Source organism: Neophocaena asiaeorientalis, unplaced genomic scaffold (assembly GCF_003031525.2).
Source record: "Neophocaena asiaeorientalis asiaeorientalis breed wild unplaced genomic scaffold, Neophocaena_asiaeorientalis_V1.1 scaffold162, whole genome shotgun sequence".
Taxonomy (NCBI): domain Eukaryota; kingdom Metazoa; phylum Chordata; class Mammalia; order Artiodactyla; family Phocoenidae; genus Neophocaena; species Neophocaena asiaeorientalis.
Genome location: NW_020172637.1, coordinates 2,449,122 through 2,593,300, shown reverse-complemented (window position 1 = coordinate 2,593,300; position 144,179 = coordinate 2,449,122).

Below are 144,179 nucleotides of genomic sequence, written 5' to 3'. Positions count from 1 at the left end.
GCATTGCAGTTGCTTCCAATTTTTAAAGAATTTTTATGAGTAGAAAGAATTTTTTCTTTTATATATCCTCAAGTAAAATATGCTGAAGTTATTAAAAAAAGGAGAGAGAAAAATTTCAGTTCAGTGCAGGGAAGGACCTACATGACACTTTTTCTCTGATTACAGAAGTAACAATTTTTTGAGAAAGTCTGTAAGAAAAGAGTAAAGTACAAATAAAATATACTATTCATAATCCCACTGCTCAGAAATAACTACTAGCAATTCTGTAAGTTTCCAGACTGTTTTCTGTGCATACAAATAAAAATTGTTTAAAAAAATTATTTTTTATTATGTAGATATTATACTTTCTGTAATATAACTTTTTCATTTACCAATATACCATGAATATTTCTTCATCTCATGAAATATTATTGATATATAAAATGATTTCACCGTACTCATATACATGAACGATCATTTATTACAACAGTTTTGTATAGTTGAGCAGTCAGGTAGTTTTCTTTTTTTTTCTTTTTTATTATTATAAATAACACTGTAAAGAACAGCCTGGAATTTGCATCATTGTGTAAATCTCTGGTAATTTCCTTTCAATAGATTTTTAAGATTACCTGGTTGAAATATATGCATATTTTAAAGGCTCATGATTTATATTGCTAAAGTTTGCACTAATCCACACTTCTACCAATTAACATGTTCCATTTCTTCCCAGATTCTAGTTTGAGAAAGCTAAACATGGAACAATCTCCATTAGAAGGAAGAGAGTTCCATGTCACTGGAGGCATTTTAGTAGGTGCTGGAATGTCATTTGGATGGGATATTATCCAGAGAAATTTAGTTGAGTATTTGAAGTGTCCGTGGAGTTTTAGGATTCCTTTCCAATTTAAGAATGGTAGCAGAGGGAAGGAAAGAGGGAGGGATGTTGAATAATTCTGTTGCTTGTGTTCTGCTCTATATATAGATGAATTAGTTGGTTTTGGTGATAATTCACATAAAGCAAAAAAAAAAAAAAAAAAGCAGTAAGAACAATAGTGCAGGTATTTGTAAGCAATTTTCTACAACTTGTTGAAGGTTGAAATTAGCAAGCCCAAGTAGGATAACAGAGGTTGGAGATGTGCTTTAGTTAATAAACGTTCAATTTAAAATAAAATTTATATAGTTTAAGAAAAGTGAACTGTTAGTTGTTCTTAGACTTTCCCTTGTGCAAACATAGCAACACATAACCCAAATATTGCCATCTCTATTATTTATTTAGCAGTTTATGCATTAATTAAAAATATTATCAAACACTAAGTAGTCTGATGGGCTCTGGGGGTGCAACACCAAATAGAACATGATCTCTGCCTTCCATGGACTTACCGCTTAACAGGGGAAGACAGGCGAGCAATTCAATAATTTCAGTGTGATGAGCTCTAAGATCGATATTCCATAGCATACACAGCATTCTGTGGCAAACATGGAGAGGTATCACCACACAAAGGCACATGGGGAGAAGCATACGTAGTTTCAGGAAAAAAATCACTGGACTGAGATTTAGGTTTGTGTTCTTTCTTGGGCACTGTCTGGCTGGATGAGGTTAGGTAACTCATTTAACCACATCTAAAATATTTGGGAAAAGTAATACTTACCTAATACGGTTTTTGTAAAAATTAAATAGAACAGCATGCGAGATCAGCCAGCACAGTGAGAGGCATGCACAGTGAGTAAATGTTAGTGAATCACTGGATATACGCATAGTTTGATAGAATACATCTTCCCAAGAAATTTTATGAACAGCCCACCAGAAAAGCACAGAGTGAGACAGTATTTATTGAAACTGGAAATAGATATTTTTGCTACATCCAATGCATTTTCCCCAAGTAGTATATCCTACATAAATCTGAGATCAAAATTATGTATTACGTGTGAATTTTCATGAAGTTAGGATACAAACTAAGATGTATCACAATTGGACAAAACTCAGGAAGTCAGATGAAAGTTTTCTATTCATAGTACACACTGGCAGGAGGAATTTTTCTTTGCTAATTATCTCATGTCCTGAGGAGCACAGAGATGATTGCTTTGTGCTTAATGATTAGGAAGGTCAAGTTAAATTTACAGATAAATAGAGGCGAGCATTCAGTGTGCCAAAATACCTCTTCAAAGAAGAACAAAAGTGCTGTCAAGCAGCGAATACTTAATAGAAGTGATTGTAGGGTAAGTATGAGGGGGAGGCGGGATTCAGGATGTCAGCCTCTCTGGAGATGATCCTCTGTCCCATTCGAGACTGATTTCTTCCACGTGACACCAAGTCTGCTGAAGAGAGGAAGTTGGTGCCATCTCCCAGGCTGTGCAACGTGTACTGCTGACACAACAGTGAACAAGACTGCCAAGTTCTGGGCTGCACAGAACATGGAGTCTAGCAGGAAATACATCTATTTAAAAATAAGCCAAGAGCTGACGCCTATGGAAGTGGAAGTCTAGGAAACTATGCAGTTCTATGCACGTGAACTCAGCCTGAGGTACCTGGCCCAGAGTGCTCTCAGAACATGGTGAGTTCTGAGGAGCATGCTTTTAGTAAATTTGTGGTCAGAGATTATTTTAGTCTTCAAATGAGCAGTGATGTAGCAACTAGCGGAATCCCAGAAGCCTTTGTGCTGTTCTGTATGTGGATGATCTGAGCTATTGGTTTTGTCCTAATGACAATTCAGCCTTAGATTCCCTCAAATAAATACAACCAACTAACAAAGGGAAAAATATTTAACTTCGCTAGTAATCAAATAGATGCAAATCTGAACAACTTTTTTAATACTCTCAGATTAAAGATTTAAGTGAATATTCAGTGCTGACAACTGTCAAAAAATGCTCTCATGGCTGATGGGAGTGAAAATTGCTATAATCTTTGAAAAGCAATTTGGCAATACATATTAAGAGCCTTAAAAACTTCATACCCTTTGATCAGTTCATTCTAATTCTATTCTGGAGCCAAAGCAGTCTTTGTTAGTTATTTTGCTTTTGCCAAACAAAATTACTCCAAAGATTCAAAAAAAAAAAAAGACTGCTTCTAAAGAGAATTCAAAAAATAGGGGAAAAGATCATTGCATACACACATGCTCATGGCAGAATTACCTAAATGTCTAACAACAGAATGACTGATTAAAGTATGTGCACCTAATGAAATCTCCATGGGATATGGAGCTAATAAAACTGATAGTTATAATGATCCTTTGTTATAATGTTCATTTAAAAAAAAAAAAGCTTACTTTTGGTTTCTAATAAAAGAAACAACTTAAAGCACTAATAATGTGCTACCATTTATTTAACAGTTCAGCGCATAGTGCCACGTGACATCTAGTACCGTGGGGTTTAGTTTTTAAATATGCGCTGCTAATTAATATGATTGCAACTGTGTCAAACAAAATAATAAACCCCAAATTTTGCAAAATAAAAAAAGACTGGAAGGAATTGCACCATTTTATTAGCAATGGTTGACCCTCTGTGATGGGATGTGTGATTATTTTCTTCCTTTCACTTTTCTTCATTTTCCAAATGTGCCAAAATTAGCATATATTGCTTTTAGAATGGACATATGGACCTCAAGCCTGAGGAAGTTTTTTTTTTTTCTTTTCTTAAAAAGCAGTCCTGTTTTGTGTTCTGTTGTCCTGGGTGAAAAAAAAAACCTGAAATATTGACTTAATAATTAGGCCTCTCACGGCTTAAAAAAGTCAGAGACCCATAGACTCAGGGTTGAGAGGTCACTAATTTCAAGGCAATACTGCTTTTCTCCAGAACAAAAAGACAATTACTTATTGAGTGCCTACTATGTGTAAAACCCCCTTTGCATCACTTCCCACCTGATTCCACTGGCAAATCCCTACTCATTTGTGCTAGAGAAGAGTCAGGCATAGACCGCTTTACGTAAATTTTCTCAGCTTTCATCAGGCCCCCCTGCCCCTGCTCCAGGCGCTCTGGGCTAGGGCCCCTTCTGTCTGTCTCAGAAGAGATTATTTATTGAGAGCTTTCTGAGGACAGGGACTGTATCCCCAGCTGCTGGTGCACGGTGAACACATAGACTGTTGAATGAATCAGTGAATGAATAATTATTGAAGGTACTATTTTAGGTACTCTAGAGAGACAGAGAGTAGTATGAGAAATGGTATTTGCCCTTAAAGATTTTACGAATAATTGTGATGTAAAAAGCTAATTAATGGTGCGTATTTATAACCTAAAAAAGACAGCAGTGTATGTCAGAGGGTTCAATGTGCTTGTTAAATAAAGGGTGGCCTGCGATTAATGCTTTAGGGGTTGCTTCTTTTATTGGAAATCAAAAGATACTGGGAAGGGCTTCCCTGGTGGCGCAATGGTTGAGAGTCCGCCTGCCGATGCAGGGGACACCGGTTCATGCCCCTGTCCGGGAGGATCCCACATGCTGCGGAGCGGCTGGGCCCTTGAGCCATGGCCGCTGAGCCTGTGCGTCCGGAGCCTGTGCTCCACAACGGGAGAGGCCATAACAGTGAGAGGCCTGCATACAGCCAAAAAAAAAAAAAAAAATATACTGGGAAAATAAGATATCACATGGCTCAGATATACTTTTTCATATGATTAAATTATGTGGTTTTAGTTTATAATTTTTTAAATCAGTAAAACAATACACTACTTAATAATCATATCTTCCACTTACACAAATATAAGAAATTAATATCAGGAAGGCTTTTAACTTTTTTGTCATGACTGGTCTCCCAGTTGACTTATAACTGAACAAGGGTCAGAAAATGTAATGTCTTTCTTAAAATGCACATTTCTTTTTGGTGGGATTGTGTAGCTCTTAGTCATTGTTAGTCATTGAGCTATTTACCACATAAGTTAGGAAGGTCGGCTCTTCAGATAGCTTATGACTGGAGAAAAGAACTCTACTCAGATTAGTAAGCAAGAGTCTCCCTTTTCAAATTGGGAATTGCATGTACTCCTGACTGGGGAGAGATGAGCTTCCTCTGTGAGGGTGTTTATACTTTATTGCAGGGAGGAGCAAAGGGAATCCTCATGTACTTTTCTCTTCACTGAGTGGATGACTTGGCAAATTTTCTAGATTATGTCAATTTACCTTCCTCTCTCCTTTACCACACAGGCAGGGATGCCAAGTGTATATTTTCCAACCTTTATATTGCTCTTTAATGTAAATTATATCAAAAGTTTAAATTATGTTAATTTTTTTATTTATGGAAAAATATATTCTACTTACACATACCCTTTAGTCCATAAACATAGACCACAGCCTCTCAGAGCCCTAAACAAATGGTAGTGGAGTTCAGCTATGTGGAATCTGTAACATGGCTTGTTACTAGGATGAATAGGGCATGACTTGGGCTGACTGTGTCTGTCTATAAATATCCCTGAGTAATATAGATGTAGACATTTTTCATTATGCAAAAAAGATATTTATAACACCATTGATCAGAAGCTTAGATGCTAACTCTAAGAGGAATATAACAGTTATTTTAAGGCTACCTAGAAAAATATGTCATATGGTTCAAGCAATTAGGGAGAGTTATCAACAAAGAGAAATTGTTTCCAGTAGAAAATTGTAAATGGTGAATTTTATTCAAACAAGTGAGACCCCATATTACTATAAAGTAATTATCAATTATACATACAGTTTAACATTTTATCACAGCATTTACATAGGGATGGCAGTAAGCTGGGCTCCAGAGAATTAATTCACATGGCCCACGGGGTTATGGGATACCTGGTCCACCATCTCAGTGGCTCTTAAGGGTGATGCTGAGTTGGTGTCTTTTGTCAAAATTTGGGAAAATAGGGAGCTGTTGCAGCACACAGGAGTCCAGAGAGCTCAGGAGAGCACCATGATACAGCAGAAATTGTTTTTAAAGGAAATTGGAAAACATCTAGAGTTGTGGAGACATTGACAAACTAGACTTCCCAGTGGAGGAAGACCAGGTTGGTGAGGAGATCGGACAGTGGGCTACCTGAGGTCAAGATGAAGAAGATTCAGTGGAGTCCTTGATAGGTATTTTCCAATCTCTGAGGAGCTGCCATATGGGAGAAGGAGTAGCCCACAAAGACAGTATATTTTCAAAAGAAAGAACTCAGATCAGTGAGTGGAAAATTTAGGGAGGCAGATTTTGATTTACTATTTATAGAACCTATGTTTTTCCATGTTACTTCAGGACACAGCATGATGTAGTGAGGAGTCAGACCTGTTTTCAAATCCTGGTTTACATCTTACCAGCCATGGATTTGAGGATGTTACTTAGGCCCTCTGAGACTTAGTTTTCTCAACTGTAAACTAACAACCCTAATGCCAGCTTCATAATGTTGTGACCAGCATTAAGAGCGAGAACACATAAAAAGGCCGAGTGTAGTTATCATTAATGCCCATATTTGTGCTGTTATTATCATTCAGCCTCATTGAAAAATAGGGTCATGGTGGCGTTGGTAAATATTTTCCTACTTCAGTTTCCTCCTGCTCTTGAGGTTGTCTGGTCTTCTCAGATTCTTTTCAGATAGTTCTGAGACTCCTCTGGACAGTGTCCCATGTGTGGAAGAGGCTTCTCAGCTACCCTGTGGGTTCCGTTATTTACTATTCACCATGTATCTCCTCTCTCGTTCTGATTCACTATGGTTATATCTACTGTTAAGGCCACTGGTTGGTTAGAAACCTAGAGCAGCTTGATGATCATATGTCCTTCTTTTCCATCCCAACTGTAGTCTGGTCCTGTTCTCTCTCAAGAAAGAATCCCAGCCCTGATATACTGCATGTAGTCAACTGGTGTCTTATCTTCACTGCAAGCTGAATTCAGTCAATATACCTGTGATCCTAATGTTTTATACAGAGATTTGTTTTCTTTCTTTTTTTTTCAGTACACTTACTGCTTCAAAGGACTCAGTCTGTTGAGTCCATGAGGGCTAGAGGGAAATACGGAAGACTGACAATGTGATCTATTCAAAATGACCTCACCATCTGACACCAGCTATTACCTTTGGGTCAAATTTGTGTTTCTTGAATCATTCTTCCATTGGTTAGCCCAATCCTATTATCTCCACTTGTTTGACAGACACATCTGAATCCTAGCTCAGGTTCTCAAGTTTAGAATCCTGCTACATAAAGAAAAATTTTTAATAATTAGAGTTAGTCTCTCAAGTGGAATGAGGTAGGTCAAGAAAAAACAACCTTCTTCCAATGGAAATATGCAAACAGAGGCTCAACCGCCATGTTGAAAACATTTCTATAAGAAGGAAAGTTGCAAGTGTGGGCTAAGTGTCCAATAAGGGCCTTCTTATCTATTATATTTTGTTGATCTCTGAGAAATTCTGCCACTATGTTAGCATCCCTGACAGGATAAGTAATCCTACTTATGAACAGCAAGAGTGAGAAGAGGGAACAAACTCACACAAGTGCACGCACAGGCCCCTGGAACTCCTGTATAATGCTTCTTTGTCAAGAATTGGTCTGATTATTTCTTTAGTTTTTTCTTGGGATTATTTAACACTCTTAAAAGATGTTCAGCAGCCTCTAGTACACCCAGTATCTTAAATATGGAAGATACTAAATATGTAAATGAACCTGGAAGATTGCCACTTTCCGTTCATCCATTGACTACTTTGCATTACAAGGTATCTTTTTAAGAGCTCATTTGCCTTGTCTTTACAAATGACAAACAGTGTACCTTTTTTGTGGCTATCAGGGATTCCAGCTCTTTGCCCAGCCAAAGAAGATGCTCAGTTAATGATTGAAGTCTACCATTTCAGCCAAGAAAAGTTGTCATACTCACTGCTTGATCTAAAATGGCTCTGCTACAATCTCTGAGACTTGGGAAGGCTATTTTTAATGTATAAGAGAAAGGATTTTGAGTTCTGCAGGGTTTTGAAAATTCTTCTCCTGTACCATACAGCCCAGAAGTAATATGGTTTAGATTATTAAAAAAAATTGAGCAAGAAGAAAGAAGACCCTGCATTCTAGTTCCAGTCCTACTAATTTCTAGCCATATGGCCTTAGACCAATTAATTGACTTCTTTTGAATCTGTTTCTTCATCTGTAAATACCATTCACATTGAGCTATAGTGGCATTATTTTCTTACTGAAGGACAAAGAGATGTTTATGTACTACACTCAAAAGGTCAGACAGATGGGATTATTTTAGATTGAAAGTGCATGTGTAGGAGTCATGCCTTTTGTGAGCCACATAAATTCCCATGGGGTCTGGTAACTTGCTGTGTACCCAGCAGGAACCCAAAAAGTCTTGTGATGGTGATGAATATGGCACCATTAAATAAGGCCACATTTAACACAAAGAGAAACCTGGGAAAGAAAACAAAGCAAAAACCTAGACTTCATCTCTAGGTACTTTGTGTAACTTCAGATAGGTTACGTTATACCATTTTCAGCTCTTTTATCGACTCATAAAAAGAACCAAATGCTAACAAAGGGTGGGAAAGCATATAATTGGAGCAGTACAAAGGATAACTGAGCCCATGAGGTGGGAAGTACAGTACTCTGAAATGTATGACATAGTGAAATTCTGGCTTCCTACATCTATTCCTCTCAAAGGGATGGACTTCCCATAAAAGTTAGTATTGAATGATGCTAGTCAAGTTGGGAGTTGCTTAGAATACATAATATGTTTGAATTGGGAAGGAGCTTAGAAATATTTTAGGCTAACCTCTTAATTTTATAGTTGGGAAAAGTGAGTCTGAAAGAAGTGATGTGAATTCTTCAAAATTATATAATTTATGAGAGGGCTAGGACCAGATTCATAAGGCTGTAAGCCATTGGGGAATTCAAGTCTTTCTGTTCTGTCCTATTTTGCTTATTTTTGAGTTTAAATGACAGAAGATAATCTTATTTTCTTAACGTCTTAGTTTTAGAAGACCTTGTCAATGCCCTCTTATTTCTTGTCTATGAAAACAAAATGAATCTAAAAGGCAATTTCACAAACACATTACCAACCAGACGCTGCCTTTTGTTGGCCATTGGTAACACAACTTGCTACAAGGTACTTGCTGCCCTTGAATAGATTTCTTTTCATTCCTTCACATTGTTGATGTTCAACCAGCTGCTTAGTTAGGAAGAGAACACACATTGTGAAGATCTATACATATACAAAAAAGAGGAGTTCAATTTATGAGTCATTCCTACAGTGGCCTTGAGGTAGCATAATCCAAAAAAGGTTCCTGCAGTAGACATTAACTGCTGTCAATTTCTTCTCTTATGAAATAAATAAAGTCCTTCTTAGAAATGGGTATTTTCTTGGCTAATGAGCTTTTTACTCCTTGGGAGTCTTCTGTTTAAAATCTGAGACTAAACGTTAGAAGAGACTTCATAGGCAGGAGGAAATGGAAATGGCATGAGACCTACTTCCTTTTGCATCTGTGGATGGTTGTGGGAAAAGGCTTGTGGAAAAGGCAATACTTCTAATAGCACAGTTCAGGAAACAGGATGTAAAAGTCAATGCCTACGTCAGGAGGGCTGCCCATTGCTTCTTGCATTGTATTGAATGCTTTTAATCCTTTTGCAAATACTTACTTGGTTGTAAGACAAGTCAAAGCAGCACTGATGATGTCTCAGCTGAGAGAGAACTTGTGGTCACTTAAAGTATAGCAAAGAGAACTGTCTCTTAAATAATACTAAAGAAAATAATTTTTCATTTAGATCTGGTCTAGAAAATACCCCCTCTTGAATCTCTTTTTTTTCTTTTCAAAAAGTGAAGTGGGGCTTCCCTGGTGGCGCAGTGGTTGAGAGTCCGCCTGCCGATGCAGGGGACACGGGTTCGTGCCCCGGTCCGGGAGGATCCCACATGCCGCGGAGCGGCTGGGTCCGTGAGCCATGGCCGCTGGGCCTGCGCGTCCGGAGCCTGTGCTCCGCAGCGGGAGGGGCCGCAGCAGTGAGAGGCCCGCGTACCGAAAAAAAAAAAAAAAGTGAAGTGACCTGAGCAATATTAAATGAGCAAAGTGATGGCTTTCTGAGTTTAAAGCTACTGAGTTCCTACTTGTCTCTGTTTATACTGAAATTTCCACATAGATTCTGTGCAAGAGAGAAAAGATTAACTGGATCCCATATGACCCAAGGAGATGCAGGACAGGCAAATGAAAATTGTCTCAGGGGAGCAAATAGTCTCTCCAGCTCTGCAATTTTGCTTCTGCTCTACAGTTTGACTCTCCCAAAATCTGATTTCTAAAACAAATTAGTCCATCCCTGAGCAAGGAATACCAACTTTACATCTGGAGATTACAAAAGTGCCCCAGTCTGTGTGCATCTAATGAGTGAGTGTCTAGGTTATGGAAACAGAGATACCCTCTTCCCACTGTAATGTTTGTGTTGATAGGCTCTGTTTGGAAGATTAATTTTCAATGTCATCATTCATGAATTACAGGGAACGAGAAACAAGAGGAAGGAAAGCAGAGAAGGATGTGCTAATGCTATGATGTTTTGGCGATATTTTCAAACCCTAAATTCTTATACCAGTCAGACCATGTCATGTAAATTTAAGACTGTGATAACATTGGCTTACAGAAATATTTTCACTTGTGTGACTTCACCCATCCCTGATGCCAGAGTTCAAAAGGGTGTGTAAATAAGATGGGGGGAGGGGCACATAATCACTGACCAACAGCAACAACAGAAGTAGCTCAAAACTGTAAGTCTAAGCTGAGAATGAGCTAAGGCTTGTGCAACATTCTAATTCATACAAAAATGACATTAAAAGCAATATTCAGAGAAAGAAGGGTAATGGAGACCCAGTTATGGCACAGATAGTGTAACTTTAACAATGTCACAGAGGAGGCAGGACGACCGACTGGTTCTACTTCCATCTTCTCTATTAAGGATCTTCATATTGGAAGGGAGGGAACATCATCACCATTATGATGGAACTGAAGACCTAAATTGATAAAATGATGGTAAGGAAACATCTTTCTTCTTTAAATCATCAGTTAAGTATCTAAACTCAAAAAAGTGCATTTTTAGAACATAAATTTTTTGTATATTCGGTCACAAAATATGTCTAATATGGAAAACTATGGAAAATGGGAAATGTTTCTCCCCATCTTGGCAAAAAATAGATGTTGACTAATATCATCCAAGTTTTTTTAATTTTTATTTTTAAGTAGATTACAGGAAATGAAGAGAAGCTGATGACCTTAATATAGTTTTCTGAAAACTTTCTAGAAAATTACACTAAGCTTATCAGCTTGTTTTCATGACTTGGAGGTATTGAGAACAGAAAGCAGTGACAATTAGACATCAGCACCGACTTAAAACAATTCATGCCAAAATAGACTCATTGCATTTTTATTGTCTTCAGACTTCAACGAGGAATTTAATATAATATTAGGTTATACATGTAGAAATATGTGGAAATATATCAGAAGAGAGCATACTTATGTGAGTTCAAAACTGGCTGAAGAGCTGAATGCAAGAAGCACCGGACAATAATTTATGACCAGTGGGGAGGGTCTCTCTGTTGGTGTACAGCAAGAGTCTGTACTGGACCGGTGCTGTTGGATGTCTTCATTAACAAGTTCAGTGGCAAAGTAGAAGTAAGTCGGGCTTCTCAATTCTGTGTGTAAGTTACCAAGCTGGGCAATACACAGAGGCTACACTGTGTGACTGAAAGGATGCAGGGCTTGGGACTCAGAAGTAAGTTTGAAATCTGGCTCCATTCTTACCCAGTGGTCTTGCCTTTGACCTCCAGGGTCCCCCTTTGTAAAACAGTAACCACCTGGCAGGGCTGTGAAGATCACATGAGTTAATGTATGTACAATGCTTACCTTGGTGTTTGGCACAAGGCAAGTTCTCTTCCCCTCTTGCTTGGAATACAGATTTTTAGAATGAATTGAACTGAGCCAACTAGTGGTTTGGTTCATATACAATTAGTGTCTTAAACAATAATTGATCCCAGTGCATAAATATCTAGATCACTTATATGCATGGTCAGTAGACCTTAATGTTTGTAGAGGCTGAATTAAAACATCACTACTAGTAGTTTCTGGCTTATTCTTTCAGTGTTTCTCCTTAGCAGAAAGACACACTAATACTTCTTATGTGCTATTTCCCCTTCTTTCCACACAAAAGTTAACATGATAACTTCCTTTCACAAAAGGTGCCATATGCACTGTTAAGTACCTTGCTTTTCTCAACTAATGGCATGTGCTGGTATATTAATACAGTGAGAGGTTACTCATTCTCTGTCATCTTTCTAATCACTTGGCCCAGGTTTTGCAGGGTCAGTAGGAGTCTGCCAGGTAGATGGTGGACGCAGTGGTTTTCCAATATGAGGAAACTGGGTGTGTCAGGGCTCACTTGTCCACTTCTTCAATTTTTTCAACAAATGTTTATTAGTACTTAATATGTGCCAGGCCATAGGCTAAATAGTTTTTGTTCCTTATGTCATTACAACCTCACCATGGCTTTATGAAGTAAATAATATTATTTTGTCATTTTATAGATGAAGTTGCAGCTAGAACCGCTATGTCATTCAAGGGAAAAAAGTACAGAAACTCAAATTCAGAGCCAACGTGTTTTCCTCCAGAGTCATGCTCTTAATCACACACTCAACTTCCCGATGAAGGGTGGGAATGAGTCAGAGAATGTTCTAGATGCGGAGGCAGCAATGTAAATGAAGGTGCATGATGTGTAGAGGAACTGAAACTCTCTTCCCTGTTGGAAGAACTCCGAGCTGTACTAGGAGTTGTATTGCAGGAGCAAAGCAGGAAATGTGGCAGAAGACGAGGCTGAAGAGGTTGGTGTGGCAATGGATTGAGAGCCCAGCGGCATGCGGCTTAAACCCTATTTCTGGTGCTTGGGCGTGGTGGCAGCGTGAGTGTCCTCAGCCCTCAGTAGTAACCTCGTGGGGAAACCTGCTTTGTCGGGCCCTGAGGCTGGGCCTGGGAGGGAACACCAAGGGTTCAGGGTCACAGGTTGTATGGAGCAATTTGCCACAGGAACCTGTGGACTTAAATGTTCTCTGTGGTTAACCCAGAGTGAGACCTGGGATTCCCTGGGCAGTTTGGGGTTCACTGGGGTTCATGAAGCACCTATAAACCATGGCTCTGGCTCTTGCTTGGGTCGGGGCAGCATTCTTTTGGTGGATTCATCCTTTCTGTTAAATGCCAAATGTGATCGTAGTGTAATCTCCCAGCACCTTTATTGTGGTCCCTCATTATCCTTTTAAATTGATTCAGTGGGGTAAGCTCTTCCCTTTACAGTGATTGGCAGCCTCCATGAAATCCTGTGGCTACGTTCGGACCTTTACTTCAAGTCACCAAACACTGTCACACTGGCATCATGATGTTGTCCCGGATCAAAGGCCTTTCCTGCTAGTAGGTAAAGAGGGTGAGGTCAGCTTCTTCACCCTTTTCGCACATGATTCTTACGTCTCTTCCCTCATCTGGCTAACTCTGGGGTTCTGAATCCCTCCCAAACTGGGGATGAGGGAAGATGGAGAGGAAGAGGCAGCAGACAGTCCTCACTCACCTGGTGATCAGGCACCACCCTCTCTCTGGACTTGGCAGGTGGGTGAGGCTGGTTCATTCTATCGTGGACACTCTTGGGTTTGTAGAAGAGCCTTCTCCCTACCCCACCCCACATCAGTGAGGGTCTCTCACCTGGCACTTCCCCTCAAGGGCAAGTGCTGTTCTGCTTAGGCTGATCACTTCCTCATCCTTTAGTCCCTACATATCCAGCAGAAGCTTCAGCTTCTGCCAAGGTGTGAATGATCCCCTGGACCCTCCTCCAGGGACCCGTGATAGCCCTTTGCAGGCTCAGCTCTGTGCTGGTTTCTTATCCATTGTTTTCCCTAGGTCATCGACCCACATTCACATATCCTTGGTTCCAGGACTCCAGGCCTGTGGCCCCATCTCAGCACAGCCCAACTCCTCCACACCCCTGTCGAGAAACTAATCAGTCCGTCTCTCCTCCTCTAGGTTTTCAGGGGGCAGTCAGATACAACCTAAACTGCAAACGACGGATGTTGAGTTCTTGCACTAGTTTTAGTGAAGTTGCTTTTCTTCAGTGTGAGTTGAGGGGCCAGTCCCTCCTACTGCTCTCTCCAGAAAATTCTTCCTTGGGTTATTACCTGGAAGCTCTCTAACTAGGTTTGAGGTTAGAGCTATCTCCTGCTCTCCTGGGCCAGAGATGGTGTGGTTGTGTCTCAGACCAAATGCCTCTTCAAATAAATCTTCTCCTCTCCAAAAATTCTCTTCTAATCTCCATCTCTTCACCATTTTCTACTTTGATATGGTTGAGGCATTTAAGAGTTATCTAAAGTAGATCTTATCCACTTACTTTGAAACCTTTTTGCTCCTTGGTCTATCTCCTCACTTTGGAATGTGCCTGGGATGAAACTTCCATTTTAAATCAGATCAACCATAGATACTATAATCCAAACGACATCCTTTCCCTCTGCTTCAATCAGAGTTCTCTTTCTAGAGTCCAAATATGACCACATGGCTCTCCTGCGTAGCACCCTTCAGTGAGAACCCCATGCCGTGTTTTCAGTATAATGAGGAAGACAGGCAGCATACAAGTACACAGGTAAATAAGGCCTTACAAAATTGGACGCATAGAATGCTGAAGCAGAGAATAAATTAGGAAGAGGTGAGTGAAGAGGAGCCAGGCTTTCTAGCCTCCCAGCCTTAGAGCAGCAGCATATAACCAAGAAAGTTAAAAGCATAAACTCTGACGCCAGAATGCCTGGGTTCATACCCCAGCTCTGCTACCTACGAGCTATTTGACCTTGTGAAGTTACTTACCCTCTCTGTACAGTGAGTCCCCTATATACGAATGAGTTCCATTCCGAGAGTGTGTTCGTAAGTCTAATTTATTGGTAAGTCCAGCAAAGTTAGCCTAGGTACCCGACTAACACAGTCAGCTAAATAGTACTGTACTGTAATAGGTTTTTAATATTTTTCACACAAATAATACATAGAAAACAAACAAAAAATAAAATATTTTTAGTCTCACAGTCCAGTACCTTGAAAAGTGTAGTACAACAGCTGGCATCCAGGGGCTGGCATCGAGTGAACAGGCAAGAAGAGTTACTGACTGGAGGAAGGAGAGGAGGTGGAAGATGGTAGAGCTGAAGGATCGTCAGCAGAGACGGAGGGCAGGCTGCAATTTCGCTCACTCACATCCTGGGCTTGAAATAAAGATACTGTACTACCGTACTCTATATAGTGCTGTACAGTAAAGTACACAAAAGCACAACCACTTGTAAAGGATGCACGCATGTGACAATATATGCCAGACATGTGAACTAACTTAGGTGATTGGACATGCGAACGCACGTTCACATCTTTGAAAGTTCGTGCGACTCGAAGGTTCGTATGTAGGGGACTTACTCTACTTTGGTTTCCTCGTCTGTCAAATGGGGATGTTAATAGTTCCCTCTTATAGTTGTTGTGAGTATTAAAGTGCTTGGAAAAATGCCTGACATATAATAAGTGATATACCATAAAGTTTCTTAACTAAATATAAAGTGCTACTGTCTTTGTCTACAAGTCTTAGGTCTTTTCCCTATTGATTCAGAATTACCATCATCTCTTCCGAGAAGCTTCAGATGATCCTCAACATTCATTCAGGTGTCCTTTTGATGTGCCATTGGTGTATTTTATACATATCAATATCACCACCATTCTCCCACTGTGTTGTAATCGACTGTCTCTCTCCATAGACTAGAAACTCTCTGTTGAAAGCAGGGACCATATCTTATTCATGGTTGTATAACCAGAGTATCTGATACCCATTAAATATACGATGAATGGATAAATAAATGAATGAGCAATAGAGAAATTCTAATAGATAAGCTTAAAATTACATACTTACGATTTTATATATTTCTTTCAAGATAAGAAGAGCCTTCTACTTGGTTAGGTATTTCACAAGTTCTGTATGAAATCATAGTCTCCTAAGTCATTTATAAGAGAAGGAAGTTTGGAGATTCATCTAAAATTTAAATTTACAAAAAATGAAGTTGAGTTTGCTTGATTTTTCTAAGTCTTTACCACACTCATTCAATATGTTGAAAATAGGATTTAAGTCAACAGAGTGCCCTTCTGGGCAAATCAGTGTGAAAGATAAAACATGAGTAAAATAAGGCCCGTACCACCTAGGAGCTTATATAGTCTAGCAGAGAAGGCAGACACATGGGTGGAATGATAACTAAAGTCAAAAAAGACTGGGAGTTCTAAACAAGAGGGGTTTCATTTATTATTTCTTTTTAAGGATTTGTTTTGTAAACTAAAGTCTTAATTCCTAATTACTTTGTCTCATTTTGATGTGTTATTAACTTTTTTTCACCTCTTGAATTTACTGTACTAACTGCACCAGAAGAACAATTTCTTGATTATATAATTCACACAGAAGTCAAAAGGCTGTTTTACAAGAGACCTTCTTTTCCTTTTTCTAAATCTTGCTTTCTTATCTTTTGGATGAGATAGGCCTGCATTCATTTGTGTAGCATTTGGGTAGCAGTGTTCCCTGTATAGGACATCAGTGTTGTCAGTATAGCATTTTAGAGCTTGAAAGAAAGTCAGAAGTCATCTAGTATATACTGTTTTCTTTTCCTTTTCTTCTCTTTTATCTTATCCTTCCTTCCCTCCTTCCTTCCTTCCTTTCTTTCCTTTCTTCCTTCTTTCTTTCTTTTTCTGTCTCTTCCTTCCTTCCTTCCTTACTTCTTCTTTCTTTCTCACAGTTTGTTATTAGAACAGGCAAAAGAAAACCCCGACATCCTGATGCCCAGTACAATTCTTTTTTCCATATACCATGCTGCTTCTAGAATAATTTTAGACTATAGGAAATGGAGTCCTAGGGAAGATATTTATAACAAGTCTCTGGCTCATTTAGCATGCTGTTGTTTGGGATATCCAGCTGCACACTTTGTTCTTGTCAGTAATAAATTATTTCCTGACAATTTGGTTGACAAACGGGATCTCAGCCCCAGATTTGCACACATCTTTTAAAAAATGATCAGCTTAACCATGCTAAATAGACTTTTTGTCCTTCACTTATCTTCTAGCATGAAGAGAAGGAAGATTCAAGGTCTTCAATAAGAGTGTAAATCACACCCACAGACAGGACTCTGTTTATATAACATTTAGGGTGAAGGTACCCTTTTATGAGCCTTTGTTATCCAATGGAGAGTCTCTGAAAGCCACAGAATCTCTTCTCTGCCCTGAAGCTAGCTACATTTGCTTTTCTAACTTCCCAGCAGACTAGGATACAAAGTATGTGGACATTTCAAATGTTGAAAAGCAAAATAGAAGCAGGAGGTGGGGGTAGGGAGGGGAATGTAGGGGTGGCCAGTAAGGATTCTTTTACAACTCATATTTCTCTATTGAAAACTGAGATTTCTGGTCACATCAGGGCAGAATAATTGATAGCAGCTGCAGATGGGAAGGTTTGAGCATGCATCTCCCCAGGCAATATTTTCTTTGGTATTCTCTATGGTATGTTGTAAAGTATAGCAGTTCAGTATTCAGCCGTACTTTCTTTAGTTAGCTAAGTGGATAAAAACAATTTTATTCATTTTTCTTCACAAAATTTGCCTTGATCTATGTCCTTTCTTCGTCCACCTCTGGTGGCCATGACATCTGCCTGCCATCAATGTTTATGATGTTGGTAATACCTTCCTGCAGTATGCAGTGAGAAACAGAAGGTGAATGAACACAGAGTGAAGACAGACTGGCACCATCTTGGCAGCAAACTGATCTCTTGGAAGTCAAGAATCCTTGGTCTGATTAGTAAGAAGAAAAGTTTTAAAGGAATAACTTCTCTTTCAGCTCCCGTTGTTACTAAAAGTAAGATAATGAAGAGCATGTTGATCTTTGAGATGTTTGAAAGTCTTAGAACAGGCAATAAAGTCAAAATTTAAGGGATAATAATACAAAATGGTGAGAAAGAGTAGAGTATATTTCCAAACTGATGAGTTGAAAGGAGGGATAGGGGAGTTTTCCCAATATGGATCCTCTTAAAAGGCCAGGTCTCTGATTTGTTTAACAAAATGTTTCTTTAAGAACTTTACATCCCTTTCTGCTAGTGAAGAGTTCTCATTTTAAATGCTCCTATTATAGTAAATAGAATGGAAAGGGTATGAAAAGTCTATTAAAATAATTACAGAAGTTCAGGTCATAAATTATCTGTTGATTCAGCCTGTCAGCAAGCAAGTCAGTTGGTTCAATGTTAAGACCAATTGGCTAGAGGATTGGCTACAAATGACTTCAGATATCTGGATCAGATGTAAGTCATCAGCTTGGTCAGTGGGGTCTAAACTGCACTGAGTGTTCCCCTTGTTTGAGCAATAGACATTGGGTGTTATTGTGTTATTGGAATTTTGTGAGGTCAGTTTGCCACTGTGCTGCAAAGCATGATGGGATAAAACACATGCACTATAACAGCAGGGGATAATGTGACCAGCAGCCTGGCCATGTTCTCACCTGAGTGAACATGGCCAAATCAAACTGTTAGCTAGTGAATATTTACCATAGTCTGGGCTCATCAGCCAACTGAATTATTTTCTGCCTGCTATGCTCAAGAAAAACTCACATTTAACCAGTTTTGCATGCTTCACAAAATGCCTAACCTGGAAACTACCATCCTGCCCAACCTCCTTCTTGCGTACCCCCTTGCAAAAACATAAGACTAGGAATGGTGTATACTTCCCTATTGGCATGTATGTACTTATGTATGGGTGGATCGTCTGAAAAGAATCAATAGTTTTTTTTTTAAATGAAGAGTCTCTTGGCACCAGAAAAATGCAGGGTCTAGCCGAACCTGAAGATGAAACCAGTAGCAAGGTACCCTTGTCTTACATACCCTCCATAGCTTTGCTATTGTCAACAAAATCCTGCCTTACTCATTACATTCCATCTCGTGATCAGCAAAGCATTTTCAATGTGACAGCAGGCTTACTCTCTTCTAGATAAAACTTCTAGTCTTTTACTTGAACTCCTGATAACTTTTTACTTCAACAGTGTAATCATTTGAACTTTAGAATTACATCAGTGCCAAATATCTTCTTTTCTGTGGATGCCTGAAAATGACGCATTCTGCAAAAATTAATTTCCTAAATATCTAAAGCTTAGACTTTTTAAATTTTAAAACTTAAAAAAATCTGATTATTTTTATTGGCAACATTTATAACTCTACTTGAAATTTCTCTGCTTTCTTAAACATATTAAAAAACATATTAAACATAGCTATTTTTATGACTCAGGTATAACTATAAATATAAATGTACCAATGAACTTATGGCTCATTAAAACTCTGGAGAAATTTTTGCCTTTTAATAAATCTCTATATTATCTCAAATTACTATATTTTCTTTGCCTGCTTTAAGTAGTTTTTCTAGTAGCTATTTATCCTTGTCATTGTTGGGGGGCTTGCTATTACTCAGTTCTTTCCCTTTTCCATTTACAGCTTCTAATCTGCCATGGTCTAGAAAGTACATAGCTAACATTCTTAAAATTTTGAGAAAACAGGAGAAAAATGCCTTATGAAGTGAATGGGCTTTACCACCTTCCTGTCAGGAAAACTACTTCTGTTGTTCAGAAGCCTTATTTGCTTGTGCAATTGAGGAACAAAAATTATTTGTTTTCAGATGACACTAGACTTTTTCTTGATAGGGAAATGCTTTGGTATCTGCATTACTTTACCACGAATATTCCAGGTGCTCTGATACTCTGGTGAGTATAGAATGAATATACTCATAATAATAAGGGTTCTTCTAGGCAATGCAAAATGTACATCCTAGTATATATTCTCAGGTGGCTGTAGTGTGAGGAAAATGTGTCAATGTCAGGAAAACAAATATTCAAAATGTTGACATAAGTATTGTGGTGTATATGTTTTGTTTTATTAATTTTGCTGATTTTAGGTAGAGAAGTTGCAATAAAAATCATCTGCTTATGTTTCTGTTTACATTCACATTCTAAAAAGGAACACTAAGCCAAAAATTATTGTCCGGAAAAAAAAGCTAAATGAAAATTAGAGATGGGCAACTTATTGCCATACAGAGAGATGTAAAAAATTCTCAGAATCATTGTAAGTATGGGAGGATTCCATAAAATCCCTTGCTGATTTTTTTTCTTAAATATTTACTCACTTGGTTTAAAACGTATCCCCCTTGGGGATCAAATGAAACATTTAATGTGTGTTTCTGACTTTTTCACACTTAATATAACACAGTCTCTTTATTATGAGAGCTCTTCATCCAGAAATCCTAGGATGATCTGATGTCTAATGCAGGTAACAGACTTCAAGCGTTTCTATTCTGTTATTTCTGATCCAGGAAGCTTCTTTAGTAGGTCACAAGTAAACTTGAACTTTTAATTGCATTTTGAAATTAGGAACATGTTCAGATGGTTACTAAAGCTGAAAACCAATGTATAAAGTACATTGTTTCCCTTTTCAAATAGAAATTTTGCAAAGTCATTACTTAGAAAGTTGCCCTAGAAAAATATACATAAGTTTGTATTCCTTTAAAAAGAATTTTGTCAAAGTGATTCCTCTTTAACATTTTCTACATTCTTTTGCTGTAACTTTTTTGTTACCTTGTACCATTGCTATTGAAGTTGTATGATTATGACTCCGTCTGTTTCCTGTGTGTGTGTGTGTGTGTGTGTGTGTGTGTGTGTGTGTGTGTATGCACGTGTGTTGGGGGGTGAGATGACTGGAATATTAGGGGAGTTGTGGAGGAGAAAACTGAAATTTGCAGGTGTGTATATGATGTGTTCAGGAAGCTGATTCCAACCTTGGGAGCTTGATGAACAATAGTTATTTTTCTTTCTTTTCTTTTCTTTTTTTTTCTTTCTTTTTAAAATATCACTAACAAGTCAAGAGGTCGCAGGATCAAATTAAATAAACTTTTTGGGAATTGCATTCATGTTTCAATAAACTGTGAGAACAGTGGATTTAGCCAGATACGGAATTTGGTCCAATTCCTGCTTTGTCATCACATACAGTAGTTTGTTTACTTCTTTCCATGACTAAAAATGAACAACATTAAATACAGAGACCATTTGCTCTGCCTCTTGCCATCTTTCTGTGTATTCTGCAACAGTTGAGCTAATCAGGCAGAAAATTATGGAGTTTGACTCCCAGGAGAGATGCCAATTATGTGTATCTTATTATAATGTTCAACTAGATCAACTTCACTTTACATATTAAATAAGTGCCCCCTTAAAGCACTTTTTCTGACCTCTAATGCAGTTCATTTCACAGAACATGAAAAACAAATCATCAAAATAAACTTCCTGAGTTGTATTTGTGAGCTAATTCTCAGTCTACTTATTATTAGGCGTGTTGGCTAAATGCTGCCACATGTTAGCACAGAATTTGTCGAATCAGAATACCATACACATCACAAAATAAATGAAGTTAGCTACCTATCATCCTTAGTTATTTCAACGTTATACTTGTGGTGTGTTATGAAGGCTATTTCCCTCTAAGAAACACATGCTGTGTGTAAATTATTAACTCATTAATTCCTGAGTTCCTTATGCCCTAAGGGCACAGGTGTTTATTTTTCTTCAGCTTGCTGGTTTCATAAATGTGTAAACTGAAAGACTTATGACAGGAAATCAGTGCTAGAGCCCGAAATAGAATTCATATCTTTATGTTCTTAGTACAGAGTTGAAGAGCTTTTGCATAGAAATAAAGTATTGCTATTTGTGGGCATGATATCAATTAAGATTAGGAAAATTGTTTTTGACCTACCATTAATTCCAAGTTTTAAAAAATTGCTATACAGCATAAATACGACATTTTGGTTTGGGGAAACATTCTGCCCTTAAAGCAATATAACTCAATTGGAATTTATTCAATAAACTTAGTAATAGACTGGGAGAAAGAATTTGATGGACTCAACTAAGTATCACCCTCTAGTCCTGTGTGCAGCATGAGTCCAGTGGAACCTACTGTGTGATGCTTGGTGAGAGGGGAGTCAGGGAGTTGCAAGAACCAAGAGGAACAAGTCTTGAAGGAAAAGAACAAGTTCATGATGGCTTTTGGATTATATCTTTCAGAATTCTCCAGAGGCCTCACAGGCTATTTGGCATTTTCTGAAAATAAACTTTCCATTGTGTATGCTGTAATGATATACTTAATAACAACCTGTTTTGGGATCCTGTGTGCGGAATGCATTACAAATACTCTTTGAGGATATAACTATAATAATAACAAAACAAAGTAGCTGAATCTAACAATAATTTGACAAATACTAATGAAGAGTTTACCAAAGCAGCATTGATTTAAAGGAAGCAGATAGAGCTAAGGAAAGAATAGGAGAAAGAAAACCCAAATAGGTACAATTTGTGTCTACAATAGAATATCTTCGTTTTTACATAATGGAATACTTTAGGCAGTATTTTACATTTAAGCATTTTCTAAAAGACTGAGGAATTCTTTTAAGAGTTTCTCAGCATTGGTATCTCTTTTTTTCCCCTTAATATGCTTTGAACACTAAAACTGCTGTAAGAATCAGTGCCATTGTAATCATACTATACAAATATGTTCCAAGTCTATTTATTGAATTCACAAAGGAACAAGACAAATGACCAATGGACAAAGCATAAGGAGAACTCAGTGATTTTATGCTGGGGAGATAGAGGTAGGAAAAAAGATATAACAACCTATGTTTTTATTAAAAATGCTTTACATGTATTCATTCAGCATCTCAGCTGTGAAAATTAGTGGACATTCACAAGAAAATTTGATGCAATAGTTGCATTTCCATTGTAGAATGTGGCTACCTAGAGAAAGTAGATTCAGTTAATTAGGCCTGTTTGGGAATGGGTGGCAGAGTTAAGGAGATATGAGTCCTGAGGGCTATACTGAGGGATTAATGAGGAATGCTGTCAGTTCCATGGTTCTCTATCCTGGCTGTTCATGAGAATCATTTGAGGAGCTTTTAAAAAATACTGATGTCTGCCACACCCACCCCACTCCCATCTCTGAAAACCGTCACCTCCCACATTCTGACTCAACTGAGAGTGGAGGACAAACAAAATACCATATTTGGACAAGATTGGAAGAGTAGATTTTCTGTTTGCAAATTCTGGTCTGGTGACTAGTGTTGAAAATTACTTAGAAATAGTGATGAGGGGAAAAACCATGGAGAAAGTTATAACATAGAGGGGACCAAGGTAAGAAAGAGAATGAATTGACAGAAACAATGGGAAAAAAGGCATGCCATTCATGGACAAGTATGTCCAAGGAATTTAGTTGAGATGAGTAGAAAGTAAGTGAATATCTCCAAGAGACATATTCTTTTCTAAGTATGGGTGTAAAGGAGATAATTGGTATTTCTGGGTAATCTCCCCAAAGCCAGCTTTTTCACACTAAATTTCCAGCAACTGTTAACAACTTCCACTAGCATTCAGCCAGAAGTCTCTGAAATTGGTACCAGACAAAGAAAGCCCTCAGGCATTCTCAGCAGGCCACAAGATTCTGGACCAATTAAGTAAGAAGGGAACAAAAGGACTAAATTGGAAAACCAATGGTAAGACTGAGAATATCTATGAGGTTTCTACCCTGAAACAAAATAGTTCAAGAGTTATGTAATTTGTGTGAGGTTTCTGAGGAATCTTTATTTTGCAAGATTTGTAACACTCTGTTATTTTGGCTGAGGCTCCCATAAAAACAAAGTCATTTCAAACAGTGCAGTGAAAATCTTTGCACTTTCTTTGTGTTCCAAGCACAGGGGACTATGCATCATTCTACAAATCTATCAGGCCAAACTACATTTGCTCTTGTTGTTTGTCTTCTTGGAATGTCTTTGCCCCTTCAATACCATCTTTAAAGTCTTAACTCCAAAAGGCACATTCTCTGTAAAACTTCCTGCAGTTGACAAAAACCGTACCCAGGTACGCTGTCCTCCAGAATGTACACATCTTTAGTATCACTTTTCGTGTTATTCTGTTTACTTATCTGTCTCTCCTTCTGGATAGACTGAGAATAATTCAGAGAGAATTTATAGCCAGTGCCTTGCAGAGTGTCAGTTTTTAATTGCACTGGAAAGCTAACCCTTCTGTTGGGTAACTAGAACCCCTAAGGGGAGCTGGACAAATGTTTGTTGCATTAAATTGACACCCTTCAACTACTTGGAAATTTTCCCTCTGGCCAGTCCTGTTGAAGCAACTTTAGTTATGTCAGCTGAGCTTGTCCTGGGGTGTGTTTTTGTGTGAGTATATTCATCAGCCTCAAGGGGTGTATAAGTCAACTAAAGCTACATGAGAAATTTGCTGATTTACACAGCACATTAATTTGAAAGGAGGATAAAGAGGGTCTGTAACTTTTATTAGATTCTCGAAGTAATCTAAGGCCCCAAACAGATGATACAACACTATCATAAACAGTGAAAAAACTAAAGCCTTTCTCATTGAATTCTGAACTAAGACAAAGATGATCATTATCATTACTTCATACATTAGAAAATAAAGGCAAAATGTATTACCTGTAGCGTTACGACAGTCTAAGAACAAAACCAAAAAACAGCTGAAACCAATTGAAAATTTACTAAAGCTAATTGAATTTAGGAAAGTGGCTAGGAGTAAAATACAAATTCAGATATCAATATGCTTTGTTTATATGATTAAAATCATTTGAAAATATAATAAAAAAATCTTAGAACATCAGCAATAGTAATATATAGTACATAGAAATTTAATAAAAAATTTTCAAGATATCTATCAGGAAAATAATATGACTTTATTGAAAGACATAAAGAAGATTTAATAAATGCAAAGCTATACCATATTCCTTGGTGAGATGACTCAATATTATAGATTCCAAGTAAACGTGTAAATAACCTGTGTAGCTAAAAATTTAAACAACAATAATATAGTTTATCTTTCAGTTTAAGCTTAAAAATATGTGGAGTGGCATATTTTCTCATACATTGTTGATAGGAATGTAAATTAGTACAACATTTTTGAGGTAACTTGGAAATATGTAGCAAAAATTTTAATTTTGAACTTAGTTCTGTTTTTAGAAATCTATCCTCCAGAAATATTCACCTAAGTGATTGTAGTATTGATAGATCAGAAATATTATAAATGTTTGTCAATAAGAATTGGTTAAAAAAATATTTTCCATTAATTCAGTGAAACTGGACCGACATTAAAAGAACATGACAATTCTATACATTGAACGAGAATACTGTCCTCGATATATTGACAAGTGTACGAAAGCAAGCTGAAACATAGTTTGACAAGGCTCTATTTTTGTTTTTAAAAAAGTGTGTGTGTGTGTGTGTGTGTGTGTGTGTGTGTGTGTGTGTGTGTGTGTGTGCAAAAGTGCATGTAAAATAGTCTAGCAGGGAAATAGACTAAACAGTGACCATCTCTGGTAGTAGAAGTTCAGGGGTTTTTCTTTCCTTCTCTCTTTCTTTCTTTTTTTGCTTTGTCCATTGCCACAAATCTTCAAGATTTTTAAAATGATAATAGATTTCTTGAATCAGAAACAAACATGCACGTACAGTCTTTTGCTTCTTTAGGTTTTCGCTTGTGGTTATTGTGGCTTCCTTTTCGTTTTCCCCATGTTTAAAGTTCAGGACACAATCCTTTTGAGGGTAACTGTGTAGATAGTCCCTTGGGAGGACACGGATAACATTCACTGTTTCAGAGTTGAGCAAAGTTCATGACGGCAATGACAGTGATCATGACAACAGAGGGCCTGACGCATCCCTGAGGTTTTCCTCAACGTTTACTGCTCTCTCTTTACTTCCCTTTTATCTTCTGCCCTAAGTGGGAGTTTGAGAATGTATGTCACTAAAGTTCACTGAAATAGAAACACCTCTATGAAAAAGGGAGAAAAGCGTCAAAAAAGATACTTCTGCTTTACTGAAAGAGAGACACATTCCTCAGAGGGGCAAATGCTAGGCAGAGCTTCTTTTTGACGGAAATTTGAAATTTCAGATTGAGAGTTTTTCTTGATAAGGAAAAAAAAAACCCCTCCCAACTGAGACAAAACTTAAGTTGGAAACGTCACAGGTATTTGGAGAGCCTTAGTTGTTGGATTTCAAAGTATTTACTACCTCCCCAGGCCTCTAGGGTTTTCATTAAAATGCTTTTTCATGTCTTGTCAATGCATAACCTATTGGGCACAAAGAAAATGTTCTCATAGTTAGCAAATACTAAAGAACCTTGAACAAACCCCATCGTTTCTTTAATTTTATTGCTGTTTTGATTGCATGATTATTTATTTCAACATTAAAGAATATTTCTGCTTTTAAATTCTGAACCGATCCAGCTCACAATGAGTTATTTTAAAACGCATTCCAAATATTTTATTTTGCCCAGCTTCATGTTGACAGGTACAATAGTCCCATCTTAGCTTCTGTTCACACGAGAACACATTTTGAAACCCAATTAATAAAAGGTAGAGCTGTGTAAGCTATGCAGAGCCCAGCACCTGCTGAGCAAACTGTCAAATGTTTGCCACGGTACTTAGAGATGTATTATGGCAAAATGAAAAAAAAAAATAGGCATGGGAATGAAATTAAAAACTCACAATGAAATAGTTGATTAAGAAAATTAAGCCATTTAGCACAGACCCATGCCTGTGCCTCTGGGAGGTTACTGTGAAGCAGAGTCAGTTAAAATGTTTGTCCTCTATGGCGATGACCGCTTAATTTTATTCACAAAGGACTCCTTTGGCATTCATCTAAATTTTCAGACCCCCTTTCAAATTTATTCATAAGTTTCCTCTTTCCCAGTGACCCCAACATACTTGGTGCCGGGAAAGGGTCTGTCAACAAATGTCAGATCTGCACCTAAACCAGAATGAAACCTTAGGGGTCCTGAGGCCCAATTTTCGATAGCTTCTTCTGTAGAGGCTGAGGCTGAGCTCGCAGTATCCCTGGGCCAGATATTTTAATTGCTAGTTTTTTTTTTTGTTGTTTTAAGGTCTAAAGGAGGAGGGGGAGGAAAGTGTGATAAGGGGAGCTTTGAAGGAATAGTGATGAATAGACCTGGCCCAACTTCTTCCTCTTCCAGAAAGCCTCCTCCAATTAATTTTATTCTTATACAACCATCCTTTTGTTCTGAGTTCCTCCAGACCCTGGGTTCTTAGCTGGCCCAGAGTAGTTTTGTCCGTTGTGAGTTGTTTGTGTTTGTTGCTTTAATCATTGAATTGAACTCCCAAGCCAAGCTATGAAATTTTCCAGAAGTCCAGAAATATGCCTTCCATTCCTTTATGTGATTTAATAGTGCCTAGTATTTTACTCAGTAAGAAGAGGAGCTAAATTGAGTAGAAGTATTTGACTCATTCATTCATTCATTAAAAGAATTACATTGTCCATCCTGAACCCCAAAGGCTTTCTATAAAGAAAAAAAAAAAACACAAAAGGAAATACAATCAGTAAAACTGTTCTCCTAAGGAAGAACCTTTTCAATTTGACTTGGCTGTAAACTATTTAAGATTCAGGTTCAAGGGAATCTCTTCTAATAAGTTAGTTATTGATTTAGAGGGCTAAAGTTTTGATATTTATTAGGAGCAATTTTGGTGACATGCCCTAGATACATGACATTTACATGTTTAGAAAGAATAAGATGGTAATGATACTGCACTATAATTTAATTAATTAAAACATACATACCCCCCACCTTGTTCTTTAAAGGACTTGAAGTGGTTAAGAAAATTAAACAAGATACACCAATTAAATAATGTGAAAGCATACAATGAGGTACCATCTCACACCGGTCAGAATGGCTATCATTAAAAAGTCTACAAATAATAAATGTTGGAGAGGGCGTGGAGAAAAGTGACCCCCTTACACTGTTGGTGGGAATGTAAATTGGTGCAGCCATTATGGAAAACAGAATGGGGGTTCTTCAAAAAACTAAAAATAGAGTTGTCATATGATCCAGCAATCCCATGCCTGGGCATATACCCAGACAAAAGTATAATTTGAAAAGATACATGCATCCCAGTGTTCATAGCAGCACTATTTACAATAGCCAAGACATGGAAACAACCTAAATGTCCATTGACAGATGAATAGATAAAGAAGATATGGTATATATTGACAATGGAATATTACTCGGCCTTAAAAATAATGAAATAATGCCATTAGCAGCAACATGGATGGGCCTAGAGATTATCATACTAAGCGAAGTAAGTCAGGAAGAGAAAGACAGATACCATGATATCACTTATATGTGAAATCTAAAATACGACACAAAAGAACATGTCTATGATACAGAAACAGACTCACAGATATAGAGAACAGACCTGTAGTTGCCAAGCGGGGGAGGGGGAGTAGGGGAAGGAAGGATTGGGAGTCTGGGATTAGCAGGTGCAAACTTGTATACCTAGGATGGATAAAAAACAAGGTCCTGTTGTACAGCACAGGGAGCTATATTCAATATCCTGTGTTAAACCGTAATGGAAATGAATATGAAAAAGAATATATATGTGTATAAGTAAGTCACTTTGAGGTACAGCAGAAATTAACTCCCATCAAAATCAACTATACTTCAATAGAATTTTAAAAATTGTGAAAACAGAAAGTAACAAGACTAGATACATAATATAGAGTCAAAAGTAAGACTTAAAAAAAATGGACTTGTGTACTTGCCAAAATATGGCTCTAAGCTGCCTGGCAACCAACCTGAAAAAGATTAACTCCATCAGGTATGCGATACACAGTGTATAAGAGATGGAAGTAGTTCATTTTTCTCAGAAGAACTATAATGATTCTTAACACAAAGCCCAGGCAAAGACTTCTTTTGAAGATGTTCATCAAATTACGTTGGTGGAATGCCCGTAATCCATGACAACCTCTGTGTAAGTGGGGACCAGGGTGACTTTCATGAGGAGTACTTATAGGAATTTTCAGTGCAAATGATCTTCACGTCGAGTGTTGTTCAGTAAAAGGAATTCTACTGATATCCATACGATAAATTCCATGAATAAAATTTTCCCTGGTCAAGCTAAATTTGGCAATAGATTTGAGAGTGTCTGCCTAAATGGACAGATGACTCCGTTAAGTTGGGCTAGCTGGTGCTGTGATAACAAATAACCAGAAAATCTTAGTGGCTTAAAACTCGAATGTTTATTTCTGTCCATGTTATATGTTTATCATAGGTTGACAAAGGGTTTCTGCTCATTATAGTCACTCAGAAACCCAGGTGAATAGAGGCTCCAGACTTTTATAGTCACAGAGACTGGAGGAAAGAACATGGCGCACCCACACTGAGTCAAAACTTCTGCCCAGAAGACTCCTCAAGTCTGCTGACATTTCACTGGCTAGCAAGTCAGCCATCGAGCCAGGCCTGGCTTCCATAGGACGAGGATGTACAACCCTCCCATAGGGAGGTGGCTGGGATATTGTAAACAACAGTACAAGTTATGACAACTCTATCTCCTTAACAAACAACTCGAAAGAATTCTTTTCTCAGCTGACCTGTCCTAAGATACTGGGTGGCAAAACCCTCCAAATTGCATTATTTCCTATTGACTTCTTGAAGTGTAGCATTCTCTGCTGGTTAAAAATGAGGACTGTCTGCCTTCACAGAGAGCCCTGCTGGGGGTAGGATTGACATGCTGCTGTGAAAATGCAGTAGCCTATCAAGAACCCATGCCGGAATATTCTCCAAAAGTTAACACTTTTTATTGTTTTCGCAAATATTCCCTGCTGTTTTCCTCCTCTGATTACAACGTACTGGCAACTAGACATATATACAAATGCATAGAGATATAATGATGGTGTCTTATGATTCACCTTGACCATTCTCTTGTGACTCCTCCCATCAAAAACATTTATTGACTCCCAGCGTCATTCCTAGCATATTTGACAGCTTGACTGGATTATCTTTATAATACCTGTTCCCCCACACACACACCATGTGGTGAAATTATTTTCATGTAATAATTGGTAATCAACAAATTTTAAATCTTTTTTTAAAACGACAAGTGATTGTGATTTTAAAGATAGTTCAAGTTCATAGAATATTTTATATATGAACTAAAATTTGTATTTTTCAAATAAAACTATTATACTTGCATTTGCATTTAAACCAAAATAGAAAACTCCAATGATCCAATAGAATGACAGAAGTGAAGTAACTGAAGTTTTGCTTCCCTGACTTACGTCACAGCTATGTCTGCCCAAGGCAAGCTCAAGAATTTCCCAACTTATTCTTGGATACGTGTAGCCAAGTATGGGTATCTTGGGGGCCAACGGTATAACTGGGAGTTGGGTGAATTAACTTCCATGTAGAACGCAATGTTTAGTAAAGGGTAAATGATAAAAATGTGGTAGTTCGAACCTTACACCGTATTATTAAAACTCAACATCAATGCCGGCAATTGTTTAAAAGTAAGGCATAAGAGTTCTTATGTTTTTGAGGAGGAGTATTTTATCACTTCATTGTTGAAAGTTGTAGGCAAGAGGAGGTGATTAAAATCAGAATGACTTGGTTTTATTATTGCTTTAAAATTCTGTATATACAGGGTGCCCTCTTATTGCTTATACCTGGGACTACTACCAACACCCCCATACACAGTGAGCCACTGGTAACTCCCCATCATTGACATAATTGAGTGCAAAGGAATGACACTAACAGACTTCCCTATCATATGGCCTGAGCCTTTTTTAGCCTACTCCTCCACAATTTTCCTCTTGTGAAAACACCCCATCATCTAGAACAGTGGAAAAATTCTACTCCCTGATCCCTCCTCCTTTTAAAAAAAGACTTCTATGTATTTATTCATATTTCTCCCTCTAACGGTTTAAATGTAAAGCGCATAGGCTTTGGAGCCAGGATCTTATGGGTCTGAATTTGCTCCCTGCAGTTCATAAATTGTGTGACTTTGGGCAAGTTATCAAACCTATCTGGGCCTTAACCTCCTCACCTGGAAAAATGGTGATAACAGCCTGGTTTACAGATACTCCTGGATTAGATGAGAACAAAATATATGTGGGATTGTCTGTGACAATAAGTATATCTTTATTATCTCCCTTACAAAATTTTACATGTCCGTCACTTATGGAACTTTGCTCAAAATAGGTCCTCATGGAACTTCAACAAGTGCATTGAACTGGTTGAACGTGATGGTATACAAGGTACAAAGGTCCATGTTAGAGGCTCATGCTCCAGCCCTTTCTGTAATTGCTTCAGCTGTGAGCTTTGAGCATCGTCATGAGAGGAAAATCTAGGCTATTTTTCATTTGGCCTCAGTTCTTCTTCTTCAGCTGTCCAGAGCTCTCTCGTTTAGAACAAACATTGTGGCAAAACAAGGAGGCAGCAGAAGCATAACTGGGAGTGTTAACCACAGGGGAATCTGGATGAGGTGTCCGTTTCACCTACAGAACTGTCTTCGCATTTTGAGCAGCTCAGAGGTCAGGAATGCTGTTGTCATCGTCGGCAGAGCTGCGTCCTGAATAAATACCAAGTTAGGAGGAAGATGACTCAGCCCTCAGAGCTGCCTAAACCTCATACTCCTCCGATATTTTAAGCAACACAAAGTGGTAAGCAGCTGTTAGATATCTTTGCTTCTTTATTCAAGCAAAGCTTAGCCTGTTCCATTCGGAAAGAAAATGGTCATAATTTCCAGCCCATTTAAAGCTCTCCTTCCTTAGAATTGTTACTGCACACATAGCCTGGACCACACAGCTTAGTTTTATATAGCCTCATCTCATTTTCTAATTATTTCCTGATTCCAAGTGGGTATTAAATTTGTTGTGGGAGGAGACCATACTTTATATTCCTCTTACATTCTCTCCAAACTTAAAGATTAGTCTTGGACCCGTAGTAGGTGGTACATACAGACACTAATTTCATTTGTATAGGACTTTAAAATTAACAAGTTACTTCTACATCCATTCTTGCCTTTGAACTTCACTATACCGCCTAAAGTAACAGTTATTATCTCTGTTTTATGGGCCAGGAAACTAAGGTTCAGAGAGATGAAGTATACTGCTAATGATCATATAACTAGTAATTAGCAGAGCCTGAACTTATATATATATTCTGAAAAAATATATGGAATTTATGTAATATAATTCCAAAAATTCAATCTTAAATTTCATTGTTTAATGAGAGCTAAATTGAAAGACTTTAAGAAGAGTATTTAATTTTTTTCTAGGTATTGGATTTCTGTTGCTCACCTTTTTCCTCTGGCTCTGGAATTAAAATACCTTTTGTAATTTGTGAAGATGTAGATCTAAAACCTAATTATTTTATGTATACACAGAAAAGTTTATCTGTGCATATGTATGGAGAAATGGCACAGGAAAATTCCCAAGTAATAAGAAACCACAAATTCATTTGTATTCTAGTTAATATGTTTGTAGCAGATTTTCAGAGAATTCACAATATTTGGGAACATCATTGTTCATCTTAAAGATAAGGAAGGATGAGCAAGAGTCTGTGTGGTTAAAGGAGAACAAAACTGGTGTAAGTAATTTAGTGTTAGAGACATTTGATTCAGTTGACAGGTCTCTATGGAGCATCTACATTTTGTAACACGGTTTTGAACACGTGTTAAAAACGGGGAGGTAAGGTACTCTTGGAGTTCAATCAAGATAACCCAGGTTGTACACTAAAGTGAGTCAGAAGGAACTGGAGAGCTACCTAGCGTTTTCATTTTGGTCTCCTGCTACAAACGGACAGCAGCTCTGAGACTGATGGAAGACACTGGCCTCGATGATTATGTTTTGATTCATAGATTCCTGGTATAGAATGTAATTGAGTATTTTGTCTTTAGAGGCTTCCTTTTTCAGTTATTGACAGACTAGAGTAAATAAACATCCTATTTATATCAACAAAGTAATAATTGAAGCAAATTAAATGTTAAAGCCTATTAAATCTGTAAAAGAAGCTGAGTTTCAGTCTGAGTGAGTGCAAGCACAACAACTTAGTCTTGATTTGAGAGCTTATTGAGTATGATGTGCAAACATTTTATTTCGCTTGTATAATTAATGTCCTCAGTAATTTACCACACCTTTTATTTCATTCATGAAAATAGTGAAGGATTAACGGTAAGTGGATATTTGAGGAAGTTGGCTTCACTGATCACCAAAGTAGGAAAAGAGGGCTTCCCTGGTGGCGCAGTGGTTGAGAGTCCGCCTGCCGATGCAGGGGACGCGGGTTCGTGCCCCGGTCCGGGAAGATCCCACATGCCGCGGAGCGGCTGGGTCCGTGAGCCATGGCCGCTGAGCCTGCGCGTCCGGAGCCTGTGCTCCGCAATGGGAGAGGCCACAGCAGTGAGAGGCCCGCGTACAGAAAAAAAAAAAAAAAAAAAAAAAAAAAAAAAAAAGTAGGAAAAGAGTGGTCCAGGGAGGGGTGGGAAGTAGGAGAAGAGTGTTCAGAAGATTATTATTGTAGCTACAGAGAAATCCATATTTCTATCTCCCAGTTTAATCCCTCCGTCCCACTCTCTGCATTAATCTGGAGTAGATCACTGTGCTTCTCCATTAAAAATAATGCACGGACATTTAGATTGATGATTCCTGCTGCATTCAGGGTTCTGTAAATAATGATAACATTGCTGCCTAGCACATTATATAAGATCACCTAAATTATAAGTAGAAGATGTATCATGTCATGGTCAAGTCTAATATGTATAATTTACAGGCTTAATTCTCACTGTCAGAAGTGTCTGTTGAAGAGGGCAAGAGTTAATCACCCTTATCTAGAAAAATATGTGAAGCCTCTATCTTTCTCTAAATCTGGAGTTTAAGAAATTGCACAATCCAAAGGAGAATCCCTCTCAAGGGGAAAAGTGAGATCATTTACAATCACCTCGCCCTCACTAAATTTCATGGAGCACATTTTGTGAACCTAGTGTGTGTCGGACACAATATGGAGTGTGATTGTGGCAATGGTGGGAAGGGGAAAAAGTTGTTAGCTACCTGCCATGCTTTCAAGGTTACCGTGAGCTTGTTCAGGAATTTCGGCTGTCTGTCTTTTACTTCTGCTTAGGAAGTACCCTGAAGTGTTATTAAAAATTCTTTCACTTTACTTTCATTTTGTCCTCAAAGTCTTATGCTTTAATTTTGTTGTTGTTATCCTCTGAAACCGTATTCAGCTAATATTAGCCTTTCTCACAGCTCTATCTATCCATCTTTCAAATATTTTTTTTCTCTCCCAAGACAGCTTTATCATTTCTTATCTCACCTGTCTTCTTTCTTGTACATTTTTGTTGATTTTCTTAACGTAACAGCTTCAGATTCCATTTCGGCAATTTATGATTTCATGAGTCTGTCGACAAATCTACAATCATCACCACCTATTGGTGCACAGAACTGAGTTACTCTTCTTCCCAGTTCATAGCTTCTCACACCCCAGAAAAGACCCTTCTTTTGTTTTATTATCTTCTTTAATCTATTCCTCTACATCTCTTCTCCTTCTTTCCTAGGTAACTGTTAGTCATTCAGTGTATTAGGTTGAACTTTATGAAACTGACGTTTGTGTAACTCAAAACAGTCTAATATCAGCATTTCCACGTGATTCAACTTAATGTCTTTCCAATCCACATTTATTATTAATTATATGTGTACAATAAAAAATGTACAATTTTATGTATATGTGTGCACATATTCCCTGACTAAATTAGTAGCGCCACCTCTATCAAACACCAAGTCCATACGAACATAGGACTTTCCTGTGTTCTGTATTCTCTTTCATTGGTGTTTGCTGCTGCATAGTCATCGTGAGATGCAGTGGCTTTGCTTCTTTCTTCAATATCGTTTTGTGTATTCATGGGTCTTTATCATTTTCTGGATAGATTTTAGCTAATATTTAGCAATGAGTCCTCTAGTTTTAAAATAATTTTTCTCCTGTTCTCTATCCCTTAGTCTGTTTGTTCTGCTGTCCTTTAGATTTCTCTACAGTGTATTTCAGATTTTCTACTGCATTTTTTTCTGTTGGCTTTTATAATTTTGATAGCGAAGACCTCTGTCATGTTTTCTGATTGTTCTTTGTAACAGCATCTTGTTCTTGATTCACAGATGCTGTATCTTCTCTCATGTCTTTCAAAATAATACTAGCTTTCGTTTCTCTGTTTAGTTTTCCCTTGTAAAGTCTCTCTTTCCTTCAACTTGCTTCTCATCTCCCCCACCCCCAATGCCTGCTCATATTTAAGAGTGGAGCTTTGTGAGGCAAATGAAATTGTTTCTCAGATTTCTCTGCCACCAGTTCACGACTCTCTGTCTTAGTTTGCTAAGCCATTTAATATACATTCTTCTGTTTTTCATCATCTGAAGTTTTATTGCTGTTCCTTCATCCTCTGTTCTTTTTGTCCTTATAGATTTATGCCTTAAAAGATCCCTTCACCATTGTTTTATGGGCTTTATGGAGAGGATGGGTTAAAAGGCACACCTCCAATCCCCCATCTTTAACTAGAAATCCCTGCTGTTATCTTTTATTATTTCCTTCTTGGTGGTTTACTTGGTCACTCTTTTGCTAGTGCTTTGAGTAATCACTTATCTATTTAAATCTTTCTTTGGTTTCTGATAAATGTATTTAAAATTTTAAATCTTCTCTAGTACTACTTCAATTCCAGAATTTGACCTGTAAGTTTTCATTGTAAAGGTTTCACAATTTTTCTTATGTCTTTCTCTTTAATTGAAATATTTTTATGTAAAATGTTCTCTCATTTCCAGTAACGTGGAGTTTTGAAAGCTATCACTTAATAGTTTCTGATTTTATTGCATTGTGATCAGATCAAAAGGTCTATGTGATATTAATTCTTTGGGGTTTATTGAATCAGTTTTGTGGCCTATTGTGTGGTAGATTTTTTTTTTTTTTTTTTGGATAATCCATGTGTACCTGGAAAAAAGAATTGTGTCCTCTGTTTGTTGAGTGAAAAGATTTCCAGCTAACTGTAAATCAAGTTTATTCATCCTCAAATCTTTTTTCATCTTGGTTATTCTTCACAACTGCTTGGTTCTTTCTCATGGTTCTTCTATCCTCTCTCAAGTCTAAAAGCCTCCCTTTCTTCTCTGGCATCTGTAGGACTTGGAAAAAAGAGCCAGGGATTCCTGAAAATTGTGATAGTTCTCCCTTCTGTGAGTCTGTCTGATCCTTCTTCCATTTTATTAATACAATGCAGTTTTGGCTGTTTATATTTTTCCATTTGGCTGTTTGTTATCAGAGGCCTCTGTTCTTTTTATTCTTTACATTGTCAGTTCTTATTTTTCAGATACAGCCTAGTTTTCAGAGCAGCCTAGTTTCATGCATAGTAGTACCTAGAGTTTATCCTACCAGTATTTATGGAATTAAATTAGATAAAGAGATGGTCCTGTCCAGGTAATTCTTACACTCTGAAATCAAATAAATAATCGCAGAGTGGTAAAGGGGAATTTATAGAGACTCACATCAAATATTTTTATTTTATAAGTAGAAAAACTGAAACTTAGAGAAGTTAAGTAACTTTTCTAAAAGTCTACAATTAATCTAGTTACTTTGTCTGGTTAGTTAATCTGGTCTATTAACACTTTTCTTAAGCATTTAAAATAAAATTTTAAAAAGGCAATTCCCAAAAATATAAAAAAATAAAATAACAAATTAAAAAAAAAAGAAATTGAGGATAAAAATGTTTTCACAGACCTAATGATATAATATTTGTAAAAATGCATTTTAGGCAATAAAGTATTTTACAAATGTAAGAAATATTATTATAGTTTAGTACTACAAGGTTCATGATAGAATTCTTCTGAATGCTTGATGCATATATTGACTATTTTTGCTATTAATATGTATCAGATACATTGTGAGGGTTCCCTGTTTCAGAAATGATTAAATATCCTAGCTCTCTCATAACTTCTGGTTTAGTAGAGAAGGCACATATGTAAAAGAGAAACCCAATATAGGGAGGTAAGTGCTCTAAGGAAGAAAGTGACAAGTCAGAGGTTTTCCAGTGAGGGAGTGTCCCCCTCTCCCAAGAGGTCAAGGGAGGCTTCCCAGAGGACAGACTCTGAGTCATCAATACAACCATTGCTTGTAATGACCATTTCTCCTTTGTTCTCTGGTGAACACCCATGGGAAATTTTAAGTCCTTCGGTATTTCTACAGAATATTGTGGGAGTGGAGGTGTGGAAGAAAACAAAGTTTCAGAGTTAAGCTGTGCTTGGTTTTTGGAGAGCCTATGGATCCCATATCTTGCAGAAAATGGGAAGCCATTAGAAGAAAATACTGATGTGTAGTAAGAGTGATGCCTTAGGTAGAGTGAAACGTTGTTACGTTGACTAGGTACACTTGTTTGTTGGATATTTACAGGAAAACATTTGTTGATTGTTAGGCTTAGGGTTGCCATTTCTTTTTATTTGTGGTTTGTTGCTCATCTATTCACTATTATTTTGCTAGTGAAGCCATAATTAGAGTGAGATGCCAAGAATCCAGGGAGGGAAGAAGTGAGGAGTTTTATGAAGACAGAAATTTAGGGGAATTATTTATGTTCTCCAGACTTGTCAACCTCTCAACTTTTTTCCAGAAGTTTTCTTTTATATATTGTTCATTCTCTTTTCTCTCTCCTTCCTTCCTCCCTCTTTCTTTTTTCTCTTTCTCTGCCCCACATTATTTCCTCCCTCCCTCCCTTCCTTCCACCCACCCTCCCTCCTTCCCTCCCTCCCTTCCTTCCTTCCTTTCTTCCTTCCTTCCTCCCTCCCTCCCTTCCTCCCTCCCTTCCTTCCTTTCTTCCTTCCCTCTGCATAGGGAATCACCCTGCCTCTACAGTCAAGAATTAGTATGGTGGAATTCTTTCCCTCTGTTTTTCTTTCTTTCCTTCCTTCCTACAACCCAGAACAGATTCTATATTTTTATTCCCATCTGGTAGGTCTTTGGGATGAAGATGGGGTTATAGAAGCTCACACTTTATATTCATTGTTCACTGGTAAACCCTAAACTGTCTGGGGGTCATTCCAGCCAGGGACAGAGTCAAAATTCAAAGCACCTTGACAGATTTTTTTTGTATTTCAGTCACTTATACCTAATTTACTCAAGGGGAAGAGAATTTTCAAACAGAATAATTTTCAACCCCAATATTGCTTTTTTTTTTTTTTTTTTCCAATTACTAAACCAGAGAAATGCCTTAAGCAGTAAAATGTTGAAAAGCCGAAGATTTTTCATGCTGGTTCAAAATTGTTGCCACTTACATTACTATAACCATGCATCCACCCAGAATGGCAGCCCTCTGTTTATTTTGTTACTCCAGGTGCTTCTGTAGTGCATACAAGTGGTAGCCAGTGACTTGGCTATTGTTATGAGTTTGTATTACATTTTATACTGTTTTGTGTTCTGTATTGCTCCAAGATTGTATTGCAGTTCTTTATTTCTAATTTTATTTTGTCTCTTTTCTTTGAGGTAATTATATTTGCATTATAATGTCAAATGGGTAAACATTTTCTTGCTTCAAAATACTGTGAAATTACAATATCATACAGTTTAAAATTGTGAACAAATGTGCTGATTATGTTCACTTTGCTTACTTTAGTAATTTTAAGGCTATTCTTCTGTTTTCTTTTTTAAAGTTTAAGAAGTCCAACAGCATGGCTTTGTGTGTGTATCTGTATGTGTGTGGGTGCATATGTGTGTGTGTGTGTGTGTACAAGGGGACTCTCTTAGTGATTTATGGATATTAAATGATTTGTCCAACTTGTGAGTAGGTACAACCAGAATTGGAACTCAGATCTCATGAGTCCTCATATATTGATCTTTCCTCTCTACTTTTCCGCCCTTGATATAATTAATATACCCAATCGCTTGTCTTGGTCTCTGAAAGTTAAGTAAAATAATTTCAGGTGTGAATCTCATCCAGCATAAAATTGTGAAGGCACAGATCAGGGGAGATGGATAGCATTAAAAGTTTTATAGTTACTAGTTGGGTATTTTGTGTCTGCTTGGGCATCGAGGTATAAATAATGAGGTTTACAATAACATAACTTATCATAAACTTTCAAAGAAAATTACAGACTGTTTTATCAGGTCAAAATAATTTTGGATAACTTGTAGGGTTGATTTGTTCACCCCACTTTTCTCATGAATTAGCTATAATAGTAAAGCTCATTTTCTTTAGACCATAAAATGATGGAAATGAAAGTGCCTGAGAGTGTTTAATTTCACTCCCTTGAACTATGATAGGGCAAAACTTTTCTAAGTAGATGGATATACACCTTTTTCAGAAGATTTCCTGATCTTGTAGAATGAACAGTAGACAGATATTTAACTAAGCTCTTATAGAGATTAGTAAGATATGCTCTCTGAATTTTTACAAAGAGTTTAAAATATGAAGAAGTCATATGATCAATACTTACTTTATTACAGGCAGGTTATAATAATGGTTATAAAATACACATAAAAAAGACATGTTCTGGGAAGTCAGAGTAAGACAGGCATCTGTAGCTTAGGCATGTCAGGAAAGGCTTCCTGATGGAGGCATTAAGATGAAGGATGTGTAGGAGTTCAAGAAGGACGGGAGGTGGAGGGGACTGGGGTTGACGTGCATGTATGGAACAAAGGCTTGGAGTCTCTGGAGTGAGTGTGACCCAAGCAGGGAGGGGCACAGGTCACAGGTAAGGAGGTCCTGAGAGGTATCCCTGCAGAGGGAGTGGAGACAGAATGGAGACAATCTTAATGGCAGAGTGAGAATTTATAGATTATTCTATATGATGATTCTGGGCGATCAGTGCACGCTTTCGAGCCAAGAGGAATTTGAGGAGAACAATGCCTTAGAAAGATTAGTCTGGTGAGTTGTGTAACAGAGATTGAAAGGGGAATGTGACTGGAAGTGGGGGGGGGGGCAGAGAAAGAGATGTAACAAGGGTGGCGACAGAAAGGGGATTTGGAAGGAAGTAGTTGATGGCAAGAGATTTCCTGGACTTGGCAATTGATTTGATAAAGGGGCAAAGGAGACAGAGTAAGCAAAACAAAGAAAAGAAAAAGAAAAAACAAGGACCCCTCCCCTTGGTGTTACTGTCTGGTTGGCTGGTAGCAAGGTGGCTCTATAAGGCACAAAGAAGTCTGAGGAGCAGCTTTTGGGGTAGGGGTGAGGGTTGTGGATGGCGAATAAAAGATCACTTTACATCTAAATGAAATGCCTCCTGTGTCAGCTTAAAACACTGGACATATAAAGAATTTAACACCTGACCTTTTGTTTTTCACAGGGCCTATGTGATTTTCGTGCTGCCTTTTGCTCACAGCCTGTATTTTACGAGTACATCTTCACTGAAGAAAACGGGCCCAGCTTGTAGTTGGAACAAAGTATAATTTCCTGAGTTGGAAAACAACATTAACGATAACAGTAACAGTAACATCAACAGAGATCACAACAACCGAACCCAGAAAATCCAGCTGGAGCGGTGAGTGTGCAGCCCTTTTTGCTCACTATCCCATGAAATTCTCCTCATTTTATTGCTTCCTGCTTGCTCCGTGACTCCATGCCCAACTTCAGCCTGCTCGGGTGAGCCTGCTGGGGGTGCCCCCCACGCCATTGTGCGCACTGCCCTAGGATCAAAGCATTCTTTCTCCATCCTCATCTACCTCTTCTCCCTACTGCTTGTCTGCCTTCTCCTGCAGGGGGTCAGGCTGGCCACATTTCCACGTCCCAGTGCCTAGCCCTTTTATACAAAGTTTTCTTTGTTAATCAGGAGAAGTAAATGCAAATCCTCTCTATGTACAATGAACTGCTTTCAGAAGAAGGTGTGACAGTGATATAATGACCTGGTGAATTTTCAGACAAGGAGGATCAAAATATCTTGTTTTTATTTTCCAGAGATTAGTATTTGAGAGACGTGTGTGTGTGTGTCTGTGTGTGTGTGTGTGTGTGTATTTGTGTGTGGATATGTGAGTGTGCGTCTTTTTGTCCACATTCTTTCTCTGGAAAACAATATCAGTCTGAAATAGAGCAGTAGAGTCCTTGAATTCTCTTCTTTTCCACGTCTGTATCTGAATCATTCTTAATATTAGTGTCAGTGCAAGAAGGCTTTGTGATTGAAACTGCAGGATTGTCTGTGTGATTTTGGTGGGTTAATGAACTTTCATATCTAAACTTAGCCTGTCTCTCTCATAGTCCCTGGTTAGGGTTGAGAGGGGTACGTGGTACGTGGGCTACCTCCTGGTCGTTGGTTGTAAAGCCAGATTGAACTGAAACATAAGCACTGCCCTCCATCAGGTTTCTCTGCAAGATATTAATAAAAACACAGCGACCGTTCATTCTGTTTTTCACTTTTACTTGTCACTACTTCTTGCACCAATCAAACAAACAGTTGGTCATCACTTAGTTAAAGTACAGGTAAGTCATGAGGCAGTCTTTTGAACAATTCAGCGATCTTTGGGTATGGCTTACACTTGAAGACCTTCTTGGATGACATCCTAGGTAGTTGTTAAACATTTCAGAGAAAAGATGTAAATTGAAGAGGCCTGTGTCATGTTTTATTTAATTTCTCTTTCCTTTGTTAGCATGGTAGAACCAAGAAGACGGTGGCTTTATTTGACCTCCTCTCCATGGGAATAGTAACTATAATGGATTTAATTAACCATGTGGTATTGACGTAATTAGTTATCCTGGTGATTATACTTCTTTAATAAAAGCACTTCATTTGAGATGTGCTGGGGTCTGCAGTGGCCCGAGCCCTACCCCTATACTTCATAACTGTCTAGACATTGGAACTGCGTACATATTTTACCAACAGCTCTTGAGAGAGGTTATCTTGCATGGCTTAAGGTAATTGGGAACTAATGATTTTGCCCCCTGGTTTCAGACTCCTTTGCTTGGAGAGCAGAGAAACTGTTGGGGGAGGGGTAGCCGCTCATTCCGCGCAAACTAAAAGGAGGGGGAAGGGCTGTGTTTTGGAAACCATATGCTCTTAGGAACTGTTTCTCTTTATGCTAGAGTCAGAGAGTAACACCAGAGGGAATTGGGGGGTGTTTAATCCATGGGTGGACTGTATAAATACATTGAAATAAATGTACACAGTGTATGGAGACATATGTTCACATTAACAGGAATCCCGGCTATGCACTTGTCTATTAACAAAAACGCAGTCCATTTCAGTATTAAAAGTACATCACTGCTTAAATCTAGTCAGCAGGTGACTGACAATGTCCCTTTCACACAGCATAGTGGACAATGAAGTCGGACTGTATAGGAAAAAATAGGACAAATATAAAAGAAGAAACATATAATGCAAAAATTTCCATATGAACATGTCAATAATAATATCCCAAGAAATCTCAAAGAGGAAGAGAACAAAAGCAAAAAGATTATCTAGCTGTGCCTGGACCCGTCCACAATAAAACATCATGCTTGAACCCCCTTAGTCTCCTCACTATTCAAACTTGGGTGATGGACGGGGAGTGGGGAAGGATGTGGGAGAGGACGGGAATGGTGTGGGCATGGAGAGGAGGTTGAGAAACCTAGCTGAAATAGGCTCTGCTGAGAAATAATAGGTTTTGCACACAATCCCTTTTGCAGCTAGAAGTGCTATTTCTTTTCCAGTCTGTTTTATTTGACTCTTCTTTTTTCAAAGCTGTGCTTTCCCCTGTCACCTCTTCCTGCAGCTCTTTATCCCGCAGTGCTGTGCTGCCTCCCCTCCACGTCTCCCTGTCTAGAGACACGCAGGGAAATCACTGCAGGCATCTGACTGTTTCATGCGGCACAGGAAGGAAAGCTGTGGGTCATCCTAACAGTCAAACCCATAAACATGCACCATCGCAAAACCAAACAAATGGAAGAGAAGTGCCTCAGTGGAGGTACCTGCTAACAAGACTTGTTCCTCTGCCATGAGGGATGCTCCTGCAAAAGCCTCCATCCCTCATTAAATCAATAAAATCAAGTGTCCTTTATTTTAAGCCTCTGCACTGTAATCCAGTAGCAAGGAGAGGGGCCCAGGCTTTTCATCTCATTGTTTCAAAACAGATCGTTTGGTTAGAATTGACAAAAGGTTCATTCCTTTACCTTTGTGGAAATGTCAGTAAAAGGCAGGTGCTGGGCATTCGGACTCTTTTGCTCAGTAGAAGAAAAAACGGAGAGAGAGAGAGAGAGAGAGAGAGTGTGTGGGGGGAGGGGGGATCTGTGACAGGCTAACTGCATGTACCGAAGCCTCTAAGACATTTTGTTTAGCTTGATATTGTGCTACAGTGAGGAGAGAGGTGGAATCTATTGTGTGCCAGCTGCATGAATTGCCGGATTGAAGTCTAACAGCCTCAGATCCTCTTTTATACAGTAAAGGGGAGATTAAAGCAAGGAGCTCACATGTCACAAAATAGAGGTACAATGCAGTTCTGGCTTGCTTAGTGCACTCAGCCGGCATTTGATCCAAATTTAGCCAAAGGGAGTGAACAAAAGTGTGCTGCCATCAGCCAGGGAGGTGACAAATGTTGGGCTGTAATATCCAAAATTCCTTTTCTGTTTCCAAAATGTCATCGCTCCTGTGTCAGCTTCATTATGATTGAATCTATGTATAGTCACAGACCAACTGGAAACAAACAAAAACACCCAAACCCTAGCTAAATTATTCTACACCTGCCTCTTCCTAAGCTGTGTAATTGATACGGAGCACAGGGGAAGGTTTGTTTTTTGTTTTTTATCTAGGATTTACAACCCCAGTTATTTAACAAGTATTTGCTGAAGGCTATAGTATATTCTGGAAGTTGAAAGGGATACACAGGGAATCTAACACATATCTTTCTACTCTCTAAAAACTTGCAGTTTGGTTAAAGAGATAAGATAGGCAGACTGACTGACAGACAGACATGCACACACACATACTCTTAGGGACAAAGGCAATGGAGCATTTTGGTTAATGACTAAATATGGGAGCATAAACAAGAAATGCTATAGGAACTCAGAAGAAAATGAGTTTTGAGCAAAAATTTTTTTGAAAGCAGAGTAGAAGAAGGGAACAATTATGTTTGGAGTACTAGTCCTTTTCGATATCTGACATGTGCAACATCATGTCATACAGAGTGTGTCTATAGTTGTATTATTATCATCCCCATTTAATAGACAAGGAAAGTGAAGCCCAGAGAAATAAGTAACTGCCCAGAGTCACATAGTTGATAAGAGGCGAGCAGGAATTTAAACTCCCAAACTGTTCACTCTTCATCACATCCCCAACCTGCTTGGCAAAAGAATGGAAGCGAGACGCTCTGAAAGAACAATCAGCCTGGCATCTCGCCTCTTCCCCCTCACTAAGTGAATTCTCCATCTGTCCTCCCTGAAACTTCCAGGCCCTTACCTGTTTCTGTTTCAACTGAATTCTTAGCCCCTTTCTCTGTATTTAGATTTCCTTCCCTGGACAGTCTTCATGGTCACATCAGTAATAAAACTTTATTTCTAGACGAGATCATACTGGTGGCTTGTCTGAGGTCAAACAGGTTATTAGTTGTGAGCGTGAGCTACAATTTGTCTTTCGAAGCCCAGCCCAGTGTTCTTTCTGGCAGCGCCCACTGCGTTTCTCACCTGCATGCTGATCTTCAAGATGGGCTTCTAAGACCTACCAAACTTCTGCTGTGTTCACCATACCTATCACACCCCTACTATTTGCTTTTCCTTTTGCTTTAGAGGAAGCCTCAAGGAAGATGGAGACCCATGCAGCTCCGGCCATCTGCAACACCAGGGACTCCAATCACAATGGAACAGTCACGTCTGCTCACTGACAGTGCTACTCATCTCTTTTAGAGACACCCAGGAGCCATTCCAGACATTCTGTCTTTTCAGGTCCTCCATGTAGCTGGTAGATGATCTCCTCTTATATCTTAATGCGAACATGGACATCATCTGACATGAGATACCTCATTTTCACTTCAACACTCATTTCCGGCTCCCTGCCCTCGTTCTCCCAACTGCCCTGTCCAGTGCCAGAAGAGCTGCCCCTCGCTGGCTTTCCTACACTAAATGGTAGGGTTGCTGAGGGCTGGTTTTAGGGCTAGTGTCCCTTTTAGCCCTCAGATTTCCCCCATTCCATCTCAGAAGTCTCAGGTCTGTACACCCCAGCTACATACTGCAATCAACATCTGAACTCAGAGAAGTGCCTGTAAACATGGATTTGTAAAATCTTTTAGGCTCATTATGCTATTATGCTAAAAATCCATATATGCATTTTTATTTTTTAAATAGGAGGAAGAATCCACATGCCAAAGGAACACATTTATAATTGTGGGATATCAGGCACCATTGAAAATGACTAAGGAATTTTAGAGACAACAGTCCTCAAACCACATCACCTCTGGTAGGAGTCCATCTTCTGTGTCTAAATGGACAGCCTGCTCTGCTTATTAGCTCAGTGCTAAATCTTCACCTGAAGAGCACCTCCTGTTCTTTTAGGACACAGCTTGTTCTCATGATTTTCTGGCCCTTTCTCTGGCTTTTCTCATCTCTACTTCCTGACTCTCCATGGATATCTTCCCCTTGGGATACACAAGTTCACGCAACTTGACAATTCTTCATGATTCTGTTGCTGACTCTAACAATTCTGTATAGCTCCTCTCTTTTACTGCCCGAACTTCCAAATGCATATTGTATATATCCTCTGTCCCCGTTTCTCACTGCTGCCCATTCTTCAAATTTTCGATTAACTTCCAGTCAACAAAACTTCTTGTAGCAATCTACTAGGTCCTTATTCTCCTTAATGACTTTCTGAAATCCAACTCTTCTAACAAACACTTCTAGAATAATCATTCTCAATCCTATCAGACCCTCAATTCCTTTTAAAACAAATGCTTGTAATGCTGCCCTATCATCCTGTAATGAAATGCATTGACGATATAACTTTCATACCCACATAATTTTAATAACTCAACGTAACGCCTTAGTTGCATATCAATGAGAATTAAAGAAAAGTTATTTCTAATAAAATAATATGCATTAATATATAAAATCACCATTAATACAATAGATACAAAAGCAGATTAATACAAATGTAATTCAAATATCATGAGCAGCACTACCCTCAAAAATATGAATCTATGAACTGATGAACAAGGTTTGATAAAGATTCAGATAAAGCAAAGAACAACACAGTAGTTGCATTTCTAGAAAATTTGGTATATTTAAAAACATGCAAATTAATTAGGTCCTAGGCTGAAATAATTGTAACTTTTTTTTAACATGTAGGGATGTCCATGAGTCATTCAAAAGTTTGTTTGATGCAAAATAATTCTTCATTATATGGGACTGTCTCAGACTTTGCAAGATATGTAGCATTCCTGCCCCTACTCCCACACAATGTAAAAATATTCTCCAGTACTGTTGGCAACCAAAAATTTCTAAAATACCCCTTTGTGGGTGGTGTGCTACCCCTTAAGAATCAATATTCTATATTATCTCGTCTTTGGTTCAAGTGTCATTTCCCTTTCGGCATCTCAGATCCCTCTTTGTCCTTTGGTGGGTTATTGTTCCGTTTCTCCTATGTCCTTTGTGGATATTCTTCAAGGCGTAATCCTTGGCCATCTCTCTCTCTCTGCTTTGTTGAGACATAATTTATACAGAATACAATTTACATATATATATCAATGAGTTTTCTGTGTGTAGAGTTTTACCTGTTATAGAATTTCATATTAATTAAATCATACAGTACTTAGTGTTTACTAATCATTTCTTCTACAATATATAATCTGCTATTAATCCCATCCTGTGTCTTTCTTTCAAATATTGTATTTTTCACGTCTGGAAGTTTTGGGTTTATTTTTACTTTTCTGGGTTTTTTTTTCTGAAGTATAGTTGATTTACAATGTTAATTTCTTCTGTACAGCAAAGTGACTCAGTTTTATATATATATATATTTCTTTTTCATATTCTTTTCCATTATGGTTTGTCACAAGATATTGAACATAGTTCCCTGTGCTATATAGTAGGACCTTGCTGTTTACTTTTTTGTTTTTAACAGACTATTTTTTAGAGCAGTTTTAGGGTCACAGCAATATTGAGCAGAAGTACGGAGATTTCTTATATACCTCCTACCTGTATACATGCATAAAGATTTACTTTTTAAAATCTTATCCATTTTTTTACCTTATCATGTTCACACTTTTTTCTACCTTCTTTAATATGAAATATATATATTCATATATGTGAAAATTGTTTTAAATTCTTGGCCTATTAATTTTATTACTTGTGTTACATCTGTGTCTGTTTCTATTGATTTCTTTTCTTTCTGTCTTTCTTTTTTTCTTTGGTCATGTGTCATTATGTTCCCACTTTTTTTCAGGTATGACAGTTTTTCATTGGCTACCAATATTGTGAATATTATGTTGAGGAATGCTGGGTGTTTGTTTGTTTTGGACTTTTCCTGGTGCACATTTGTTTGGAATCAATTAGATAGTTTTAGGGTTCATTTGAAACTTGCTGGAAGCTAGGTGGGATGAAATCTAGAGCAGCCTTTTGTCTAAGACCAATATTCTAATAGTCTAAGGCCACTACTAACTTCTAAAAATTCTACCCAGTGCTAAGTGCCTTTCTACATTGGCTGGTGGGAACATGAACCAGTCCCAGTTTTATCTGATCTCTGGGAGTTGTTTAGCCTACTGATATCCAGTAGATTTTTCTCCAGCCTTTGGTAGTTTCTGCTCCTGTATGTACAGACCAGGACTGAGACAGGTACTCGAGGGCCTGTCTCTGCAGTCCCTGGAGCAGTCTCTCTGTGTCCTTCCTCTCTGATATTCTGCCCTAGAGATTCTAGCCCATTTGGCCTTCCTGCAGACAGAAATGTGGGGCAATTGTAGGGCTCACCTCATTTGCTTCTTTTCTTTCAGGGATCATAGTCTTGAAATGTGTACTTTTGAGTATTTCCAAATTCTTGTTTCATATTTTTTACTTGTTTCAGTTAGGAGTGTAAATCTGGTCCCTGTTAATCCATCATGGTCAGAAGCAAAATTCTCCACTCTCCTTGAAGGGTCCATCATTCATCCAAATATAATAGTTACCTTTATGAGGCTATCCCACAAGGTTGAAGCTCACTTGGTGACCTGTCACTCAGGCATGTTATGTTGTTAGATTTCCAACTGTACATTAGTCAGTTCCACATGAATTTTTTCCTGTCTTGTCAAAATTGACAACTTTTTTCCTTTTTCTTAGGGTTCACAAAAGACACTATTATATTTTTTACCAGATATCCAGACTCTTCGTTTTGAAGTTATTTTTGAATCCCTACACTTTTTCACTGCCCATATGTCATCGAAGTCCTGCAGATTCTTTCAAAATTTCTCACCTGTCTTGTTCTCTCTATACCCACCGCCACCAATGTAGTCAAGATCTTTGTTATCTCATGTCTTCTATGTAAAAATATTTTGTAACTGACTCTCCACTCTGCTTTCTCCCACACTAGTTCAATTTGCATAAAGTATTATTCATTGCATTGATGTGTTTACAAAATAAAGTTTAAAAGGCTTGTATTGGAATATTTGACATTATTCAGCTCCAACCAGTTTTTCATAACTTCTCTTCCACACGTAGCTTTAACTTCCACTTCCAACAAAACCCTGAGGATATTCTAGTACATGGTTGCTCCTCAGTGTTTCGTGAGCCTGTCATGCTAATTCAGGCCTCCACGCCTTTGCTCATGATATTATTTCTGCTTAGAATTCCCACCTCCATTTTCTCAGATTTTCTTTATGCCCTGCCTTCTTGTAAGATCCAGTTTAATTTCCACTTATGATAGAGAAAATCTAACATGGATCTTTCTCTAAGCTCTGGACTAAATTTTTTCTTTTCTACACCTATTGGCTTTTAATCACATGATGTTACAGAGTATTAGTCAATGACTTATTGTGGTCTCCCAGACATTCCCATTCAATATACTCAACCAGTCACACCCATGCTGTGATGGTGTGTACAGCAGGCGAGAGGCCAAGTGCTGACCTTCCAGATTCCTGCCTTGCTTGAGTTGACCCCATGACTTCTTTTATGCTGTGTTACCTTTCCTTCCTACATTTTTTCATTAGGCTCTTTGTTAAGGAGCTAAGTGAACCAAACTGAGAAAGGGAAGAAAAAAAGGAGGAGAAAAAGAGAAATTTCATTTATTTGAAACAAGAAAATAATGAGAGTTTTTAATATATAGATAGAAACAGATCTGGTAAAGCACTATGCATATAATTCCAGAAGGAGTTCCAAACTTTCTCAGACAATTGTTTGTGACACGAATATTGTACATCTACCAAGAAGCCTATTGTTGGGCACTTTCTTCTTGGAAGAAGTATAGTTATAGTGACGAAGAATGCAAGTGTGCTCAGGAACTTCTTTGGGTTCAAATCTCATCCCCAAAGCTTATGAGATGTGTAACTGTAGGCACTTTGTTCTCTGTTCTTTGGCTTCTTCATGTGTAAGATGGAGATACTATTAATCTCTACTTCACAAAGTTGTGAAGCTTAAATGAGATCTTCTCTGTGTCAGGTGGGCTGATGGGAGGAAAGACGTTTTGGTGACATTTTCAATCTCCTGTTAGTTGACAGAATAAAACAAAAAAAGACTGAGATGGATAGAGTTTGGTTCTTTTGGTTTGGAATAAGATCTAATTCTGGCCACCATTCAAAAGTTTTTGACTCCTGGAAACAACAGGTGGATGAGGCATCAGAAATTCACTGTAAGAGCTAGTTCATATAACTTAGTTAAGTTTTTGATTCAGCTTTGTCCATCTCTTCTTTTTCTTTCTCACATATTCTCCTCCAACCTCTCTTGGGTGGTCCCACAAACCTCAGAATTTCAGATTTAGATAGGATTTCAGGTATAAAAGGGGCGGGAGAGAGAGAGAGAGAGAGAGATTGTTTTGAATCTCATTCAATGAAATCGAGACAACTGATTTGAAAAAAAATTAATCAAACTAGTTATTCAGGCACATAGCAAAATTCTCCTCTAATCCTTTCTTGATTTTTCTCTTTTTACTTTGAAGTGCATTCAGATAAACATGTTTGTGCAGATGTAGTAATATATAGCTGACTCTACAATCACCTATGGCATCTTCAGACTGGCTTCTGCCTATCTCATATGTATCATAATCTCCTATCATCTAAACGAGTATTCAGCTATAAGCATCTGTCGAGTGATCCATTAGCAGCGCCTTGCAACATAATCATGATTCTAAGCAGGAGGAGTTTAGGTGGAAGCTCTTCAAGAAAGAATTCAAAATTTAAGAGAAGCATAAAGCTTAGCAAAAAAGATATCTAGGTCAGAATCCATCACCTCTGGTTTTCAGGTTCCTAATTTTGTTCTCACCTTACATGATTCTATCAAACCATTATCAAGCAATGCTGATTAAGTTTTCCCCCTGCCTACAGCCGTGTTAGGATTCTGATAATGTGAATTAATTGGTTATGGTTCCAGTCATTTGGAAGTTTTCTGAAAGGTATTGTTTCTAAGCCTTTTCATATTTTAATGTTAAACTGTGTTAAGTGTTACAGTATGTGGTGAACTCCTATTTAACGATAGTTTATTTTTATTTATTTAGTCTACAGATAAAACTTAAGGCACATTTCAATAATTCCAAAACTCCCTCATTAATCATGGACGTATAACTCTGGAACCACTGATAGCTCACAGTGTATAAAATTCATGTATAAAGGTGATCAAGAGATACATTGGAAGTAATATTTTAAAAGAATGAAGTGCCAACTTTGGGACATATCCAACAAGGAGTAAATCAGTGTGGATTCAACGGTACATCAAAAAATTGTTACTCTTATTTTTATTGTGGTGTGTTTTTGTGTGTGTATGTGTGAGTAGGAGAGAATGGGTGAAATTACAGAGAGTGTGTTTGGAATTAAGGCAGTAATAAGACATCTGTTGGTCATTATTGGTCATTATTATGTGCTAGTTGGTCATTATTATGTGCCAATCCCCATGTTTTATATGCATTATTTCATTTATTTCTCACCAAAACTTATGAATTAAATATTATTATTTTCTCCATGCTTTAGATAAGAAATAAAAATTTAGAGGAGCTAAATAAATGGCAGAGCGAGGATCCTAGCAGTTCTGCCTCATGCTGAATCCTGAATGTCGGAGTGCACTGTGTATATGAACACCACCTGTCGCCAGTGGTATAGCAGAAATAAGGTCAACAATGGCTAATGCCAATTCACATCCATGAGATGCTTTATAGTTTACAAGGCATGTTCACACTTTTTATTTCCTTCAAACCTCTCAGTATTACTGTGAGATAGTATTTTTATTATTACATACACTTCACAAAAGAGGAAATTGAGAATTGGGGGGTGCTGAATAAATTACTTAAGTTTGAAGAGCTGGTAAGACATAAACCCAAGGTGAAACTCAGGCCTCTGATTCAAGATCCCCTTACTATTTCCACTGCATTTCAGTGCTTCCAGATGTAAACACACAGTTATCAAAATCAAGCATGTGTATGCTCACGTGTGCTAAGTATAAACTTAAGTTGCCATTGTTTATTTCTCTTTTGTAAATAAATAAACCAAAAGATAATCCTGGTGGACTTTGGGCTATATGGCATCTAACATACACCACGATAAGATTTAAAAAATCTCTGAATTATTGAAAAATAATTTATTTACAACAGGCCTGGCATAGAGAAGATTAGCCCCTGGCTCTTGGTCTGGCAAGGATGTCCTCATAGGAAAGTTAAAATGGGGAGAGATAGTATTTAAAGAAAAATGTCACTGCAGAACCCTTGACATACATCCCACAAAAGAGTTAGGAGGGAAATGAAACTGGAAAGGAAACTCTATCAGATTTCTCGGACAGGATTTAGCTGTGACAGTTTTATCCAGAGGTGAACAAGATATTTTTTCTTCATCATGATTTATGATGTATAAGAAATAACTTTCCTGTCCAGATGATCTTTGCCATTTGCAGTGACTGCTATAATCATTATTAGATTTTATTTTCATAGAGTGGAAGTATTATCTCCAGGAAACTTCATAAAATTACTCTCTTTCCAACACAGAAATCTGTATTGGATGTTAATCATTATCCAATTGTTTTTAGTAACAACTAGCAAGAGAGAAGAGCACATTGGACTAATGTGGGGAAATATAGATAGAAAAGCCAGGAGGCTGTGCCATTTGATGGGAAGGATAGGCGTGATTTTGGTGCTGGGAGACCTTCATTCAGTCACTTGGTCATTCAACAAACATACAACCTGCCCTATGCAAGATGCTGTTCCAGGTACTGAGATACAGCACCGCTAGCTCTGAGCTTGTATTCTCATAGTCAAGTGAAAATAGCCAGGTAGCAGCACATGCTGGTCTCTCTTCCCCCATCCTTTGTAGCTTTCTCAAAGAATGTCATCAAGGCACACAACACTAGTATTTTAGATCAAATGTATTTTACCTGGAAAGAGGTACAATAAGCAAAATGAGCCTGGAGAGAAGAAATATGTTTGGAAGAAGCTGTTCTGCTTTTTCTCCTTCTCCATATTTCCCGGCAGAGTGGAGCCTTCCAGGATAGGGAGCAGCAAATAGTGGTGAAGCAGACTCAAAACAATAGAGCAGAGGATGTGTTTGAGAATGTGTCAGAGTCTGGCATATCACCCAGGAGCTGATGAGGGCTTAAGCCGAGTGGTATGGAAGGATATCTCTTCCCCTTGGGAGAGTCTCCAAGATAACTCAGATTCCTGTTATGCCAGGATTATTTCTGACATAGGGTTTGTGTGGGTGACGTAATGTCTTCTACTAGCAGGATTGATTGTACAATGAGAATTTCACTCTTGGGAGATATTTCTTCTGCTTTCATAATGCATCCAAGGAGGTAGGGAGAACATGAGTTGGGGAATCAGAAGTGGGGGACACAAAGTCCCTGAATTTTGAGAATGAAATTTTATAGGCTTGGAAAGAAGTATATAGTAAAATAAACATGGTTGAAAATGACAGTTCCCAAGGTGTGGTCTGGGAACTCCTGGGTGCCCTCAAGACCATTTTGGGGGATCCATGATGTCAAAACTATTTTCATAATAATAAGATATTATTAAGATATTATTTATTATTTTCACTCATTCTCTCATCAGTGGTTTTTCATTTTCCAGTGTTGATGAGATGTTTGATATTACAACAGGTGGAATATAGTAGATATGAGAATCTAGTTGTCTTCTATAAGCAAGACATTTAAGATATTTGTAGAAATGCAAACCAATGCCACTTTTCTCACTACTTTTTGTCTTTAAAAATATAGTTGTTTTTATAAAAATATATTGGTATATTGGCAGGCAATGTGTTAGAACTATTTTAAACAAGTTAATAATTTTTAAATATTCTGTTTTAATTTCTGCTATGGCATGTATAGCATATAACATATAAACAAAAGTTCATTGGGATCTTTAATAACTTTGAAGAGCAGAAAGGAGTCCTGAGACCAAAAAACTTTGAGAACTGATGCCTTAGAATATTAGAGAAGAAAAAGAGTTCAGACATTTGTTAGAATGTGAGAGAGAAAAATCATACATTATCTTCTATCTTCCTCAAAAATCAATTGAAAAATGACAAAAAGAGTGAGAAACAAAAATGGAAGCTATATATTCAATGAAATTAAGAAATACCTAAAATTCTGATCTAAAACATTTGAAGAAGGATGGCTAAGCATAGTGAATTGTGGACTAATGTAAGAGAAGAGAAAATGCCACCACAGGATGGCTCTTGATGAAGACCTTGGGCAGAGATGGCAGAATACATGATTGTCTTAATAGGCAGCACACCCTTACTTTTTTATTCTATTGCTGTATAATTCATATACCATAAAATCACCCTTTTAAAGTGTTCAATTCAATGGGTTCTAGTATGTTCACAAAATTGTGCTATCATCACCACTATCTAATTCTAGAATATTTTTGTTGCCAAAAAGAAACCTGTACAAATGACCCAATTTCGTTCCTTCTTATGGCTGAGTAATATTCCATTGTATATATGTACCACATCTTCTTTATCCATTCATCTGTCGTTGGACATCTAGGTTTCTTCCATGTCCTGGCTATTGTAAGTAGTGCTGCAGTGAACATTGGGGTACATGTGTTCTTTATAATTATGGTTTTCTCAGGGTATATGCCCAGTAGTGGGATTGCTGGGTCATATGGTAGGTAGTTCTAGTTTTAGTTTTTTAAGGAACCTCCATACTTTTTCCATAGTGGCTGTATAAGTTTACATTCCCACCAACAGTGCAAAAGGGTTCTGTTTTCTCCACACCCTCTCTGGCATTTATTTTTTGTAAATTTTTTACGATGGCCATTCTGACTGGTGTGAAGTGATACTTCACTGTGGTTTTGATTTGCATTTCTCTAATGATTAGTGATGTTGAGCATGTGCATTGACCTAGAGTCTGTCATACAGAGTGAAGTAAGCCAGAAAGAGAAAAACACATATCTTATATAATGCATATATGTGGAATCCAGAAAAATGGTACAGATGAACTTATTTGCAGGTCAGGAATAGAGATGTAGATGTAGAGAGTGGACATGTGGACACAGGGGGGAAGGGGAGGGTGGGACGAATTGGGAGATTAGGTCTGACAAATACACTACCATGTGTAAAATAAATAGCTACTGGGAACCTGCTGTATAGCACAGGGAGCTCAGCTCACTGCTCTGTGACGACCTAGATGGGAAGGATGGGGGTGGTGGGAGGGAGGTCCAAGAGGGAGGGGATATAGGTATACATATAGCTGATTCACTTCATTGTACAGCAGAAACTAACACAACATTGTACAGCAATTATACTTCAATAAAAAATAAATAAATTAAAAAAGAAAAAAGAAACCTGTATCTGTTAGCAGTCACTCCCCATTCTCTCCAATCTGTAATCTACTTTCTATCTCTATGGGTTTGCCTAGTCTAGACATTTTATATAAAGGGAACCATACAGTATGGGGTTTTGTGTCTGGATTATTTCACTTAGCATAATGTTTTCAAAGTTCATCTATGTTGTAGCATGTGTCAGTTCTTTAATAATTTTTATGGCCGAGTAATATTCTGTTTATCCATCCATCAGACAATGAACATTGTTTTGTCCTAATATTTTGCTATTATGAATAATGACACTATCAACATTTGAGTACACGTTTTTGCATGGATATGTTTTCAGTTCTTGTTTTGAATGTATCTAGGTGTGAGTTTTCTCAGTCTTATGATAACTCTGTTTAACTTTTTGAGTAAATGCCAAACTTTTCCACAGCAGCTGTGCCATTTAACTTTCCCACCAGCAATGAATGAGAGTTCCAGTTTCCTTGTAACCTCATCAATACTTGTTGTTATTCATCTTTTTAATTACAGTCATCCTTGCAGTAAGCAGTGGCTCACTGTGGTTTTGATTTGTGTTTCCCTCTTTTCACATGCTTACTGGCCGATATTTCTCTTTGGAGAAATATCTGTTCTAATCCTTTTCCCATTTTAAAATGGTGTTGTCTTTTTATTGTGAGTTGTAGGAATTCTTTGTATTATTAGATACTATTCATTTATCAGATCTATAATTTGCAAATATTTTCTCCAGTTTTGTGGATTGTCTTATCACTTGTTGATGGTGTCTTCTGATACACAAAGTTTTTAACTTTTATGAAGTTCAATTTATCAAGTTTTTCTTTTGTTGCTTTTGCTTTTGATATCATATGTAAGAAATCATTGCTTAACCTGAGGTCACAAAAATTTATGCCTATGTTTTCTTCTCAGAATCTCAAAACTTCTAGCTATATATTTTTAGTTATATACATTTAGGTCTTTGGTCCATTTTGAGTTCATTTTGGTCCATTTGTATGTATAGTGTGAGGTAGGGGCTCAACTTTATTGTTTTGCATTTGATATCCATTATTCCAAGCAGCATTTGTTGAAAAGACTGTTCTCCCCCTCACTGAATTGTTTAGGAACCTGTGTCAAAAATCAATTGACCATAAATATGAAGGTTCCCCCCTCCATACTCTCTATTCTATTCCATTATCTATATGTCAGTGTAATACTGTCTTGATTACTTAAGTTCAATTGCGGTAAGTTTTGAAATCAATGTGAGCTCTCCAGCTTGGTTGTGCTTTTCAGGATTGTTCTCACTGGAATTCTGGGTTCCTTGCATTTCCATACAACTTTTAGGATCAGCTTATTTATTTCTACAAAAACGGAAGCTGGGATTTTGGTAGATATTGCAGTAAATAATTTGGGAATTATTGCCATTTTATTAATCATGTAGTTTTTGTCCTTTGTACTATTAATATTGTGCATTATGTTGGTTACTTTTAATACATGGAACCAATTTTACATTCCTGGGATAAATTTCATTTGGTCATAGTTTGTGGATTCAATTTCTTAGTATTCTGTTGAGGATTTCTATGCCTATATTCACAAGGTATATTGATCTGAATTTTCTTGTGATGTCTTTGGTTTGGGGATCATGGTAATATTGGCTTCATAGAATGAGTTGGGAAATGTTCCTCTTTCTTCTATTTTTTGGAATAGTTTCTTCTGTGTGTGTGAAGAATTCATGTTAATTCTTCCTTAAATATCTGGTAGAATTCACCAGTGAAACTTTCAGGTCCTAGGATTTTTTTGTGTGTGGGGGGGATATTTTTGACTACCAATTCAATTCAATCTCTTTACTTTGATGTGGTTCTATTCATATTTTTAATTTATTCTTTAGTTGATTTCAGCAGTTTGTATCTTTCTAAGAATCTGTCTATTTCATGTAGGTTATCTAGTTTGTTGGCATACAATTGCTCATACTTTTAGCTTACAATGCTTGCTAATTTTTATAGGCTGTAGTAATGTCCCGTATTTCATTCTTGGTCTTTGTGATTTGAGTATTCTGTCTCTCTCTCTTTTTGTTTTTTTTCTTTGTCAGTCTACCTAAAAGTTTTCAGTTTTGTTGGTTGACCTTTTCCAAGAACAAACTTTTGATTTCATTGATTTTTCTCCATTCTTCTATTTTCTATGTAATTTTTTCTCTCATCATATTTATTATTTCCTTCCTTTTGCTTTATTTGGATCTAGTTTGCTCTCCAAATTTACCTTGAAACAATGCTTTAGCTACATTTCATTCGTTTTGGTTTGTTGTGTCTTCATTTTTATTCATCTCAAAGTATTTTCTAATTGCCCTTGTAATTCCTTCTTGGACCAGTTGGTTATTTGGAACTGTATTGTTTAATTTCCACATATTTCTGATTTCCCCATTTTTTTCTGTTGTTAATTTCCAATTTCATGACATTTTGACTGAAGAACATTTGTTGTATGATTTCAGGCCTTTTACATTTATTAAGTCTTGTTTTATAGCCTAATCTATAGTCTACCCTGGAGAATGTTCCATGCACTGAAAAATAATATGTATTCTGCTAATTTTGGGTGGAGTGTTCAATAGATGTCTAGTAGGTCTCTAGTTGGTTTATAGTGTTGTTCTATGTAGTTATTCTTTCTATTATTAAAAACAAGCCATTGAAACCTTCAAATAGTATTGTTGAATTGTTTATTTCTCCCCTCAATTTGATAAATTTTTACTTCATGTATTTTGAGGCTCTATTTCTATTGTTAAGTAAGTAAATGTCTATGATTGTTAAAACTTCTTGATACATTGACATTTTTATTATTTAAAAAAATTTAAATTTATTATTATAAACTTTATTATTTATATATTATTATAAACTGTCCTTCTCTGTTTCTAGTTTAATTTTGTCTTAAAGTTTGTTATATGATATTCATATATCCACTCCAGGTAGTTTTTGGTTACTGTTTGCATGACATATTTTTTTCCATCCATTTACTTTCAACTCTTTTTGCATATTTGAATTTAAATGATCGAAATGTAAATGGCATATAATTGGATCAATTTTTAGTCTATTTTGCTAATCTTCGCTTTTATACTGGAGTATTTAATCCATTTATATTTAATTTTTGATAAGGTATGATGTACATATGCCATTTTTCTATTTGTTTACTATGTGTCATTTTTTTTATTCCTCTTTTCCATCATTACTGGAATATAAATTCTCTCTATTTATTGATATTCTCTATTTGGTGAGACATCATTCTGTAATGTTGGAATTCTCTGTTGGATGTGGCTACTGAAGTCTCTTTTGAGTTACCTTAGTGATCATCAAATGATTGGACAGAGATTTCCTATACCTAGGAGTAAGTTTGAGAAATGTGAACAATCTCTATAAAGAAAACTTTAACACACTCCTGAGTGATGCAAGGGCTTAAACAAAAAGAACCTCATAATACTTTTGAATAGGAGGAGTCAATATAATGTAAATAACAGTTTTCTTTAAGGAAATGTATTAACACAGTAGCAATAAAATGCCAAGATAATTTTGGGGCCTTTAGACAACCTGAACCTTGAGTTTGTATGGAAAAAATAAATAAGCAGAGACAATTCTGAATAAAAGAATAAGATATCATACAGTTAGATGAATCAAAACAGTGCGGTAATGGCAAAAAAAAGTGGGTGGATAGCTCAATGGAACAGAAATAACAGTCCAGAAACAGTTTAATGCACATGGGTATCATCTCAAATCAGTGGAGAAAAGATGAATAAATTAAATAAATTATTGAATTATTATTATTGGATAAATTCTGTTTGGAAAAAAGTTAACCATATAGAAATAAATTATAATAACGGAGTGGCAAAAGAATTTTAAGTAAAATATAAATTTCATCAATCATATAAAGATTGAAAGATTATCCTGCATAAAAAGGGTGCCTAGGAATAAAACACCATTAATCAAATTAAAAGATGAACAAGAAACTTGTAAAAACTATTTGCCATTTATAATTTCTATAAAATATATGGAAAGTTAGAACCCAATAACTCAATAAAAATGGGTTAGGGATATAAAGAAGAGCTTAAGGAAAAGGAAATACAAATGTCTCTTAAACATGTGAGTAGGTACTCAACTCACAATAAAAGAAATGCAAATAAAGACAACAATAAGTACCATCTTTTACCTATCAGATTGACAAAGAGCAAATGTTTCATATCACAGTATTACCATGGGTGTGAGAAAACTGGTATGTTACTGGTGGGGGTGTGATTAGGACAGTTCTTACTGATCACAACCTGGCAGTGTTTACACAAATTACTAAAGCAAACACCTTTTAGTTCAGCAACTACACCTTTGAGAATGTAACCAACAAACATACATGCACATGTGGGAAACAATATACCTACCAAGTTATTCAGTACAGCATTGTTTATAAAAGCAAAAGAATAAAAACAACTTTAATATCTGCCCTAAGAGCCTGAATAAATTATATACAAAAGAATGTTACACAACTTACAGAAGGAAAAAAATAATTAAAAAGGAAGGAAAAAAAAAAGAAAAAGGGAAGAAAGGTAAAGAAGCTCTTTATATATTAATGGGAAAGATCTCCAAGATATATTTAAAATATAAAAACATCAAAATGCAGAATAGTATGTATAGGGTGTACCAAAAGGGAAAGCAATAAATCTTTTTATTGCTTGTACATCTGGGAAGACACAGGAGAGCATTTGTTTTCTGCAGGGAGGGGGACTAGAATTGGGATAATGGGGTATAGAAATTATGCTGCCTAAATTTTGAAAACTATTCCTGCATTTTCTATTCAAAATATAAAAATCATAAACAATTCAACTACCACCAAAACAAAAATGGAAGAGAAAAATAAAACCACCTTAGAAACAAAGTATATTTTAGAAGCAGTTAAAATTATAAATGCAGGCTAAAAACACCATCAGAGATAGCAGACATCTGATAAAAAATGAGCAAAATTAAGTAGAAAAAAAAGTTTAAAAGGATTAGCAGGAAAATGTGAAAAACCCTGAAACATCAGTAGATGTAAAACTAATATCCAGTAAAAAGACAATATTTTCACCAATACATTCAAAGGAAGTTTTCCTGGAATGATGGGAGATATTCTAACAATTGAGAGCAGAGCATGTCTGCTGGACAGGAAAAACTGATGCTTACTGATGGACCACAAGTTTTTCTTAAGAAAAGTTATCGGATGTAACCAGATCAGAACACTTCTGTGAGCCTGCAGCAAAGGAAGAAAAAATAGTCTGATATTTAAGGAGGAAAAACAGTAAGTCTGGATTCAAACTTCTCCAGAACCACATACAATGCTAGCAACTGTGCAGTGATGTCTACAAAGTTTTAATGGAAAGGAACATCATCATATTTTATGTCCGGCTATACCACTGTGCAATATCAAAACTAAGGAGAAATCTTTTCAAACACACAAGAAATCAAGAAATATTGTTTCCATAAACATTCTTGTAAAAACTACCAGAGGACAGGCTTCAGCCAACCAAAATACGGATTTTAAAGTCAAGGTAGAGTCATGGTGAGCAGTGCATCCATTTATATGTTCCATTAATGTTAACAACTGTGGGAACTATATGCTTAAGGAAGTGACTATGAACATTTTCCACCCTGAAACTGTAGAAATGATATAACTAATAAAAGTCAAAGGGTGAGAAAATATAGGAAGTAGCATATGTAGGTAAAATGAATTAGAGGAGGTCATACTTTATAATGTTTTAAAAGTGGACTATGTAAATTTGGTGGCCTTGGTGGAGGAAAAGAAGCCTGGGATAGGATTTGTTCTAATATTAGCTGTGTTCTGATATTAGCATATTGGTGAGACTTCTTCTGTCTTCCATGCATGGTTAAAAAACTATTACATGTGAATCTCAAATAGTTTCCACAGTATCTCCTTATAATATTGAAGCAATAGAAGCCAAATGACCAGGGTTTCAGCCTATATCAGAAGTCTAAGGACCAGGTCTTACCCTCTAAAACTTTCTCTCATGCAAAAAATTCAGGGTTAGACTTACCACATGATCCAGCAATTTCACTTCTGGGTGTATACTAAAAAGAATTGAAAGAAGGGGCTTGAAGATATATTTATATGCCTTATGTTCATAGCACATTATTCACAATAACTAAAATGTGGGAGCAACTCAAGTGTCCATAGGTGGATGAATGGATAAGGAAAATGTGGTATGTACACACAATGGAATATTATTCAGCCTTAGAAAGGAAGGAAATCCTGACATACGCTACAACATGGATGCGCCTGGAGGACATTATGCTGACCGAAGCAAGCCAGTCACAAAAGACGAAATACTATATGATTCCACCTGTATGAGTTACTTCAAGTAGTCAATATCATAGAGACAGAGAAAGTAGAATGGTAATTGCCAGGGGCTGAAGGGAGGGGATAGTAGGGAGTTATTGTTGAATAGATATAGAGTTTAGGTTTTACAAGATAAAAGCGTATGAGATGGATAGTGGTGATGCCTGCATAACATTATGAATATATTTAATACCACTGAACTGTACACTTAAAAACGGTTAAGATGGTAAATTTTATGTTATGTGTATTTTACCACCATACAGAAAATGGTAAAATAGTTCAGGGTTAGGCTGTTATATTGGTTAAGGTTCCTTGCTGGAAACAGCAGAATCCATTCTACCTAGTTATACAAGGAGGATTGCTTTGGAATCATTAGAAGACTGGAGCTATAAGATGTAGGCTAAGCCTTCAGGAAAAATCTCCTACAACAATATGCCAATACTGGCACCATCCCCAGATCTCTGTGCAACAGCGCTCCATAGCCCATTCAGCTACTGTTTCATAACTGTGTTAAGGATGCACTTCTGCCTCAGACCTTCAGTATTTCTTGGTTCAGGATGTTGGTGAACATGCACTGGTGCTCAAGGCAATTCCAGATGAAATGCCCAGGTGTAACCCGGAAAACCCATGTATCCTCTAACCCTCAGGGGTTACCCCTTACTTTAATATTCAACAAGATGGACCATAGCTGGATGGCAAATCTCACCTATTTCTATGTACTTCTGGGCAGACCATTCTGTAGTCTGCTTCATCCTTTGTTAATACCTCTCAGCATCTGCTTTCTTCACTCACCTCTCCTGTTTTTGCATTACTTTTATATCCCGCTAACCCAAGACGCAGGGTAGAGAAGAGTCTTTTCTGAAGGTTTGAAGATATTGGGGGGTAATTGTAGCACAGAGAAGGACATAATTTTACCACTAACACAATGCGATTGGTGTGGAGAATACTTTTTACTAAAGGTTTGTGGTTAGTGAGGCTAATTAATTAATAAATCAGAATTTCATATTTGATGTCAAACATTAGCATAGTAGAAAAGCATTAAGCATCTCCCGTCTTAGGGACTTTTTCACTGGTCCCATCCCTCCCTCTGCTGCTAGGGCTCATCTCTTTCCAAAGTCCCTTCTCGTCTCTTATTGTTCATGTGCCCCTTATTCTCTTGCTTGTGCTGCCAACAGAAACTTAATTTTCTTACTTGATTATCTTTTTGTTTTACAGTTTTCTTCCAGGTCATGTCTTGGGGAATGGGGTTTATTTTTCATACCAGTAGATTCATTGAATTATTGTTCAAAGAAAAATCTTTCTTCCTCATATAAACTGTATGCTCCTACCTCTGTAAGTAAAAAGCCTATCTCCAGAATTTTTTTGGAATATAGCTACTTTACCCTCCTTGAAACAGTAATAATGAAAAAAATTAGTGGTGCAGATTGAAATGGAAAACTGGTAGAAAGTAGAAAAGATAAAACAAAGATTTGATTTTAATAAAAAGGAGTGAAAACAATTTTTGACCTGTAGACCCAATTTTTGACCTGTACTAAATTCACAGAAGATCATCAATGGGCTTCAGTGTATATTTTATTCCTTGAATTCTGGAAATCAAAAGTAAATTCATTCCTTTTGATCTTATTTTTACATAGGTCACCATTTTTCTTTCATCTGATATTGTAACATTTTCAAATAAAGTCCCTGCTACCTTTCTTTTATATTGGCAGATCACTGAAATCTATAAAATGAAATTAAAAGAAGCATCACTATCAGAATCCATGTTTTGCTAGTTCTCTAAGACAAGCATTAAGTATGGGGCACTCAATATATTGGCAGTGAAGTGGGACTCCCCACCCCCAAAAGAACAGTCATGATATTAGAAGTGGAAGCCGATCTTTATTTACTGTGCGGTCAGAAAATGGACAAGATGTAGTTGATATTTCTTAACTCTTTCCTTGTTTCACTCAGACCCTATAGCAGACTAAAAACCATTGCCCAAGTATCAGCAGATTAAAGAGACTGAATTCATTCTTTATTATGCATTTGTATATTCGTTAGTGAGAGGAAAATTGGGATGCTCTGGAGGTTCAACTGCTCCTCACTTTGGGTAGTTTGGCTGAGGACTGGCTCAGCAGGTTGAGTTAGATTTACTAAAAATTAGGATACCCATCACAGGTTCAGAAGGCACTACTTTCTAACGTGGCTACTTCTCCAACCATTGCTACATAAACGTGTTATGGGGTGGGGGACCCTCTCTACTAGAATGTTAGCCATGGGATGTAAATAAAGACCATTTATGACTGTTCTAAGTAGCAGGTCATAGAGTTCAGAAGATTCCTTGCACTCTACTACTTCTCAGCTTGTAACTCATCCCCATCGCAGTAAATCATATATCTATAGGATTTCCATAGATATAAGATTCTATATTTCTATACTTCTATCTATATTTCTATAGATACAGGATTCTGTAATCTATAGGATATCTATATCTATACCATGTGACATGAATGGTTTGTATCTGTCATCCCTTTAGGCAACATTCATTCCACAAATATTTACTGAGTGCCTACCATGTGCCAGGCACTATTTTAATTCCTGAGATACCTCAGTGAACAAAACAAAGAGTTCTGTCCTTCTGGGGGTTAAATTTTAGTGTTGGTAGTCAAGGTGGAAGGAGACGAAACAATAAATATGAGAGGTAATTTATATAATATGTTAAAAGGCAGAAGTACTATGGAAAACAAAATGTAGAAAGGCGTAGAGAGGGATCAGGGGTTGATGTCAGTTTGGAAACAGCGATCGACATGTAGCTTGGCTGTGGATAAATTGTACTATATACACTCTTTAAGACAGAGTTTGTGTTTTTTTTCATCCATGTATCCCTAGCACAGTACCCCAAATATAGTAGGTGGCTGAAGATTGTTTGTTGAATTAATTTTTCTGATGCAATTTAGAATACATAAAGTGATTTGTCAGGTCTTATTTGTAAGCAACATTACCTCAGCACGTTTCTAACTCAAGGACATTCCTCTGCTTCTGCAAAAAATTATGTGGCACATATTCATTTTAAGGAAACCTCGTTAGGAAATAATGTTCTATGCCATCACCTTCAATTTAGTTAATGTCTCCATTGAAGACTGGGTCACTGTGCTCTTTCTAGCGTCTGGCAAAATATAGCATATAGCCTAAGAAGACTTGGCCATTTTACCCTCAGAAATGGAGGCTACAAACAAACTGTCAGGTCTGTGTTGTAACATGGACATAGTTCTTGTGAACAAAAATGAAAGAAACACAAATTCTGCCAAAAATCAAGGTGCATCTGTATATACTAGCTTTGAAGATTGAATTCGGTTAGAATTCTGACAATAGAGATATTACCACTGTTCCTAATAGGCAGCTGGTGAGCTTTCAACCACCTTCTGTTTTAATTAGGGTTGAGATTGTGCTACGGTACCAGAATGGCCCAAAATACAGTGGTGTTAAAAGGATACAAATCTATTTTGCTTTCAAATGAAACGTGACCAGTTTAGCCCACATGGGCAGATCTACCATCGACTGGCCATTTTCCATGCCTGTATGGTCAAATCCAAGATTCTGCCATGTCCTGAGTTCCAGCCAGCAGATAGGAGAAAGAGAGTATAGAAAAGTCACACCCAGTGTTTTAAAATTCAGACCTGGAAGTGGCAAACATCATTTCCTCTAATTGTCCATTTGTGAGAAGTATATCTCATGCCCACATCTAACTGCAAGGGAGGCTGGAAAGCAGAGTGTAGCAGTGCGGTCATGGGCTGATTTATGGAAGAAGGGGAGAATATATTTTGGTGGGCAATTTGCTGTTTCCTTCATAATCTCTGAATCAATACAACATAAGAATGAATGTTTTGTGTTTGCTTGTAATACATTCATGCATGCGGAAAGGCCGTTACAGGATTACACCAAGATAAAGCGACATCTCTCATCCCCATCCCCGGTGTCCCCTGGAAGCTCTTGTAAAGCAAATTAATACTTTCAATGCCCCAGTACTAACAACGTAAGCCGACTTGGTAAGTGCTGCTGAGTCTCAGACGATTCCATATGAAGATCATGAGAAGGTGCTGAATGTGACAGAATAAACACAGAAAAATCACAATACACCAAAAAACACTTCTAATTTGATTCTGTTCTTCTCTTTCCAAAAAAGACACTGAACCCTCTCAAAGTCCTTGATGCCGTGCCTCTTAGTCAATATGCAGGCCAATGACTCCACATTTTTTCTTTGCAAAGGAATAGGTAGAAATTACTGTTGACTTTATCCTGTTTATACTGATAGTTAATGATGGTACTTACAAGAGGTTTCAGAGATAAAAGAAAATCTTGAAAAAAAAATTGCTGGAAATCATATGGCTCAACTCATGAATTGCACTGCAGGCAGACAAATTATTTCTTGGCTATAAAAATTGTCCAACTATCTTTTTGCTCCCTAAAGCTGATCTTGACAAGGATTCATTGATCCTTAATATGGAATACTTCAGATGACAAAAATCAAAACCAGTAAAGATTGATTTGGCAGCCTACAGATAGATCACCTTGGAATGAATGGGCCAAGAGTCTGAACAGAAGATAATCCTCCAGCTCCTTTAATTTTTTTTTTTTTTCATTATAGAGTCCATAAGATTTAAATCTGGAACCACCAAAAGGAAGTATTCATTCAGAATAAACACAGACACAGAGAAAAGACACATCAACTCAAAAACAAATTATATGGTATTAAAAATAGAGATAGCACTGAAGTTCTTTTATGAACATCTTTTGGCTCAGTTTCTATAGAGTCAACACTCTGTTTACCTGCAACTTTGTATCAGGCAGACAAAATGATTTGCAAAGGAGCAAATAATGTATTTGTGGAATAAAAGGAATGTAGAGGAAAAGTGGTATCACTAGACTACTCCCAGTTTATTGACTTTGGTAAGACATTTGTGTCTCTGGAGTCCAGTTCTTTTTTGTAAAATGAGGGACAATTATGCTTATCTTCCACAAATATCATACCAATCCAGTGAGGTAATACAAGTGAACATGTCCTGTAAAGCATTAAATTCTGCACACCTATGAAGTTTGATATTATTTATTATTTTGCAGGGATTCTAGGACAAATGATTTCTTAACAACATAATTGCTGGTCCCAGAATTGCTATTAGTCTGAATGTGACTTTCAAACATTTCCTCTACTTCAACTATTTCCTCATTTTCCTCTCATCTCGTCTGATATGTCTGTTCTGTCTACATTATCCCCCCAAAATCCTACTTCCCTATTCTCCAAATGCCATCTCTCTGCCTACCAGATAAGGAACACTATCTATCTGTGTTCCCTTGTTAATCTGTTGACCTTTAAGCACAGTTGTGTTTCATTAAGAGGGCATGTACTTTGAGGCAAACATTTTCCACTGGTTTAATTTTAGCTGTAAGAGAGACACGGGAGGTGTATCACCAAAAGAGGTCACAGACACAGAGGGGGAGAGAAAGACACTCTGCAGCACATTCCTCTGGTATCATCTGGTATTTAATTTTCTGCAGCAAAGATCTATGCTGTACTGATTTCATGGAAAATACAGAAAGAGATAAAACAATAGAGCATTTCAGCACTCCTTCCAGGAGGGTACACTGCCAGGGCATTAGGAGCACAAAATAGAAATCAGGTTGAATAGATTATGGTTGAATAGATTGGTTTCACAGGATCCCAGTTACACCAGTTTTTAACTGGGTAACTCTGGGCACATTGAAAGCTTTCTGAACCTCGTTTTCTTTCTCTGTTAGGAAGGAATAACTGTGACTTTCTGGTGTGGTTATTATGAGGATTAAATGTTAGTATTACATGTGAAAAGTTCTGGCCTAAAGTGGGTTCTTAATAAATATTATTTACTTATACATTTATAAACAATAAATATTATTTATTTATAAATGTATAGCTCTCAGTGGATACTGGCCATGTGCCTTTACTGAGATACAGAGAGCTCAAAGAAGAGGCACACTATTCATTTGCTGAAGACTTAAGCTATGGTTACATAAAGTCTAAAGAGTACTAGAGTCCAGACTCGCAGGAGAGCAAGATATCCTTCTGTGTATCATCCATGACTGGCAAATATCCAGCCTCTGATTAAACTCAACAAGGGACAGGATATTCATTAGCTACAAAGCAATTCATTCCTTTTAAGAACACTTCTAACTATTAGAAAGAGCTTGCTTTTTTTTTTTTTTTAACATCCTAATTGGAGTATAATTGCTTTACAATGGTGTGTTAGTTTCTGCTGTATAACAAAGTGAATCAGCTATACATATACATATGTCCCCATATCTCCTCCCTCTTGCGTCTCCCTCCCACCCTCCCTATCCCACCCCTCTAGGCGGACACAAAGCAACAAGCTGATCTCCCTGTGCTATGCGGCTGCTTCCCACTAGCTATCTATTTTACAATTGGTAACGTATATATGTCCATGCTACCCTCTCACTTCGTCCCAGTTTACCCTTCCCTCTCCCCGTGTCCTCAAGTCCATTCTCTATGTCTACGTCTTTATTGCTGTCCTGCCCCTAGAACCTTTTTTTTTTTTTTTAGATTCCATATATGTGTGTTAGCATACAGTATTTGTTTTTCTCTTTCTGACTTACTTCACTCTGTATGGCAGTCTCTAGGTCCATCCACCTCACTACAAATAACTCAATTTCGTTCCTTTTTATGGCTGAGTAATATTCCATTGTATATATGTGCCACATCTTTTTTATCCATTCATCTGTCGATGGACACATAGGTTGCTTCCATGTCCTGGCTATTGTAAATAGAGCTGCAACGTACACTGGTACGTGACTCTTTTTGAATGATGGTTTTCTCTGGGTATATGCCCAGTAGTGGGATTGCTGAGTCAGATGGTAGTTCTATTTTTAGTCTTTTGAGGAACCTCCATACAGTTCTCCATAGTGGCTGTACCAATTTACATTCCCACCAACAGCGCAAGGGGGTTCCTTTTTCTCCACAACCTTTCCAGCATTTATTGTTTGTAGGTTTTTTGATGACGACCATTCTGACTGGTATGATGTGATACCTCATTGTAGTTTTGATTTGCATTTCTCTAATGATTAGTGATGTTGAGCATCCTTCCATGTGTTTTTGGCAATTGGTATATCTTCTTTGGAGAAATGTCTATTTAGATCTTCTGCCCATTTTTGGATTGGGCTGTTTGTTTTTTTGTTATTGAGCTGCATGAGCTGCTTGTATATTTTGGAGATTAATCCTTTGTCAGTTGCTTTGTCTGCAAATATTTTCTTCCATTCAGTGGGTTGGCTTTTTGTCTTGTTTATGGTTTCCTTTGCTGTGCAAAAGTTTTCAGTTTCATTAGATCCCATTTGTTTATTTTAGTTTTTGTTTCCATTTCTTTAGGAGGTGGGTCAGAAAGGACCTTGCTGTGATTTATGTCATGGAGTGTTCTGCTATGTTTTCCTCTAAGAGTTTTATAGTGTCTGGCCTTACATTTAGGTCTTTAATCCATTTTGAGTTTATTTTTGTGTATGGTGTTAGGGAGTGTTCTATTTTCCTTCTTTTACATGTAGCTGTCCAGTTTTCCCAGCACCACTTAGTGAAGAGGCTGTCTTTTCTCCACTGTATATTCTTGCCTCCTTTATCAAAAATAAGGTGACCATATATGTGTGGGTTTATCTCTGGGCTTTCTGTCCTGTTCCATTGATCTATATTTCTGTTTTTGTGCCAGTACCATTCTATCTTGATTACTGTAGCTTTGTAGTATAGTCTGAAGTCTGGAAGCCTGATTCCTGCAGCTCCATTTTTCTCTCTCAAGATTGCTTTGGCTATTGGGGGTCTTTTGTGTTTCCATACAAATTGTGAAATTTTTTGTTCTAGTTCTGTGAAAAATGCCATTGGTAGTTTGATAGGGATTGGATTGAATTTGTAGATTGCTTTGGGTAGTATAGTCATTTTCACACTGTTGATTCTTCTAATCCAAGAACGTGGTATATCTTTCCATCTCTTTGTATCATCTTTACTTTCTTTCATCAGTGTTGTATAGTTTTCTGCATACAGGTCTTTTGTCCCTTTAGGTAGGTTTATTCCTAGGTATTTTATTCCTTTTGTTGTAATGGTAAATGGGAGTGTTTCCTCAATTTCTCTTTCAGATTTTTCATCATTAGTGTATAGGAATGCCAGAGATTTCTGTGCATTAATTTTGTATCCTGCTACTTTACCAAATTCATTGATTAGCTCTAGTAGTTTTCTGGTAGCATCTTTAGGATCGTCTATGCATAGTATCCCATCATCTGCAAACAGTGACAGTTTTACTTCTTTTTTTCTGATTTGGATTCCTTTTATTTCTTTTTCTTCTCTAACTGCTGTGGCTAAAACTTCCAAAACTATGTTGAATAATAGTGTTGAGAGTGGGCAGCCTTGTCTTTTTCCTGATCTTAGTGGAAATGGATTCAGTTTTTCACCATTGAGAACAATGTCAGCTGTGGGTTTGTCATCAATGGCCTTTATCTTATCAAAGAACCAGCTTTTGGTTTTATTGATCTTTGCTATCGTTTCCTTCATTTCTTTTTCATTTATTTCTGGTCTCATATTTCTGATTTCTCTCCTCCTGCTAACTTTGGGGATTTTTTGCTCTTCTTTCGCTAATAGCTTTAGGTGCAAGGTTAGCTTGTTTATTTGAGATGTTTCCTGTTTCTTAAGGTAGGATTATATTGCTATAAACTTCCCTTTTAGAACTACCTTTGCTGCATCCCATAGGATTTGGGTTGTTGTGTTTTCATTCTCATTTGTTTCTAGATATTTTTTGATTTCCTCTTTGATTTCTTCAGTGATCTCTTGGTTATTTAGTAGTGTATTGTTTAGCCTTCATGTTTGTTGTTTTTGGATGGAATGTCCTATAAATATCAATTAAGTCCATCTTGTTTAATGTATCATTTAAAGCTTGTGTTTCCTTATTTATTTTCATTTTGTATGATCTGTCCATTGGGGAAAGTGGGTTGTTAAAGTCCCCTACTATGATTGTACTACTGTCGATTTCCCCTTTTATGGCTCTTAGCATTTGCTGTATGTACTGTGGTGCTCCTTTGCTGGGTGCATAAATATTTATAATTGTTATGTCTTCTTGGATTTTTCCCTTGATCATTATGTAGTGTCCTTCTTTGTCTCTTGTAATAGTCTTTATTTTAAAGTCTATTTTGTCTGATATGAGAATTGCTACTCCAGCTTTCTTTTGATTTCCATTTGCATGGAATATCTTTTTCCATGCCCTCACTTTCAGTCTCTATGTGTCCCTAGGTCTGAAGTGGGTCTCTTGTAGACAGCATATAAATGGGTCTTGTTTTTGTATCCATTCAGCCAGTTCATGTCTTTTGGTTGGAGCATTTAATCCATTTACATTTAAGGTAATTATCAATATGTATGTTCCTATTTTCATTTTCTTAATTGTTTTGGGTTTGTTATTGTAAGTCTTTTCCTTCTCTTGTGTTTCCTGCCTAGAGAAGTTCCTTTAGCATTTTTCGTAGAGCTGGTTTGGTGGTGCTGAATTCTCTTGACTTTTACTTATCTGTAAAGGTTTAATTTTTCCATCGAATCTGAATGAGATCCTTGCTGGGTAGAGTAATCTTTGTTATAGGTTTTTCCCTTTCATCACTTTAAATATGTCCTGCCAGTCCCTTCTGGCTTGCAGAATTTCTGCTGAAAGATCAGCTGTTAACCTTATGGGGATTCCCTTGTATGTTAATTGTTGCTTCTCCCTTGCTGCTTTTAATATTTTTTCTTTGTATTTAATTTCTGATAGTTTGAGTAATATGTGTCTTGGCATGTTTCTCCTTGGATTTGTCCTTTATGGACTCTCTGTGCTTCCTGGACTTGATTGATTATTTCCTTTCCCATATTAGGGAAGTTTTCACCTATAATCGCTTCAGATATTTTCTCAGTCCTTTTTTTTTTTCCTCTTCTTCTTCTGGGACCCCTATAATTCGAATGTTAGTGTGTTTAATGTTGTCCCAGAGGTCTCTGAGACTGTCATCAATTCTTTTCATTCTTTTTTCTTTATTCAGCTCTGTGGTAGTTATTTCCACTATTTTATCTTCCAGGTCACTTATCCGTTCTTCTGCCTCAGTTATTCTGCTGTTGATTCCGTCTAGAGAATTTTAAATTTCATTTATTGTGTTGTTCATCATTGTTTGTTTGCTCTTTAGTTCTTCTAGGTCCTTGTTAAATGTTTCTGTATCTTCTCCATTCTGTTTCCAAGATTTTGGATCATCTTTACTCTCATTACTCTGCATTCTTTTTCAGGTAGACTGCCTAGTTCCTCTTCATTTGTTTGGTCTGGTGGGTTTTTACCTTGCTCCTTCATCTGCTGCATATTTCTTTCTCTTTTCATTTTGCTTAACTTTCTGTGTTTGGGGTCTCCTTTTTGCAGGCTACAGGTTAGTAGTTCTCGTTGTTTTTGGTGTTTGCTCCCAGTGGGTAAGGTTGGTTCAGTGGGTTGTGTAGGTTTCCTGGTGGAGGGTACTGGTGCCTGTGTTCTAGTGGATGAGCCTGGATCTTGTCTTTCTGGTGGGCAGGACCACGTCTGGTGGTGTGTTTTGGGGTGTCTGTGACCTTATTATGATTTTAGGCAGCCTCTCTGCTAATGGGTGGCGTTGTGTTCCCGTCTTGCTAGTTGTTTGGCATAGGGTGTCCAACACTGTAGTTTGCTGGGCGTTGAGTGGAGCTGCATCTTAGTGTTGAGAAGATCTCTGGGAGAGCTTTTGCCATTTGCTATTGCTTGGGGCCGGGAGGTCTCTGGTGGACCAGTTGTCCTGAACTCGGCTCTCCCACCTCAGAGGCTCAGGCCTGACACCCGGCCAGAGCACCAAGACTCTGTCAGCCATACGGCTCTCTTGGGAAGTCTGAGGTCTTCTGCCAGCATTCAGTAGATGTTCTGTAGGGGTTGTTCCACATATAGATGTAGTTTTGATGTATTTGTGGGGAGGAAGGTGATCTCCATATCTTACTCCTCTGCCATCTTGAAGGCGCCCCTCAGAATGAGCTTGCTTACACTTCATTGAAATCCCCCTTTTCATAAATTCCAGCCATTAATCCTATGTCTTCCTATTGCAATATTAAAGATGAAGGTGAATCATCATTATTTCATGAAACACCTATGAAAAAAACGAAGACAAGATCATGCCAGATTTAAGTCTTCTCTTGTTTTATTTCTTGGTTCTCTTATGATATAATTTGGAACCCTCTACTGGTCTAGTTTACTCTAGTTTTTAATGTATTGTCTTGTTTTTAATGTATAGGAACCAGGTTTGAACACAGTGCTATATGTGTGGCCAAATACAATGAGTCTCTTTTCTGTTTTAATTAGCATGTGGTGCATTTATAAATGTAATCTAAGTTTGCAGTTTATGTTTACCTTCCACTAGGAGCAACACATGCTTTTATTCAAACCAGGACACTTTTGAGCATGGAAGATGTGCTTTTAGCAATTACACTTGGAAAACAGACATTAACTGGAATTATTAAGGCTAACAAGGACAGGTCATCTTCCTACAGCAAAAGTGTCCTCCCCTTCTGTTCTATTCTCTCTCCCTTTCTCTCTTGTATTTCTCACCTAAATGGTCTCTTCTCTGGTTTATTCTGGTAGTTCATGGAAGTTTTTGAAATTCAACTGCATAAGTCTTGTTCTAGTATACTGTATATACTCTAACGTCTTCTAACAGATATGCTTTTGGTACATACAGTGTTCATTGCTCTATTTCACATCTCATTAACACACCAGGTTTGTGTAATCTCTTTTGGAAAAATGTCAAGCTTCCTTTCCTATAGCCTTCTCTGTACATTAGAATACTATAACCATCTGAGACTGTTAAAATTACCCTGGTGTTTATACTTTTCTCTTGAATTAATGCTTCCCATATATATCTGCGGCTTTTGAGTATTCCCAGCTTCATCAGTTTATCTGAGTAATTCTCTCTTAAATTTCAGGTTGTTACTTTCCAATCACATCATCAAGTCTACAAATAATTATATCAAATTGCATTTGTTTAATACTTTATACATTGCAAAATTGATTTCATATTTGCATTTGAGTGTTCCAACAACTCTTGAGCAAGGCTGAAAAAGTATAATTATCTCATCTTTACAGAGAAAGAGATGAATGACTTAAATTCAAATCTTTAGTTTCTATTCTGGTGTTCTTTCAACTATACCATAATGTTTTCTTCTTTCTTATCATTCAATAAATACCTCTGCCTTTTTGCCCATTTTCATGTGCTGAGTGATACATTTGTAAGAAAACAAGTAGTTATTCAACATCATCTAAATACTTTATTTTCCTAAGCCGTGAGACTCAACTTGAAGAAAATTTGCAAATAGTACATATGTCTCTATGTTTTTATCCTTCTCCCAGTGGAATAAAAATTACTAGATATAGATTCTGTCTCTCCCCATATATTTTTGCCTTATTTTTTAGTTAATGTGAATAAGCAAAATTGGTAGAAGTTGGTGGGTTCAGGAAATATAAGCAAGTTCTCTATGAGATGCTACACATTGTTGTACTTCTACGTTATTGGTCTATCAGATGGACACATGAACAACTTTAAACTCCTTTTCTAACGGATACCCATCACTACCAGACAATGGACACACCTCATCTTATTTCAAGCATATCCTGTACTTGGAAAGCCTGCTACTTATTTCTTTAGAAGATCCTGATTCACCTTATTTGGAAAGGTCGTCATGTCTGAAACGTGGATCCCAGGATGCAGTTTTTCTCCTCCTCTTTGTTACATTATTTTGTTCTGCAGAGTACTGAAGTTAGGTTCACTCCCTTTAGCTCACTCTTTTGTCTTTACTTCTGCTTTCTTAGTAGCAACCCTTCATACTTCCCAATATGTCAAAAATAGAAACTTACCCCTTAAGCATTTTTATCTCTTCACTAGCAGATATTTTATCTATGGTACGAGTTATAATGTAACTCCTCCCCTTCCTTCCTGCTGGCCTTTAAGACTAGATGTTTGTAATGAGGATGAGTAGTGGAGACAACTCTGGCCCCATCAAAGGAGACTTTTAACCTGAATGTTCTAAGTCTTTTTCTTACTCAGACTTCTTTTGCTGCCACTATTCAATTCTGGTCTTTTGGCAAGATTTGAACCCCAGGAAGAGAAGTATTATCACATTATCTCAGGCATCGTACATCCTGATTACTCTTTATATGGCTCCAAGACCAATTCTGATCCACAGAAAGTGAAGAGTGTGTCCCTGGATCAAGAGTCCAAATCCCAACTCTTACACATTAGCCACATGACCTTGGGCTTGCCACTTGATCCTTCTGAGCATCAGCTTCTTCACCTATTTAACGTGAAGGGGTTGAACTAGCTGCTCCCCAATGTTTTCTCCTACTTTGACATTAGCTTATTCAGACCATGAATAAGGTATTTCATGTGTGGCTTTGAGTATCACACAGTGGTCCTCTCCTTGGTTGGGAGTGATGGGCTTGATGACCAGGAGGTGGTAATTGACGCTCAGTGGTGTTGCTTATAAGAGAATGATTTACTTCTTTTCATCTCCTAACAACTGCTCATTGTTCATTTTGTCTTAACATTCATTTCACGTATTTCTTTCTAGAGTATTAAATGCATAGAAAAATCACTTTACTTGAAGAGATTTTTTTTAAGCTTTCACATTCATAATTCATCATTGAGATTCTGGAACTTTAGAAGATTTGTGGACTTTAATATTCTATGCTCTTCAGAGTTTGTGTCTGTGAATATATTTGTCCATGATAGAGTCTGGGTACCTGCAGATAAGAAGTACACATCTCTCAAAGGTAAAAGTCTCTATCTACTTTTAGGTGGCTTCTGTCTCCTATTTGTCACAAGTTTTTTCCCCAGGTGCCCAATATTTCCTAGGGTCCAATATTTCACAAGCCTTGTGGCATCGCTGTGAGATGGGTAACAAACCAATTTATATTTTATAGATACTAAAACTGAGGCACAGAGAAAGTATGTGATCTGTTCCAGCACTCCAGCAGCTCAGCAAGGAATGGCAGAATAAAGATCAAGAAAAGAAATAACCTAATTCCTCTGTGATTCTTTTTGGCTGAGCATCAGAGCACCACAGGGCTGACAGAATCTCTGAGAAACTATCAGCCTACTACCCTCTTTGTAGGGAAGCCTATCTGTGAGTTTATTCAGTAGAGATGGCAAGCTCCTGACTATAATCTATACCAATGCTTAACATTCTTCATTACTAGAATGTTCTTCCTCAGACTTACCATCATCCACACCATATGCTGGCACTTACCATGTCATGCCTCGAACCCTGTAACAGCCTTCTGACTAGGCTGTTACAGTAATTCCTCTCCTCCACTCCCCCTTTCCACCCACCTCACCCAGTTTATTCTGCATTCTGTGTCCAGTGATCTTCCTTAAGGCACTGTTTCACGGCACCACTTGAGTGTGTAAAGGCTTCCTGTTTCCCAACACATTGGGTCTATGATTCTCTGCCTGCCATTCAAGGCCATCCACAGTTGAACTCTGCTCCATCCATTATTCGACCATCATTTTCCTATCATATCCCCAGTCCAGATATGCGGATCTCTTTTATTCTTTCCTCAGGATCTCATGTTGCTTTTAAATCTTAGTCTTCGCCTGCCCTCCTTGAAGCCTGTGTTGACTGCTCTAGCTGTGGTAATCTCTTTGCTGTTTTAACACTAATTGTCCTTGTGGGTAGTGTTATCTACAGTCATTCTCTCATTGTATTTGTGTGTCACTTTAGTCCATCTGGACCATTAAGCGTCCTAGAGTGCAGGGACTGTGTCTTCTTTTTGTCTTACAATAGTACAAAGCACAATAAATGAAGATCATAAAACAACGTTCTCAATAAGTACTAGTTGACTCTGAAATTCAGGGAATTGGATTTGTCAGTTATATGTGTGTGTGTATGCACGTGTGTTTGTGTGTGTGTATTTATGAGTGGACTTTTTACTTTTGAAACAGAAATAGAGTTACAAGTGTAGAAAACAAACTTATGGTTACTGGGGGTAAGGGAGGGGGGATAAACTGGGAGATTGGGATAGACATATACACACTACTATATATAAAATAGATAACTAATAAGGACCAACTGTATAGCACAGGAAACTCTACTCAGTACTACTCTGTAATGGCCTATATGGGAAAAGAATCTAAAGGAGTGTGGATATATGTATATGTACAACTGATTCACTTTGCCGTACACCTGAACCTAACACAACATTGTAAATCAACTATACTCCAATAAATTTTTTTAAAAGGTCATAGATAAAGAGAAAAGCATATTTAGTTTTTTGGATTTTTTTGAGTATAATTTATCCTCAATTATCACCTGAATTTCAGATGCCTTCCAGAGTCCTCCTTCCTTTAACTGGAAGTTGCTTTGCTGCATGTGAGCAGTATCTTCCTTGTTGAAGTGGTGTGGCATTTGCTTTCCATTCTGATTTCCCTCTCACGCTCTGAGCATCCCAACCCTTGCCTTTCATTCTCTACAATACAAGACTAAATCTCAAATTTGGGTATTGTATGAACTGGCATATGACCAAGGTTCATATTTTATAAGCAGCTGGAATTCATTGGAAATATTGACATAATAATATAAACTTTCTTTTTCTTAATTTTGAAGGCAGATAAAGTATGAACAGACCTTACCACAGAGGAAAATTAAGCAGTCTTCATTTTGTGAATATTGGTTTAATCTAGAAGTTATGTAATATTTAAAATGTCTCAATTTTAACATATGAGTGTTTCTTCTGATTCCATGGGGTTGTGTTTAGAAATTCTGGAAGTTTTATTACATAAAAAATTATAAAACCTCATACATAAGCCCTTTTGAGTCTGAATTAGAGGATTCTGTTCATCCAGTGTAGCAGTCTACCCAGCAAAAATTCATTCTTTCTTGGCATCTGCCCAAAACTTGTTTATGCTCTTTGAGAGGATAATTGTTGTAAAGCTCTGATTCTTTAATGTTTTCTTCTTATGCTAGGTTGAAACAATTCACAGTAATTTCCACCCATTGCTTCTGTACTCTAAGGAGCACTGTCCAGTAGAACTTTTTTTCCATGATTAAAGTGTTCTCTATCTGCACTGCCCAATATGGTAGCCACTAGCCACATATGGCTTTGAGTATAGCAACTTGAGGAACTGAATTTTAAATCTATTTAATTTTACTTAATTTAAATTTAAACTTAAATAATCACGTGTGGCTAATGGCTACTGCACTGAATAACACAACTCTAGCATTTTGCAGAATGAGCCAGCCATCCCTTTCACATGCCAATTCTCCAAAAATTTTGAGAGGATTTGATCTGTGTATATTCTTTTTAGGACATTCTTTGTTTCCTCATTAATAGGTTTGCACTTTAGAACGTATTTTGTTGCTGCTGCTGTTGTTAAAATCCTCTATTTTTTCTGAAGTCCCTTCTAACTCATAGATTCTGTGATTGTTTCTAGATGTTCCCTGGAGTTGTTTAGCAATTGCAGTCTTGATATATATAAAGCACTCTGAATTCACTGAAAGAAACAGATTGACATATAAATTGCTGAATTTGGAGGCATTTGAAGACATAGGGGACATAAGACTTAAACAAATGTTCTCAACTAGAGACAGTAGTGCCCCACTGAGGACATGTGGCCATGTCTGGAGATTTGTTTTGATTGTCACGACTTGGGGGGAGGGGCCTCTGGTAGCCAGTGGATACAGGACGGGGGTGTTGCTAAATTTGCACAGGACAAAGCCCCTGCAACAAAGAACTGTGCAGCCCCAAATGTCCATAGTGCTGAGGTTGAGAAAGTCTGATTCACACAATCATTTAAGGAAGAGGTATCATTTATTTATAGACACATAAAGACGTCATTCATTTGAAAAGAAGGAGAGATTATTACACAAAACTGCTTGGGAAGGTACTAAGTTTGTAAAGTTTTATAACTTTATAAATGCACGTTTGCCTCTGAATTCTCTCTTCCATATCGAGGGCCCTATGGAGTCAGTGAGAACAGTGATAAATTTGTTAATCTAAGAACATTTTACTAAGTTCTTTACTTCTTTCTCTTCCCTCTGAAGCTCTCACTGTGCATCTTGTTATTACCATTGTTAGTCCTAATTTTAGTCCTCATCTATGTTTTCATTTTCACCAGCACTATCTGTATTAGAACAAAGCCGCTGTTCAAATGAGGCCAGGTGTAAATGACATGATATTGTGAAGTCAACTTCTTCAGATGATATTTGATGGGACTCCTCTTTCCTTGGTAGTATTTTATTTGGTAGTGTCAGGCCAGTTAATCTTTCTCCCTCATCTAGAGGCAGGAAATAATTAATACAACCTGGGGGGAGAGCCTGGCAAGCTGGTCAGTATGAAATCTGACACCTAGTGAAATGTGCTTCATATTCTGTTTCAGCCCTAGCGTGAAATTTCCCGAGTTTCAGAGAAAGGTTCATCAAATCTTGGCAAATCTCTCCGTAAACTGGGTAGTGTCAGATTCCAAAAGAAATGTGAAAGTTTTACCTGGCTTCAAATTTCTAGTGTTAAACGTTTCAGCAGTCCAAGCAAGAAGGTTCCTTGCAATGTCAAGAAAAATCCCAGTTTCTTATTTTGGATAACTAATTGGAAGGGACAATTGATTGAGAATAAAATCTCCAGGGAGACACATTTCATAGCAACCTATCCAGCCTCATTCAGATCACGCAGTGGTTTTCAGTGGACCTGGATGCTACGATGGCACCAACAAATTCACATTGTTCATTATCACATCACATCATAAGTTTCCCACATTCAAAGCCAAGCTAAGGAGAAAATATTCTCCCAGAGGGTTTTTCAAAGATCACGCGAAAGAAGAATGCATGGGACATTTCCTATCAAGTTCCAAAAAGTAGAAAATAATGTATAATTATAAGAATCCAGAGAAAATCCCTAAAATATTGTTCATGAATTAAGTTCTAGCAGGCTATGAAGGTGAACAGAGAGGTCACATTGCCAAGTTCTAATAGTAGTTCTGGACTCTGAAACAAAAATGTAGAAAACCTTGTCCTGATTTGAGTAGATTCAGGATCTGATATACTACATGCATTATTTATTTATTTATTTTATTGAACTATAGTTAATTTACAATGCTGTGTTAGTTCCTGCACGCAGTTTAAAAATCTCCTTGCAGAACCTTCATACATCCACTTAGTACCAAAGGGCTGCCTTGCCCAGTTCCCAGGGGGCTCTAGGCAAAGCTGATTGCAGCCCTGCTAAGTCAGAGAAGGGAAGCTGCCTTTCTAGCGTGTTGCTCCTTTTAAAGGAGCTACATCCTGCCAGGGCCTTGGAATCATTACAGCCTCATGATAAAATTTCTGGCAATTTAATTAACACAAAGACATTTGAATAGTTTCTAGTGTTTTGTAATCTCCTTCTGTCTGAATACCATATAACCAAAGACATTCAAATGGAATAGAATTAGCCTACTTTAAGGACACCTGAAACAAATTCATACACGCTGAAGTTATTTAATCATTGGGGCTGAGAAATGGATGTGGTTAAGATGATGAACAGACTTTCTCCATAGTGCTTTTGATTGAAGGGAGTGCTCCTATAGAGATATTGATCTCTGGGATAAATAAAAACACTGGGGATTAAAATCACATTGATTATCACTAACTACGCCTCCTTTTTCATTGAAAACAATACAGGGTCCATCAAATCAGGTCTATAGCCACAAATCAAAGGCCATTTTTCCATGTCCAAACATGGGGAAAAAATGTTGTTACCAAATCTATCTTTTCAGTCACTCCCATAACATAGGTAGCAACTGCTGTCAGCAGTGACGCGGGCTAACATGAAGAGTGATGATAGGTTATTCTTTCTTGGTCTCTTTGGTGATCAAGCACGTGGCAATTGTGATTGATTGCTGTCTCATAGTGGTTTTTTTTTTTTTGAGAGCAATGTTCTAAAAGATTTCCTAAGGCCGAATCTAAAATAGCATAGTGAACAAAATTATAAATTTACCCCAATAATTGATGCTAAAAACTAATTTTCAAAATATTCCTGAAGAAATCATATCTTTTGAATCAGTTTACTAGGTAATTGTTCCAACGAAAGTACTGCTCTTAAAAATAATCTGGGGTGTTCCATTTTGATTAGTGGTGAATGGGGTTTAAGACCTGGCAAAATTCAAATCCATTCGGTAATGCCTTGGCCTCAATATCTTTCTTTGAAATGAAAGCAAGCTGTGAGTCAGGGCTTGCACTGATCTGTAACACAAACACTAGGATTGGCTCCCAGCAAACAATGATGGTTTCCTTTGGCTACATGCAGACATGTGGTGGCCCATTTGGGTGAACCAATTTTTTTTTTTTTTTTTTTTTTGCGGTACGCGGGCCTCTCACTGTTGTGGCCTCTCCCATTGCGGAGCACAGGCTCCGGACCCGCAGGCTCAGCAGCCATGGCTTACGGGCCCAGCCGCTCCGCGGCATGTGGGATCTTCCCAGACCGGGGCACGAACCCGTGTCCCCTGCATCGGCAGGCGAACTCTCAACCTCTGCGCCACCAGGGAAGCCCTGAACCAATTCTTTGACTTGAGAAAAGAGAGTCCACTTGTAGGGGTCCAGGAAGCGCTGAGTCATGGCAGCAGAGGAATGAGTGAGGGGACAAAGTCTGCATCACAATAGGATTTTCTCTAACTCCAGGCCCCTGACCCAGTACAAAGAAGGATGCCCTTCTCTCCAGAAAGTCAGAGAGCAGCAAAACTCTGTATTTTCCTGAAGGGGACAATTTAGTATCCTGCTAAGCTGAGAGTAAAATAAACCTGCCAATCCCACTGACATTGGACTAAAGAATTGCTCAGGGAAATTAATGGAAGGCTTTAAAAAACTAAGTGGAAAGAAAATTCTGCGCCAAGGGGGAGGCAGTCAAATTTATGGCAGTAGAAAGTACTTTAATCAACTTGTAAAGCTGTATTTTAAAAAGATTGGATAATTTTATGATCAATAACAATATTTGTAAGCCTGTATGCTAAAATGGGGAAAGCAAATCTCATGCTTCAAAGCCTAAGCTAGTTGCTGCAGGTATCTAGAAGGAATGTTTCCATTACACACATCATTATAAAGCAGCCCAGGCAAATTACCATCTATTTCTGCTTTTCATGTGAAGCATGAGGAATCGGTCACTGCAAGTGGCCTAAGACTAAGTTAAATGTCTGATACAGAGATTGTCTGGGCTCTTCTCCCATTAACTATTAAAGAACAGACATGCTGGGCCTGGGTGGGTCTGGGTGGGGCTCGAATGGGGAAGGCTGAATGTAATGAGGAGTTGGTTTCTCCACATCTGAGTAATTTGAAGCTGACAACTCTATTTCCATTACCCGTTGGTAAAAGAGTGAGAGGAGAAAGGCAAGTGCCAAAGAGCGATGTCAGCTAAATGCCGGTGGTTTAACCAAGTGACACAGAGCCCAGGGGCTCATTCTATTTTCTATACATATTGGTGTGAGCAGACAACCCAGTAAAATCCCCATCGTCTCTGTGTGTGATGCCAGGTTTTTTTTTTTTGCCAGTGGAATTACTGAGTTTACTTTAAGAATCACTTATAAAAATGTTGGAGGAAATTTAATAAAAGGGTTAAATGGGTTCAGCATTACAAATAACAGGAATAGTAGTTGTACCCTTGAAGACATCAGTCTAAGCAGGTCCATTTGGAGCCCACTTCTGAGAAACTTCATTATTGAAGAGTCCAAAGAACATTACTATAAAGGAGTTCAGCTCATCAGGGTATATCATACTGGGCATCAAGGACAGCACAATACTGAGGTGGAATGTCATGTCATTATTGCTTCCTACTTTGGACTAATTGTAGGAAAAGGCTGTCTGGTTTATAGAATAGTTTTACAAAGTGTAGTTGAATTACTTTTAAGCAGGCTGATACTATCATCATATAACCCAAGGTGTCAGCTTCTTCATCCTTCAAGTGATGAGGTTATAAGCAACTAAACTCTGATTTCCAGCCAATGATTTCTTATCTATCAAAAGTCTCTTGTAATTTGAAGGATGTTGACTACCGAATGGTGTCCAGTCAGCACCAATGTATCAGCCATTTAAAATTAATCAATAACCACTGGAAGGACAAATAGAGGCTTCTAATATATTCAGTTGAGATTACTATAGGAAAAAAAAAGATAGAAATTGGATGCTTTCTTTAGCTAACTGAACCATGGCTAAATAAAAATATATGATCACTATCATGCCTCTTAATATACAATTCTCTCATTGCTGTCTTGAGACACTTAAAAAATACCAGCCTGGAACCCACTGTTCCCAGCAGCATTACCCAGTGTCATGCCTCGGTGGAGAAAGAGTGAAGTAGGTTTTGTCTCTGGCATGAAGAACATTGGTAAGTGCTTATGTTACAGGTGAGCTGTGTGTCAGTGCAAGTGTTGCCTTAACGTCTCTCACCTGAAAACTGGAAATCCTCAGTAGTCATTCCCATCCATCTCATGCTGAGTTTTACATTAATAAGGTAATGCCTTTAAGTTCTCTGAGGTTTCAGGGAGAAAGGCATATGGGAGAAGAGCTGTCATTATTTCCGAGACCTCCTGTCTCGAGCCAGCTTAAAGGCTGAGGGTCCTGCGATGGCACTGTAATAGCAGCTCTAATAACATGCAGTAACAGCACACCTCAAGTGAGGCACTCCAAGGGCATTATACACATTTATTCATTAAACCTGAACACACCCCGGAGATAGGTTAACTGCTATGATACCTCCTTATGCCAAAGTAAATGAAAACAAAGAAGGGGAAGCAAGTTAGTCAAGACAGTATGATGAAACTGTGGTAAAACTGGAGTGAAGCTGGTGTCCTGCTCCCTAGGGATTCGGTGAAAAGCCTGGCCTCATTCAGCATGAGTGTATGCCTGTATGGATATGTTTATTTAATTTTATACCATCTTGTTCTAGAAATAACTGGAGAACACATTTTTAAGACAGCTATATAACATAACTTGAAAATAAGTGTTTGGAGAAAAAGACCCAAGGAAAATAAGGATGTGAAAATGAGATGAAATTAGGATGAGGTACAGTTTGTAAATATTTGATGTGAACAATGCTTAACAAGTGATTTTGTTACAAATAAATGGAAATGCAAAGCTTCAGTTTCCCTTTTTCACGTGCCTTGGGAAGGAAATTTTTTGTGCCCTGGGAAAGAAAGGGCTACAGAAAGCATTAAAGATTTGTAAAACTAAACTTCAAGCCAGATGCTGAGTGGTAAATCAGAATAGTACCATTAGGGGCCAATAGACTCGAATCTAGTGGTACCTTTTCTAAAGGGTAGATGTAAGAAGTGGATGACATTTTCCCACCATCTGGAGATGTGAACATCAGAGACAGTGAGATAAACTAAGAGGAACCTTGGCAGCAGAAACTTAATGCTCTATTCCCCATAGAGAGTTTGGAAGATGTGCGTGAATTGGTACCACAAATGGGGCAGTGACTCATGACCTGGGCAGAGTCTGTAGGCACAGAGGTCCTTTGCAACAGCATGGACAGCAGCCCATAGGCAAACCTGGTGCCAACAGCACAGTGCTGCCTCCACGTGTGAGGGCTACATCAGCACAGGTGAGCAAAGTGTCAACCTGAGTGAGGACGACAGAGTGGCAACATGTGTGAAATGCCTCCTCGAAACCCCACCTTCAAGGTGTCATCTCCACCTTGGGAGCCCCAGAGACGGAGGAAAGGCAAGTACTGATGAGGGTCTTGGTGTTTGATAAGCGTAGCTATTCTTCTGGCAGGAGGAAATAGAATTGACTTGTGTTATCTGAATGCAATGGAACATCCAATTAGAAAACTTTTTTTCTAAGACTTTAAAGAGACAAAATATATTTGCATTGGACTAGCATGGCTTAAGTGTAATGCTTTCTTGGGATAGTCAACTTCTATAGCTTTCCTTTAGTCGCAGCACTATCATATCAATAGTTTTTGTTCGTGTGTGTTTTCCTATGGTTTCTTGAGGTCCTCATCCAGTACATGAAGGCAAAGTTTTGCACGTGGTGTGACAGTCACTGATGGGACTTGGCTATCAGGTGGAGATTTCAGGTCCCTTAGTTCCTAGAGAAGATCAGCTTTAAGCCCCATTCCATGCCCTATGGAAGTCCAAAATGATCCTCACTCTTTCTGTGCATGCATTAGAGTTTTGTTTTGCAGTTATCCCAGACTCAAGGTTCCTGCCTTCACTGAACAAGTTCGACCACATATACTGTCTCTATTCTGCACCATATCACCAGATGTGAAATTCAGCCTCAGTATTCTCAGAGAACTCCCTGAATCATAAAGAACTCTGGAATATAGTAAATTTGACCTCTTCTTCTTTTTTTTTTTTTGGATTAGTTTGATTCCAATATCACAAACTATTTCAAGCTGAATGCTGAAAAATCTTACTAACCATTCCTTCATCCATTCTTTCATTTCTTCAACAAGCATTTATTAAGTGCCTACATTGTGCTAAACACAGTTCAAGGTGCTTGGGGGTTTATCAGTGAATGAGACTGACAAAGATCCCTGCCCTCATGGAGACTGAATTACAGATGTTTGAACTGAGCCACTGTATACCCCAGAGGGTTCTTCCTGGCTGTTCCCTCTGTGATAGGTTCAAATTTCTCCCAATTTTTCTGGCTTTTCTCTCCCACACCTCCCCAGAACAAAAATAAAATCCTTCAATCTTCTCATGCAGATAGTTGAGTTAACTATTATTGTGGTGCCTTGACTCTTTGAACTCAGGTTCTCAGGTTCCCTAAGTGATAGCTAAGTCATATAACAAAATATTTTCTTAATCAAAGACAGTTACTTCCTTAATAGTAATTCTGCCAGAGGAAGAAAGAAATTTTTTTTTCAGCTCTGTTATTTGCATATAAACAGTTTAAGTTATCAGACATTCATTAATAGAAGAAATCTTTTCCTTATAATGTCAATGAGTAGTTTTAAATGTTGCTTAGAGAGCAACTCCTCATCTGTAAGTTATCACTTTCAATCTCCCTACTTCCCCCAGTCCAACCAGGATGGCAGACACATTGCATAAGAACCACTCCAGGGGCTAAAATATGGGGAAAATAAACACTCTGGTTTTATTCCATGTGTTACCACTCAGCACCACTAGTATTCTGTTCATAAATAATTTTAGTAATTTAAAATATATTTCCGTAAATATATTGGTCTTTAATAGGTGGTCCATGGAGAAGCAATCCATCTACTTCCCAATGGCCCTGGTAGTTCACCATTTGAGCCACCAGCAGTCTTGGAGTTCGTATCTGAGAATGACTAACTCTGCTGTAGATATGTAGGATAAATGAATGTTAAACAGCAATCCTATGTCCACACAGAATGAGCCTTGACTAGAGAATGTGTGTATGAAAATAAACACAAGCATTAAGACAAATCTACCAGAAAAATAAATGATCCAGAAACTGTGGATTTGGGTTGATGGATGTTTTAAAATCCAGTCCTCTTTCAAATAAATAGTTTTACCACCACACAGAAGTGTATAAGATCCCAGGCTTTGAGTCCCAGGAGACAGAGAGAGACAGAGACAGAGAGAGAGAGACAGAGAGAGAGAAGCCAACAACAAAAGAATCACTTTGCTTTTGAGATAAAAATTCAAGGGAAATTTACTAAATCTAAAAAATATAACTGTCAATATTCCCAGGTAGATTATCACCATTTAAAACTACTCTCCTAAGTGGAAAGGATCACCTAGACTTTATAATCCATAAATACAAGATCCCTCATCAGCCATTCCCTCCTACTTGCAACTGTCTACAACTGCCAAAACCAACATGGTGTAAGATCTCAGGAAGTGAAAATATCTCAATAAATGAGTTGCTATTTCTACGTAGAGAAAATTGTGATCTTGGGGGCATTGATTAAGATTTCCCTCCTAAAGTGAGGGTTGTTTGGGGATTGGAGGAGATAACCTTGAAATGAGTTAAGGATTAACTTGAGGGAGGAGGTAGAGGCCCAAAGAGCCATGTAGAGAAAGAAGGGCTTCAATTTCACTTTTCTGCTATTATTATTATTATTATTATTTTATCAATTTCATCTTCATAATCACTATAGCCAGTTTGACACTCATCTTGTCAGCCATTATAAAAATTTATTTTTAAAAAGAAATAGAGAAGATAGAAGAAAAAAGTTAAAAGAAAGTTAAGGTAATAGAGGTTTACAGAAGAAAATTAAACATATAAATTGAGAATAAGAGACAAGAGAATAAAGCAGAAGTGGGTATCAGAGAAATAAAATTCCAGTAGAATAAAATATTGAGTTAAAAAAGATTAAATACATGAGATTTAAAAAAAACATAAAAGGATGGATCAATAAAATTATAAAGCTATAGATGATTAAAGAATAAGATAAAATACTTAAACCTGTAAAATAAAAAGTTTAAATACAAAAATAGATAAAACTAAGGATTAGTAGGAATTAATCACTAAGTAGGAAAAAATTAAGCCATTGAGACTAAAAATAAAGACGATTTGCGGAAAACATGTTAAAGAAGAAATTAGAGACCTACCAAAGAAATAAAAGGTCTCTGAGCAGTTAAAAAAATTAGTCTTAAGATGTTCATAAATTTTGTCCTTCTTATGCTAACAAAAGGACAACATCCTTTGTGAGTTAGGAGCTGAGGGAGGAAGGCAGTACAAGGGATGAGTTGCATCTTGGCCATCAGATCAACCCCACAGAGATCCTTCCATGCTGCACCTGATATGCCAAAATGTTAGTCCTTTACACAAATAGAGAGCTGAGCACCCCTGAGCTTCCCCTGCCTGATCCTAAGACATGTTTTTTTTTTGTCATCCATTAATGTGGTCTCCTCCTTATTTAAGGCAGGGATCCTTAATTCTCATGTACAGAGCTCATAGGCTGCTGGAGTATACATTGATGAACACCAGGGCATCTGAATCGTGAGTAGAAACCATAATAAAAACAAATTGTTTTTCTATTAAATCTCCTTTCTATAATTTGTACATTTATCTTAGTGAAAAATATGTCTTTAATGGTTATATGATTAGGTTTTATTCCCCCACCTCAAACAAGATTATGAAGCATACATGACTACTATACACAGTAGATACTTTATACTTACATTTTCACCTTGATATCATCTATGAAGTTGTTTCCATCATCATAAATTTTAAAAATATCCTGTCGTCGTGCACATGGACATTGGCCTTCCTTTATGTCAGATGATGTCTCTGTTTCCTTCCCTTTCAGGGAGCATCCTTCTTTCTTCCTCAGCTACTCCCCACTTCTCCATACATGAGGTCCAGATGGGAGTTCCACCACCCTGCCAGCCTAGCAAAGGTTACTGGTTTAAGAGTATGTGACCTCTGCAGGGTCAGTCTGAGAACCTTACCTCCTAGCTTGCTGATTGGTCCAGAATGTGGCTTATACTTATAATTTGCACTCTTCCCCAGACTTGGGCCCATTACAGAAAAGAATTTCTTATGCCAGATTTCTTTCATAAGAAATATTTTTTTTTCTCGGAGTTCCCACTATTACCATTTAGGTGCTAGAAAAATCTGAGAACTTTGTATGTTTGAACCCCACTCACCAACTCGGAGATTGGTACCCAACCCCCTAGAGGAGCAGGCATTTCAAAGACCTGCCAGGGAAAAGTTGTTGCCTACATTTACCCTCCAGGAGTCTAGCTTTTAGTCTGTCTACAAACTCTGTCGAATACACACACGTGCTCTGTAGTAACTGAATTCTGCCGAGGTAGCAAGAAAGTAGCCGTAGAAAATACGTGAACAAATGGATGTGGCTGTGTTCCTATAAAATTGTAACTATAGACACTGAAATTTGAATTTCATAAAACTTTGATATGCCATGAAATATTTTTCTGTTGAACTTTTCTCAACATTTAAAACTGAAAAAAGTTCATTACTAGAGCCATACAAAAGCGGTGGGGGACTGGATTTGATCTGTAAGACATTGTTTTCTTATCGCATTAATACAAGACGCACCTGGATTTCAGAGATGTTAGAATGTAGAAATATGTGCATCTTAGATTGAAATGTGATACTTAGCTCAGTACTGCAGAGGGCTAGGTCTTTGGGATTTCCCTCAGTTTTAACATTAAGAATATATTTCTATAACGCTTTACCATTTAGCCGTTGGCAGTCAGCAATGATCACTGCTGAGTATAGAATTTATCCTTTTTGGGAAATAGTGAGAGCCAGGGGGTGAAATGAGGGACTTGAGAAGAAAGTTAGTGAGAGTCAAAGAGTATGGGGTAGTCTCTTGGAATTGGAATGTTTAAGAGAATAATAATACGTACTATTTGTATATCATTTTACAGTCTATAAAATATTTATATTTATATTGTTTTACTGAATTGTCACCATTTATCCATGAAGTAACCATGGTAGAAATTAGCTGAAGACCATAAAAATACACATTTAAGTGAATTAGAATTATATATCTTGTAAGAAATAGACCCTGACCTTGTCTCTTGATTGTGAAATTGTTCTTCCTTATGCAAAAAGCTCATATTCAGTGAGAGTTTCTGAGGGTGAAAGCCAAGCAGACGTGCTTCAATGCACTGGGAAAAAGAGATGAGAAAAAGAGGTAAGATTCAGTGTTCCAGTGCTTTGAATAATTTCCACCACTGAAGCAAACTGAAGGAGGGAGGGTTTTCTCACTCAAGCTCACAGTGATAGGGCCACAGTCAGTCTCTTTGTTTTTCCCTGCAATACTGACTTCAGCAGAACCCACTACGACTTAGCCAATTCTAGTCAGAGCTATCTTTAGGACACTGCATGTGCATATCCAAACCAAAGTGTAGCTGGTTCATTAATTAAATTTCAACATTTGACAGTTACCTCTGATTTCACTTCCTAGTTCTGTTTTGCTTCTCTTCCTCATTTAAGCTAAGTAAGCTGATATGGTGAAAATAGCATAGACTTTGGACTCAGGGAGTTGAATCCCAGATGTGCTGTTTATTAGCTTGTGATTCTCAGCAAATTACTGAACGCTACTGAACTCTTTCATTATTCTCATTTTAAAAAAGGAGCAATATTACCCACACTGTAGAAGAGTTATCCATGAGTTAAGACGTATAAAGCTCATAGAAACATGCCTGGTGCAGAGTCATATATATTAGATATAATCATAAGCATTAAATGAGTGTTACATATAAAACATCCGCAAAAGCACCTGATACTTGACAGACAATCCCTGAACCACTGAGAAAACAAAATCCTCTCTATGTAGATTCTTCAGATTCATTTTTTTATACCGTTCCAAATGTTGTACCAGGAATTCACTGGAGGTCCAGTGGTTAGGACTTCACGCTTTCACTGCCCGAGGGCCTGAGTTCACTCCCTGGTTAGGGAACTAAGATCCCACAAGTCACATGGCGCGGCACAGCCAAAAAAAAAAATGTTGTACCTCCCGCTCCCAACACAGAGAATGTGACTGAATGACACAATCTTGGCCACTCTAGTCTTCCTTTGTTCAATTTCTTTACCCTCATTTTCTCGTGTTTCCCCTAAGGACTGTGCAGTAGAGAAATCACCCAGCTCATACCTACTCTTTGTCCATTCAATAAGATCTTTTCTTTTTTTTCCATATATTTCTATTTTTATTAGCCGCTCTCTTAAAGATTGAATATTTGATTAATTCCTTACCCCTCACACACACTTTGATATCTGTAAACCCAATGTTGATTTCTCTGCCCCTCATTTACTGTATCACTCAGCAGTGCTGGACGCTGTTGACATCATCCCGCTTCTTGAAATATTCTTTCTCCTTGCCTTCCACAGCACCTCTGTTTTCATCCTGTCTCTTTGCTGGCTCCTCTTTCTCTGTCTAACCATTAAATATTAGATTACCTCAAGGTTCCCCCTAGGTCTTCTCATTTTCTCATCAAAGTTCTTTCTGCAGGTAGTTTGTTTCACTTTTTTCACTTTTAATATTTCTGTTTTCATTTTCCGAATCCTCCCAGTAATCCAAGCTAATACAATCAGTTTAATCTGTCTCCTCCTTTCTCCTCATTCTAGTCCTTTGCCAGTGTGCCTTTATTACATAATCATGGAATGAGTAAATGATCTAATGTCTCACAAAACAGATTGAATCACACACTTAGAATCTGTATAATTTAGTCCCTACCAATCTCTTCTTCTCTCAAGAATACTACATTGCAAAGATAACGTTCTACTTGTTCTCAGAAAAGCCTATGAGAATAGAGCATCTTCTTAAATGAAGACTTAAATGAATTCTTGGTGAAGAATTTCAAAGAGCTATTACTGAATGGACATTTCACAGACTTTTATGTCAATAAAAAAAATCAATTAAATGATAAAGTAGTTCTATCCTTGATTTGGTTTACTCCAAGAAGGAAAAAAGAAAAAGATTTTTTAAAAAAAGCCCTCTTCTTTATCATTTAGCTATTGCTATGTTAACAACCAACCAGCAAATCCCTGTGGCATATAACAATAGCACTTAACTTCTCCTGCACCTGTAGGTTGAGGGGGGTTGGCTGAGCTCAGCTGGGCTCTGCTTCTAGCTGGGCTTGGCTGCTTGCCGTGGGCTGGCTTCTGGTTGGCTCCACAAATGCTCATCCTAGGGTCTAGGCTGAGTGTGTATGAGCTACTACTCAGGGAAAGTTCTCCTTTGCATTGGTGTTAGTGCAGGGAGCTAGCCAAAACACATGAAGTCTCTTATCATCCAAGATTGAAACTGGCTCATTGCTGCTTCTGCCCATATCCTGCAGGCCAAAGCAAGTCAAACAGTCAAGGGAACCCACAATCAAAGAGCTGGCAAGTGCTTACCCTCTTTTATAGGAGGAACTATATAAAGTTACATGGCAAAAGGCAGGGACAGCAGAAAAGGTGAAGAATGGGAATTGCCAATTCAATCAACCATACCCGCTCCCCAGTAATGGGATGCTGAATTCATTGCCAACTGAACCAAGTGTTTCATCTTTAGTGTGGGATTCACTGTGCTGTTTCCTTTAACCTTTTCCCCTCTCTCCTCATGGTTATCCTTCAGAGATGACTTTCATGTATCAGGAGACAAAAAAGATACAGACAGCCTTGCCTTCAGCATACATTCCTGGAAATACAACTCAATCAATCAAGACAGTGGGTCTTGAAGAGGTAATTGTGTGGTCCCAGACACTCAAGATCCTTTATCCTGCTGCTGCAGACCTGGGGTGGGATTCAGATGGAATAATGGACTCAGATGGGGAGAAAAATGAATTGAGAAAGGGGGTTGGATCCTTGCAATAAATGGGGGTAAGGCTTCCTGAGAAGCAGGTGGAGTACACCTAGAAGTTTTGAAGAGGTGTCTAGAGGAGACTGAGTCCCACTTCACTGATTAGGAGCTATAAGGTGAAGCTTATTTTGTCTCCTATAGAATCTGACAGCATTTCACACATAGCTGTCTTTCAATATATGGTGAATTAGGGCAATATCTTTGATTTACGACAGTTAATATAAGGATTAATGCAATTTGCTGAAAGTAAATTATAACAATGAGGGTCTAATATACATAAATTCTATTCAGTGAACATTTTGGGGGGAGAAATACCATTTTAAGTGAAACTTTTTTGTTTGTTTTGGCATTGGCAAGCTTAAGCTTTACTGAGAGTTTATGTTATTTTTTAAAGCTATTTTTCATCATTGTCAATTTTGGGAAAATGATATTGAGAGGGACTGTGGTCTAGGGCAGAGAAAGAACCGGACTAGGATCTAAGAGCCTTGTTTTCTCTTCCTGGGCCTGCCCCTGACTTTCAGTGTGACTTGAGTAAGTCATACAACCTCTCGTAGCCTCAATATTTCCATCTGGAAAATGGATATTGTGAAGCATGTGATTGCTCTCAGTTTTAGATTTTAAGTAGACTTCACAGGTAGTTATTATAAGATAAATTTTCATGTGAAAACAAGCTAATTTTGGACAGAAATAGAGGGAGAGACATTTTTCTGAGGCAATGGCATATACTTAACAACTTTATCTTTTAGCTTTTATGGCTCACTCTTGGACACGGGCATTTTATGACTTGTAACAGATTAATGGTCCTGCTGGGTTCACTCCTCCTGTAGGTTAAGTTCCTCTTTCCTGAAACACACACCACACCTTAAGTATGCTGAGAAGGTCAGGTGCAAATGCAATGCCTACAAGAGTAGCTTCGTCATGTATGATGTACGAGGCACTGGGGAGAGCCTTCCTTTTCCAGTACCTTCCCTCTCTCTCTTCACTCTCGCTCCCTGCTGAAAAATGAAAAACAATTATGTCCCTCGCACCATGGAGACAGCAGACAGAAAATAAACAGTGACTGATAAAGGAAAGCAGCTTTATTACAGGGTAAAAGAAACTTTATCATTAATAATAGCAAAGTAGAGAAAAATGGTAATGAATAATTAAGCATAATACAGTCACGATAACAATAAAAGCCAGTGAATAATGCAGTTTTGTTTGTAATAATATGACTGTTCATCTGGATGAAGTGCCCCCATTTTGGCTGTTTCCAGCAGAGGTGTAAGCAGTGTGGCTTTTCATTCATTTCTCCTAAGAATGCATCTGAGAGAGCTGTGACTCTGCTCTCTCCCCACTTCCTGAGAATTCTCTCTTCACTCCTTTCCTTTCCAATTATATAAAATGCACAGTCACTTTTAGTTTCCTCTGATGTTTCTAGCTTGGGATTAGCACTAACAATGCAATTGAATCCTCAGGAATGTTCTTGTTGTGATAGAAGGTCCAAGGTGTCAGGTGATTTCATGCTGGCTGGCAATCCCTCGGGTATTCAGGTATCTCCCCACACACCTTCCTCCCTTACAGAAATTTACTGGAGCAATAAATCTAGTGCAATCAGGGAAGAAAATTAAATTAGACCATTTTGAATAGAGAGACACTGGCTAAAACACCAGCATGGCAACCTCCATACGTGATCGCAAGGCTATTTCACCAGGCTGTTCGTTGTCTTCGGTATTTTTGTGAAGTAGTGAGTATACAGTCTCAGACTGTGAACAGTTTAGCCTGAGAAATCAGTGCCAAGGAGTTACAGCATTTTTAGAGGGTCCAGATTGCTCAGCTGGTTAGAAAGCATAAGTAGGTTATCTGATTCTCCAAGAGCTACAGAGGTGGCAGAGTAAATGATATCTTTTCCCCAGGCGAACAATGCAGCACAGATAATGGAGCTGCCAGCAGAGCCCCTCCTGGTTCTCCCTCCAGACAATGTCTGTCACACCGAAACAGAAATAATAAAAAACTCGGAGACCTCTGAGCACATCAAAGATAAGACTTTTGTGTTTTTGTTTCCGATAGATTTTGTGTGCTTGACTATTATTAACCCAACCCACAAGTGCATGTGATCACTAAAAAAGTAACCTCTGTCTTTGTGTTTCAGTCTGTCCTTCCTATCGGCAGGGAAAGAAAGGTGTGCTATCATCTTGCGTAGTAGTTCAGAGATCGGAAGACCCTTAAATTCCTAGGGCCAGTATATATTGGCATAGATAAAAAGTAGTGGATAGAGTCCATGTGACAAGCCTAAAAGCCCCTCCTGGTTTTCAAGGGAACTTAAATTAGGTTGGAACAAACTGGCCATTTTTCAGGAGGTCAGGTTTACATCACAGACATATAACTGCGTAAAATTATAGCTTATGTAAAACTCAAATAAATAAATAAAATTTGTCAAGTCTTCATACAAATGCACTGAATTTAGTGGATGTGATGAACAAAGAGGCTGGGGAATGGGGCCTAAGGCAAAGTTATTTTAACTACCAACATTATGTAAGTATTTTTTAGGTTAAAAAACAAATTCATGTGCAATCTCATTTTCTCCTCCCAACAATCTTACCAGTTAGGTCCCATTATCATTCCCATTTTATGTATGAAGTAAGGTTTGTCTCAATGTGATCTAGTCTAAAGAACCTGAGATTTCCATTCAGAGGACCTTAGGTTTAAACCTGATTTCACTAGTTGCCTTCTCAAGTTACTTAACAAGTGGCAGGTGTCCTCTTAAGTGGGGTAATTGTATGTGTCTCATAAGGTAATCGCAAAGATTTCCTGCTTCTCTCTTGTACTAGTTTCCCAGTTGGGAGCACCCAATGTCCTCATGCTTCTACAGCCACACTACCATTACCAAGTTCATGCTTGGGCTTTTATGATGGTCCCTAAGTGGGACCCCTCCTTGCCTCTTGTCTCAAGCCTCTGTATGTACCCTTCATAAAACTGTCAGAGATAATTTTCCAAAATGGAAATCTGTTATTTTGTTGCCTTAAATCTGCTGACAGCTCCCTGTTGTCTACAGAAAAAAAGCCCAAACTCATTAGCATGGCTTGCAAGATTCCAACATCTATTTTGATATAATCCCACCTACGTCATCTTAGAGTCACTGCCATCGGTGCCCCTGATCTATGACCATTTCACATTACCTGTATGTTCTGAATATGGACTGCTGTTTCCTGCCTCTACCTCTTTGTACAGACTGTACCCTCTGCCAGGAATGCCTATCTCAACTATTTCTTCTTGGTAAACTACTTCTCCATAAAAATTCAACTTAACCATAGTCTCCTGTATAAATGTCCCCAGTCAGTTAGTAGCTGGAGATACCAAATTGTAACACTTAGTTCTTTAGCTCTTCTTTCTTTTCAATTAAAATTAGAAGTTATTTTTATCAGTGATCCATGCACAAGGTTTTTCATTTGTTTGTTTGTTTATGTTTTGGCCATGCCGAGCTGCCATGTGGGATCTTAGTTCCCCAACCAGGGATCGCCAGACCTCCAGGGATCGCCAGACCTCCAGGGGAGACCCTGCACAAGGTTTTCAAAGTCAACTTGTCCTATAAGACTAAACAAAGACAAACAAAAAACGAGTTCCTTGCCTCACTCTTGCCCACATTCAGTTCCCACTTCTTAGAAGCTGATACTTGCAAGTTTTTAGTAGTTTCGTCTAGCAGCCTCCATACTTGTATATGATATGCTTATGCTATTATTTCTTGATTTTTCAATTTCAGATCTTAACTTCTTATTCTGGATTTCTCCTACAAGAGCCTTCCCTCAGTACCATCCCTCCTCCAGTGTTCTCCCCATTCTCTCAATAAAATCAATATTTAGGTTAAGCAAGTATTCAATAGTTACATTGTCATGCCTTTGTTAACTACGATTCACAGTATTCTGTGCCGTATACTATGAATATATTTCATTTTCATCCAGCATTTTGTTTACCTAGAAACTAATAAGTGAACATTTCTGTGCACCTACCACTAATTTCTTCCAAAATTCTTCGCTAGAAGTGTCATTAAAACCTATCAGGTGAGCTCTCATTTTTACTTTTTTATGGGAGACATCCTTTCTGGAATCCTCCATCCTGCTTCTTCAGTATGAACCAATTTTTCCCCAGCTCTACATCTTCTCTGTTGTCCTGGGATGCCCCCTCATCCTCTTGGAGGGACTATTCCTAATCTCTCTTTTTCAGTTTGTCCCCTGTTTGCTGAATCCCAAATGCTCCTTCTCTTGGGTCAAATACATATTTTGTTGGGGCACCTTTTCTAGTAGGTCACTAAGAAAAGGTACATGAGAGTTAACATTTTCTTGAGAATCTGCATGCCTTAAAATACCTTCATACTACTCTCAGACTTATGTGATAGTTCGCTGGGTATAGGATTCTAGGTCGGAAATAATTTTCATTCAGAATGTTGAAGGTATTTTATCTTCCAATGGCATATTTGAGAAAACTGATGGCACTCTATTTTCTGATTGTCTCTTGTCTGTAATTTGTTTTTGTTGTTTGTTTAAAAGTAAACATTTAAAAAAATATGAAAGTTTTTAGAATTTTCACTATATCTCTGGTGATCCAAAATTTCATGACTCCATTCTTCTCTTTCCTTCTCTCCTTCCTTCCTTCCTTTCTTCTTTTTCTTTCCGACTTGCTTTTTGTTCTACTTTATGGAGCTTCCTCAAATTTGTCTTCTAGTGTGGCTTCCGAATTTTTCTTTCATCATATTTTTATTTTAAATAGCTCTTTTTGTTCTGATTTTTTAAAAGCACTATTTTCTTACTGCATTGATGTAATGTTTTCTTATAATGATACTAATTATATGTTTTATAGTTTTATTTCTTTCTTCCTTGCCTGCACATCTTCCAAATTTCTTTATTTTTTTTTTTTATTTTTTTTGCAGTTCGTGGGCCTCTCACTGCTGTGGCCTCTCCCGTTGCGGAGCACAGGCTCCGGACGCGCAGGCTCAGCGGCCACGGCTCACGGGCCCAGCCGCTCCGCGGCACGTGGGATCCTCCCGGACCGGGGCACGAAGCCGCGTCCCCCGCATCGGCAGGCGGACTCTCCACCACCGCGCCACCAGGGAAGCCCCCAAGTTTCTTTATTTTTTAAAATTTATTTTTGTCTGTCTTTCATCAAATTATCTTTGAATATTTAGTGGACTATTCATATTTATTAATGGAGCCTAAGAAGCTGACTGGAAGCTCTGTATTCATGGGTGGAACTTGTTAAATGCTAGGTTTCCCAGTAGAGTGACAGGGTTGAAATTCTTCATTGGAGGTCCCCAAATGGCAGGCTTTGTAGGGCTTTTGTCCTCAGAGTAATTCTCCCATCTTTTGCATGGCAGGTATGCAAAAAGCCTGAGTGCCATTCCTTCTAGAACTTTGCAAAGGAAGAGACTGGGGTAGTATTCAGAATATTGACTTTCACTTATTCTTCCTTTTACAGATTGAATCCCAGCCTTCATATGGGCCTGGTTTTCTTGCATCTAGGGCTTCTTCTCTTCAGTGTCCCTAGAAAGTAAAATTGTAGTGTTCTCCTAGGGGGAGAGAAGGAGCTAACTCTCAGCAGCTAGGGTGCAAGTTTCTCTTTCTTTTAAACATTTTGCCAGTTCTTATAGACTTTTAACTGTGTACTTCACTTTCCTAGTTACTTGATATTGTCCAGACTCTAATGCTCTCCATAATACTAGTGTGACTTTTCACTTCAGTGTTCCCTTCAACTGGGCTGGGGGTTCTGCTATGTCAGTTATTACTCTTCCTTCCTTTCTGGCATCCTTCCTTCTTTTTCCTTTTTCTTTTTTTAAAATTTCCTATTGTCTCCTCTCCCTATTTTGTTTACCTCTTGAGTAAGTGGTAATCTTTTTAAATGTTTTTACTGTGATTTGGGGAGAAAGACATGGTAAACAGTATGTGTTCAGTCCTCCATGTCTATCTAGAACTCCCTTTAGGTCTTATTTTGATTCAGTCTATAGCCACATATACCAAGACTAGGCCTACAGATAAAACAGATTATTTCTCAGCTTTGGTCAACCATTTTGTTTCTATGTTTTCCTGACTTAAGCAGCTACTGTGTAAGTCAAGGTGGTTGAGTACTGTAATTTGCTGTTACTCTAAAGATTTTTGTATCCTATCACCAGATAGAAAAACTGCTTATGAGCCTCTCATCACTATACAGTTTCACAGAGAGAAAAATAATATCACTTTTTAGGTAGCAGTATTAAGAAAGTTGCTATGAACTTTTATCATCTCCTCCTGACTTGCCTGTAGGCTACTCATAGTCACAAGGAAGGAAGGATACACATTTCTCTTCATTTACAACCTTTTCAGGGGCAAAGACCTTACTCTTAAACAGAGGCAGCCTGACCGCAGTTTTACGATGGGCCTGTGACTTTGTTCCACATTCTGGTTGTACTTACTTTCAGTGGAGCTCATTCTTGACTGTTTCATGATTGGAGGAGACGCATTGCTGATTTTATTGTTCAGTGCCTTTCTTCTCCTTTTTCTTGTGGAAGGAGTGATGTTCCACACGGAGGATTAAGATATCTAATAACAAAATAGAAACTCTCACGTTTAGCTGTAGCTAGATTTATGGCTAAGTTTATGGAGATTATTTAGGGCTGGGAACACATGTTCAAGAACATCTCTGCAGTTAAAACTGTGCACGGAGTGAGATGCTATTACAGACTGTGGACAGTAAACACCTCCGAGGTTGTGTGTCACTTCCCTCCGGCCCGTGAGTCTCTCTGATTTAAGTAGAAAGGTGTCTGTTGGTAATGCAAACAAAACCTACTTTAACCTCTGATTCCCAGCATCTGGAATACTTATCCCTGTGGCAGCTGTGCGGTTCACTGAACACTCACTATTCCAGTGGTCTGCCGAAGCACAATTTTGGCTTGAACAGAGATTGCCTTGGAAAAGAAATCCCCGACTCAGAGTAGTTATCACTGAGAAAGCCAAAAGGATTTGTGATCACAGTATCACCACTGACTCGACAGCTGGGCTACATGGATTGTGCTCTGGTGAGAGCCTGCTTTCCTAATGCCATAGAAAAGATGCAGAGAGAGCCTGCCTTTGGACTTCGTTGTAAACACAAGAATTTTCTTGTTCCCTTTAAAGAGTTTCTAATCCAGATACTGAGCTTCAAATTTTTCTTTCTCTGCATGCCTCTGAATGGAATCCAAATAGTTCAACTTTGGATTTTTTCAGAAATGGCTGAGTGACTCAAGTATACTTTTTTGATGTCCCACACTCCATCTTTGCATTTTTACCTGTTAGACAAAAAAGCAAAGAGCCGCTAAAATAGACAGCTCGTTAATGGCAACAGACACCTGGATCTTTTTCCAGAGCTTCTGGGAACACACTGTTTCTCAAATGCTGAAGTAGAATGCCATGTGTGGTTACTGCAGCCTTGAGAATAAGGGTGTGGAGCCATCAGGCATCAGGGACCATGGTCAGGGAAGTAGTAAGACCTTTGCCCAGCAGAGTTAACTATAAACTGTAAAAGTATCTAGGAGCCGGCCTGAGTGAAGCATGTGTTCAGTTAGTTATTGAAACAGAAGTATGTGGCTTTCCTCAAGTTCCATAATGACTTCAGGGCTGATTGACTTGGTATTTCTTAGTATTTCTCTGTCTGTGTGATTGCTTTTCTCCATTTAAGGGTAAACTACAAGGAACAGATACTGCATAGCTTCTGGAGATTTATTCCTTCAGCCAGGGGCAACTTTGGCTTTTATTGGTTGAAGCCCTTAGGCAAGTTTCAGAATACTGCCTTGTGAAAATTATAAGCATGTTCTTGAAGCTCTAGTGCTCTTTGCGAGCTAAGATTCCTTTTACATGCATCATCCTCACTGGGCATCCTGGAAATTTCTTTTCCTCCAAAATTCTCTTTGGATAAGAGTAGTAACCACCAGTTGTATAAAAGCTTACCAATATTGTCAAATATCTGGCCTCATTGTTCCTTATTCTGTGAATTACTGTTTTATAAATGACTGAAGGATACTGAGAAAAGTTGATTTGGCCAAGGTCACACAGTAAATGAGTAATAGAGGTGAATTCAAAATTCAAGACTTTAGACTCCAAAACGCTACCATTTTTTGGTTTTGTTTTTTAGCGTCGTGTTAAGATCTTTCAGTTTCTTCTTCATCAGAAAATAAGAGTTAGAGGGAAAAATAGCATGCTATTCACAAATATACACTACTTCCCCCACATGTATCTCCATTATAAGATTTCTAATCTCCTTTCTCTGCTTTAGCTTTTCTTCTTAACACTGTCACTACCTGGCACTTTATGTTTAACTTATGTTGCTTATTATCAGCAAATCTCAATAAAATATGAGCTCCAGTCAGAGTACGGCTTTTTGTCTATCAAGATAATTCTGTATCCCCTGCAGCTAGAACTCTACCCGGTCCATAGTAGGCACTCAGTAAATGTCGGTGGAATGAATGGATGAATGACAAGGCTAACATATATAATACAGAATCATCAAGTCCCTAATTAGGGCATTACAAAATCTAGCTGCAAAAAGTATTCAGAGAAAGGAGGCAATTTAAAGCTGTTATTTTCAAAGAATGAAAAATGGTGGCACTGAGGCAGCATTGTGAAAACTGCACTGAGTTTGGCTAGTTGGAACAGAGAAAGGAGATATTAAAGCTGAAGATAACAAGGAAGCCATAGCAAGCAGATCTAAATGGATAACAGCAAAGTCCCAGCCATTCTTGCAGAAAATGAAGGTGTTCTATGTCTCCTAATCCTGATTCGCTCCCAAGATGTAGCTGATAATTTATTTTTTTTTATGACATTTAAAAGTGTCCATGTTTTCACATTTTGGGGAGGCAAATTTATATGGGTGTATTTTTCTTTGGTTCTGAACACAATGGTCAAAACAGAGAGCAGACATCAATGATTTCATACAGTAGAAAGAAAAGATGCCTTTTGTGAGTGGGTCGAAGAAATAGATCCAGAGCACAGAAGAGAACTGGAAGTGAATTACATGCCTCAGTATTTACTGCTGTGCTGGCTGACAAGTGAACAAACACCTTCATAAATTAATAGCCCCTAATTGGAGCTTGAAAGGCAAACAAATGGATGGTTTAGATTTTGTCTCATATCATCTTTAATGTTATGAAATATGACCCTTGCTGAGCTTTTCTTGTTTGGAAACACTGAGCTAAAATTCAGTTGTCTTTCCAACGACTTCAGCCAAGTTAGTCTCTTATTTCTGTCTCTTCATGAGTTACAGAAATAGCACCTCATTCTCATTAGTAGTTTGTGTATATTTATTATATTAGAGATAGTGACCTAATTTTGATAGGTCATAATACTTTTTTATATGTGACTGCCTCTGGATTGCAAGAAATATCCTAGTATGACTTCCCCCTGCATTTCTTAGACTGATGCTAACATTGCTGGTTATTACTAGAATGTTCTATTCTAAGGCATTTTGATCATTACTTATTTTTAGATTTTATGTAGCATCTTTTCTCCAGGGAACTCAAGGCAAATTTTACAAACATGCACAGTCTTCCTTTATCAGAATGTTTTGGTTTGGAGAAGGAAAAAAAATGTAATAGTAATTTCCTGCCTCGGTGTGTTCCACCAAAAATCAAACTAAACACCCTGCTTACCTCCCCTTTTCCCTGGGTTAAGGTGTTTTATTTTATGTAGGGGCTTAACAGGAAGAGCTTGGACTTTGAATCACCAGTGAGCAGGCTGAACCGTTAAAACAAAACGCAGCAGAGAGAGCCTTCAGGACAGACAGCGGAAAGCACAAGGAAGATTGTCAAAAAATGTTGTAGGTGGTTGTGAAAAACCTCTGTGAGACAGTTCAGTCAACACAAGTGGGCCACTTAATTTTTCCAAGTGAATGCCCTTCATGGGGGAACTTTGGTTGCAGTCTCTCTAGCCAGAGCTGTCTCCTTAGAGGAGATGTGGGCAAGTCTATGAGATGTTTATTTTGTAACTAACCCCTTAGGCATGGAGGAAACTGTTTACTATTCCTTCTTGTTCTCTCCTGTTTTGTTTTGTTTTTTTCCTGTTAACTAAAGAAATCACAGTTGAACTTCAGAGAAATCTCCAGGAAAAAAAATAATTAGAAAGAATGAAAGGAAGGAAGGGAAGGAGGGAGGGCGAGAGGAAGGAAGGAAAGAAAGAAGGAAGGAAGGGGAAAACGAGAGAAAACAGGCTGGACAAATGATGTCTTTTACTTGTTCATTCCTAAGGATTATTTCCAGAAGAATGATTGTAATCTTCAGTGACTGGCTTAGGAGTGTACTTGTGTGAATGTGTGTGGGCAGGCTGGGGTACTAAACGGTACTGCACGCATAAGTATCCTTGTGTATGGAATGTCAGCATTTGCCACTGGCTCACTTTCTTGACTTACTCCCCAGGACAGTGATGTGTGGAAAACTGAAATCTGGATATGGGAGTACAAAGGGAGTGGTAGAGAAGGGTCTTCTTTAAACAGTGATTTGCATAAGGGGAATAGGGATGAAATCTGATGGAATCACACACACAAAAAATTAAATTATTTACAAGCTATTAGAACGTTCTAAATTCTGCATTTGGCTTGAATTTCATTTCAGTTTGCAAAATAGTTAGCTAATGAAACATACTGTTTAACGGGAATGGTTTATAGTCATTCTAAACATCAACAAAATTCCAAAGGAGATAAATACCTCAAAGAAAGAGGAATCTGCATGAGGCAACTCTAAGTAGTCTGTGATCTTAAAACATAAACACAAGCCACATTTACAACACACAACTCATACATATTTCCATCTCCCCCAGAGCTACCAGCTTTTTAAAATATTCAAAGTAGATGGCTGGTGAAAGCATATTCTTAATTTTACAGAGAGTTTAGAATAATGAGAATATGAAATGCATCCAAAAATTGAAGTTCTGATTAGAAAATATTAGATCTTCAAAGTAGAGAAGTGATAAAAACAAGTGCAACCTTTCCTTAATGCAATAACCTTGTTCCTGGTATATTCCACCAAAATGAAGCTAGTGGTCTTCTATTTAGAGATGGATTAGGAAGCCTTAAGGTAGGAAACGCTCTGCCTCTTAGATTCCACGTTTGTAGTTTCACATATGTCCTGAGAGCCTAAATCATTTGTCTTAGAATCGTTGACTCAGTCCCAGTGTATTGGAAACAGGCTCATTGTTCCTTGACCAGGGCTGTTTTGCGTGGCCCTGCAGGCTGGATGGGGCATAACTCCATGAGTCACCATTCATGCAGACTGTAATGCCAGTGGTGACTTCTGGAATAGTCCAGTACTTGGGGCACAATAATCATCCCCAAAGGGCACTCAGATACCTTCTTGGTGGAACACAGTGGTGAATGATTCACATTAGTAATAAATTGTGACCTGCTTCCTGATGTAATCTGAATAATTCAAAGAAAGACTTTTACTAAACATTTTATGCCAGAACCAAGAAATTGAGTAGTAATTTATCCCCAGATATATCTAGAATTTTCTGTCTTTCCCTTTCTCTTCTTTCATACTTCCCTTAAATGAAAACAGGAATCCTTTGGCAATTTTGTTTATAAAGCAAATAACCATTTTGAAATGCCAATAACAAAGTCCTAGTTTCTCTCTCTGATGAACACTGCATGTTATGTTTTGGATTGGTTTTTAATAAAGGTAACATTTTACTACAGAATCCTTCATACTTTAAAAATATTTGATATAAATTGTTCTATGTAATTCTTAGAACAATGCCATGAAAGGGGAAATGTGAGTATCATCCTTCCCATTTTATGGGCAAAAGAAGTATTACTCAGGAAAGTAACTGCTATATTCAAGTTCACCCAGAAAGTAGGGACAGAGCTAGGATAAAAATCCAGCTCTCCTAATTTCTACATTCAGGATAATTGTTTAAATTTTTATAATATATAATAAAGGTTTAATTTGTATATATATACATACATATGATTATCTAGTAATCATATATATCTATGATTTTTTTCTTTCTGTCATTTTTTTTGTCTGTTAGTGAGATGTTGAAATTGGAAATATACATATCAAATACTGAAGACAAGGAAAACATATCTTTCTAGGGTGGAAGAGAATATTGGAAGGGGTAAAACTATTATGTACTGGAAAATTAATGTAATAGTTATAAATGGTCTCAAGTTCATTTTTCTCATACTATGACAGATTCTCTAGGATTACATATATAAATTGTCAAATGAAATCAATCAATCCAATAAATTTTCTCCTCCCCTTCACCCCAAATCAATGGATAACAGTAAAACAAAACTGGGTTATTGGTAATTTTTACTTGTTAATGGGTTTTTCTAATTACTGAGTACCTAGAGATTTTGCAATGCCTGGAAACCTTAAAAGACCTTGTCTCTACTTAGTGATTAAAGTGTTAGCAACACTGATTGAATGATTTTTGTCATCTTTGTGTCTGATATTGACAGGAAGTTAAAATTGCATGTGTTGGTAATAAGTGATCTTTAGGATTAGCCAAAATGAACCACTTGCCAGCATCAGAACCAGTTACTTGGGCTCTGCAGGAATGACCTACATTGCTCCTTAATGCATCTCTTTGTAAAAAGGTAACTCTAATATTACCACTGACCTACCTATTACTTAACCTCATTTATTGAATGCCTCCCATGTGCTGGATATTTACTAGATAAAGATATTAAGAAAACTAAGAGTATAGAGTCAAAAGGAAGAAGGTCTACTTTATATGAACACTGAACTTTATATTACAGAAATAGCCCACTAATTTATGGCTTAATGTATATTCCTGTTTCTTAGAGCCTTACATACCTTTATTAAGTAAATGCATTGATTGTACCCTATAATGAAAATGTTGCTAAATAACACAGGAATGATCCAAAAGTCTATTTTAAACATATATAAGAACAACTTATTTTACGCAAGTAAGTGGATATATGTGATCTTATAACATTTGTGTCACTCAAGATTTCAAGCATTTGTTTACAGTGTCTTTTTTTGTTGTTTTTGTTCATCTTTGTGTTCCCATTTTGTATAATTCTGACTCAGCACACACATATGGGGCATTTATTAATAATAATAGCTAACATTTATTGGGTGTTCATAATACACTACCCACTGTGCTAAGTAACTTACAGGCTTTCTCTCATTCATCACAACCATCAGAGATAAGGAACCATTATTATCTCCACTTCAAGGAAGGGAGATTTGATATTGGAATGTTATAAAATTCTTTTTTTTTTTATAAAGCAGGTTCTTATCAGTCATCAATTTTATACACATCAGTGTATACATATCCATCCCAATCGCCCAATTCATCACAAAATTAAAAAAAGAAAAATATATGTAACTACCATCTACTTCAGAATAAATAATGGGTTACGTGAAAGTGGTAAATTTTAATTTTCATTATGCCAGTAATGAAGATGATGTATTGACACATTGACTCTATCTTCTCTCCAGATTTTATTCTTGAACGTCACGCTGTAGCAGCCTATATGAATAAAGGCTGAATCTCAAAAGTCAGACACATTGAACTTGGAATACTGTCCACATTCTAATTCTAATCTGTGCTTCAATCTGAACCACTCAGTTTTGCATGTTTGTTGGAATCCTCCTGAGACTGGAATTTCCTGGGAGATATCCAGTGTTTTGGGGGCTATAAACAGCAAAAACAAGCTGACTTTCTTGTAATATGTTGTTATGTCTAGTGCTAACTGAATTCAAGAAGTTTATAGGTATGGGAAAAGTAACTCAATTTTTTTCTTGTAAACATACAAATTTGATTCAGTTTAAATTTTGGCCAAAGATTCATTTCAGTAATATAATTTTTTGGAATAATTTCTGTTATTAGTTTTAAGTATGGTAAATATTGTCTAAATAAGAAAATATTTTTCTATACAGCAAATTATGACAAACAAATTCCCTGTGGTGTTAGATTTTCCACACATGCCAATTATATGTATGTATCTGAATGGATATATATATATTTTTTTCCAATTTAATCTCCAAAAACGGTCTGAATTTGCAGATATTTCTCTAGTGAAATATGTGAAAAACATAAGGCAAATAGAAAAAAAATAATTTGTTAATTGATAGCTAAACATGCTTGATGGCAAATGTAGATACATAAAATTAAGATTAATCAGAAATTTCTAAAACATTTATGAGAAACAATATATGAGAATCATATTAAAGCACTTATTTTCTTTAATAACAAATTCTGATGTTTTTAGATCGGCACAAGCCACCAGTTAAAAGATGGCATTTGTCAGCTTCCTGTGCATCTAGTGTGGCCATACGACTAGGTTATTGCCTCTGAGAATTAAGTAGAAATGTCGTGTATAATATTTTTGAAAAGTTTCCTTATAAAGTTGAGAGTGCTTCTCTTCTATTTCTTTTTCTTGCTGTTTAGGATGTGTTATTATGCCTGTAGTCCTAGCAACCATCTTGGGCCAGCACATGATGGTCTTGAGAATGTAAGCTGTGTGTTAAAGATGGCAAGATGGTAGCTAAAAACAAGAGGTCGGGAATGTCATTGAACTGTGAAGCTGCCATACCTGTCTTGGACACTCTCCTTTTGGAGTTCTTTGATCTGCAAGAGAAATAAATTATCATGTTTAAGCCACTGTTATTTGTGGGATAGTTGTTACACATAGCTGAACCAAGTCAAATTGAACTTGGTACCAGGAATTGGGTCCTACAAAACAGAACCTAAAATTTGACATTGGCTAAGTGAAATAAGTGGGAGGAAGATATTAAGTTCTCAGATATTGAAAGTCAGAAAACTGGTGACCATGATATATGGCTGCAAACATTTGGTCAAGTTGTTGCCTGTTACATCTTGGAGACCACATGTTCCCGTAAGGTATAGTCATTGGAGAAATAGTGGGAAGACATCAAAATATTAGCTTGTTTTGATTGTCTCTTGCTGTTTTCATCAAGGAAGATAAACTTAGGCTAGAACCAAGCCATCAGAAAGCCAAGTTGGGGGAGACGAAGGGAAGCACTCTTTGCCTGCAGCCTGCAATCTAAGTTTGATTTAGAGTCTTGTATAATTTGGAACCTAGAAGGGTTGACAAGATAAAGTCACACCAAATTGAATTACTTTAAGATTTCTCTGCCAGAAAATGGGATCCAGCCCACTGGCAAAAATCCCATTCAGGGTGTTGAATTTTACCTAAGTTGTTTCGAAGGGTCTCAGACTAAATGTCAGTATTAGTGCAGATGCCAGTAAGTTAAGGATAAGAATCTTCAGGTTAAAAAGTATCTCTAGATAAGAGTTTACCTATGGTTACGCCACCATGAAATTGACCACACACACTCACACAAAGGCCAGAAACTTTGGGGTGGGCCATGGAAGTTCTGGAGGCAGAAAAGAATAGCAGGGTTCCCCCCAAAGTGATCCTATCCAAGGGAGACGAGGGATTGGGTGATAGTGTTTGGGGGCTGCATAAAATTACAGGACTCTTCTTAGCAGCCAGCCACATTGGCATGGTGTGGTGCTTTGGGTAACAGTGGCTGAACACGTGAGTGTGAACCTGGATTCCTGACATCTCTGATGTTGTGGTAATACTCACCACTGTGGCCCATGCAGGGCTTGTAACCACTGTGGCAATCACTGATTTATGAGATTGTACAGAGCCAGTCTGCGATCAACACATTGTGGGGCCTGGGGCATGTTACAGTACGGTAGTGTTCTTATCTTATAAGAAAAATTGATAATAGTAGTGCCTACAGTCTAAGGCTATTATGGGTTTCGATGTGATAATTTATATAAAGACGTTGGCAGAGAATTTGGCACTAAAAAGACTCTTATTAGATGCTAGTCATCTCCAACTTCAAAGTCTCTCTAGAAGTTTTCCATAAATTTAACCTGTGACAAATCAATGGAGCAGTCATAGATTAGATTTAAAATGAGAGATCGCCAGAAAAAACCCAGATATTCAATAATCACCATTCTTTCTCCATGAGCTTTCACATCTCTGTTTTTGTCTCTCTCTTGTCTCTTTCCACTTCCTCTTCCCTTCTTCCTCCCACTCCCCTAACCCCCTCCCTACATTCAGCATTAGGGATTCTGGAAACTATTTAATAGCCATAATAAAATAATCCTAATGACTACAAAGTGCTAGCTTTTTAAAAATACGATTTGCTTCCTTTTTTATTCCTTAATTCTTTAGTTTCTCACAATTTTATTTTCTTATTCTTATTTCAAATAGGCACATGAATCTATTGTGTTTTATCCACTTGACTGACTTCACCTGGTCCCATTTTATTTTAAATCTTGTATCTAATTGCTGGAGAAAAGGATTGTAATTCAACTAGATTCATCAAGAGAGATGACTCTAGCTGTTCAGACCTACAACACACACACACACACACACACACACACACACGCACACACACACTTACTTTGACATAGATTTTTTTTTCCCCGATAACTTCTGACCAGTATTCCCTCATTTATGACGAATGTATATATACCTTAATCTTGGAGTAATCCCAAGTCCAAGATCTCTCTGAGCTGCTTTATCCTTTTAAACTTCATTCCAGAGCTCTCATCGCTTGCTGCCGTTCTTTACTATTCATCATCTCTTCTTTCAAGTTTTGAATGAAACTAACATTTTTTGAAGAGCTATGAATACTTAGGGAGAAGCATTTTTCAAATCCAAGGGCTTCCTCTGCTTTACTTTCCAAATACGTTTCATGTGTTTTAAAGTTTTTCCTGCAGCAGAATTTTCTTTAAAGTCATTTTACTTTAAACTTCTCTTAATTGAAGAACATTGTAGTCTTCTTTTAGATAAGTGAGTTACTTTCTATGGTTTGTGACTCCCAAGGGTCAAGAATTTTCTCAGAGTGTCATGGAGTCCTTTACAAGTTTCAAGACATCAACATAAATCCACTTTAATGCTAATAAGAAGTTTTTTCCAGGATGCTTCTTAAGTATAAAATTAAATGTTTTTCCCTTATTATAAGAGAACATTTAAAAATAATTTCAAAGTGTAACTTTGAAGTAGCTACTTTTATAATAATTCTGAAATATTTTTAAAGGAACATTTCATTCCCATCCATCAGATCATGTTAATCAAAATCTTATATAGGTAGTACAGTATTAAAGTTATCACATTCACTTAGAATTATCAAGTTTTAATGGGGCTGCATTTAAATTAGGAGATTTGAATCTTGAAGCTATTTTCCCATTTTTATTGTTTAGTAAAAATCTGACTACCATACATCCAGATGGGATTTGTATTCCTATTTGTCTATTATGATTTGATTTTGCCCTAATTTGAATTTTATTTACTACTTCTCCTCCAAATCTGTCCACAGTTTAAACACTCATTCCTAGGTGTAATTCTCTTGTAACAAATATGCAGTTTTCTATCTGGATAGAAGCACATTCCTGGAATTTATGTCTGTCCTTTGGGAAATGATAGGACGGAAAACGTTCTTTAGGGTTTTGTATGGGACAGAAAAACAGAGACAATACCTGCCTCTTGAGTTCCTTGTTTTTTCTCTTTTAATCCACTTTTAATCAATGCAAAACTATGTCTTTCATCCATTATGAAATTATTCATTTTCACTTCTGTTAATGGAAAATTTACTCAGTTGTGTATAGGTTTAATTTTTTTTTTTTTTTTTTTTTGCGGTACGCGGGCCTCTCTCTGTTGTGGCCTCTCCCGCTGCGGAGCACAGGCTCCGGACGCGCAGACTCAGCAGCCATGGCTCACGGGCCCAGCAGCTCGGCGGCATGTGGGATCCTCCGGGACGGGGGCACGAACCCGCGTCCCCTGCATCGGCAGGCGGACTCCCAACCACTGCGCCACCAGGGAAGCCCTAGGTTTAATTATTAATATTTCCCATCTATATATATTCAATTATATGCATCACAGTAGACATCTATATTTTGAAAATATAGCTTTTTGTAGCAAATGTTTTAAGATGCTGTCAGGTACACTTGAGAAAAATGTTTGCATTTACATTCTTTAATTTCTTTGTAACTCTAAGTACCTATTGATTTATTGTGGCTTTTTTCTTTAAGGGTTTGTTTCTACTTTTATACTTGCATTTCTGTCTTTTCTTTGCTACCACTATTTGTAGAAAGTAGCCATAGGGAAGGTACCTGTATTCCTTGTGAGATGGCAGTGAATAAATCATTTGCCTTTTTGAGGAGTGGAAGAGTACATAATTTCCTCACCTTCTTTGATTTCCCCTCTTTTCTGCTGCTTTGATATATCTAACAGCTCCTCCGTAGACTTCATCCTTCTGTAGTGCTGAAATAATTTCTCATTAGCCAGACATCAACACATAATTAATGCCACTGCTGCCTTAGCTAGAACTGGGGGTGGGGCTTTAGGTGACCGAGGGGGCCAGTTTTAAAGAGCTAGGAAGCAAAATCTTTACTCTCAAGAAGCTGAAATATTAGGGCAACAAGGCACATAGGAAGTAATGAAACTGAGCAATGTGTCACCAAGTTCAAGTTGACATAAGACAGATTGAGACAGCAAAGCTGGGAAGGGATAATGCCCGTAGAAGGAGAAGTTAATACTGAAAATGACTTTGTTGATGCTCATCGAGAGAGATGTCCCCATAGGTGATTGGAGAGGAAGGAGGTGGGCATGCAAATGAGGGGAAACATACATGAGTCCCACGCAAATTCACTTGACTTTTTAGGAATACAGTGGAAAATGATGTGAAGGTTTATTTTTTGGAGGGGAGGAGGTAATGAGGGAAGAAAAATCAGTGAGGAATGTGCTACAGCCACTTAGTGCATCAGCCTCTTTACACGTCACTCCATCAATTAAGTCTTCCTGACACAACCTGAGAGGCAGATGTTATTCTCACTTCTTAGTTGATCAAACTTAGGATCTAAGAGATTAAATAATTTGACCAACACTCACACAAGTGACATATGGTGGGACCAGGAGTCAGCCCGGGCTGTAGTCAGCACTCTCCACGGCTGTAGCTTCTCAGTGCATCACTTTTGATGTAATTATATAAACATTTTCATGGCTACATTTCATGTTATCAACAGGTATATGTTTTTCATATTTGAATTTCCAAGAGAAATTTCCCTACCCCCTCACCTTAGAGTAAAACACTAACATTAACAAATTAGATCAAGCAGAGAAATGCAAAATCACTTAAGAAATATAACTTGTACCCAGAGCATCAATATTTGACTATATGCTTTGAAAGTATCTATATATTTAAAGAAAACTTTAATAATCAGAATATTAGTCAATTATGAGGAAGTAGAAAAAGGCCACCACTGTCAGTGTCCTTTCTAGCACTCTCCAGGGGAACAGCTACCTGGTGAAATTGGCTTGTCCAGACTCAATGATAGATGCTCAACCTTGACACGGACACCTTGGGCTGTCCCACTACACATTCCCTTCAACTTTGAAACCCTCTCCTCTCTTTCTGATTCACTGCTTACCAGAGCATCTTAGGTTGAACTCCCATAAAACTTCTATAGGGAGAGAATGAGCTGGTCTCTTTAGCAGTTACATTTCTTACCATATCTTCATAAATTGGGATTGAGTATATATGTATATAATGCCCTGGGAGCTTGACTGCTGTGAGTTCACTCTTCCGAAGAGGCTTCACTGTGTGGGTGTGAAAGGGACAAAGCCCTGGACTTGTACTTCAGAGCAGAGAATTCCTTCTCTGGGGGACTTTCAACAACCAACTGGACACCCCAAGGTAGTGTTGTGTTGAGAGTGACTTTTCCTCTTGAAACTTTTGCAGTGGCACCACAACACTGAATCATGTTCAGTATTCAGATTTCTAAGCTACAACACAATATATGTTGTGGTATCTTTATGGGAAGGATTTAAATAATTGCTGTCAGTGTAAAGAGGATGTAAGTAAAACATTACATGAGCTGTGCAGTAGGTCAGAATTTGATGTATAAACATTTTATGTGGAAAATCTTTAGATGCTGATATATGCTCTGAAATCTCTTTCCCATAGCTTTTCCCTAAATTTGGATAAATACCAAATAATAGTAAATATTAGTTCTAAATGGCATGAGATTTTCCTTATGTTGCTTTTTTGTTGTGGTTAACTTATTTGGAAATGAGTGACTCGATAACTATGATTCTCTCAGGATGACTTTTCTTTGGGAAAGGTTAGCTCTATTTTTGAAGAATAGATTTTGCAGAATGGAGATGCAGTGGGGGAAGGGAGGACATTTTAAAGTGTGGAAACATGAGGAAACCTCAGAGTTCATAAGCGATTCAAGGGGACCCTTTGGGGAGAGAAAATGACCAGAGGAGAGAGAGAAATTGAGAAAATATGCTGAGAGAAAAAGAGAGAAGGAAAAAAAAGACTTTTTTTTCCTGTCAGATGTGTTATACATGATAACCATTTCTTGGGTATTTGGGTATTTATTAAAACAACTGATTAACTTGTGTATTGCTTTTCAAGTTTCCTGTTTCTTTCTGCCTTTTCTTACTAAAACATTGTGTCCTTACAATCTGGGAAGTACATCTGGTAAGAAAATGTTTATGATTGTTTCACTGGTATTCAAAGCAGAAATTCTCAGCCTGCTACTCAGCCATTTTTGGAGACAGACTTTTTCATTAATGGCCTTACTCAGGTTGTCTCAAACTGGCTTTAGAGCCATAATTCCCCTGAGAAAACAGTAGTCTATTTAAGCATTCCCTTGATTATAGCAGACTCATGTACATTTTTATTACCTTTTCAGCCATTTTATGTGGTCATTAATTATTACAGAATTGAACATTAGTTCATTTTGGAATCCTGCAGCTATGACTGTCATTGTGTCTCTTTGAGATATAAATGTTCCCTGTCCAATATTGTTTGTTTTACCAGAGGCTGGGAATCCTATGCTCAAATTAATGATCTGTTTATTTAAAGGATAGCTGTGGTCCTCTGAACTGAAGCAGAGGAAAAACATTTGTTGATTCTGACAGCCTGATGCATTATTTGTGTTTAGCCCTTGTTCGTGAGGCTACGGAGACACCGAGCTGTACAGTTGGAGGTAACCCCTGAGGCTGGGGGCGGCTACCGCATCTCAGCAAGCTTTTCTCCTACACATCCAGAGAATGTGGGAATCCAATCTCTGTGTGAACACGGAGAGGCAAGGTCCTCATTATTTTATGAAGCAGTCATGGCCATTGTTGGACAGTTTCGATTGCTAGGCCATTCTTCATGACAGTGAGCTAAAATCTGTCTTGCACCCTTTGTCCTGTCTCTTTCCTCTGGAGCAAGACAAAACAGAGCTGTTCAACTTCCATATTCCCGAGGGTAGAAGGGCTCATCCAATCTACACTCCAACCGCTGCTGGAGTAGAAGACATCTGGGCATATGAATTTGATCATTTTGGTTCCCTTGCCAAGACCACGCCAATCATGATAAAACTCTTGGGGGTATATTATGTGCCAGGCACTGTTAGAATTTTTAATACATTTTTTTCCCTAACCCTCATCACAACTCTGTATTGTGCACCTTATCTTCAAGATATAGACATCAAAACAGAATCAGAATGTTGAATCACCACCTAAGATAACATGGCAGTAAGTAGTGGAGGTGGGAGACGCTTGTAATTCTGTCTCAACCAAAGCACATATTCTTTTTCTCCACATCATGGTTCCTCTCTTGTGTCTTGCTCTAAGTACTATTTGCTTCTAAAGGAATTGTGTTCCTGATGATATAATTTCTAGACTTGTCTTCCTGGTCATTGTTTCTCCTCAATATGAACATGGTCATGTTTTCTTTACACCCTTGAATTTGCACCACAGACTCCTATGTCAGTGGTTTAAAATGTCCACTTTTCAGAATAATGTTTTTAGTGCATAAAATAAAATGCATGGAGTTACAAACCAAAAAATTATATTAAAATGTAGTTATCAAAGATTGAAAAGAAACGTGTGGTTTAATATTATACGTGTGTATGTATACATCTCTTTATTAATGTATTATTCACAAGATTTAGTGGTGGGTCCAATAATTATTTAATTTTGAAGTAGTGAAGCAGAGATGCCATTTTGAGATGTGCACAAAAGTTTTAATGTGATAGGAAAATATCGGCAATTACTTTTGTTGACAGAGTTACAGGTACTGCTAAAGCTACTATGGTATTTTGCCTACATTCATAACGGAAGGACATGCTAAATTTCCGTCTTTGGTTACTAAAAGTAATAATGTATTTTTTTCCCCTTCAAGTTCATGGACCCCTTGCATTCTATCCATGGACCCCTTGGACTGTTGTAAATCAGTCAGCTCATCATTTGCCTTCATGTAACGAAAATTGCCAAGACTTTTTATACGAGCAGTATACCCGTGTAATTGATAATTTAACTTACCAGGAAGACTTACTATTTACCCTTTTAAATTTTGGTCTTATGATTAAGATAAGCATTTTCATCTATTAAGATAATTTTGAATCTTGTTTGTTGCTATTTCTCCTAGCTTTAGGACATTCTTTCTATCTTTAGACAACTTATCCATTTAAAACACAGTGATACTAGGCTGTGGACTAAGGACTTGGATAAGATATTAGAAACCACGTTTTGGTTGATAAAATCCTATAAATTAACACTTCTCTGATGTAAACGTCAAGTAGCTGGGAGTCCACATAACTGTACACACAATCAAGGATGTCATGATGCCATGGCTGATATCTTTTGAAGTTAGCATGCACTGTATTGGGCTTCCAATAGGGCTTCCCTATACATTTACAATCCAGTAACCCAATTAAAAAAAATAAAATGAAGGCTAATTTGTATAACTTTTTCTTACTGAATCATGCTGGCTCCTAGTGTTCACTATGCTATTTCCCAAAAGACTACCTACTTAGTGTCTGTTTAACACATCATTCTAGAAAATGGGGATCGACTTTTAGCTTACTACTTTGAATTCTGGAATGTATCTCATTCTCTTTTCTGAAAATTAGGGCACCTTTCTTTAAAGTTGAATATAATTTCCTTGATTCAAAATATTTTAACTCATTTACAACAATAAAATGTGCTTTTTGTGCCTCATAATGTAGCTCCTTTCTTCCTTCCTTGCTTCCTCCTTCCTGCCTTAGTGTTTCACTCAGTCCTCTTTCCTTTCCTTCCTATATTCCTTCCTCCCTCTCTCCCTCCCTTCTTTTCTTTCTTTGTTTCTTCTACATTTTTTCACTGTGGAATCACGTCAGCTACTGGGGTTATACAGATAAGAAAGACATATCCCTTGAAGTCAGAGGATGACCATCTTCCCTTCCATAGAAGCATTAACCTCCCTGGACTTGATGTTTTAACAGCTGGTTCATCTTGGAGGGACCAATCCTCTTAATAAGGATGAATTTTGTCCCAGGATACATCCTGATTAGTTTTCATCTTACTCTTCATTCCTCCCAGCTTGAAACTCCTAGCATTCTTGAGAGCTGGGTTTGAGCTGTTTCTGATAGTCATCTATTAACATTAAATCATTTCTTTAGCAGTCTATTATTATTCTTTATCTTTTAGCATCTTACAAAGTTTCAGTTAGATTTGGCTTTCACTTTCCAACACCAAACAAAGCTTTCCTGGCTGTATATCATTCTTCTTCTATCTTTATTATACATGCATGTTATATATGAGCTAATTTCAGAATTCCAGTATAGGTATTTTCTTACTAGTTTTCCACTAAGTTTTAAAAAGTTTGTTTAATAATTTGTTTTAATGTACTAAGAATTTCCTAATAAAGACAGCATATATATGTGTTACATTGTCAAATCATGAAATGATCAACTTTGCATTATATATAAATTTTTGCTGATTATTAAAGGAAAATTTAGTTCATGATAATAAATACATGTTTAAGACAAATATTAAGACAAATATTTAGTAAATGAACAAAAGTGTTAATTTCAGCTTTTTCTTTTTTCTACACTTTGCAAGAATTTTTGATATTGCAGTATGCTCTCTTAGCATTATCTTGGTATTATTTACCTTCTCCAATGATTTATTCTGAATGTATAAAAGTTGATAAAATGTATAAAAGCAGAATATGTTAATACCCTTGAGAAGTCCATCATAAATGCAGTGTGAAAATATTTGTAAATTTGATCACATAGCAGTAAATTCATTTCTTTCTTTTTTTTTGAACATGTTTTAAGTTTACTATTTCTTTTTAAAATGATTTTAAATGATACTGTATTTTAAATTTCAGTTTTCACATATTTATTCATATTATATCAAGGCACAATTTTTTTATGTTTATTTTATATTTATTTAGTTTTTCTTATTAGTCATCCACTTTATACACATCAGTGTATACATGTCAGTCCCAAACTCCCAATTCATCACACCACCACCACCACCACCCCACTGCTTTCCCGTAGGGAGTGTTCTAATTTCCTTCTTTTACATGTAGCTGTCCAGTTTTCCCAGCACTACTTTTTGAAGAGACCGTCTTTTCTCCATCGTATATCCTTGCCTCCTTTGTCATAGATTAGTTGCCCGTAGGTGCGTGGGTTTATCTCTGGGCTTTCTATCTTGTTCCATTGATCTATATTTCTGTTTTTGTGCCAGCACCATATTGTCTTGATTACTGTAGCTTTGTAGTATAGTCTGAAGACAGGGAGTCTGATTCCCCCAGTTCCATTTTTTCCCCTCAAGACTACTTTGGCTATTTGGGGTCTTTTGTGTCTCCATACAAATTTTAAGATTCTTTTGTTCTAGTTCTCTAAAAAATGCTATTGGTAATCTGATAGGGATTGCATTGAATCTGTAGATTGCTTTGGGTAGTATAGTCATTTTCACAATATTGATTCTTCCAATCCAAGAACATGGTACATCTCTCCATTTGTTGGTATCATTTTTAATTTCTTTCATCAGTGTCTTATAGTTTTCTGCATACAGGTCTTTTGTCTCCTTAGGTAGGTTTATTCCTAGGTATTTTATTCTTTTTGTTGCAATGGTAAATGGGAGTGTTTCCTTAATTTCTCTTTCAGATGTTTCATCATTAGTGTATAGGAATGCAAGAGATTTCTGTGCATTAATTTTGTATCCTGCAACTTTGCCAAATTCACTGATTAGCTCTAGTAGTTTTCTGGTGGCATCTTTTGGATTCTCTATGTATAGTATCACGTCATCTGCAAACAATGACAGTTTTACTTCTTCTTTTCCAATTTGTATTCCTTTTGTTTCTTTTTCTTCTCTGGTTGCCGTGGCTAAGACTTCCAAAACTATGTTGAATAATGGTGAGAGTGGACATCCTTGTCTTGTTCCTGATTTAGAGGAAATGCTTTCATTTTTTCACCATTGAGAATGATGTTCGCTGTGGGTTTGTCATATGTGGCCTTTATTATGTTGAAGTAGGTTCCCTCTATGTCCCCTTTCTGGAGAGTTTTTATCATAAATGCGTGTTGAATTTGAAGCTTTTTCTGCATCTATTGAGATGATCATATGGTTTTTTATTCTTCAGTTTGTTAATATGGTGTATCACATTGATTGATTTGCATGTATTGAAGAATCCTTGCACCTCTGGGATAAATCCCACTTGATCATGATGTATGATCCTTTTAATGTGTTGTTAGGTTCTGTTTGCTAGTATTTTGTTGAGGATTTTTGCACCTATATTCATCAGTGATATTGGTCTGTAATTTTCTTTTTTTTCCATTTCTTTCTTTTTCTCTCTCATTCAGTACAGAAAGTAGCCTAATAATGTTATAGGAAGAAAAAGATCACATATATTTGCAAAGCTAATTTAAGGAAGTGGATATATTTGCCATTTCAATTTAGGATACATTTTTGTTCATCTTCGGTACTTTAGATAGCTTTTAAGTTAAATATAAAACTTTGCAGTTCAAAAATATATAAAGCAAAGCAGTACTTTTGTCTGTCCCCAAGCATTCCTATACTTTTACTACCTATGTGTGTAAGTTGGTATAGTTCATGGCCCCTTATCTGACTAAATGTATAATTTCTGAGGGACCCCTATAACATAGGGAATATTCATCAAGGCTGTGATCTTAACCTGATCGGTTCTGGGCTTCTCAGTGAACCAAGAGATTTCAGGTGTCATAATCCGGTCACCCTCACATCTGTGTGTGTGTACACTATATGCAAACATTTATACAAACCCACATAAACACACTTGGTCCCCCGCAACAAACAGTCAACATTTCTCTTTGTCTTTGTCTTCTTGCTCCCTTTTGTTATGCGTGATCCCCAGAGAATTGCCAGGGCAGAACAATTAAAACCTAGATACAGTACATTAAATGTTCCCTCAAAGTACTAGCAGTGTTTATATAGCATGACCACCCTGGAGGGAATTTTCAACAACAGTCTCAAATCACAGTCTACTAAATGTTCCCTTGTTGTGTCCACAAGATGACGTGAAGCATTAAATTCTTATTGGATCGATTAAGAGATACTTGATTTTGACTTTTAAATATTTCGTCATTTTTTCAAATTATAGGAATCGTCTGAGGTATAAGAACTGAATCAACTGAATCATCATGTATTTATTTATTTGAACATTTTTTTGGCTTCTGGGATATTATTTTTACTTTTCTCTAAAACAATTTCATAGTAAGTTATTTGTTTCAGTAGTCAAAAGAGCAAGGGATGGCATCCTGACTTCTTTATTAACAGTTTTCCACTGTAGAGCTACATATGGAATCTTAAGTAGTTCTCTACCTACATTCACATTCAAGGCTTATTAGAAGAGGATGTTGGTCACCTACACAGTAGTATTTGAGAAGCTCCAAGGAAAACCTTCCAAAGTGTCAACAGCCTGTGGCAAGTGCCTTAATTCCACCATTAGTTAGTGTAAGCCTTCTGCAAATTCTTGCATGAAGGAATATATTAAGATATAAATTACCTAGTGGGAATTCATTTTATTCAATCAGATCTTTTTCTCGGAAGCAGGAATGTTGGGTCAGAAATCAGGTCTTGGGTGCTTGGGAGGTGAGGGAACACTGGGGGAGTGACTGCAGTGAAGAGAGTTCAGGGATGAAAAACAAAGACAATTTGGGATTAGGGAATGACTTCACTATCTGGCAACTTCTTACCGAATTCCTGTAAACCAGTATTACTGGTCTTCAGAGAAGGCGGTGTCCTTGATGGAGACATGTTGAGGTGGGGCCCCAGGGCACAGTAGAATGGCCATTTTTATAAGCCATGTAAGTACAACAGGAGTATGTTAGATAAACCTGGACCTATCTGTAACTGTATTTTAGAAAAAATCTAGATGGCATAGCTCTGAGTATTATCACCTTCCAGAACATGGAGATGCGGTTTGAGATGAGAATGCTAGGGCAGGCTACGTCACACAGCCTCATTTCTCTGTGTCTCCATGAGTCCTTATTTAGTATCCTCTGCATATAAAATCTAAATAAAGTTCATATAGTATCTACATCACTACTCTTCCTTAAGTCTCTCCTTTGGGTCAAATCTTCCTCTCAGATTTACTGCTACTGCTTCTCTTGACCTCCATAAGCAGGAAATATCCATGTACTGCTGAGTGTTCAGAATCCTTACTGCCTGCAGCAGCCAAATGAGATGACTGCCTCAGCCTTAAGCATTGGTCTCAGAGCAGGTTAGAGAGTACTTCGAACCAGATAAAAACCCAGCAATGTGAGATGTCGGTCTCTGTGGAGAAGTGTAAGATAGAATTCTGACTTTAAAGCACGATCTTCTGATGAATGTTTCTGCCGCATGCTTTTAAGGAGATACTGTTTCTCGGACTGCTTGGAATCACATCTTTAGCAAATCCAAAGGTTTACATGCTGGCAATAAAGGATACAAATTAAAATTGCACTAAGTTCTTTTCCCCTCCTCTAAAGCCACTTCAGAATAGCTTGTAATTGGTTTGAAGGGGGTGTTTTAAAAATAACCTTATAATATTTGCTTAAAGTGATGGTAAGGATGTTTTACAACACCTAGAGGACCACACAGCACTTGAGAGTTGATTACCTTTTCTTCAAGAATTTTGCATTCGTTGTTGCCCACTGGAAGAGTAGTGGTGCAATTTGGGAATCCTCCTGGGCCTCATATATTGTATTTACAAGTTCTGAAGTACAGCAGAGTGTTAGTTGTTGTCTAATTTATTTGATCCAGCTTAGTAACTAACTTAGAAAATTGGCCTTCTCAAGTGATTCTCCCCATGACTTGCCTGGTGTGCTTGCCTACACATAATAGGTTCTCAGTTATTGCTTTAACTACATGGACTAATTTAACAGGAGAATTTCAACAGCATATCATTCTGTGGTATATTTCAGCTAATTCCATATTTTTGCAAATAAAACGGAGTGGGTGGTTGAGTATTGTTCTTTTGTTGATTGGAATGATCAACTTTAAAATGTTCAAAGATGCACTGGACTGGATTCAGAAGGCCACCAGGAGCCATGGAAGAGGCTGGGTAAGTGCCCAGGATGAAAAGCCTTCCTTCCTTACAGGAATTTACAGGATGACTGCTCTCTGCTATTTTTTTCTATCCCCTTTCTAGGAAAATGCAAAAAGTGGTTTTCTTCACACCTTTGGATACATTACCTCAGGATAAACTGAATCTTGTTTACAGTGCAGTGATTCTATGTAATCAATTTTTTTTTTAATAGCTGAGTTTCAAACTGGAACCCTTCAATAATATCACAAATCTGAGTGGCCCTAGGAGCCCTTCTCCCAAACAATATGGGGAAAGGGCAGTGTAACTAAAACTGGAAGTTTTACCAGTAACGTGACCTAGAACAAATCACTTATACTCTCAATTATCAGGGCCTTCGCGGGGTATACTACTACTACCTCTGTTGGTTTGTTGTTTTTTTGCTTGTTTTGTGAACGTCAGATGGCACAATGTGAGCATGCTCTGTAAATTCTAAAATGTTAACAGGTGTTGGGTTATTACTTTGATGATTCTTGCTCCTTTCTCCATAAACTGGTCAACAGTCTCACCAGTGAGCAATCCTCTTTGTAAGCTTTATTGTATCGACAAAAGCTGGATGATGGGAAAAGGAGGACAAAGGGGGTCTGTCCAATGAGACAAAGGGAACAGTGAGGGCACAGGAAGAAAGACTGGCATATGGTGAGGTGGGGGAGGGGTGAGGCACAGAAGACACTGGTCAGTGGAAGAAACACACGAGCACACACAATCAGCTATGCGTTTATAAAAAGTTCTTACGTGTAAAAAGAGTCGATGGTAAGGTTGAAATGTCTCTGAATGATCTTTGTGGCCCAGTCTTGCCTGTAAAACTCATTGTCAATTCCAAATTGGCAGCTGCAGCTATGACTACTTTAACAAATTTAACCTTTGTCTCATTTCATGGTTGAAAAGAGACCTTTAAACGATATCTTCTAGATTTGTTCTTAGGCCTTTACATATACTTATCCATTAAAGAAGCAGGTCGTCATGTCCATCAAATGCAGGGTTTAAGGTAATACTCTGGCTTCCCACGTGTGTAAGCAGGGGCATTATTAATTTCTTGGCCTCCAGGTGTGGTCCTAGGGTTATGTGAGGTTCTGGTTATATTGCAGATTCCTGGGACCTTCAAAGCGATTGCCATCAGTGTCAGTTTGGGTAGAGCCTGGGGAGTCTGCGTGCTGAGCAAGATGTTCGGCTGTTGTTGCCCACACTCCTAGGCAAGAACCCCTGATCTGGCCAATGCGGGCACCGACTGCGGGGTTCAGCTGCAGCAGCTCCAGGCTGGCTGGGATGCCCAAAGCTCCTGGGCAGTTGGCTCAGACCCTTTTCCCCGGAGGAAAGGTACAGGGCTCTCAGTCCCTCATCCTCCTTCAATCCCTTCTAAATTGGAAGTTTAGAGACACTTCATGGGCAGTTTCCCCTTGGTTTCATTGCCTTTTATTTTTAATCTTGAATCTCATTCAAAGCTCTGTTTCAGCATGCTGGTTTCGTTTTGGTTATGGTTGGTGAGCCACAGAAAACACGAGGCATTTTTATCTGCAACTTTATTGGTGTGCACTAAGACTATTATCTGTGTATTTGGGCTAAAGGAATCTCTTTTCATGATTTGGGAGAAATGCAGAAGAGAAAGAAAACTTGATGTTTAGCACAGGGGCTACTGTCATGCCTCAATCTACATCAAAAGAAGTGGTGGCTTCCGGCCCGCCCCCTGCTCACTCTATGAAGCCTTGACGAGCCTCAGACCACGCTCAGCCAGAGGAAATGTGCGGAAGTGTATTTTTCACAAGAATTAACTCTTGCAGCCAAACAAGCCCATCAGGTTGCTTTAGATTCCTTAACTCATAAATGGCTACCTTGTGTTTTCCTTGTCCACACTGGTGTTCTGTTTTGTTACAATTTGCAAATTCAATGAATGTTTTGTAGGTGAGGGGAAAAAAAGCCCATGGAATCTTTATTGCTTTATTTAAAAAAAAAAAAATCTGTGGAGCAAGAAAGAATGTGACTGCATTTTTATTTATGGTCAATAAGCCTTGATGAATACGCAGTAAACGTTGCTGAGACTGTCACAAAGCAAAGCACCATGTCACAAGAAATATTATTAAATTCTGTAATTTCCTTTTCTGAAAGTAGTTTCTCTGTATGGAGATGGAGAAAGCAAATTACATTCTATATTCACCTTAACTGAAAAGGAGCTGAGTGTGGTAGCTGATAGCCTATAAATAGCAGATCTGTGACCTCATTCCTGTTCTCTGCCTTGCCTAGCTGTTTCCAGTTTCAAGTTGAATAGAAAATTGTCAATCATCTGGCGAATCTCGGCATATAGGCCAGCTTATTTGGATAATTCTGGCCTGGTCCTCGTTTTTCTGTAGTCATGCAGGTACTATGCCTTCATTTAAGTGAAAGCAGTCTGCGGTCTGTGTCTGTTGCTTTTTGCCTGCGTGGCCCAGGTAATTGCAGTTGTGTGGAAATGGCCCCATGTGACCTTGGCAAACTGCTTAACCTTTTGGAGCCTCAGGTTATCCATCTGTAAAGGAATATTGTCCTGCCTCTCCCTCATTTCAATGGAATGCTTTGAGAATTGATTAGATAGTGTGCATAAAGCAAGTTGACCTCCTCAAGAAAGAATACAATGTATGATTTTATTTCTGGTCTCAAAGCTCTTAGGCCAGGCCTCTCCAGTACAACAGTGGTCATTATCTGTGCTTTTGGACTGCCTGGAGAGGAAATTCACACCATTCAGGGCAAAACAATCCACTCCAGTTTCTAAATGGTGGGGATTGTCTATCTATGGAGCACAAATTCAACAGATGGTTGCCAACCTTCCACTTGATTTTGTGACTCTCTAAACTGTGTTCATTAAAACTTCAACTTGCAGACAGCTTTGTAGAGACTTGGAAGGTAGTGTGAATAACAGTTTGTGACGAAACGGATACAGCCCATAGGAGACCTGAGTGTCATCTGTCTCGGATTCTTAGAAGCAGTGGTTAAGTTAACATGGAAAATAACGAACAAGATCACTCTATCAATAATTAGAAGGGCTTGAGTTGTTTCCCAGATGTTTGCGAATCTCCTACTGAAGTCATCTTTCTGGAGCTTCACTAATAAGTATATTTTCAGAATCTGAGCACAACCATGCTTCATGTTGAATTTCAAGATCCTTTTTTTCCTAAGAAGGAACACAAGCCTGAACCACGGTTTCGGGGAAACAGAGACTAAGTCTGTTTCTGTTTTTGTTTTGCAGTCTTTATACAGATGTAGCATGCGGTGGCCCTTTCCATTTAAGGCTGGCATGATTTACTTACTCTTCTTTTTGCCTTCCGTGGGTCTATACGTGTACATGTATTCACTATTTAGCTTGTGAAGTTTTAATTTATTTAGCAAATGTCTTGTTTTGCTGAACATTTTGACTATTTCCTTGGACCATTTTGCTGTGAGAAATAAATGTGCTCTTTAAATGATGTATTTCGTTTTCTATCAACTTAGGAGCGAAAATAAAATTGACATTCTCATAAAACAAAGGTGCCGTCGAACGTGAAAACGTTTACTCTAAAATAAAAATTTGTGTTTACTTAGAGCTCAGTTTCTGTTGAAAAACAAACATCATAGACCATCAGAAAAAGAAGAGAAGCCCCCTGCTGACACATGCTCTCCTTGATTGATGATGTTGTCTGGCCGAGAAGCTTCAGAAATGGCAATCGGGGAACAAATGGGTTGGGTTTTATTCAATAAATACCTTTGAAAAAAGAAAAGAAATCCCCAAATTCAAGGAATTGCATTTGAAACTGGTGAAACATAGCTGCATGAGTTCATTCTTTGAAAAACAAAGAAAATGGAATTGCGCCTTGGTCTCACTCCTAGGACATGAATCTGATTTGAAGGACAACAGACCATACTGCCAATGTGTGACGTTATGTATTGAGAGATGCACAGAAATGGGAGTATGTCGTCTCTGTTTCCTACTGTATCATCCAGTGAACGCAGATCTGAGTGAAGAACTATATACTACTGAGGTGCAGAGAGATGGGGGGTTGGGGAATGAGGCTAAGCATAGTAAGGCTTATGAAGTGTTTACAGTGGGCCAGGCCAAGTGCATTACATATATTAACTCAATGTATCCTCAGGTTGGTTGGTCTTATGACAGTCTTTATTATACAGATGAAGAAATGGTCCAGAGTGGTTAAGGCACTAGCCAGAGATCACACAACTAGGGAAGAGCAGAGCTGGGATTTGAACCTAAGTAGCCTGGTTTGAGAGTTCATCTCTCCTTAGATCTATGTTGACTCTCTTTGTTTACTAAAACAATAATACATCAACTCTTAATACATTGATAATTTAGTACAAAAATAATGTCTGAATTATCACATTGTTTTCATATTTTCATTCTCTACTTTCAGGCATTCGTAAGTTTTATCCTGCTTTCCATTTCTCCAATGGGTTCTTATTTTACGGTAATTCTTTTGAACCCATGTGTAATACAATTTAACTTTGTTCATGGGCACTTTCCTTTTGGTTGCTGTAGGAGTCTATAATATTACTTTAAACAAATGTAAATCTCTTTTCCATTTCGTTTTAATTTTTCTTTTTAGCCATGAATACAAGTCTTAAATCTTGTTTTCAAAATATAATTTTGACTACTTATAATCATATCTGTGTTTTCCTCCTAGATATAGCATTTCTTGAGATTTTGGGGGCTTTGGGGGGCATGGTGGTGGAAGTGTCTTTTCAATGTGGGTGTCCTGTTTTCACTCCCCTCCAGTTTGGGGAGCTTATGCTTATTTTTTGTTCTTCAAATTTATGTGTCTCTACTACATGCCCCAGGAGAGTCCAAGTTTCCTGGACTGAACAGAACATTCAGAGTAACCATAGAACCATCTTAGACCAGAACTTGTTTAGTAAAAGGGTTCTGATACATCTACTAGATACACGGGCAAATTCTAGTCTGTCTAAATTCCCATAGGACAAAAGCACGGATGATCTAAAATCTATCTCTAAAGATTAGGGGCTTCTCTATGAGAATCAACTATGCCCAAAAATCTTGGGTGTTTAAGCCATGACTCTTCTCCTAAGATCCTGCTATTAGTAGGAGAAGTGTGTTTATATTTGAAAGTTTTCAGTTCCAGTGGTGATGTTTGTGTCTTTATTTCCTTTAGAGAGACAAAGAAAAAGAGGGAAGAGGCGGAGGGGATTGGGGACCAAGGAGTACAAATTCTCCTTGTGGTATGTGCTCTTCTAGATGGACAGAGCTTTATTCTCTCTATTTTTGATTCATATATAGTTATACACAGTGGTTGTGTGTGTGTGTGTGTGTTTTGAGGGCAGAAGATGAGGCTAAGTAGAAATAGGTAAATTATCTTAATTCCTCTCTGACTTTGTTCCTGGCAAATAAATACATTTGCTTGAAGTTGAGTGTGAACAGTTTACTTGAACAGGTGATGTCAAATCTTGTAGTCTCAGGCTATAACATTTTGTGTCGTGCTAGTAGCTTTAAAACTTATAATTAGGCAGATTTCATATTACAGCTTCTCCTACACCTTCTGGTAAAATTTGAGTCTTGGCAAATTTCCTCTGTAATTTTATTCCTGCAGGAGGGTCTATGACAAAAAGTTTTAACATAGGCAGTCCAGAGATTTTCCCTATTCCCTTTTGGGGTGTGTTGTAAAGGAATCCACCTTCAAGTTCATATATTTATCACAGTAATAAGAGAGGTCAATATCTTCTGACTGCTCTATCCTAATACAAAGTGTTAATCACAAGTATTTTCTGGGTGAAGTGATGATGGATGTTACCAAAATGTTCCTATCTGTTATAAATTAGTTCTTCTAGACACACACACACACACACACACACACACACACGAGATACAGCAGAAACGCTTCTCTGTTTAGCAGGGAGCTCAAGGTGGTTGAAATTCAGCATTATCCAAGTACAAGCTAAGAATTAGGCAACATTTTTCAAATTCCAGAAGGAATCACAAAGATGAGGGGAAAGAGAACTCACTAGGCGAGTGTATCTTGGGGGAGGGGAAGAGAATGGCCAGCTTTTTATACCCCTCCTTCTTTTTTTTTTAATAGGAAAAAGAGCAGCCAGCAGAAACTAGATGAGGATCAACACGGGGTGAGCGTGGAGGGGCTAGCGACCGCTGAGACAGTCAATAGGCAGATTGTTCATCGAGCATTACCAGATTAGCTGAGCAAATGCACTGACAATGCTGATTAGCGACTTGAAATGCATCAGTTCTTACTGGGGAGAACAAAGACAGTCCAGATCACTGCCCTACAGCCCAACTGCAGTAACGGAACCTAGCTGTGCTCAACATCATGTTTAGAACTGAGAAATGTGGGCAATGTGTCTGTTTGTATTCGCTAAATTTCTCTCATTTCTGGAATGGCCTCGAGAGATACATATCTTATTTCTACCAAGTCCTCAAGGGTCAGTAGGCTTATAATCACACCCCCACATATTTCAGCCCCTTGCGAGTTGTGTATTTCTTTCCACTTAATCTGAGAAGGCAGATATCATTGAATTGTCACAATTTGGCCTCTTTTTTTTATACTGATGTTGCAAATCCAGGTGATCATACTGGGGGAAAAAATTTAAATTGCTCTTAAAATTTATTTTTACTTACATGAAGAACGGGTACCAACAGTTATAAATATATTTGAATATTTTAAATTTATGATTTAAAGTGGAAAATATGAATTAAAGTGGGAAATATTTCTAGCCTTCCTATGAATATTTTTCAGAGGAAGGCTGTGTATTATTTGTTTCATCTTGATCTTTTTTCTTATTATGGGTCCAGAGACCTATTGCACTTTCATTCTGCTGCTCCCCTTTGGACCTTTGGTTGGAGCACCTAGGAAATAGAATATGGCCTTGACTTGGCACTAATTCTGTGACGCTAGAAATTTTCCTAGAATTTTTTTTTACTTTATACAATATTACTGTACCCATCAAATGTAACATTTCCATTTAATTGCTATTCTAATTTAACCTAATAATAACATCTCGCTTTACATTTTCTTTACATAGGTGAAAAATAATCTTAGTGTTATTTATAGATTTGTGTTACCCCTTATTAGAAATCTTTTTCTTCTTTAGATAAAAGAGCTTTACTTTAGTGATAATGCTCTTAACAGGATTCATCTAGGAAGAAAGCACCACAAGGCTGATGTGCCTTTCACAGTTCATTGACATTTTATACCTTATTAGTTTTGCTCTTTCCCTTTCTTTTTTGTTCTTCCTTTGTATTTTTTTAATGCCCAACCCCACTTAATTACTTTATTTATTCACTTACTAACATCTGTCTCATCCCACGACCCTTCTCTAAATTAGGGAAGCAATGAAAAAAAAACTTTGGAATATTTTATAGAAATAAAATTTTCTTTTTTTCTTTTTTGCAGTTAACCATGCCACAGTTAAAAACATAAAACGTATTATAAGGAATTATTTGCACCAAATTTCAGAGACTTAGAAATAATACATGAAGAGCACCCGCAAATAAGTATTTTAGAAAAACATACCTCAAAAAATCCAATGACAAAAGCAGGCAGTGGCTATGAATGAACATTCAGAGATGAAATGCAGTAGCCAACACACATGTAAAAATGCACACTCTCACTGATAAATTACGTTAAATACACACAGAAAATAAATTGCCATCAAATTGACAAAAATTATTAAAGATGGGTAATACCCAGTGTTGGCAAAGGTATGGAGAAAAGAGTAATAGTGTAATTTGAAAGTGCTTTATTTTTAGGTAACCTGCCAATATCTGTCAAAATGTAAAATTGTATAGTTTTTCATCCCTTAATGCTATTTCCAGAATGTTGTTCTACAGAAGATTCAGTTGTGAGCACCAATACCTTTTTTCCCCTCTTTCAAGAATGTTTTTAGAGAAACAAGTTAATCGATGTGTAACTGCTGTTACATTCACAACAGTATGGAATGAAATATCATATAGCCATTGGTGAAAATGATGTCCTAACAGAAATATCCATGCAGTATGTTGAATCTTAGAATGAAAAAGATAAGTCTCAGAAACATAAGCATTGAATGATTGCATAGATGCAAAATAAAAAGAAAACTACCTATCCATGTGTGTAAAACTATAACAAATATCTGGAAGGGTACTGCCATCCAGTTAACTCTGGGGAAAGAAATAAGATTGCAACACGAAAGATGAGGACTGAATCACTAAATTGTTCTAGATTTTTACAAATATGCTTTCTTTTGGTAACCCAAACCAATAAAAACAATGCACTTTCAAGTACGCAGATTGATTCAAACTAAGCTAGCAAGGATGCTAGCTAACAGAGGGCTGCAGGAAATATGCTTTAATGAATGAATAAGAACAAGACATTATTTGTGACTAGATAGTCATATAAAGTTAGTTCTGCTATAACGCTCATCTTGAAAATGACAAATTTTCTAATGAGATTGATGTATTAGGGAATAATTTGAGCATAACACAAATGTTCTGTTTCTTTATGTTTGACTTCATTGAAGAGAAACGCTAGGTGAATGCGTAGAATGACACCCAGCTCAGATGAGTCGTGACGCAAACACAAAATGTACAGACACACACACACACACACACACACACACACATCCACCATCTATCTCAGTTCACCACGTGTATTATGAGTTACGCCTATGTCCAGCTGTTGTTACAACTTTCCATCTGATTTCAGATAACTGCTTCCACCACTTCACAATAACTCAAAACTGAAACTCTCAACACTCACTTCCACAAGCAAACGTCAAGTTTTTTCCAAGGCAAGTTGTCATATTTATTGGAGTATTGATGTTTGAGTTATTATTTAATATGTTGAAAACTATGCTACTGTTTTCATTAGGTTTCTATATTATTTTTAATGTGTGGTAGACAAAGTTTTTGAGTGCCGTGCTCCTAACACCATTCCCCTGCCCCGCCAGCTCTGTTATTTTTATTGCACAATTTTACATAAGATGGCACTTTTTAGGAATGCGTACTTTGTATTACTGTAGACCTGATTGTATTCTATTCATGACAGACCAGTGAACTTTGGAGTCTGCAACTGAGCTTTGATGGGAGTCAATGAGTGATATTTGTTGGGAGACAGTTATTCACAGGCGTCTCACTTTTCTATCTTCTGAGCAAAGGCACAAAGTCTCTTTCTTCTAGATGATCTTTTCCCGGACGTTTGTATAGCAAATTGCCTTGGCAGTTAGAGAAAGTGTGGCTCTCTGGAGCAAAGGGTACATTTCCTTACAGTCTTGGAAGATGAAGGATTTTCTTTCCAGAGCAATGAGCAGATATGCTTACTGCCCAGTATAAAAGATCTGGTTCCCTAAACTCGAGATTTCTTTCCTGCAGCCAACTGTGTGTCCACATGTCACTTGACCCTTTTGTATCACCCTGTAGGATTGAGGATTGGAGAGCTAGTGCAAAAAGAATCATTCTCTGGCTACTGCTGTTGCTTTGAGTAACAAACTTTCCTTTGTTTTTGACTCAGAGGTTTCATGTCTTTTGTGAGCATCCATGAAACCATGGCCAATTAACAGATTGACTTCCAACAGTAAAAATCTCAGACTCTTCATAGATCTTGGTAACGTTCTGTGGGATGTCATGGTATTGCAGATAGCTTCAAAAATTTTTTGTTCAGTGTAGTTCAGGACCTATTGCAAGATAACAATCATTAAATACTGTCTTTTTCACTTTTTTTTTTAAACATTAAAGCATGATGTATCCAGTAACAGGAAACAAAAGGATGTGTTGGAGAACTTTTGAACTAAGCGACTTCTTCAGTGGTCAAAAAGTAGGGTGGAGAATATTTCTAGTTTTCATTTTATTTGATTAAATGAACAACTTTGTGTTTACATTACCTAAAATAAGAATTATTTATGTTAACATTGTTCTGCTATATGTAATTATCTTTGAAATTCTTAGAAATAACATCATTCAGTGAAATGTAAGTAATTCTGCTACAGTTTGATCAGACAATATATATTGTTTCTATCCCATGTAAAGCCCTGTGAGGGATATAAAAATGAATAAACACTTTCTGTGCTTTCAAAAGTTGGCACGCTGGTACAAGAGATAAAACAAAAGAAAACATAAACATTATGCAAGGCAGGAAGTATTAATTCTGACATGATAGGAACAAATAAAGGATTACAGGTGTTCTTAGGGGAGAAGATACCAAGGATGTGAGATTACGCTAAGAAAGAGCACTTGAAAGAGGGAAAGTTCTATGCAGAGGCAGGAATGTTAGTAGGCTAGAGGAGGAGAAGCCTAGAAAGAAGTGGGATCAGATTCTCAATCATAAGCAGTCATGAATGATTAAGGATACCTATTTCACTGATTCTAAGACTTTTTTTAAAATTGGAGCACCTCTTTATTACACTTAACAATTTATGCTATTTTATGATCTCTGGCATCTTACAATTTCTCTCTCAGGTGGCAACCATTACATAGCTGTATGAAAAACCTTTTTTTTTGACACTTTCTGATAAGCTCAAGGAAAGCCAGAAAGAATCCAGTTTAGATTAATGTGAGTGTATTCATGTAATTGTAGCGTCAAAACAGAATCCTGAAAGTGACCTTAGAATTTAGAACCTCTAGAATATATTAACCAATTTCCTGGCTAACATACTTCTAAAAAACACATAGTATTTGCCAAGTATTAACTGACTACTCTTTACTAAACTAGTGTTTAGGTTTTAATCCATTATCATATTTAATTCTTGCAAAATTCCTGAGACAGGTATGAGGTCCACTTTTTGGAAATGTTTTGTAAGTAGCGCAAGGTCACAGAGCTAGTAACTACAATTTAAGTTTAGGTAGTTTGGGGATTTAAATCCAGTTCTCACTTACTCTCAGAACTATTCTGTTAATTACATAATTCTTTTTATAATGCATCTTTGCTTAACCACATACGTGAAAGTGAGCTCTCTTGGTCTCTTAGGGCAGTGCTTTTTCCTAATGTGGAGAGGAGGTGATGGGGGTGTTAGAAAAAGCTTCTGTGAGAAAGTAACTCAGGAATATAAGATTGATCATCTATTTTGATCTTCACTAAGATGAAAGATATTTATTATTTTACATACTTATATTTATTAATGTTATTACATATGTATTTAAAGCTTTGATAAAATTGATGCAGAGACATTGGTGAAGCTCCCATTAATTTAGCCTGCTGAAAACTTAACAGTCACGAGAAATCTTCAGCAGCTTGTCCTTATTAATGAATATTAGTAATTTAATTTAAAATTTAGAATAAGTAGCTTTAAAATTATTTTATTTTTTGCATGATTTTCAATTAATACATAGAGAGTTGAGGCCCAGAGAGGTTGAATGATTTGCCCAAAGGCACACAGCAAGGCAATACAGAAAACATGGTTTCTAAATATCCCTTAGTATCCAGTGTTGAGTAATCTGAGACACACCATCATCACATTACATAGCAAGGTTGTCCATGCATTGGCAGGTTTAATTGTTGGGTTTTGACTAGGTTTCTAAGAAAGATCTGCTTGTAGTTGTTGCAAACCAAAAACACTCCATCCCTCAAACTCCTTTTTTCACTCCCTCTAGTGTTTAAAGTATGTTGTGCATTTGCTTTTCCACCATCACTTTTTGTTCTACAACCAAGTCAACTCTGGAATTAGATTGTCCTAGACTGACTTTACAGAAGAGGTTAGTTTTCAATTTAGATCCTTTATAAGTTGAATATAAGCTTTACTAAAAAATTAATTAATCTGAATGTGAAGTGACATTATTTATTTGAGGTATATCTAAAGGAAAGGACTTATCAAGAGGCAATTGGGTAAGCCCAAGCTAAAATATGAGTCAAGATGTTGGATTAGAATATTTCCGAATGGGTGAAATGGTAAAAACAGGACAATGTGCTGGAGAGTATCAAGTCGGTAAGCCCTTTGAATTTTATTTGTTAAAATATTCTTTTGAGGTTAGGGCTCTGTTAGCTTCAACTCGTAAATATTGCTTTCCTAGATAAATTTTTTGTTTTATGTTGTACTCAAACAATAAAACCTTGGGATTTTGAACTTCATATGAAAAAAATCAGATCGTTAGAGCTGCTTCTGTATCCTTTCTCTGAATTTGACTTAATTTACTATGTTGGATTATGAACTGTATAAAAAGGATTGGTTTGAGTGGTTATGGACATTTAACAGTTCAACCCGAGCTTGAACAATGTGTTATTTTCTTAACCTACAAATTAGGTGCTAGGTTAGGATATTCATTTGGAACATATCCAACATGAATAAATTAGACCAATTTTATATTTTAGGGGAATTAAAATTTAGATTACTTGAGTAATAATCATCATAACTAGAACTACTTATGATAGAACCCATGATATGTGTTCTATAATAAAATAGACTGTATGAGAGAGTGTGCATGGTATATCTGGCTGATTCATAATAATAGACCCACAAATTCTCAGTTAAAAAAAACGAGTCTTTTGGATATTACCATTCTACTAAAAAAATTCTCATATAATTAGATAAGCTAAGCATTTCCTTTTTTATAGGAACTAAAAATAGCAAGAAGTATTTTTGTAAAGTCAGGCTCTCCTTGGGGAGTTGGATTCACCTTTATGCATTAGTTGTAAATATTTTAGACTTATTAGAGAACATTTGTGAAAATCAGTATCACTTTCTCAATGTTGGCATCTGAGAAAATTAGAAAATTGAAATGTAAAATTTTATATATAAATTTAAACAGACATAAATGGGATGTAATATTACATGATGTGATGTATGTGGTATGCTATATATTGGATATAATATTTTATGATAATATTATTTCAAACTTAAACTCCCCCTAAATTTTCTTTTTTTCACATTTGAGAATGTAATTTTTATATCCTTTTTGGAACACTGGCATGTCAAGGATGACTGACAGTGGTTTGATTTGCATTAGGATTCAATGGATCCTTACACAGACTTCATGGCTGACCTGATAGATGGTTCTCACAAAAGGGTAACAACAATGGCTGCTCCTTTGACCTCTGACCAGAGGGTAACTTCTCCATGGGGGCAGGGAAGTTACCATGAGATAGTAGTTTTCTGACTTGGCCTCTCTCAACGCCCAACTCCCTAAATGATGACTAGAGAAACCTGTTGTGTATTAAAGCTACATTTATTGAACTTGCAACAGCAAAGGGAAAATGCCAACTTGACAGAATCTTAGTGATGTCTTAGAATAGGGAAATCAGGGGAGAATGTTTCTAGTCTTTAGAGTGTGGGTTGAATGATTTTAAGGTCTTTCAAGGCAGGGAACTTGTTGGGAGTAGACAATATTTATAGTATAATAGTTTTGGTTTTGTGGGCCCAGAGAGGCAATGGTCTTGAAGAACTTGATGAACAAGGTGTTAGTTGTAATAAGTAATTGATTGTTATTGGTTTATAGTTTATCTTCCAAGAGCAGATGCTTTTTGAAGCAAGCAGCTAAGTTATCTTTGCTTGTTCTCAGTATTCTGAGATAAGAATTTATGCCTGATGACCCAATTAGTGTTTAACTTAGGGGCAAAGTTGACTTCAGTTCTTTGGTCTAAGCTGGACATTCTTTGGGTCTAAGCTGGAAGACAGATGATCATCATCTGGGGACGTGATCAATCCCAATCTATACATTAAGCTTAATGTGTAGAATTTCTTTCTTTATTTTAATAAATTTATTTATTTTATTTATTTATTTTTGGCTGCGTTGGATCTTTGTTGCTGCATATGGGCTTTCTCTAGTTGTGGCGAGCAGGGGCTACTCTTAGTTGCAGTGCACGTACTTCTCATTGCTGTGTCTTCTCTTGTTGCGGTGGCTTCTCTTGCTGCGGAGCACGGACTCTAGGCACGTGGGCTTCAGTAATTGTGGCTCTCAGGCTCTAGAGTGCAAGCTCAATAGTTGTGGCAGACAGGTTCAGTTGCTCCGCGGCACGTGGGATCTTCCTGGACCAGGGAGCGAACCGGTGTCCTCTGCATTGGCAGACGGATTCTTAACCACTGAGCCACAAGTGAAGTCCCTGTACAGAATTTCTGATGGTACTTGTTCCTACCTTTGTATTTGCCAAATTTTCTTGTTTTTTATGTGGTAATATTATTTGTTGGATTATTTGCTAGGACACTGACTGCATAGTAGCATTTAAGGCTTTGGAGATCACACATTTGAGGACTCTAATGCAAATACTAAGAGAAGGATTATTTATGGCCATCATTTGTAGCACATTTCTAGGCCAGAAGCCAAGAGTTTCCAAATTAAAACAAGAGATTCTATTTCTAATCCAAAGAATCTGTAGAATCAGATAAGGAATATTAGTCAAATCACTTTATTTCATGATTTTGTTGCTTCCAACATTTATTAGTAATATACTTGTGAGACAGGCAAGGATGTAAATGTAGCACTCTTTCCTTAAGGAAGCACATATTCCATCTTGACAGCCCAGCTTTCAATAAGCTCTGTAGTGAACCTCCACCGTGAAATTTTCATGATCCTCTTGTTCTTTATGATAGGTACACCAAAGGCCCCCCAAAATGCCCATCTCCTAATGCCTGGAACCTCTGAATATGTTTGTTACATGGCAAGGGAGAACTAAGGTTGCAGGAGGAATTAAGGTAGCTAATCAGCTGACTTTAAGATGAGGAAATTTTTTGGGCCCAATATAATGACAAGAGTCCTTATAAGTGAAAGAATGGAGCAGGAGAGTCAGAGAAGGAGTTGTGACAGTGGAAGCAGGGATCAGAGTGATGACATTGTTGGTTTTGAAAATAGGAGGCCATGAGCCAATGACTACAGGCAGCCTCTAGAGTTGGAAAAGGCCAGGAGATGGATTTTCCTCTAGAGGCTTCAGAAGGATGGCAGCCCTGCCGACACCTTGATTTCACTCCAGTATAATGCATTTTGGACTTCTGACCTCCAGACGATAATACATTTGTGTTGATTTAAGACACTAAGTTGGTGGTATTTGTTACAGAAGCAATAGGAAATTAATACGGTTTTAGTGACATAGTTCAATTCACCTGCTATTCTCTGAACCATAACATGTATAATTTTTCTCCACTTTTTGGGTCCCTTGAAAAACATGAAATAAAGAAGATTTGAGACAGGGGAAAGCAGTTCAAATTTCCTTTAAATGACTTAAGTTTTGTAAACTTAATTCAAGGCTCAGCTTATGTCTTTGAATTAAACTATGTCCAGATCTCTTTTCTGGAGATGGGAAATTGACAGGCCAATAAGACCCTTGGGTATCAAAGCTATACTGAAGGGATCAAGATACTTGTTATAGCAAGATTACAGATCTTTGTCCAATTTGTAGGCAATAGGCAAGAAACTTCAGTGCTACAAATCCAATGCCAGAAGACCACACAATGATAGGTTTTCAGTCAAAATATCCCTGTGCAGTTTTCAAAGAGCAATAAAATATTTTGGTACCACTCATTAAGCATGGTCCTATATCAGGTGATCCATTTATAGTATAGAGTTCATCAGGTAGATCTAAAGACAAAGAGTTCAGAGTACAGTCTAAGTGGTATGCTTTTTTGGTAAGGTCTGTAAAAGTTAGATAGCAAGCACATATACAGTGTCTGTTCCCTAGCTCTTTACAGAGTCTAGCTTCTTTAAAAGTTCTGTAGGGGGTGGTTTCTGTGAAATTTCCATTTTTCGGTTTGACATAAGAGAGAATTTTAGATATCTATCTTTCTGGTATGTATATTGTTTTTAATCTAAGAAGTTGCTTAATGATTTACTCCAATTACTAAGGAAATCAACAGAGTAATTTACAAGTGACTCTTATGAAAGGAAATTGGGTGACATCTAGGAAAATGAGCACAAACCCTACAGTCATTTTGGTTGTGTGTGTTTTTTCTTTTTTTTTTTTTTTTTTTTACCAAATCATAAGCAAATTATAGCCAGGCATTGAATTTATACTAATGAGTGACTAAGGATGCCAAAGTCAATGTTAAGAACGGAATCTTATAAATATCTCAGTTAAGAGATAGCAAGTGTCTGCTAAAAATCCAGAATCTTTATAACAGCTAAGAGGAAAGAAAAATCACTGTGAAAAAAAAAAAGCATGCAGATTGAAGTGTGACAATAGTGGCTCTTGTTTGTGGGTCTTGCATAGGTCTTGCTGTTTACAATTATCTTTACAGAAAAGTTTTGAGTGGAAGCTTTCTCTTCCCAAATGTCATCTGCTTGCTTTTGGGCCATTCCTAAGAATTTTTCTAGATGGAACATGATTCAAAGGAGATGTTTGTGTTTTCAACTGAGAAATGTGAATCTAAAGACTAACATCTTATAGACCTAGAGTCTGTCATACAGAGTGAAGTAAGTCAGAAAAGAGAAAAACAAATACCTTATGCTTACACATATATAGGGAATCTATAAAATAAAAATCGTTCTGAAGAACCTAGGGGCAGGACAGGAATAAAGACACAGATGTAGAGAATGGACCTGAGGATATGGGGAGGGGGAAGGGTAAGCTGGGGTGAAGTGAGAGAGTGACATTGACATATATACACTACCAAATGTAAAATAGATAGCTAGTGGGAAGCAGCTGCATAGCACAGAGATGGAGGGAGGGAGGGAGACGCAAGAGGGAGGGAATATGGGGATATATGTATACATACAGCTGATTTCACTTTGTTATACAGCAGAAACTAACACAACACTGTAAAGCAATTATACTCCAATAAAGATGTTAAAAAGAAAAAAAGACGAACATCCTAGAATTTTACTATTATGTTAGTCGTTAACAGCACCCGATATGGTTTTGTCAGATAAAGAAAATTTTCTTGTTATGGAAATTTTACATTTGCAGCATACTGTTAAATTTATCTTCTTTTATTATTTACAAATATTTGAATTAATCTTAGTGTAACTTTTTATGTATATGTTTAGATATATATACAACTATGCAAAGAGATGATGAAGTTAAAGTTTTTAATCTTATCTTTCCAATATAATTAACTTAATCACCTATACATAATCAGTATGTATATATCATTTTAACATTACCATTTCAATAAACTAGAACAAGTCCCTTCAAGAACAAAGTGGATTTATTATCTTATATGCACATTCCTGTTTCTCTATAATCATTTTTATTAATTACAACCTTTAATTAAAGGAGCTAACTTTTGTTTTTGTGAATAATTTCTAGAAAAGACTGGAAGGTAGTACATCAAGAATTATCTAGCTATTTTCTTCCCTGTAAACACATTTTATACAGCTTTAACATGTTTCAAGATGACAAAATAAACATATGAACAATAACATTTAAGGGATGTGTACATCCTTTTAATATATATTCATTCCATATATAAAAATAAGAAAAACATGATTTATTTAAAACAATATTAGTGACTAATGTGTGTAGTTTCTTTTTCTTATTTAGAACTTGTCTATAAGATAATTTATTAATTACAACTTAATATTAGGCTGCAGTCTTAAAGTTGACTATAAATCTGGAAATTATGAGTTAAGTTGACACATTAAATCCTTGTGATTTATAGCATTAAAAGAATACATAATATTAAAAAGATAACTATTATTCAGTTTCATTTAGTTAAACACATTTTGGTATATATTTGTACTCTAAACCATTTGTAAAAATAATAAGTTAATGGACTCATTGAACTAAAGTAAGATTTTTAAAAAGTTTAAAACATGAGAAATTAAGTTCAAATCATGTATTAATTAAAATATTGTGCTCACATTACATTTTCTGGTAGTGATATTATGGAGAAGGCTAAAATTGTTTTAAGCTAAAATTAATCACTCTAATTTACCTAAGTAATCATCTCTTTAGAGTTCATGTACTTAAAAATACAAATTAACCTCTGTATTTATATAACAGAAAGATCAATTAAGGTTGTGAATTCATGTCAAAAGCTCTAAATGCCTAGCTTATCTTTTTAACTAACAAGATCATTATCCAAACTCACAGGTAAACTTTTTCTTCTTACATACAGCTTTGGCAAGTTAAAAAAACACATTAGAGCAATTTGTTTTTGTTTTTGAAAATTCTTGACAGTTTATCTGTGCTAGATATTCCTAGAATGTGTACAGAAAAACAAAACAATTATTTTTTGATCTATTAATCCCTAAAGTTACAGAAACAGAAAAAGGAGCTGGAAAGGAAAAAAGAAAAAAATGAGAAGCTGCATGTTTCAGACCAATATTAAATTATCACTGCAAAAGACGAATTATCTTGTCCTCTGCAAGCAGAGGGGAATGTTTAGCTTCACAAAAACTTATTTTCACACACACACACATAACAGAAAAAGAGTGAGAGAAAAAAAATATAGTTAAACAGTAACTCAGAATTTTCGCAACTCCATCAAGCTGTGTGTTTTTTAATTGTATATCAAACTTTGAAGTATGGTCATGTCACAGGGAGAGTTTCCTGTTTTAAACAAAGAGATCTCTCTTTGAGACAGACAAGTCAGAGACTCTTTCTATAATCTCTCTATTTGTTTTATTGCCTCTCTCAAATAAGCATTCTTGTTCATGCCAAAAGTTTCCCAAAGGCCACTGAAATGTCAGATTCTCCTTGGTGGAATTATGTTGGAGAGTTACACACATGAGTTAACATGTGAAAAAAGACCCTCATAATCAGTAAAAGTCAGAAAGAGGTAGCAGTTCCTATTTCCTGTCTCTAGACCTTGCCAAAGGTAAGTTGTTAACAGCTGGGAGCTCAGGGCAGACAAAACTAAATAAAGCATTTCTAGGGACACAAAGACCTGTCTCAGGAAAGTCCATAAATATTTATTTTAAATCAACTTTATTAATATATAATTTATGACAATAAACTACATCTATTCAAAGCATACTATAAATTTTGTCCAAAAAATGTGTCTTCCAAGATCTTCTGAACCCTTCAGTCCTTGGTGATAGACTTGCTGGGCCTACGCAACTCCTTTCCCCATAAAATTTTTCTTACAGACTCTTGAGAGAAGGGCCGACAGAGATATAAACCAAAGTGTAAGAAGAAAAGGCTGTTTTCTACTTGATAATCAAAGAATTCCTAAAACCCTTTATTCCTCATTGAGAAAATAAACAATCTTTATGAGCTGATGAAAGGAAATTGGAGCCGAGACCCAATTTAAGTCGTACCTCGCTCTTGGGGTCAAAGAGACTCCCAGCCAGTCCCAACTTAGAGGATGAAGAGCTCCCTATATTTCTTTTAAATGGAAACAAGTAATTTTACGGTTTCACTGGAAATCGAATTTTCTGTGTGTCAAGCACGTGTGATGTCGACCACAACGTGGAACCTGAACATCCAGCTTAGAGAATCAAGGAGCCTCAGGGGAAGGTACTTCTCCAGTTATTGTACAGAGGATGAAGGGATCTTGATTGGAGGCCCATGGGACCTCTACGGTTGTCAGTTTTTGAAAGTCTACTGGAAATACCCATTGATCAAGGAAAACTAAGTTTATTAGATGAGGAAGAGCATCACCTTGGCAATATCTTAACAGTGTTTCAGAAGGGGGAAGTCAGGGTAGGATATCAAACAAGGTTTCAGGACCTGGACTGGGAAAGTTTTCAGTCAGGCCTTGTAAGATAGAGTACAAGTTGGGACTGGAGAAAGTGTATTACGTAATAGCTTTGGATCGATGGGCTCTGAGAAGCCAGGGCCTGGAAGCTATTCTTGACGAACAAGCTATTAGTCTTAATAAGTTGGCTATTGGTTCACATTCTTATCCTCAAGGAACAAGTACTTCTGGTGCAAGTAGTTAAGTTAAATTTGCTTTGCTTTCAAAAGTAGTATTTCATGGAGGAACAGAAAATTATGTTGTGTTCAGTTTTTACTCCCCACCACCACCCCCGGCCCCAAAGGAACTTGTTTCAGGTTTCCAGAGAATAGGACTGCAAGATTATTCCAATAAAAGGGTGATAAAACAGGGCTATTGTAAGGACCCAGACTTCAAAACCACCCTATTTGGGAGCCCGATAGTAGGATTTAGCCCAGTGACTCCCAATTAAATTAGCTAAACTAAATATTTTTTAGTGTTTATTGATTGACATACATACAACTGTATGATGGACTATTTTGCATTCAGTAGTGATTTTTATGTACATCTCTGTTTTGTAGACACATTAACTCCATGACCAGATAGCAAATCATCTTGAATTGACTCTTCAGGTTCCTTTCTATATCTACCAGTGCACAGGCTGGGATTTATTGCCGGAGGTTCAGTTAGAGAAGAAATGAAGTGGTGGTGATGATGGTGATGACTATAGCATCAATGACAGAGTGGCAAATAGTAAGGTCACAGACTGCATCAGGAACCCACATCTTCAGAATCAACAGTAAGGCAGAATGATAGACCAAGAAAGGAGGCAAACCCCTAACAACGCATGAAAACATCTGGATGCCCCTCAAGGTAGCAGCTAGAACTTCCGCATGGTTGAGGTCCTAAGGAAATAAAGCAAGATGCTGTATGATAATGGCTTTAGAGAGAAAAATAATTAATTACCACCAATGGAAATTTAAGCCACTTTGGAGCCATGTCAAGAGAAGAGAAAAACATGGAGCAGCAAGCTCCAGCAATGACACTTGTACTGTCTCAGAACTAAAGACTACAGTTATTGACACCCATATTTCCTTGATTGAGCTCTCTTGTGCCAGGTAGGTGGATGCCAAAAAGACAAGGGTCACATTCACAGAAAGAAAATGAACTGTTAAACTCTAAAGGCATGTCAAGGGCATTATTACCATAAAGCATTAAGAATAGATGAATCTGACCCATAAAAAAGGCACCATGACAAAATCTGAGAGCTGATGTAAGTTGCTCTTGAGCTCAGGAAGAGAACAAAGATTTATAAAGAAAATTGCATTTCCATGGGCTATCTTTTAAAAAAAAATGACTTTTAAACTTTAATTTGGTCATTTGACCTTTTAGAAAAATTCTATCTTAATTTATAAAGTCACAACGGGGACGGCTCCATAAACTTCTAATTACTTGCCGTGTGTGTCAGTGCTTTCTGATACAAATCACCAACCTTAGAAATCTCAGGACACATGACCACGTTCTAGAAAGCAAGTGGCTTTGTCAGTTTCAGTAGGGTCGTACTTGTGCAAATGTTAACGGCTAATCAGGTTTGGACTATTTTACTTGGAAGGAAGAAATCACGTGGCCCTCCAGGTGATTCCTTTCTCTGTTTTGGGACAGCAACTGCTAATGGCACCAAGTCCTGAATATCTGTCTTTGAAGGCACAGAATCTTTAATGATCCCTTATTGGAAGCTTTCTGGACTTTATTTCTTATAAGTGAGCTTAGTGGCAGTTCTCCACAGCTTTCTGAAGGAAAATAACCATTGAGTATCATTCTTGAACCTGTTAGTTTATTCCCTGGGGCTTCATTGAATTCAAGGAAAAACACTAGCCTGCAGTCAGTCAGCCTGGGGCTGTAAGGTTGTCAGATGGCATAACCAAGGCATAGTGTTTGGGTCTGGCCAGGACTTGGATAGGAAAACTCAAAAGAAAAAAAAAAAAGTTCGTGGAACACACATCTGTTATGCACCAGATGGCAGCTGTTATTTCATCTCCTGTGGAACTTTTTCCTATAATTCTTGTTACATTTCTTCTACTGTAGTACTTCTGGGTTTTAAGGAAAAAAAGCAAAATATTTTGGGAAAAAATGAGTGAATGTAACATTAAAACCAAGGCTTTAATTGTTCCAAAACTCAGGATTTGCAGAGTTAAGGTTCCCACAGCAATTCTCCAACTGTGTAGTGTGTATTATAATAGGAGCCCTCATTACATAATCATCAAACCTCGGGTAATGTTACAGAGTGTTCAGCAGATAAAGGGCACAAAATAATGGAAAGGAACTGCACTTTTTCTCTAATCTTAGATGTACAGAGAATATTGTGTTACTGCATAAATATTACATGATCATGTAACAAAATATACTAATGAAATACACAGTTGCAAAGCAAGAGTGCAAGGGTTGAGATTGCACTGGGAACACATAAATTGATTTCCTTATTCTTCGCTAATTCAAATTCAAACTTAATTTAGCATTTGTGTCTTTTTAAGAGAATATAATATGTCATGGGAGACCTGACAGTTTTTAATGGTTTAGAAAATGGTGCTTAGGGTCATATAGACATACAACAATAACACTGTCTTTCATGTCCCAAATTTCTGTCCCTGACTGTGTCTTAAGCATTCCATTATTGACCTAGAGGCTAATTGCTGCACAACGACGGTTCTTCCACCTTGAGAGTATGACACATTTGTTCTTTATATTAAGGACAAATATGTTGCCTTTTGGGTTTGGTGAGTTTCTGCCTATGTTTGTCGGTGACTTAATATTTGTGTGCAAATTTGTCAGCCTATTGTGATAGACACTCTCCGCCAAGTGATTCAAAACACACTTATGTAGCACCTACTTGTATAAAGAGCTCTGTTCTAGATTCTGATGTGACAGAAAGAAATCGTCATGGTCTTGCTTTTTAAGAAATTAAGACCTTCAGTTACTGATGACAGTGTTAATTATATTCACTTTGAGTCAGGTTGCGTTGTGCTCCCTAAGCATAGCTTTGACAGCGCTGGCATATTACGTCTCATTACATTTTTTCTTTCATTTTACAAAAGCTCTATTTTATGCAAACATCTCTTGTGATTCCTACCACTGCTACATGCTCTTTTTCTCCCCCTTTCTTTTGGTATTTTTATTAAAAAATGTATTAACACTTTATTTTCTTAGAGCATTTTTAGGTTCAAAGAAAAATTGAGAGATTTCCCAAATACACTCTGCTCCTACACACTCACAGCCTACTTAATTATCAACATCTCCCACCAGAGTGGCACTTTTTTTTTTTTTTTACAATTGATGAACCTACAATAACACATCATCATCACCCAAAGTCCATAGCTTACATTACAGTTCACTTTTGGTGTTGTGTATTCTATGATTTTGAACAAATATATAATGATGTGTATCTATCATCCAGAGTATTTCCAGTGCCCTAAAAATCTTCTGTGCTCTGCCTATTCATCTCTTGCCTCCCTCCCCCTTCCCACCAACCCCTGGCAACTGCTGATATTTTTCCTGTCTCCATAGTTCTGTCTTTCCAGAATGTCATATAATTGGAATCAGACGATTGCCTTTTCAGATTGGCTTTTTTCACTTAATAATATGCATGTAAGATTCTTCCATGCCTTTTCATGGCTTGATAGTGCATTTCTTTTTAGTGCTGAATAATATTTCATTGTCTGGATATACCACAGGTTATTTATCTGCTCATCTATTAAGGACATCTTGGTTGCTTCTAACTTTTGGCAATTATGAATAAAGCTACTGTGAACATCCATGTGTACCTTTTTATGTGGACATGCTTTCAACTCCTTTTGGGTAAATACCAGTAAGAGTGTGATTGCTGGAACATATGGTAAGTGTATGTTTAATTTTGTAGGAACCACCAAAATTGTCTTCCGGAGTGGCTGTGCTGCTTTGCATTCCCACCAGCAATGAATGAGAGTGTCTGTTTCTCCACATCTTCACCACCATTTGGTATTATCAGTGTTACAGTTTGGGCCATTCTAATAGGTGTGTAGTAGAATCTCATTTTTGTTTTAATTTGCATTTCTCTGATGACATATGAGGTGGAACATCTTTTTATATGCTTATTTTCCACCTGCATATCTTCTTTGGTGAGATGTCTGTTAATGTCGTTTGCCTATTTTTTAATGAGTTGTTTGCTTTATTATTGAGTTTTAAGAGTGTTTGATTTCAGTATTAGTGTAATGATAGCTTCATAGAATGAGTTAGAAATTATTCCCTCTGCCTCTCCCGTTGCGGAGCACAGGCTCCGGACGTGCAGGCTCAGTGGCCATGGCTCACGGGCCCAGCCGCTCCGCAGCATGCGGGATCTTCCCAGACCGGGGCACGAACCCGTGTCCCCTGCATCGGCAGGCGGACTCTCAACCACTGCGCCACCAGGGAAGCCCTGCTTCTATCTTATGAAAGAGATTATAGAGAATTGGTATATATATTTTTTTCCTTAAATGTTTGGTAGAATTTACCAGTGAACCTGTCTAAGCCTGGTAGTTTCTGTTTTGTAAGGTTATTAATTATTGATTCAGCTTCTTTAATAGATATAGGCCAATTCAGATTGTCTATTTCTTCTTGTGTGAGTTTTGGCAAATTCTGTCTTTTAAGGAATTGGTCCATTTCATCTAGGTTATCATATCTGTGGGCATAGAGCTGTTGATAGTATTCTTTTATTATCCTTTAATGTCTACTGATTGATGATCTTTTTTTCTGGTATTAGTATTCTGTGTCCTCTCTCTTTTGTTCTTAGATTGCCTGACTGGAGTCTTATCAATTTTATTGATCTTTTCAAAGAACCAGTTTTTGGTTTTATTGAGTTTTCTCTATTGATTTCCTGTTTTTAATTGCATTGACTTCTGCTCTATCTCTCATTATTTCTTTTCTTCTGCCTACTTTGGACTTAATTTGCTCTTCCTTTTCTGGTTTCATAAGGTGAAAAGGAGCTTCTGGTTTCATAAGGTTAAGGTGAGCCTTTAACCTGTGGATTCTGATGCTATCTCTCTGTTGTGTGGTAGTGAGGGGAAAACCCACACATTGGAAGTGGAACTGGAGGCAGAAGTACAAGTATAGAGCATGTATTAG